This window comes from Dryobates pubescens, chromosome 11, assembly GCF_014839835.1.
Source record: "Dryobates pubescens isolate bDryPub1 chromosome 11, bDryPub1.pri, whole genome shotgun sequence".
In the NCBI taxonomy this organism is placed as follows: domain Eukaryota; kingdom Metazoa; phylum Chordata; class Aves; order Piciformes; family Picidae; genus Dryobates; species Dryobates pubescens.
Window position 1 is genome coordinate 19,022,093 of NC_071622.1, and position 130,010 is coordinate 19,152,102.

Consider the following 130,010-nt stretch of genomic DNA (forward strand, 5'->3'; position numbering starts at 1 on the left):
ACATTCTTTTCCTGCTAACAGAATGTTTACTTTTCATCACTGGGTTATTAGGATTAACAAAAGTCATTGCTTCAACTTCATTTAATTTGAATTCAGTGAAAGCAAACTACCTCCTGCAGACTGTAGGAAACATTCTTCTGCCACAGAAATGTATTAATTTGCAAGAAGCAGCCACCAAAAAATGTGAGACCTGACAACCACTTCCACTGCAATGTTCAACATCACCGTGCATGTGCTGCATTCTAATGAAGTACCTTATGTTGCAAGTTCTAGGACAGTCTGAATAACCTGACATTCTAATTAACATTTCAGTCTATCAAACATTTGCCTTCAGTGCCAGGGAATTTTTTGTGTATATGCTTTCTAAAGCATGCTGTTGCAGACTACATCCACCACTTCAAAAAATGGCATTTACCCAAGGAATTAAGACACAGGTTCTCTAGTTCATTGCTGCATCTGTGAAGACCTTATTTTAACTTTGAGAGGACCTAAGCTTTTCAGAGAAAGCTTTTGGCATGTGCTGTATTTAAGGCTGTTGTCTGTCAGAATGCTCTACTACAAGTAGTTAGGTAAATATTTCTTTTATTAAATGATTAATTCCATAAATAAATTCTTTTAACTCATTGAATATAAAATTAAAATCATTTACAACTTATTCCAGTATTACAGGGGCTGGAAGGGGTAAAAAAAAACAAAACAAAAACAAAACACCCCCAAAAGCTACAGTTTGATAAATAAAATATTCAGCTTTAAAACAACTGATTTCTGTTTGCCATTTAACTACAGTTGGTACATAATAGCTGCCACTGTGGGCACCCCACAAGTGCCCACCTCAGGAAGGAATGTAACTTCCAACTTGGTTGGGAAAGGGTGGGAGAAAGAGGGAAGGGGAGAAGCATAGTGTTAACAGGATAGAAAAGTTTTCATAACCAGAACAAAACATTTATCTGATCACTTACAAACAGAAAACAGTATATAATTAGCGAAGGTGCTCCAAAAAGAAGCAATAAGGTTGCTCCAGTACTATGAAGCTTTAAATATGCTTAAATCTCTGTTGCATTAGTGTCCAGTTGCACAGTGCACTCTTGTAACATCTCAATGTTGCCCTCAGATGGGCAAGGCATCATTTCCATCAAAGGTCCTTTCTCCATGGCTGGTTACTTCAAAATTCCATTTAGCATCCCACCCCCAACATGACTCAGTCCCTAAATTTGTGAATGTCATTGACTAGTCTGTAGTAGGGATAAGCTTCATTTGCATGTGGACAGTTGTAGTTGCATCGGCAAGACTGGATCATCATGACATTCTTGGTGAATGTTTCCCCATCATCGCAGCGGAATCTGATCTTGACAGTCCTGGTCTGCTGGGGTGTACAGCACCTGCCATCCACACAGGAGCCACAGTACTTGGGGCGGTACTTCTTCACACTGGAACATCCAGCATAAGTAAACTTCACTGGAGAGGAGGACTTCTTAGTCTTGGTACATTTTTTTCCTTTCTGCGAAGGACAGGCAATAATATTATTAGCAAGACATTTTTCTCCAACATTTACCCTCTACCCAAAGCAGTCTGGAAAGAGAAGCATCAGAGGAGTCTGCATTTACCTTTAGGGAAGCATAGCTAGGCTGGCCACATGGCCTCACTTCACATATCCTGGTCTCTTTGATGAGCTTGCAGTCAGGATTGTCATTGGTAACCCTTGTGGAGATGCCAGTTCCGCATGTCTTTGAGCACTGGGACCAGGAGGTTGTTTGCACAATGCATTTGGGATTCTCAAAAGCTCGACTTTGTGGCTCAGACCCAAAAACTGGAAAAATAAGAAGGAGAATTTAGAAGGAAGTTTTATACATCCTCTCACTATGTTTCTTTCTTTCCATAGAGGTCTAAGGAGTCATATAGCCATCCTCCCACCTTCTCCCCTTAGCTGTCACCTGTCACACCAATCAGCCCATACTCACCAGGTAGCATCTTCAGGCCTCCCTTCACAATGGCAATTAGCTCATTGTTCCTGGTTAGTTCTCCTTCAGAATCATCCAGACCAAACTCTTTGCTGAAGAATCCTTCCAGCTCATCCAGCACACCCTTGCTTTCATCGCAGACCCACTCTTCACAGCACTGCCCAGGGACTTTGACCAGTTTGGGGCTGGGACAGCCCAGGTTGGGCAGGGAGAGCTCCTGCGGGCAGAGTGGGATGCAGCCCACAGCTCCATCTATGCACGTACACTGGTGTTTACAGTTGGGCTGGAAGCTTTCACCGTTCTGGTAGATTTTGGAGTTATATTCACATGGTCTCCCCTCAGACTGTGCTGCAGAGATCAACAGAGAGGAAAAGGGGGAGTCAGCGGAGGGATTCGCTAGTTTAATCACAGGTATTTGCTGGTCTGTTAAATTCAATTTACGGCGGAGCTCCCTGCAACCCCCCGGAGACGCGGGGCCAGAACAATAAGTTAGTCAGGAATCACTTTTCCTTATGTGCGTTTAGCGGAGCCCAGACATACTGAATCGCATTCCAGACTGCTGAAGTCATGTGCCTTTCTGCCAAGCTACCAACAACAAAGCATAACCATACATGGACTCGAAATTACTAAACTCGGGCACTACGGGGACCAGGGGTTTTTCTCCCGGGAGATGCGAAGGTTGAGACGCTTACCTCTGCAGATGCCCTTCAGCGCGGAGGGGCTGGCGCCGAAGTTGCACTCCAGTCCCTTAGTATGGTCGCAGGGCTGCGTCCGGCTGCAGTCCTCGTTCAACTGCTTGGCGCAGACCTTGCAGCAGCCACAGCCGTCCGCTACCAGCCCCACGCCCGGGGCGCACTGCGGCACCGTCGCTGGGCACTGGCATACGGCGGGGCATGGCGAGCCTAGAGCCTGCGGAACGGAGCAGAGCGGCGAGCGGTGAGTGCCGGGAGCGACGCGAACCTCCGCCTTCCCGTACCACCCCCAACCTCCTAATAGAGCCGCGGTACTCACCAGGCGGGCCAAGCAGAGGAGGGCGGCTGCCAGAGCGGGGCGAGTGCCCGCGAAGCCCATGTCTAGCGCCGGCGGTGAGAAAGCGAGGGACAGCAGAAGACTGAGAGCGAGAGCAGGGCCGGCGCGGTCTGAGGCAGCGGCGGGTGCGACCGCCTTATATGGGGAGCGGGGCCGCCGCGTGCGCCGCGGCGCTGACGTCGCGCGTTCCGGGCCGCGGCCGCGTCCAGCGCTCGCGGCATCCCAGGAATGCGGCTGGCGCGCGGCGCGGCCGCCCCGCCCCGCCCCGTCTCCCGGCACCGCGGCCGCTGGCGGCGGCCCCGCCGCGGGGGGTCTCCCGCCCGCCCCCGCCGGGCCCGCTGCCTCCCACCGCTCGCCGGGCCCCGCTTCTGGGGGCAGCGGGGTGCGGGTTGGGGGGTCTCGCCGTGGGACGGGCTCCTCCCGTAGGGCTCACGCCCGGAGCGGCCCCGCGGCTCCGCCGTTACACGGCAGAGGCTCTACCCTGCTATGCGGAATTTTTCTCCCCGTTCTCCTTTCAGATGCGCCTAAACGTGAGGATGCTTATGGACCTTTTTGTACTAGGGGCCGTGCCGGTGGGTGTCCCGCAGGAGCTGGCGCCTGGCGACTTCGTGGTGCCCTGCACCTGGCCACCTGCACGGCCAGCAGCAAGGGGATAGGCATCTGCCCAGTGCCGCGGCCTTACGCGGCTGCTGCACATCACTGCGTGGTTCGCAGACTAACCCGGTGGTGCTCGGGATTTTGTCTTTACTACTGTGGCTGAGGGGAGAAACAAAACGTTTCAGGGGTCGTGTCAGAGCACGGGAGCTTAGCGGTGCCCAGCATGCAGCAAGCTGCCCCGGTGCCAGGCCAGAAGTGAAGTTGAAGGAAATCCTGGGTTGGCAGCGAGCAGCCCTCCTTTGGCCTGTGCATCATCGGGTTTAGTGTCCCTCACTCAACCTGGGCGTCCTTGAATAGTATTTCCTTGTTGAAGTTTAAGATTTGGGGTTGGGGAGGAGAGTTTAAGCTTCTGTTGTGGCGTCTTTTCATGGCTGTAAGTATTTCCAGATGGGGATTTAGACACCAGACGTAACAATATTTCCATATTTGGTATAGCAGTAGCCTGCATTTTTCACATTTTTCTGCTCTGTTATCCAACCACAAAGCATTCTTGACAGCTTCAGATGTTGTTAAATATAGCCTTAACTTCTGTTCCCAGGGCAGGAAATTCTTTGGAATTCCTGTTTTTCACGCAATCTGTCTATCATGATTTAGGAGAATTGCACTGGAGGAGCCAACTGGCATTATAGTGCAGTCAGCTTCTTTATTGAAAAAAGCCCAGCAGTTGAGCCTGCTGCCCAACGGCGTTACCGTAAGTCCCATTCCAGGGATTTTTCATTGCAAATGAGATTATTGTTCCTAACACAAGTTCGGAATGTTTTTCGGTGGCCTTCGAGGCTGGACGGTGGAGAGGCAGATTCGGACGGTAGGCAAAACTTTGCAAAAATCCTTCCAAAACCCATGAAAAGCCGAGGGGGGAGGGGGCGAGCGAGACAGTGGCGAGGGAGGGGATGCGAAGAGGAGGGGGCTGTGATTAACCCGTCCGCGTCGCCTTCCCATACAGTAAGTGTCTGTGTGCGCCGCTCCCAAAGGATGGGCAGTCAGGGAGGGGGAGCAGCTGCACCCTCTCTGGTCCGAGAAGCGAACCCCAGACGTCTCGTCGCGTGTCTAGTGCCACAGCCGAAAGGGTTACAGGCACAGTCGTTTCACGGGGACCGAGTGGGGACTGTGCACATGGCTCTGGGTAAGTGCTGCTTCCAGTGCAGCTACATCTGCTCAGGGGCCGGGGACGCGTGTGTGCGTGCTGTGGTGTTTTGTGTTTCAGTACCCTCAGGAATAAGGCTGCCTTGTCGGACCTGGAGACGCAGAAAAGGGGGTTTGTTGTTGTCATGGGAGCGCTGCTCCTGGACTTGACTTTGGTCGGAGGAGGTCGACGCGGGGGACGCCGGTGGCACCCGGAGGGGTGCAGACCATGGGGCCCTGTCTCCGGCCAGCCGGGAGGCAGCAGTAGCCCGAAGCCTCACGGCGGGCTTTTCGAAAACATCCCCCGTTCTATTTCGCTTCTCCAACGTGCACTCTTCTCTGCGCGGCTGCAGCCCCGGGGGACGGCGCGGGGCTGATGGAGGCGGCTCGTCGAGGCTGATGGAAGCTGCCCCATCACCTTTGTCGACCCTCTCGCAGAAACCGCAGCGAATTCGCGCAGCAGGACGGGGGGAGCAGCAACGGCAGGCTGGGAGAAGAGGTGGCAGCGCGGTTGGTGTCATCATCAGAGGGCACACCGGTGCCGCTCCCGGCCCAGGCTGCGGGAACCCGGCCCGATCCTTCTCCAGCGTCTCAAAGGATGTCCCCTTCTGGCAAGTTCCTAGCACTGGCGTCCCTCCTGCCGGTGGTGGCTAGGCCCGTGCCCAGGCCAGACCTGATAGAGGGTTGTGGGTATTTCCTTCCCACGATTTATTCTCTTTGTGTTTTTCTTTTAATGCATGTAACTTAGGTTGACTTTTTACTTTGTAGCGGTTTTGTGGTTTGGGAAAGGTGACAGGATGAAAGCTTCAGGTTCTCCTTGCCTAGAACTCACTGCTCAGAAATTAGCAGTGGTTTTCTTCATCCCTGTTATGCCTCAGAATTTGACCAGGAAGGATAGTAGCTGAAAGGGAAATTCAATCTTTAGTTCCATGCAGCTGAGACTACCACTATATTCCATTTAGTGTGATTTCTGATGACTGGAGTTATTTCATATGTCCATTAAGAAATAGACAGAGCCCACCAGCAAACTTATATGGTTGCAAGTAATGGTAGTAATGACTTCCTATCCCTACTGATTTGGCTGAGCCCCAGCTGGTGATGAGGAGGAGCCGGGTGCAGTCCCATTTCCAGACTACCAAGCTATCCAAGCTGTTTTCCATCACTTTTATAGATCATGTTTTTTACTGTGATACTTTAGCTTTAAAATGGGTAATTTTTTTCCCAGGATGGCTTTACACAGCAGCATCGTGATCTGGATGAAAAGTCTGTGATTCAGCATGCTTTGATTAGTGACATTTTTCAAAATTTTGAAAGAGCAGAAGAATCTAGCACACCAATGCCTGGAAAAATTGTCCAGGTTTGCTTTCCAGGGATTTATGCAAACACTTGTTTATCTAATTATATATCATTTAAGGATATGCACCAAGCATTTTGCTTTGATCTGTGACTTTCACAACATGCAGCAAATGTCACAGGACAAGTCAATGAATAGTGCCCTTTCTCACCTGGTTTCATGTTCTACCACACATTCACACAACTTTGATGGGAAACTGTAACTGAACCTACATTTGCTCAAAAAAATATTACTTCGAAAGCTTTGAAGCACCTTTTAACAAACCTGTCCTGAATTTCAAGTAGTTGACAACACTTGACTTTCCTTGGAGTTCAGGTTAGATTGTGACCCTTTCATACTTTCTCTACGTGTTTCCCTGACACAAATAATGACCCAACGTTTACCTTCCAGGCTGTGCCTACATCTCCAGGATGTGTCAGGAAACAGGAAAACGTTTGGGGTATCTTCCTTTTTAAGATTTTGTTCAGTGTAACATACTGTTCCACATCTTTGTTGTCCTAAGTCAACTGCTTTACATCATGAGGAGTATTGTATTGGCTCCTCGCGTTTTGTGACATAGGCAATCAGTGTTTGTCAGGTAAAGTCTGCTGGGAGCTTGGTTAATGCAAAGCAGAAATTTGAAGTGGTTGGCTCATGTAGCAGTTATAAAAGATTTACTGAACGTATCCTATTGTTTTCACAGGCCTGATTCTCTCCAGGGAAAGGACTTCCCAGAGACACAAATTGAGAAAAAATAACTGGTTTATCTTTTCTCTACCTTGTGTCAGTTTTCAGTGGCCATGCATAGGGACTACAGAGCAGTGTGAAGTGCTGTGTAGGACAGAGTCTTCTCTGGGTGCTGGTGCTCCCACTGACAGTAAGTAAGCAGCATTAAAACAGAGCACGCCAGACGTTTACAGTTCTGTGGGTTGTGGAGAAAGAACAGATTAAATCCACTGTCCAGCCCTGTTTTGTACCACGTTTAACTCTTTTTTTCCTCTCCCCATCCTTTGCTGTGAGTTTCTTCCATCTCTCCTCATTCTTCTCCTTTTCCAGTCATTTTTCCCTGTGGCCTTCCCTCTTCTAGTGTTTACCTAGCTTGGGCTGGGCCTCTCCTGCAGCCCCTGCCAGGCCGCTGGTTCCTGTCGCACTAAATCAGTCCTCCCAGAGTCAATGGCTCCTCTCAGTCTCTCAGTCACTCACAGGAGGTGCAAATCCAGTGTGGCAAATTAAGCATAGCAGCACACAGGCAGAGCAGCTGAGTAGCCAGAAGGCTTCAGCAGCTAAAATTCAAGTAGGTTCAGATATTTTTTTCTTGCTTTGATTTGCTTAGAGTTTATGATGAATTTTGAGTATGGTCTTTCCTATTTGTTTTCTTCCTCATCCCTACTGCCCTCCTTTCAGCTATGCTCATGCCTGTCAGGTTTTGTATGGTCTGTGCCTTGCCTATGGCTTCTAATGTTTTGAAGGGTTTGCTTCACAGTATTTGTGCACTGAGAGGCACATTGTAGGTGCACTGTTTTCTTTTGGCTGTTGTCAAGGTGTTGCAGAGGTTCCCGTTGTGTGAAAGTGGAACAGGGATTTGTGAGACTCCTAACCCAACAATGGAACAGAGAAGGAAAATTTGATGCAGTATTTATTTGTGCTCATTGCTTTTCAGTGTGTGAGCTGCACTGCTATACAGCTATACCATTCACAGACATAAGGAACAGAGCAGTAGAACAGCGGCTTTCTCACCCAGGCTGGATGCAGAAATGCAAAGCTGTTACAGCCAGCTCCTGCTTTGTTCCTCCTGCCCAGAGACTCAGAATACCTTTGTCACTGTCATTCAAGAATCTGGCATTAACTTTGTTTTAGTACCAGCCACTACTGTTTCCTCAGTAAGGCAAGTCTCATGTGTATATAGACATTAGGCTATGTTCAAAAGAGGCAGTTTGCATCAGGCACATCCTTATAGCTGAAGTTTGCAATGAAAAGGTTGTTATGGGCTTTAGCTCTCCATGCCACAGACACACAAAAAAAATTAAGTGGCCCTAGCTAGCACCTCGCTGCATATAGGCTTCTTATTAATGTCTTTCATTTTCAACTCATGCAGTACTGTAGCTTGCAAATGATAGTAATATAGCCAGAAGTCTTTTTATATAGTCTAGAAAAAAATTTTTACAGCTGGGTCTTCTGTGTTTTGTAAAGGCACCCAAGGCATCAGGAGCATCCAGTTTCTTTGCAGCACCAGCTGAGATGAAGGTCCTGAACAGACATCCTAACCCAGGGAGTTAATCATCCCAAATGACCTCAGTAGAAACTTCTTGACTTCAAACTTTGCTCCTCACCGTGCAGGATTTCCCAGCGGAGCAATGCATGCAAACTGACATCCGCTAAAACGAAATGAGCAAGCTCAAAAGAAAAGTGCTTATGATCATAAGGGTTTATTCAAACTAGCTGAACCTGATTGCAGTCAGTCAGGTTGTGCCTGAGAAGTCCTTGATCAAAGCATGCTTCCAGGCTGTGGGCCTTAATGATTGTCAGATGCTGTCTGCCTCGTCTAGAGCTTAACTGCACCTTAGAGAGAACTGCCTCCTACTTTTATCTGTGTTGTGGTAGCCCAGGATATGCCCTGTTCAGGTATGTTCAGGTTTGCTTGTTTGTTTTCTTTTTCTACATTTGAACTACATGGCAAATTCTTCTTTTCTCCGAAGGTGTTTTGCTGCATTCTAGCTAATAATCACAGCTACATTTCCGTAAGGTTAGGATGTGTCACAGATAGAGAAACCCTTTGCCTTCTTTCTTACTTTTTCCCTCCCTTTCTGCTGTTCATGTCCTGATGGAACAGTTTCTTGTGACTGATACATAGACATCCAAAGGACTTGCCTAGCCTTTGATTTTTAAGAACACAGTTTTGTAGCAATTTTCTTAGGGGGGGAGAAGTATTGATTAATAATTTTTTTTCTTTGCTTGCAAATAGGGAGTCCTGATCCAGCAGGATCTGTCCTGATCTGATATTTCTGCAGGAAATGTCACTGGATTAATTTCAGAATCCCCTGAGGTGCCTGTTGGCTTTGTCCAGAATCATTACTCACTCTCTGCTACATACACAAGCTTGTTAAAACATGGTGAGACTTTAGTTGTGTTTGTTGTGCTACTGTTCATTTCCATTCTGTTCAAAGCGGGCTCCCTTGCTATGTGAGCACCTTGCAGTGGTGTCTAGCTGTGTTCTGTTGTGCATGCTTATTTTATGGCACACACTGGCCAACCCATGCAAGAAAGCCAACAACCACCTCCTCCAGGGCCACTGTGCTGTTAGAGATTATTTACTTGGACTTGAAGCAAGGGACGCAAGCCGGAGAACAGTGCATGGTAGTGTAGTGAACTACTCAATAGCAGACAAATAAGTAGACACGATGTCATCCTTGCAGATAGGGAGGACTTGCAAGCAGCTAACAGACCGTGTATGTGCTTCAAGAATGTGGAGACAGAGTTATGATCCAAGAATGTGCAAATACCTGCCCATCCCAGTGTTCTGTGCCTGTGATTAGGGAGAAGTGCTAAGCCATTGCTAGACTTGATTAGCATCCAATTCTGAAAGATGTGTCTTGCTCCATGAAGTTGTTTGAGATGATATTTCGGGGAGTGAAGAATTAACTGTGTGAATGGAATCTTTTCCTTGCCTTGTTTCTGCTGGGGGGCTAAAATAAAACTTGAGGGAGCCAGCTGGTGAGATAGGTTGGACAGCTCTGCAAAAGGGTCATCGTGTGGTCTCCATCCAGGAGCGAGAAGCTGGTGGCTTGTGCAGCCCCAGGGGAAGAAGAACATATCTTTGAGTCAGCCAGGAAGCCTGTCTGCTGCCCGCTGTTTTCCCAGGAACCAATGTCCTCAGGAAGCAAAAGGTTAGCAGGGGCTATCAGCAGACTACTTTGGTGCAGAGACTATTTTATGATTGCATTAATGTCTCTTTTCCTGTTGTTGTACAGAAATTATGACTCTTAGTGTTGAGATGAAAGCAGGAGCTCTTTTGTATGGAGCAAGCATTAAAAGCTGACTGTTACATTAATCATAAAAGAAAATTAGTGGTGGCTGGAAACTATTTACTTTTACAGAAGATGGGGTTTGTGCTGTTACTCTTTTAACGCTGTGGTATTCGTTGTTGTTTTGTATGCAGTCACCTACCGATTTGCCACTGTCTTCTCTCACTGCCTAGCCTGGATGCTGCTTCTGAAACTCCCCATGAGGTCAATTTTTTAGCCTTAGGGGATGATTCAGGATCAGAACAGAGAAATGGGAGATAGGATGGGTTTTTCATGTGAGCAGTGTGTGATAACACAATAATGTTTGTAACTGGTTGTGAGAAGAGAGCCTCTGGTTTCCAGGAATGGGCTTTTTTTTGGGGGGATGTACCCACAGAGTGTCTGTGACAATGACAGGTCAAAATAAAACCCATTCATTAAAAGTGCGCCATACTTGTGCTGCTAAAAACACTTCTAGATTATACATGCTGAAAACAGTAAATATTTAATGTAGAGGTTGACTTTTCCTGGTTTATAGATTGCTCAGTGAGCCTGACAGAGCAGCAAGACAGATGTGTTTATAGCAAGCTCCCGGGTGGGTATAATGCTGCAGTGTTTGGTCTGTGAGCACCGCAGGGGCATGCTTGAAAAAATAAAAGTGTTCCATTTACATTGGGGGGAAAAAAATCCTGAGAATGTTTCTATTAATATTAGCTGATGTGAAACTCAAAATTGTACATCTCAGGCCTTGCACATTTCAAAAACAGGACTAGATGATGGTGGGTAAGAATGGGGGGTAAGAAGTGTTTCCTCACTTCTGTAGCCAGTGAAAGGGACAGGCAAGGTCGCAGTTCTTGCAGGAGAAGAGGGTTGTTGCTGAAACGCCCCTGATGACAGTTGGGTGTGAAATGAAGAGTTCAGAGGTGAGAAGAGCAGGACAGCAAAGCCTGTGTGTGGGGGCACAGGCTGATTCATGATGCCTGTGGTTTTCCACAGAGTAGGAGCTGAGGCTGGGGACCACAGCTGAGAGTCTGAACATTGTCCATGAACATGTTTGTAAAAGGTGAAAGAGAACATGCTGTGGGGAAAGCACATTGTGCAGAGCCCTCCCCACACAGTAGGATGCACACACCTCCCACACCTGAGAGATGCTGACAGGGACAGTGGGAAATCCACTTCTACATTCAAGGAGATTTTTTTTACATGTTAGTTTTGATCTTGGCTGAGGTCTTGCCTGAGCACCAGCTTCTGATCTCAATTACAGTGACATTAAAGCTGATTAATTAGCACACATTAATTAACTGAAATAACTGACATTTGAGTTCCTGGAGAGCACCCAAGGAATAGGTGACTGTGTACGCCTCTCTGATTTCCTCAGAAGTTATCCTCAGCTGAGAAGTGAGTTTGTTTCAATAATCTGATTAAACAACTGACAGCTTTTTAAGTCTTGAAGAAACAAGATTAACTTTTAAAAAGGGATTCTTGGGCAGACTCACTACTCAGGAAAGTTTTCTGTTGAGGAAAAGTAGAATTAGGAAGTAGAGTGCTTAGCCTAATACAGACTTCTATGATTAAATGCAGCTATATATATGTATATATATATGTAAAATGGAGTAGTCATCTTAGTATGTAAATAAAGCTAGGAGTCCTGGTGAGGTTGTCTTGCTTTTGAAACACCAGCTTTGCCTGCAGCTGACATCTTTCCCTCACTGCAGGTGACCTGCCATCCTGGTCACACAAGGGGATGAGGCCATCCCATGGGTACCTGCTTATCATAGGACAGCATCAACTTGGAAAAAGCAGCTCAACTCCTCCCTTTATTAGTGCCTTCCAGTACAGGGGTGCTGGGCTGTCATAGTCTTTAAGCCTGGCTGCAGCTTCCTTGTCTGCAAGTTCTTTTTATGACAAGTACTGTGCATAGACCACCCCACTGCACCTGGGAAAATGATGGCAGGAAGGTGCTGAGAGCAGAGGGCTCCTATACCCAGTACTGGTGTTACCAGAACAGCACTAGGGCCATTGGGCAACCAGGAGAAATGGCAAAATGATGCATCTGTCTCTGCAAGTTGAACTGCAGGGCGTGTTTCAGTAAGCCACCCATGCCTCTCTACTGTGCATTAGTGCTGATTTGAGCAAACCCAGCCACCTTAGCCCCAAACTGGGATTCATTGATTGCAGCAGCAGTACTGGCTTGAGTCACCCTGCTCTGCCATGGCTGCTCCCTGATGTTCCATTCCCCTGCATTTATGGTCTCCTTCTTGCTGTTGGAGTGGCACGCAGGGCTGCAGTAAAACAAAGACTCCAGCTCGGGTCTCCCAGGGGCAGCAAACCAACACATTAACCTACTGTGCAACCTGGCAAGGACTTGTGACGCTCTCTGGATTTTATGGCAGGATGCCCTTGCCTGAGTCTCATGCATTTAAGAGGCTACACCGTGAGCTCCTGGAGGGCAGCTGGCATGGTGACAGCAGGCTTAAAAAATGAATGAATTGTCAGCTTCAGTCTGGATCTCACCATCATTTTAATGCTAATGGATTTTTCCCTCAACCAGCCTCCTGTCTGAATGGGGACCACAGAAACATCCCAATATTTATGGGATTTAAACTAGATTAGTTACAAACCTATAAAGCAAAGAAAGAGACAGTTCATCCAGTATTGGGGAGGAGAGTGTTAAAAATGTCACCTCAGATAAAATATTATGGGAGTTGAGTAACTGTAAATAAGAACTTTGCTTATGAAATAGCTTCTTATGTGAGCTTGGGATGAAGGCCAAGAGAATGTCTAGGGCTTGGGGAAATTTATTAGCCCAGATCAACAGGATTTCTGGGACTCAGGAGATGGCGTAGCAAAGAATTTGCCTGTTGGAATATGCACTTCCTCCATTCACGTCTGCAGCAGGAGTTTAACTTAAAAAACTTTCAAGATGGTTCATTTACATTTTTTGACTTTTCTGGGTTCTCATTAGCAACTGTAGTTCTGTCCTGGGACTTGGGAGAACTGCCCTCAAACTCTGGGTTTCCACAGCCTGCTAGTGTGGTCTTGGACAAATCATTCATCTCCTTGTGCTTCAATGCCCCCTCTGTAGAATGAAGATAAACACTGTTTCCTGACTCACAGGGATGCCAGAGGAGCGTGCTATGGACTTGGAGGCATTTGGATACCTGAAGCATGAGCAAGAATGCTATGGATGCTTACAAGTGACAAGAGCATGTGCAGGGCAGCTATGATATCCAATTTGACCCCTCACAGTGGGAGGAATAGCATTTTGGTGGGATGCAATGGATCTTCCTTTTGAGTCTAGTCATTTTAGTCACTGCCATGATTCTTCCTACTCAGACATCATTATTTTATACCTTCATGTCCTGGTGATACTAGGTTCATCTTGATTATGTATTCACTTTAAAAAAGGGCACATCATTAGTGCACAGCCTGGGAATCTTCCACCTTTTGTCCCCCATTTTTGATCTGTCTCATTCCCATTCACATGCTTCTGCTGTTCCTTCTGCTACTCCTTACCTGTACTCAGGTTTGTCTGCATTCTTCTAGGATATGTCTCCCCTTCTGCCTTCAGTAAGGTATTTCTACTTCCACCTTCATCCTCAATCCCATTATTTTGTCTATATTTTTCTTATCTTGTTTTTGGAACCCATCCTGAGCCTCTCCTATATGTTTCTGGTTTTCTCCTTCTAGTTCCAAGATTTTTTTCAGTAAACAGCATCCCTTTCCTATCCTGACTCATTGCCCACTGTCAGTGGAAAGATTTAATCATGATAGCAGTGTGAAGATCTCCCAGTTTAGAGGGCAGAACAGGTTAGGATGACCTTGCTCTGCCTGTCAAGTGAAGAGCCACAGGGTTTCATTCCTCAGCCAACGTTTATTTGCCACTTTGTCTGGCGTTCAGTTGTTCTTTGTTCCCATGCCAGTGCAAGTACCTGTGTGCACTGCAGGGATGCTGCATCATGCCCTGTATCGTCTTGCTCCTGTGTGCTGGCAAGGCAGCACCTTGGTTGCTGTTGGTAATGTACTTAGCCCAAGTGTGGGAAAACTCTCAGACTTGAACTTAGCTTTGTATTTCCATGCCATATGAAACTCATTGGATGTTCTCTTCACGTGGCTCATGCCTGCTTTTGTATTGCATTGACATATGTGAAATCTATTTGGTTTCCTTTTAATATGCTGCTTGCAGTATAAATACAAAAGCAGACAGTGCTTCTAAAGAGAAATAAACACAGTTGTGGTGGTGGTTGTTGTTATAAATAGTGCAAAGGATTTAGAAGCTATTCAGTCTTTCAGACAGAAATCACAAGTGTTCTGTGTAATATAATCTTAAGGCTCTCATATTTAGCTATTGAGGTCTTCCCAGCTGTGATTGGCCCAGTTCACCCATTACTGTTTGGCTTTGCTGCAGGATCAGGATGCTCTGCTCTTCACAGGACTGAGGCTTAGCCTCCAAAATGTGGTGTGCTAGATCATAGGCCTGACCTGTGCCCACATATAACTCCGTTACTCATGCAAATCAGGCACTGACATGTGCAACTGGCCTGTTTGCATAAAGAACCCTGGTATTTCCACACATGAATTTTTGAGGTTGGTTCCTAAAATCGGTGCTGCATTTTTCCTCTGCTGGAGTGAAATGCAAATATTTTTATATTGACAGAGCTGGAGCTGATCGTTTTCCCTGTCCAGGTCTGAGCTGTCTGTTCCATCAGATGAAAACAAGTAGTATTCTGATTTCTTTTTTAATTGCATTTGTTCATAACTGCTTTAAAAACAATTAGTGCCTGCTTTCTGCCAGTCCCAATAGAGTGCTATAGATATTTTGGTGTGTGTATGTATATGTATATCAGAAGGGGCTGAATGCCCAGAAATTCTCTTGGCAGTCCTGCTGTCTGGTTAGAAAAGGAAGTGAGCTACAAAATTTGAACATTCAGTTCTGAGACTTGAAAGCTCTCTGGATTTTATTACTGACTCAACAGGGTTTTTATTATGTATGTGGCCAAGAGGAGAGGTTTACGCAAGAGGAACATATTGTAGTTGAATGTGTTTGTAATTTTACACATTGTTAAATAATTGAGATAACTGGACGTCTCCTAAATGGACTAAATAAATTGTTAGTGGCAGTATCCCTGTGGCACAGACAAGTCAATACAAAACAGTGGCTGGCCCCCATCTGAAAGCTGATTTCCAGTGCAGAGGGGTTCTGGTCTGAATGCTGAGTGATGTTTTGCTGTTGTTGTGAACGGGAACCATCTTACCTGCAGTGTATCTGGAAGCCTCTTGCTTCTTGTCAGTCTCATCTTTTACCACCCCAGACGACCTTCAGCATGCCCTTTTTTTTTCCCCCCTTCCTTTGCTTTTTAGTAACTCAGTGCTATTTAAACAACAGTTTGAGGCTAAGCTGCTTCTGCTCTCGTTTTCATGTTAGTTTTAGAAAGAAAAATATTTTGAGAAGCAGATTATCATGGAAAGAGAGAAGGTGTGGGATGCATGGACGAAGCTGTAAATACAGACTGAGGTTGTGTCCTGCTGTCCCTGTTGCCTCCTGCAGCAGGGCATGTGCTGTCAGCTCACACCCTGCGGCCTGTCAGCTCCACTGCAAGCCAGCTTGACAGCAAAGTGAATTCCTGTCTCACAGACAACAGCCCAGCTAATTTTGCACTTGCTCATGTGATGAGTATTTATTCTTCATTGTCTTAAACAGGTATTTATTTTTAAACCTCTGTGGTCTCTGGTGCCATACAGTCTTATTGCATGTGTTGGAAATGTCATCTATATGTGCCTTTGCATTTTACACATGGAAAGCCAGGGCACAGGGAAAATAGAAGATGACTGAATAATTCAGTCTGGAATTCAGAACCCAGTCTGAACCTCTCTTTTCATGCCCAGCCTCTCTCCTGTGCCCACCACTGTGAGCAGCCTGCCTTCTGGATAACCATCCCGGATGTGCTGGGGACTGCTCTTGGGTGCCCCTGAGCCTTCCTTTCTCCAGGGTGACCAAGGCCCCCTTCCCTCAGCAGAGCAGACCAATGGCCATCTTCACTGCTGTTTTGTGCCTGGTACACATGCAGGAAGCCTGTGTCTTCATCAGTCTTCATGCCTGTGGCAGCCACTGAGTACAGGAAAGAGAGTCACTGGTTTCCTTTAACAGGACCCCATGATGGTGTGCTCAAAGCTGTTGCTGCCTGCAACTGCAAACTCTATGGTCGCTGGAATGTGTTTGCCTTCATTTTCAGTCTTTAAAAGTTAGATAGCTTTAGGGCATCTGACACCTCCAACATTGTAGATCAAGCTGGGTATGCTCTCATTTTTCTCTTTGGTTTGTTCTGTTGTGTATTTTCATGGAGAAACATCTACTCTTACTGCTCCTGCAAAAGATGCACGTGAAGTGGTGTTTATCACAGCAACAGCTGGTCTGTGGCACTGACCCATGTGCAGGTCAGCAAAGTTCAGAGGTGTTTCCTTGCTCCTGCTAAGTAATTAGTGTCACTGAGAGAAAACACGTATTCACAACAGATCCACTTAATGTGGGAAATGCAACGTGTGCCTGCCTAGCTTGTGTACCAAACAAAGGAGTTCAACAGCTTTTTTTCCACCTACTCCTCTGTTGCTGTGCTGGGTGATATGTGGCAGAGGTTGAGCTTCATGCCTGCAGCAGGAGGTAGGAAAGGAGGGATTGTGCTGCTGGGATTGCCGGGGACACACTGGGGGGCCGAGGAAGGTAACTGTGACACATGAGAAGGTAACTCAGAACCCTCCCTCCTTGCCTGTCCTCAGCACTCCAAGGTGTGTGGTAGCTGCCTAGTGCCTGCTGGCCTTGAGAAAGTTTTCATTTGTGGCTGACTCAAGATCCTGGGCTGCTACTGCTTTATAGTATAATGTTTTTGCAGTGTTGTTAATCTGGCTTTCTTATTAAATGCCCCTTTTTTTAAAGTTATTTTTGCCTGCTAGTTCACCCTCTATTTTTGAGTCCATTGGATCAATTTCAGCCAACCATGAAAAAAGGGTGTTTGCTTCCAAGAGATTCAGCCAAAGGCCAGGAAGATGAGCAGCCAGAGGGAGGAGGGATACCCCGCTGATGTTCGGGGGGCGGGGGGCAGAAGCCTCAGCACAGCTGTAGCTAGAAGCTAGAGGAAGAATCTATGGTGGGGAGGCAGAGGGAGAGGTCGTGAACGCCCTGACCACAAAAAGTGCCTCCTTGGCACTCACATGGTCTTCAGACACCGGAAAGTCCAACCACAAGACACAAATCCATAGGAAATTAGGTCTCATTAGTTCCACTGCCCACAACTTGCTCATGGCTCCACCAATACTTCCAAGCATTTGGTTTGGTCAAAGGGCTACTGGAAACTGGGCAGATGTCTTCCCTCAGTCATTCTGCCTTTCTACCTCCCCAAGTTCAAGGTGCTTCACAAGCCAGGGCGCTGTTAAAGGAGATGATGTTCAGCTGTCATTGTACAGGCATCCAGCCTGCATCTGCTGTGCTGACACATTGAAATCTGTCAGGATCTTCTTTGCGTTTTTGCCAGAAATTTTAACAACCAGAAAAATGTGGCATTATAAGAAGGCTGTACCACCTTGTTATTCATATCCTCTCCCTGGAAAGAAAGAGCCAGAAAGCATGCTGTAAACATAACCTATGGTCAGATGGTGTGGTGAGGGCTGGAAGCCTGGGATGGTCTGGCAGAAAAAAAAATTCCCCTTTTAAAACCACTGAAGAGTCCTTGTTCCTTCACACTCCAGCTGGTTAGGTTGGCCATGCAGCCTGGGCATGGATACGTGGCTGGATCCACTCCCAATGCCTGTTGGCACCCGTGGGTGAGCTCTTGCTGCAAGCTTTGTGGCTGCAGGCAAGGAATAGGCTCTGCCCTGCTTTTGACTGCTAGAGAAGAGGTGGGGGTCCTAAGGAACATCCTTCTTCCTTGTTGGCAGCTTTGCAACTGCTTCATTATGCAGAGAAGTTGTGGGTGGGGGTTAGAATTTCAGAGGGAGGGTGTGCTTTCACACCAGGAACAGAGGCAGCAGGGCTGGGCAGGGGAGGGGGCCAGGGATACTGCTTGGTTTTGGTGTTGCCTCTTGGGGTTGGGATCCCATCAGGGTGTTTGCTGTGACTCTGTCATGCTGTCCCAAAGGGAGCAATGGGAGGGGGTAATGCAGAGCCTGGGAGAGACTGGGCAGCACAGTATACAGTTTAAAAGAAAAAATGAGCACTTCATCATTAGGGAGAAATGACCTGTGTGCTTGAGCAGCCGCTGCTCAGTACATGTGAAGAGCAGCTCAGATTTTGTGGAGCTGAAAGCACTGCAAGCCTTTTCCTCCTGCCTGTGTGATGCAGTACCTCCATCTCCCATCTCCCCCCACCATGAAAGACAACAGCCATGTGACACCAAACTTTTCAAATGTGACACATTGCTTTCAAGTGTTCTTAGCAAGAAACTGTGCTACTCATTTTGCCCGTGGCCCTGCATGGCCCGTAGCGTGGGTGAGTGTGGTGAGGCTGTGGGTACAGCTGTGGCTTGGCCAGCAGGGAGCTGCTGGCCACCGTAAATACAGCATCCCCCAAAAGGCAGGTTATTGCTGGGGAAGTGCCATCGATGCCCTTCCCAGTACCGCCCGAGCCATCCTTTCCAGCCGGTCACCTCACTGCTGCTTTGAGCGCCGTGCCCAGCTGGAACGGGCAGCCAGCAGCTCACCGCCAGCTGCAACCTGGAAACCTCACGTCTGGAAAGGGTGTTGGAGCTGCTCTTTGAGATCAACCCCTGCGCATCCCAGGGCTGAACCAACTCACCCCTGCTTGCAGGAGGGGTCCCCACACACCTGGAGGATGGAGTGGGGGCGGGGGGGTGGGGGTGAAGGCTTGGGAGGCAGGCAAGCAAAATGACCAGAGTGATTCTTCAGAGCTTAGAGGAATTGGAGTGAAATGTCAACACCAACCTTCGATGCTCCCACCCTGTGTTCTTTCCTCCTTAAACAGGAGGGGAAGGCAGCCCTTTGATATCAAATCTAGTCCATTAAAAACAAAATAATTGAGAGTTTTACCTCCTCTGAGCCCACCTATCAGTGTTTGCAATTTTACTATCATATTTTCCAACATCTTCCCAGTGTTTTTCTCTCCTCTGTTGCTGTACACAGAGGCAGAGGAAACTTGCCTGTACAGAGGAAAAAGTGAACCAGGCTTTCTCAGATGTTCTAAACAGCCTGAAAAAGCTTTACACCGTTTTAGTCATCAGAGGTCTTATTTACAGCTGGATCTTGCTTTAAAAAAATACAAGCCAAAACAAAACCCATAAAATGGCAGAGCTTCTATAGGTACAGATCACCTAGCTAACTGAAGAAAAAAGCCTTCAAAGAAAATTGTAAGTAAATTCAAAAGAATATTATTTTAAAGAGGAAAAAAAATCAAAACACCCCCTCATGAATATTGTCTTTAGGAGATGGTACCATTTAAAAGTGCTAAGTGACTGTAACAGGTCTAGCACTCTGCATGTTTCCTGGCCTCCTTCCATGATGCCCATAAATCTTTTAACCCTTTGGTGCATTAATCCTTTACAGTAAATGTGTTAGCTAGAAGGGCTGCAGCCATCTGAAGCCTCACAGCATAGTCTGATAGTCCACAGGGATTTTCAAAGAAAGAAAGCTCAAAGGGATTTTAGGGTATTTTTGTGTTTCTCAAATGAGGATGAGTGGAGGCAGGTCAAGAGTGATGTGCAGAAGGCAGCGGTGCGGTGGTGCCAGCAGGGCATTACGTAGCTGCCTGTCCTTGGCAGGCCCTTGCAGGATTCTCTTGCCACCCTTGCAAACTGCACGTGGAATTTCTTGTTTACTTTCCCTGATAGAAGGCGAAAATTAAAGCAGCTTAACTGGAGTGGGCTGAGGGCCACAACAACAGCACAGCAGGGAAGGTTAAGCAGCCCCTGGAGTGACTTGGAGCAGCACTAAGGCTGCTCTAAATTATTCAGGCTATTAACAAATTGTAGGAGTTGCCATCCTGGAGTGTGCTGGGGTCCAGCCAAATCCTGCTTGTGTCCAGTGAGTTGCTGGCAGGTTCCCTGCTCGGTGATGGCACAGAAGCATGTGGTAGAGCATCTTACCAGTGTGGGCCAGGGACGCTGGTCATCTGCCACAGCTTCATCAGCCTGCCTCAAGAATCCTTGATGGGGGTGGAGAGTGGCACTGGTATTTTTGGAACAGTTTGGTTCCAGTTGGAGGAAACAAAAATAGTTAGAAGCCAAATAAAAATGGCAATATAGTATCTTAAAAATAATAATTAAAAAAAAAAAAAGGTGCAAAAGTGAGGTGGTTACAAGATGTTTGTAATCAGCTGTCACACTGAAAAGATCCACTGTGAGGCTCTGAGTTCATCTGGAGTACAGAGCGGCAGAATTATATGCAAGTGTTTTATTTCATTAGGAAAATCAGCATCTAATTTGTGTGGGAAATGGTGAACTCTGTTTCCTCAGAAGTCCTGCTTGCTTAAGTTTTTTTGTTTGTTTGCCATCATACACATTGTGTTAAAGAAAAGTATTTAAGTCAAAGAAAACATGACGCAGAAGATTCAGAGTGCCATTTGATAAACAATGGGCTGCAAGTTGTCAGGGGGGGGAAAAAAAGGCAAATCTGGCACATGCTGAATCTATTCCTTTCTGTACAGGAAGAAAAATAACAATTTATTTCCCATACAGCCAAACTCTTTCACAATCCACATTGCTGAAAGCTTGAGTAATGGCCAGCAGCAGCAGGGACGTTCATCTGTCAGGATACCCTTTGCAAGCAAAGGTAAGTCAAGCGGTACGTTGCCAAGTTCACAGGGCCCCTGTGACTGATACAGTGGGTGCAGCAACAATATTGTCTGCATCTCGATGTAGGGGTAATTAGTTTTCCTTGACAAATAGCAGTGGGCAGCATGTGAAACATGCTGAATAGTTTTCTGTTTGCACCAGTTTTGCTAATGATGCTGGTCCAGGTGAAGGCTGTTTATGTGTCTCCTGCCTAAAATGAGTTGTCTTACAGCATTACCAATTACTGACTCAAGATGGTGATACAAACAGTGCAAAGTTTTTATCTCATCTTTCCGGCTGACAAGCTAATCTTAAAATAACAATTATCTAATGGGGAAAATCCCATGGATCTAGACAAGTGGATTACCAAAATAGTTGCTGTCACTGGTAAGAGTCTCAAAGTAATTTTTGAACCATGCTGTGGTTAAGGGCTCTGTTTGATAACATGTACCTGTTACCAAAAAAAACCCATAAAGGATTTCCCCTCTAGTCTGCTTGGTATCAGTAAATATCTGCAGGTCATCAGAAGATGTATTTATAGTTGTAACCACATGAAACAAGAAAGCCTACACTTGCCCTGTATTTTTCCATGAAAGAGGTGAAGTAATTCAAGGTTCTTGAATGGATCACTGTTCCTGGACCTTCTTTTTTAACTCTGATTCCCTTTATATAACAATCTTCTGCTCCTCCTGTGGATATGTGGGATTTTTTTCTGGGAAAGTTATTTTTGGAATGATGGTTTATAATTGATGTTCAAGCATGCAATAATGCTTTGATATGTGTATATTCTGTGTGCTCACACTTGTTTTCTGTAATTGCCACCAAATTCAGCCACTTTTTTCCAATATTTTCTCCATGTTTAATTCTGCCTTTTTTTCTTTCTCATGATTAAGTTTTCCAAATGCATTATTGGACATAAGATTCAATTCAAAGTCCAGAGCTGCTTCTAGGCCTGTAAAAGTATTGATGTCTTACTAAGTTAATTATCACATTTTTGTCACCTACTTAGGCTTTTTTTTTTTCTGCAGGAGAAAAGTAGAGAATTATTTTAACATATTTATATTCACTCAGAAAGACCAAGTAGTGGATGAATGTGTATTTAGGATCTGCTCTGCTTCCCCTTAAACCCAGGAGGGGAGGAGTAGAGCAGGGAAAGGGAATTCTTTCTGCTCAGTTTGTGGAAGTCTTAAATGTAACCTTTCTACAAAGAAAGACCAGCAGTCCCAGTCTTAAAATACATATGTACTGAAACAGCTGAAATTTGACCAGCTAGTGACTTGTAGCATGAGGCCACACCATTATTACATAAGAGTGCTCTAGCTATCTGCATTGTGAGATATTTTCAAAACAGAGAAAGACAGAGATGAACCTTTTGCTGAGAGGGTGCAGTTGAATAGTGGCTTGGTTTCTTTCCATCATTTCTCTGCTTCTTGAAATCTAATAAACAAGACTAATTTTGCTGAATGAACAGATAGGAGCTATTCTTGCAAACTTTCTTTTTTACTGTAACCCATACTCAGATTGGGATGCTTGCCAATAGTCTTATGCTCTTAAAATCTTCCTTAGGCATACAAATCAGGCTGACCTTGCCTTCTGGAAGTATTGAGTGTTTAGGTTTTTCCAAATTCAATGTGGCCATCAGAAGTCTTAAAAGTCTTTAAAGTTCTTAACTTCTACTTAAATATCTCAAAGCCTGAGCCTGGAAATGAACTGCATGGAAGGCTCCATTGTGCTACTAGTCAGAGGAATGTGTCTTTTGAAAAAAATCAGATTGGGTAACCCACATTTGAAAAAGCCCTGGAAGCTTATGGTGTTGGTGACTTGTCCTGGAGATGAATAGTGCTTGGGCTAGTGTTGGTTTTCTTTAGGGGATATTTTTACCCTTGTTTTGTTTCCCAATTCAAGAGCTTTTTTGTGAATGAGATAATCTGTTATTTTCAAAACTACAACTAGCTACTTTTTAGACTCTGCCATTTTTGGTACCCATTATGTCTTTCCTGAAACTCATTCCCAGATCTGAACAGATACTCTCAACATGTGGTAAAGTAATTTTGTCTCTGAAGTGTATAAAGATCATTACGGACTGCATCCCAGAGCAGGTGTCCGTGGATGGAGTTGACCATTTTCCATCTGTTTGTTTTATTCCCTGGTTTATTTATCACTATTATATGATTACCACAGTGACAGAACTCTCCAAGTATGCATTACTGAATTTCTATTTAAGCCAGGAAGCAAGATGATAGCTCTTTGGCATGCACACAGGGAAAGGAAGACAAATATGAACAAAGTGAGGCTTTCAGTTCCCATATCTTCATGAGATCTCTTTTTAAAATAACCTTGTAAGGCTTGATAATGAGCTTCTGCCAATGCAGTTGCAGCTGCAAAGCCATCAAGGTCAGAGGCAAAACTAAACAGAGAAGGAGGCAGAAGAGGGGTGGTCAGGAGTACACTGCAGGTGACGGGGGGGACAAGGGCACAATATGCATGGGCTTAAGAGCTGCCTCCTGTACTGCCAAGGTCCTCCTCTGCCAGTATGCCATGCTGTGAGGAGCAGCTAGCCCCAGAGACTGTCAACTGCATTCTAAGTTCAGCTCAACATGCTTATTAAGCTAGGCAAAATTATATTACCAAGCACTGCTTTCTTGGTTACCAGTACTGAGTTGGTTAATAGCATAGATGTATAAAGTATATTTTTATTCCATTAGTCAGTTCCATTTAACTATAAATATTTCACAGTTTTAAATAAATTCCACCAGAAACTGAAGTGCTACTGTAAAAACATGGCATTATTAGGGACACATTCTGATCTCTTGTCCCTAAAAGCATCTGGTGGTCCCAAAGCATAGGTAAGAAAAAGCAGATTACCAAAGCGTGTTGGATTTAAAGAGTAAGCTTTCAATTGACACATCACTGAAATGATTGGGCTACCGGTTAAAACAAGTCTAGGCAGGCCACCAGCCTGGGTGTCAAAGTACTCCAGAAGCTGTGGGTCAGTGCAGCATTCGGGCCAGGAGATAGAAGAGCATGGGGGCTAGAACTAGGCTGCTCTTATTTTTAGGGTCCTGACTCAGCACAGCCTGGACAGAAAAGGGCTGGGAGGTTCCCCACTGACAGCTGCTGGCTGCTGGTAGAAGATCTGCTCCCCTCAGGCAGGGTTGTTCTGAGTCGGGAGCAAAGCAGCTAAAAGGAGCATCAACTCCCCTGCGTTCTTCTGCACCTCTGGTGCTGCAGACCAGTGAGGACTGTTGGCCTCTGACACCCATCTACAACTCCCTGGTGTATTTCTGCTTTCAGCAGTGTATTTGTTAGGAATCTTAGATTTTAAGACATTTCAGCCTGAAGGTTGATCTCTGTGCCGCCACTTTCTTTGTGACCCTCTCCCATCTTCGGATGAGTGTGAAAGATGATGGCAGATTCCCCAGGGTGGGTGCATAGGGTGACAGGAGGGCTCTGGACTTGGGAGCTGGCATTGGGAGCAGCCATCTCACACTAGTGGCCAATGTACATCTCTGCCAGGAGGGGAAATGAAGGAGCTGTGTGCCCTGGCACACCATGTATTAGAAACAAATGGCACCAGGGAAAATTCACTGGGAAATGTGTTTGCACAAAACACCTAGAAGCCTTTCAGGCATTTTTTGAGGTGGGGACAGGAAGGTATTGGGGATAGAGCTGTGGCTTGGAAATTTATTTCCAACTATTTTTAAAGTAAACAAATGCCTTTTGAAGTTTAGGCTTGTTGCATAAATTGTACGTTTGACAGAGTAAGTGGTGGGATGTTATGGTAATTACTAATGTCCCTTGAATATTTGGTTAACCACTATATATAATCCCACGTGCAGTTGCTTTTCCAGGGAGAATTTAGATTGACCCTATGGGCAGGATTAACTGTTACTCTCTTGTTTCAGCAGCTTTTCAATTATTTGTTTCCAGCATAAGGTGTTTTCCATTTTTGGAGGGAAAAAAAAAGTGTCCTTTTGACATCTCATTTTTAAAAACAAGTTCCATCCTGTACCTCTGTGTGTGCTGAGCTGTGAGGTGACTGCTTGGGCACTATGTGGGAGCAGTGGGAAGGCTGTCCCAGCTAAAGACCCTATGTCTGTTGCAGAAATGTATTGAACTTTTTTCCTCCCCAGGTCCAGACACACAGCAAATACATTAGTGCAGTGCTGAACTCTGTGTTTCAGGTCACATTCCTGCAGATACTAATTCTTGAGAAAATACCCATCCCTAACTCCTCCTGCTGGCATCCAAAACTTCACCCAAACTGTCCCTGCAACTCTTACATCTGTTACTTTACCTTGCTTCTCAGTTCTTCCTAGGAAAGTCTCCCTTGGTTCACACTCTGGAGCCTGTACTCCCAGGGCTGCATAGGCACAAGGCAGAAAGGTGATCCACCCTTCCTAAAATCAACTTTTTATCTGTGAAGAACGACATGTCCTTGGGCTACCACCTAGCTTTGCAACTGCTTGAAAATACAAGCATATTTATAAGCCTAAGCACTTAGGTGATGCCCTGAACTGGAGCTTTTCTTTGGTGTGTTGAAGTACAGACCATACCTACCTATACTTTCAGAAAAACTTCTAGTCTGATTGTGTAGACTGGGTCTGTAAATGGTATCAGTACCTCTCTGCTTGGCTTAACAGTGTGCTTTTATACATGTTTTTTTTTTATCCAGTTGTTACCCATTCTCTGGTTGGGATGCCTGTCTTGCTCCTCATTACTGAGGCAATATCAATCTTACAGTACTCTAACCAGAGCTAGCTGAGGCTGTGGCTTGCGTGGAAGCTGAGCACTCTTCCTGCACTGCCTCACTCACCTTCTTGCCACTGGTACTTCTTCCTCATTTCCCATTTTCATGACAGTTTATCTTGTAAATGCACTCAGGAATCACCAGCACAGCTCTCACTGCTGCTCCAATACCAGAGGAGAAAACAGGCTCTCTAATTGCAATCTTTAATATCTTCTGTTCTTCGAGGCATTAACGGCAAGCAAAAGAACACATTACAGACACTTACAAGCAGAAATCTTTATAAGCAAGTTAAAATAAGATCTTGGCTCACTGGAGTACAATTTGAAGCTCAGACAAATGCCAGCTGTAAGCCCTTTGTACTCTTCTGTATAAAACAAGTCTTGACTCTACTTTCCAAAAATTATTTAAAATATAAATTTAATGCACTTTTCACTAGGGACAGACCTTTTTATGAGCTGCAAAGGTTACAAGAGCAAGCTTGAACAAGCTCTCAAATGTAGAAAATGGGACAAGCACTCTGTCACCTTTTTGGGTGTAGAAATAGGGTAGCAGTGTGGCGTGAGCCATTTTGGTACTTGTTGTACCTACAACAGAAATCCATCAGCTCAAGTATTTTAAAATGTGTGCAATTTCTTACTTAATTTTCCACCTTCACATGCTCACTTGAAGGCTTCCAGCTTTGGCTTTTTCATTTGGTCAAAGAGTCAGTCAGCTGAAATGCTGCATACCGCTAATCATGCTCTGCAGAATTAACTGGGCCTGGGAATAGTGCCATTCTTAATCAGCATGAGCAAAATGTATCAAATACCAGAAACAAATATTGCTAGGTGCTTTAAGGGAAACCCTCTTACTGGAAATGGCACAAGTGTCTTGTCCAGAGAGCTTAATAATCCAAATTTAAGCAAGACCAAAAGCTGCATGTAAAAAAAGCTGAGTGTTTCCAACAGAAGAAGGGATGGAGAACAGGGGCCAGAGCAACAGCAGTTTTGAGGTCAGGGCACCAGCTCTGGAAGGGGGATTATGGTGGCTGTCACAATGTTTTATTCCTCTTCAGCCTCCCTATATGTGCAGGAACCTATCCTGACCCGCAGTGAGCTCCTTTGGCAGCCCTGCCTGCAAACGCCTGGGAAAAGACTGAAGTTATATCATAATGTGGCATAAATTCTTGAGAAGCTAATGCAAATAACCAGACATTACCTTGTTTTCATAGTGAGCAGGCTGGCAAGAATTTGTTTGAGGAGGCGTTTAAAAGATAATATGTTGTAAACTGAGAAGAATTAGCAAACCATTTCCTTATGGAGAGTGGTGCAGAAGAAAGAGGAGAAAACATCGGTCTTGATGAACCTGGGATGTGTATATCAGAGATGGTATTAGGGGCTGTATTTCCAAAGGAGGAGCAAGGCACAGATCTACAGATGGTAAAAAGATTTATACTGAGGTCAGAGGGACCTAAGGCAGCTGCCATCAGCTTTAGGCTTCATTTCAGAAGCTCAAACTTGCTGAGAAGCTATAGTTTTGAAGAATCCCAGAGTTGAGCAACTTCAAAAGCAGCATTATTAGCCAGCAGGGTGGGGTGGCTGAGTGCCAGGGTGACAGAAGGGACACCATGCTGCAGCCATGACCACATTAGCCTGGACTTCTCAGTAGAGTTGTAGAGGACTAAATATCAGAGCCTAGACACATTTTGGGAAGACAGAAGAGATAAGGAACTAGATGAGTCAAAAGTTGTCCAACTCTGAGTGTTTGAGTGGAAGGAGAGGTGGTGGGACTGCTGACTCAAATGTGGCAGGAGGGAAAGGGTTAGGAGGAGCATGAGGATTCAGTCTGGCATACATGAGTGCACAGCTCAGCATTGCCTATCTGCTCTCACTCCTGCCATCTCAACTGTCCAGGACCAGCAGTTGGTACTGAGCTGCATCCTTGCTGATGCTGGCTGGGGCTGAATGAGGCCATTAGGGGTGTGGGCAGCTGTCTGCCCCAGGGGTGATGGTGGCAGCTGCTGTGGCCAGAGTATGGTGCAAGGAGTTGGGGACAGCTGCTTCCAGCTACTGCTCCTGTGAGCTTAGTGGACTTTGGTTTCTGTCTAACTGCAGCCTTTCATCAGCTCCAAATCCAGTCATAAATTTTAAAATACAACGTGGTTGTCATATGGTTGCAACCTCATGCCATTCCTTCTACATATTTGTAACTTACTTTCATAAAAATCACAAGTTTACGATGAGCTCAGACACACTTAAGGCAGTTGGCGTCAACAAAATGGATGCACACAGCACCTAGCTGTGAAGGTGCCGCATCTGTTTAGAGCCAACAGCCACTACTTAATAGGAGACAAGCCCATGCACACCTAAACACCGTGCTCACAGCTCTTTGTCAGAGAGTACACTGGATGCTCCATAGTTGTAACTCCTCAACAGAAAATCATGCAACAATGTCTAAGCATCTCTTGATTCTAGGTTGGGTGAAGGAAGCTCATTTACATTTAAATACCCTTAAACCTCTGAAAGACTTTGTGGTTTTCATTGTGGACCGCCCAGGGAGGTGGTGGAGTTACCATCACTGGAGGCCTTTAAGAAAAGATTGGATGCGGCACTTGGTGACATGGTTTAGCTGATGTCATAGTGTTAGGTCATAGGCTGGACTTGATGATTTCAGAGGTCTTTTCCAGCCTCAATAGTTCTGTGATTCTGTGGTCCTGTAATTATGTTTGGAAAATAGATTGTGCTTCTTTTCTATGTCTCAGAAGTTATTCTCTTATTTACAGCTGGCCTCTTGTTTCAGTAGTCCACATATTCCCATATCCATCTGTGCCAGGCACTTCTGTAAACTCCTCCACTGAGCTATGGTATGTGAAAAACATCACAGATTTTCCTACACCTTTCTAAGACCACCTGATCTCCATCATATCTTATTTGGTATTGCTTGTTGTAGGCTGCAGAATATCAGTTTATGAGTGAAGTGTTTATCACGGTGGGTAATTTGTGAGTTACTTAGAACTGATGTTTGGGTTTGCTGGGATGATTTTATGTTAACAGATTTTTATTATGAAAAGCACAGCTGACCTTTAAATCCAAAGGCCATATTTATGAATGACTCAGCCTCCTCTCGGTGCAGCTGAAGATTACAGTACGCAAACAAAAGCCAAAGCGTACTTCTTCCATGTAACTATTTGAGAAAGCAGTATTTGCCTCTGGCATTCACTGAGGGAGCTTTCCTTTTGTGTGCAAGAGGAAAATGGGACAGGCTACAATAAAAGGCATTGTTGGTCTCAGCATGCAAAGAATGATGATCCAAGAACTGAAATAATAGAAAAGTGTCGAGAGGGGAATTTAGTTCACAAACATGTCAGGATAGCTTCAGGCTTACTCAAGTTTTGATTCAAGCTTCTTATTCTTAAATTCTTTCCAGGCCAAAATAGATGAAATAGTTGCAAATCTTCAATCAGCCAGCATTTTGCTGGTATGAGCATTTGAGGACGGCCTTGCTGTGCCACCACTCAGCCTCCGGTTCCTTAATGGCAGCAGATCCCAGGGAATCAGAGAGTATGTACTTGTGTGCTGTGATTAGTATCTGGCTCCTCAAATTTCATGGCTAAGGTCTCTGCAGGATGGGCCTTCTTGTTTTGTGCCCTGAAGAAGCTCTCTGTCATGATAGTCATTGGGTATGACCAAGTATTGCATGCAACATGTACAAAACTACCAAACATGTACAAAAACTACCATAGCCTGTTTCCGGAGCAGAATATTGCCCGAAAGCTGTGCTTCCAAATCATTGCAAGTCAAGGAAGAAAACCAGTCCTGCTGTGACATACCTAGAAAGATACCACCAGCCCTGCACTTTGATAAAAGGAAAAAATAATTTAAAGCTTTTTTCTTGTTTTCTTCTCTTGCTAGCCTTACTGGGATGTTGTCCAACTGAGCTGACCACAGAGCAACAATTATAGTAATAATAAAACATTTCCATATAGATTTTTTTCCCCCTTAAAACTCTTTTTTTTTTTTTAAAAAGGAGTCTCTCAAAAAGTTCAGAACATGTCTTCCCCGCCCCTCTTCTTTGTCCTTATCCCTCCTGAAAATCCCTAGGAGCTAATGCCAGGCAAGAATTAGTGGCTAAATGTAAAAGCTATCAAATATAATTACAAACCATGTTCACAGCACTGCAAGTTACCCAGCACTTCACCATTGTGGGAGATGGCATATTGCCTGTTGTGATAGATGATCCCACATCTAGAATGGCAGCTTCTGTAAAATAGCATTGGGATCCCTTTTGTGCCTGGCTGATGAAAGACAGATGATCTTTTGCTCCTGCAAGGAGAATTCCCATCAGGCTTTATTTGCAATAGTTTATGAATTATTTGTATTAAAAGAATGACTATGGGATTTATTGTCAAGATATAATTCATCAAGGTGAAGTAACATTTTTAACTCTTGCTTGCACCAACAGTAGTACTGACCAATATTTTTAGTTTCTTTGATAATTGAGATAATTTTCATTAGCTCTAAGGCCCAGCCATGCTTCTCTGGCACTGTAAATTCATTTATACCTGCCTCTAAGGCCTCTCTTCCTTTCCAGAGCAGTGCAGTAGAGACTGAGGATAAATGAAAATTAAAGTGCTGTTAAAGGGACCAATAAGAGGCATGACACAAGTTAATACTCTTTAATGCTCACAATACTCTATTTAACCTTCTCCTCCTTTGAAGTTCACATGTAAATTGGACCACTCTGGATGGCTCAAGGGGAATGATGGATTTCCTCTTACCTTTTCCTTTCTCCCTTGATGTATGCCATAGTTTATTTGTTCTTTAGTGAATATAGTTGAACCCTGTTCAGAGAATCTTGTGGTTAAGGCAATCTAACCATTTTGTGCAAACACAATGTGACAAACAGCACAATGCTTTTAGGTATTGTGATCTTGAGCTGCTGAGCTAAGTGGGAAACTATTTTAGCTTTGTCCCTTTAGAGCTTTTTGGAGACCTGGCTCTTGGATCCATGGGTACTTAATGGATTTTCCCAACTTAATTCGTAACAAAGTGATAATAATGATGATAAAACAAGAGGCCTGAGCTTTCAGTGTGGTTTTTTCTTCACTATTCTTTGCACAGCTTCACTAATTGTACTACATTTTTAGACCTTCATTATTGAAAGTTTCAGAAAGAAAAAACAAACAAACAGTATTTTGGTCAAAGACAATTAGGAAGAGTTTGCACTGCTTGAGGTCAGATTTCCATTACTTGCTTTTATTTATACAGCACCAAAATGTGCCCAGAAAGTTACAAGATATTATCAAGTTCTATGAGAAATTTTTGCTATATTCTTTCTTACAAGGGAAGTAAAAGCTGCTCTTTCTTCTTAGAATCCAGACCTGCCTCATTTCACAAGTGATGGATGAATGCTGTAATGACAAAATACATAAAAGATAGGACTTTGTTTCCAAGAGAATCAGACAAATTCATGGATGTCAAAATGAAATCTCCTCCTGCTCTGTTTTGAATGCTCTCAGTGGCATACACAGCTAATGACCTGCCTGCCTATAAATCTGATAACCTGCTCAAAGGTGGCACTGCTGAGTGGCCTGTGTGTGCAGTCCCACATGCATTGAGCTAGCATTGCATCTTGCCCATGGCCTGGGCTGCTTCTTACTGTCTAGAGAGGCTGCTCCCAGTATGGCAAATAATGCAGAGCCTGAGAGAGCAGGGTAATGAGGGGAGATACAGTGTGAGTGAGAAAAACAAGTGGCCAATGAACAAGTAAGCAGAAGGGAAATAACTAACAGAAAATGTCCTGGCAGGGAAGGGTGGGTGTCAAAATTCAGTAGGAGGTGAATAACACTAAACTTTGGGTGGAAGAGGAAGACACTGCCTGGAAGGGTCTTGTGCAGTACAGGGACTGGTGACCATCATGGAGCACCCCCAGGGTTTTGGGAAGATCACTTCACTGGTGGAGCTGGGTGCAAGCAAAGACTGTGGATATGTCAGTGCTAGCAACAGCAAGAGGCCTGACTGTAATAAGCTTAATAAATGTGGCACAAGGGAAATTCCAGGTAGAAGTGAAAACATGGGATTTCTTGTCCGTGTAATTAAGACACAGCAGCTGCATAAGCTTTAATTGCCATCCAAAGCCCAAACAATGAAGAGAGTGAAAAGATCTATTGATTTCCATCTGGGCAAACAATTTACTTCTTAGTGCTCATCACTCTGATGTGTATCTTCATTCCCTGTCACTGCTGTGTGCAAGCTAAAGCTGCTTTCATTGGCAGATTTCAGGTGGGGGTTCAGCTGAATGTATGACTAGAATTGCAAGGCATTTGTGGTAAAAGCTGCTTCACTTACCACACTGTGCTGCTAGTTTTGGAAAATCTCCACATCTCTAGGTCCTTATATAAGGCCTCTCTTTGCTGTAGTGTCCAGTTGCCTCCCAAAAATAAAATGAGCACAGAAGGGAGCCTTCTTCTCTCTCAGCTCGAGGAGCTGGGCAATGTTTATTTTATATGATGCATGTTTGTTTATAAATGTGGTGTTACTGAGTAGAGGACTAGATCAAAGAAGTGGATTTTGCATTTCACTTTGAAGGCACAGATGTCCACAGTTAACATGATCTCTTTTGGGCGAAGCTTCCAAATTTCATGGGCTAAATGCCATGTTTTTGCCCTGTGGTTGACAGTTTCATTGTTCCAGGGGCACATAGCTGGTGCAGGTCATGATCCTGAAACAGAGACAACATGAGAAAACTCACGTAGGTATAAAGTGTAGCAATTTAAGTGGGGGGAAAAATGGCATTTGGGGAGAAAAAGATTGAGAAGACAGGAGGAGCAGGTAGAATTGTCTTTGCAAGCCTGTCAAAAACACAGACTTGCAATTTATGGTATGCAAATAGCATAATTAGGCAAAAGTAGATTTTTATACAACTACTCAATCTAACACTGTGCATGTAATGGACATTAGTGTGCCTGTCAAATGTGTATGACTTGTTTTCTGAAATTAAAATAAAATTGCAGTCAGAATAATCAGTTCCCTTCTATTGAGGAACAGGTAGTTACTCAAATGCTAATATTCAGGAGATGCAACTTACTAATGCAGGAAATTCCATCATGTATTTCACCAGGGGCACTGCACACTATACAGTAAAAATAATAATAGTCAATGGTTCGGTAGTAAAAACTGTCAGATGTACCAATCCTAGCAAAATTATTTGTATAACAAATGGGAAGACACATAGAAGTATACAGGACTGGTTTTCCTTTTGCTCAGGTTTGGATCTGGAGTAGGTTTACTAGAATAATTCCACAATGACAGTGGTGATAGGGTGGACTCGACCTCCATATATATATATAGAGAGAGAGAAAGAGATGGCTTAATAAATTAAAATGAAAGCAGTACTTGACTAATCTCTAAAAAGTAATAATCTAAGAGTAATATTGTCTAATCAGTTTTATGTTCTAAAATTGTTTTTTTTTTTGACTTACTGAGAAAGAAATGCCTAACATGGATTAATATGGTAATTGAGTAGACATACCAAGGTTTTTTGTTTGTCTTTTTTTAAAGAAAGATTTAACTTGATGCAGTAGGAAAAATAAATTCCAAATTTGAACAGGCCCTCTTGGAAACAGTGATTTATTTCCTGTTGACTTAAGTAAGCAAGCCCATTAAAATAGCCTGTAGTGGAAAGCAAACCTTATATGTGGACAAGAGAGTAGAGATAAAAAAATAAATCAATCTCGTTTTAGATTCATACTTGCCAAATTTAAAATAGGAAAATGATGCATTTTCTGTTGGTTGGTTAGATCTTGAATTCTATCTTGTGCCATTAGAGTATTTTTAAATCATGATGTCACTGCTGTGTTGCATTTGCTTCTCTGTATATATATCTCCCCTTCTAATCAGAAGTTGACAGTGTGCACAGCAAAAGTCATCTTGTACCTCAAACAGCTGTTAAAATACAACAGTTAATGATATATCCCCTTATGTTCAGTATCGGATTATAGTCTCCTTTTATACACAGAGCAGTTCTAGTTTGTAACCAAATAGTTCCCACATGACATTGTCTTGTCTTCTTGACTGTTTATGGAGACATTTTGAGAAATGACTCATGATGTGGTGTGCCCTACTTCTGATGTTGCTTTTTCCAAGGTGCTTCCCCAAGCCTTTGACTTTCAGCTCCTGAAAGAAGAGTGCCCATAAATTGAGGGGCCCAAAACCATTACTTACCTTTTAAAATACGTCTTTCTGTTGTGAAAAAGAAATAAAAGAACACTTTTCCCTCAGCTATTAAAAAGTTGCTTTAGATTACTTCACAGAATCACAGAATGTTAGGGGCTGGAAGGGACCTCGAAAGATCATCTAGTCCAACCCCCCCTGCCAGAGCAGGATCACCTATACCAGGTCACACAGGAATGCATCCAGGCAGGTTTTGAATATCTCCAGAGAGGGAGACTCCACAACCCCCTGGGCAGCCTGTTCCAATGTTCTGTCACCCTCAACTTTTAACTGAAAAGAATGAATGAATTAATAAGTAAATACTTCCATTCCTGCCATTAATGCATCTGTAGAATGGAATGGAATGGAATGGAATGGAATGGAATGGAATGGAATAGAATAGAATAGAATAGAATAGAATAGAATAGAATAGAATAGAATAGAATAGAATAGAATAGAATAGAATAGAATGTAAAGGTGAGCAGGTAAAACTTCAGCCATAATTATTATATTTTACCTAGATGCACAACAAAATTTCCTCCATCCCCACTTACTGAGCACATTACCATATGGTATTTCTTCTCTGATCCTGAGTGGAATGAGAATATGAGCATTTTGAAGCCCTAGTCTCTATGTATTTATAGCAGTAAGGAGTAGAACTGCTAAAATGCATGAAATATACTTTTACTGCTTTCAGAGAAATCAGTATGAGAGCTATCTGCTTTCAGTGCTGATTTTGTCTTTGCGGTTATCTTGTGAAAAGCATAACTGGTTCTCTTCACTTGATTTCACAAACACATTTCAAATAGAACTCGATTTATGTGGTCAGCAAAGCTATTGGCGAGCATATTCACTATGTGAACTGACTTCTGCTGGCAGTTTAAGACAACATTCATTCCTTTCCAATAATGTTACTGGCAGTTGTTTGTATGTCTACTGAAGAATAAAGCAGCTGGATTTCCACAAAATATGAAGTTGCTGTTAAATGTACAAGGACAGAGATTTTGAAATAGCAACAGATCAGAAAGAAGTGTGAGTACTGGTGCAGAGTATCTGCAGCACATAGTAATTTACAAGTCATCACAAGTCCTCAGGATTTCAGGGGGAAAAAATAATTGGCACAAGAAAAGGTTAATGAGATTTCATTGGTATAACTAGGCCTAGTTCCCTGGAGCTGAATGCAAGCACCTGCATTCATTGTCACAGGATTGTATGGAATTAGCTGATCTTTGGGTACAATTTCTGCTAATCAGGTGAAAGGATAGGAGGGTTTGTATTATGTATAGAGGGTGCTGTTGTTCTCAACAGGAGTAGTTCAGTTTCATCTACCTTTTCCCTCTTTTTGTTTGGAATATGCTGAGATAGAAGTCTTCATTCTGAGTTGTGCTGATTTGTGGGAGAAATCAGATGGACACTGTGAAACCTGAGCACTGGGCTAACAGCAGCTTCATGAAGGTCAACAAGGAGAACTGCAGACATTTGCAAATGGGTGGGTCTGCACAAAATAGGAACCAGCCGATCAGGAGCCCTGCTGAAAAGGATCCGAGTGTTACTGTGGGCTAGAGGTTTACATGGCCAAATATTCAACAGTATATTGGGCTGCATTAGGAGGATCTTGGCCAGTGAACTAAGAGAAATTATTATCCCTCTCTCCTTGATACTGGTGAGGCCATAGCTGGAATACTCTGTCTGGTGTGGGACTTCCCAGTCTAGAGAGAGATTGAGAAACAGGAGATTGCCCTGCAGAGGACTGCCAAGGTAATTAGGGGTCTGAAGCACCGTGGCATGGAAGAGAGATTTAGGAGCTATGCTGGTTTGGTCTGGGAAAGAGAAGGCTAAGATGGAGATAATGGCAACCTATGGGCACCTGAAAGGTGGTTACAAAAACAATGCTGACAAATTCTTCTCAGTAGATACAGAGGATAAATTGGGCAGAAGTTGTGCCATGACAAGTTCAAATAGGACATCATCAAAAGCTTTTGCACTACATGGGTATGTGATCCTAACATTGAATACACAGAGACAAGCTCTGGTCTTCTTACTGACTTTCAGAAATCAGACCTTGGAAGTCCCATAGATGCTTCAGCTCAGCACTCCCTTGGTATCAAATGTTAAATAGGATCAGGGGTGCTGCATGTCCTGCAGATTGTGTGCTGAAGGCAGTGCCCTCTGTGCTGCCTCTGGTCCCTGTCGTGTGATTGCAGGGAAATCGTGGGGAGTAGAGTTCTGATCTATACCTTAATTGCTCCATTTCTCTATTCTTTTTCAGCTGGTGAGTTAGAGTCATCTAGAAACCTCTTGGTTAAGTGATAAGGAACAGCACAAGTTCAAATGGAACAAACTGATCACCCACTGCCTCTTCAAGCTTTCCAGTTGGTGTCACTCCCTGTGTACTATCTGCTTCCTGTGGAAGCAACTACCTGTTGTTCCCCTGTGGCAGGGTGAACAGATACTGGACATTTTCTCTGAAGAAGAAAAGGTCTTTTCACATCCATTTTTGTGATGAATTATAGCAAGAGTACCAGCCTTGGATACATTAGTACTGAAGCTCTTCTGTGTACCTTTTTATGTTTTATAGCTTCTCGACTCTGTCACCCCGGACAGCATATTAATAAACTTAGTAAAAAAGCTTATTGGAGATCTTTCACTTTCTTAGCTTGATTTGTGATGTATTAATCTGTCAGTTTATATCTAGCACTAATCTTAGTGCCAAGGAAGCTGGCAAAAGACCTGCTTGCCCTTTGTAGGCACACAAGAGAAATTACCCATGTACATACCTATACATACACAGATGTATGTATCTTTTATGTCCATATTCTCTTTCATGTAGATACAAAAGCTAATTCGACTTTAACAAGTTTTGTGTAAATATACACGTTCATAGTTGTATTTTCAAGTTGTTGACCAAGTCTACACCAAAACTCTACGAAGTGTGTGTACAAATCAAGGCAAGTAACATGTCGGTGATAAGAAAGGCTGGGAATTCATTCTTGGGCAGATGGCTCCTGGAAGGAATGGGAAATTAAAACTAAGAAAAGCAAGGAATGCCACAGCCAAATGTCATTGCATCTTACTGCTGAGATTGTGAGGGCTTTTCAGGCAATGAAAGGAAAGGACAGCCTGCCACACCTGCAGGGTGCTGCTGACTGGTCATCTGGCTCCATAGAAAAGGGAAATGGAGATTTAGGATAAACATTAACATGCAACTCAAGTTACCTTGCAGTGGACTTGGGTCCTTTAGAAAATATTAACCTGCATCGATCAGCATTTTTAGGCTTTTTGTTTTCTAGGGAATAAAGGTATCGTTTTGGTGGAAGACTGGAAGGGGAGCAAAAAGCCCAGCATGTGCATTTTTCCTCCTGTATCAATGCATTCCAGTTTAGCAGCCATGCTTTACCAAAGACTTTATCCTACCCTTCCTTCAGACAGGTGGCACCTGCAGCTCATCCCAGCATCTGATTTGGGGTTCACAAGATCAACTGAATGGTGCAAACGGCACGAGACATTCTCCCTTCTATTGCTGGAGCTGATGCTTTTTTGCCAAGCTGATAAAATATCATACTTGAAATGCTCTCTGATAGCAGGAAAAGTCTTACTGTCTAATTTTCCCATGGCAGCCACAAGAAGAGCAATTTACAAAGCGCTTATCTTAGCCTTGTCTCCTCTTTCTGGCCTGGCTGGCATAGTATTTCTGGTATATTTCTGGGAAGTACATCCATCAGGGAAACAAATGATGTCTTTTTATTATTTTCTGTAAGGGAGATGTCAACTATTGTAATTCAGCATAAATTTCTACAGAATACTAATCTTATTTTGCAGTCATGGTCATCTGACCCTGTGGTGTCTAACCTTTCTTTTTCTTTTTTTTTTTTTTTTTTTTTTACTTCAACAAGTGACTTATCCTCTGCAAAGAGAGGAAGAAGCAACTGTAAGGCATGGCATAGGTGAGGAGATAGAAGCACAGGAGGTAAATAGCGAGTCCTGCAGCTCTCTGCCTAGTGATCTGTTTGCTTAGCCAAGTGAATCAAAAAGTTGATCCTGGCTGCACTACTGCAGCCTATTGTGACAAAACATGTGGGAGGACTATAAATGTGAGGAATGCCCTGCTGCTTGGTGTGTTGTCCAGGCTCCTTGGTGCCATGTGTCATGGAAACAATGCTGCCAAAGCTGACTTTTAAAGAATCAGCCTTTGACAGCTTTGTCTCCCAACAACTGTGTAGCTGTCAGCTCATGGGAATTCCTTCTCCGGAGGATGCAAAATGTCAGCTGAGAAAACACCCAGTTCATTATCCCATAGCAGACAAAACAAATATTGTGTTTCCTCTGAACCAGCTATATATAGAATTAATCTGACACTGGTAAGACTCTGTGGGATAACTTGGGTTCAACTCAGGCAAGGGAAAATGCTGCTCCCCAAAAGGCTGACAGATATACTGTTGATTTACACCATCCAGAAGAGGTTGGTCTCCTCTTCCAGGAGTGATCTGTGACATAAAGAATAAATGGCAAGCTAAATCTGTTCAGCATTTGGAAAATGCAAAACCATTTCAGAGTTTGTGCATGCAGTGAGGTGAAGTTAAGGGACTTGTGTAGTATCTTTACCTCTTCCAAATGAGGAGCCCAGACAATTATTTAGTAAAAATACAGTTTGACAGAATCTTTGTGGAGTTTTGTATTAACAGTACTGGAGCAGAAATTGAAAACTTCTGTGAACTGTCTGGGTGAAGTAATTTTGAGTCACTGTTTGTGTATCCAAAACATGTTGTGCGTAAGACCTGATCCTGTACCTTCACTAAGAGAACGACCAATCATTGACTGTAATGGGAGCTTTTTCTGCAGAGAAGCGTTCCCCTCTGTTAATAATGGCATTTGGCTGTGCAGTAGTTGCACTGTTTTCTATTATGCTGAAGACTTCATCACTTTAACCTGCATTCCTTTTTAAAAGTGTAACTCAGTGTCTCTCTGTCTTTCTGGGACAGATTTGCATTGCCATAGCAGGCCATGCTGGTGACTGAATGGCTTAGTTGAAGTCTTGTCCTGGCTTTTGACTGTCTCAAGTCTCATTTCATTAATTGTGTGAGAGACATTAATGCTTTAGAGACAGTGGTGGTGTCCCAGCATCTGCAAGTGATAGGAAGTGCATTCAAACAGTGCAGTAGCATCTAGCATGCCCGAGCAGTCAGCCTGTGTGGTATGTATTTGTATCTGGCTGTGATCCAAATTCCCTTTTGTCACGGTCCCACAAAGTGTTCAACAGCAGTGACTAGCTGTGACCTTCGGTCACCTAGCGGTGCACATAAAGGTTGCACATTTGGTACTGGGGATGCCAAACTCATCACTACATAGGTGTTTTCACTAAAATAATTTTCAGTGTCAAAATTATAATGGAATCATACAGCTGAAAGGGACTTCTCATCATCCTTCTTCCCCAGATCTGGCTTTCCGCTGCTAGCAGGTATTTCTTCAACAGCTTCTTAAAAACACCTGCTATAGACAATGTATATTCTTCCCAGGCAATCTTTTTTCTGCACTTCTTATTGTTAAAGTTTTCCATACATTTCCTCACAATAACTGAAATTCATTGCTTGCCTTCTACCTTGTGGAAATTATTCCCTTCAACTTTGGTGGTAGCTTTTTCCATAGCTGCAGACCATTCTCAAGTCATGGCCGTTAACAAAAACATGTAAAAAATCTCTTATCAATATACTGCTGGTGATTTTGTTAAATACATACACTCTGTGTAGCAAAAACTTGCCTGTCATAACTTTTAAACGTCATCTCCTCTTTCTCTTGAAAGCTAATGTGCTATTCACATATGCCTCTTCAAATACATTTTGCAAAGCAATTTTCTTCTTACTGTCATTGCCAGCAGATGACTCTCTGTAGTGTCAGTCATAAAACACCTGGATTTGCAACCTTTTCTATCTGAAGCATTTTCTCCTTCCTATAGCTTTCTGTGATACTGCTTAAGTGGTCTACAGTCCATCTTCTCTTACAAGCATAAGTTTTCATCATTCTGCATGAAATCTGTAGTGTGACACAGCTCTTTTCTTTGATGAAGGACAGCTTTGCTCTTTTACACTAGACTCTCCAGGGAAAAAAAAATACAGGATATAGAGCAAAGTAGACAATAAATACTTGTGTTAATGGATATGATGAATTTTAACGTCACTTCCACAAAACTGTGTGAACATATTCTACTATTTAATGTTAATTTGTGAGTAAATTGGTATTTTTAAAATCTTGTTATAAATATGCACAATTTTGCTCTGGGTGCATCTGTTCCTAGATTGTTAACAATGCCTTTCTCTTCAACATAAATAATAGAACAATCGCCATCAGCAAACAAATCTTCATTTGTATTTAAACTGCACTGTTTTAGACACTTATGGAAATACAGATGACTTTTTCTACTGTAGTCATTACTTCTGTAACCTTGTCTAAATAGCTAACGTTTCCTGTTTCACAAACACATCGTATTTGTAGCATACCACTGCATCTCATAAAGAGATCCTACTTCCTCCAGCCTTGTCTCTGGTAATGCAGAAATATATAGAGTAGCTGTCAGAAGGGATACCTGGTCAAGTCCCAGGGAGCAGCTGTGGCCATCTAAGGTCAGCCTGGGCTGGTGACAATGCCTCAGGCAAACATCACTGTCCTAGTGTATCATGTGCATACAAGATGGCTGTGTGGCATCACCTCATATCTCATTTTTCTGTAATCTCAGTGAGATTTCAACACTACTATCATTTATAAATTCACAAGGTACTTATAGGTGTCAAAAAAATTTATATCTGTATTAACCACAACTTTCTGATCCATCTGCTGTAAGAACAACTATTTCCAAGACCTTTTCAGATAGGAACCCTGGAATTTTTTTTAAATTACAGAAGGACAATAGCACTTTCGCTTAGAAATCACCTTAACAAAAAGTAAACTAAAGTGTGCCAATGGCCGTGTCCTAAATCTGTAATAAGGAAAATCAGGTTTTAATGACTGTGGAAGGATCACACAGTATCCTTGTAGTGGTTTCTGTTAATTTTAAATGGCATACATGATAGCAACTCAATTATCTGTCCATTTATTTAAGGAGAATAATATTTGCACATTACTTGGTGAATGACAGCTATTCAAATAACCATGCCTATGTATGTTGAGTACAGGCAGACATTACAGGATATTTGGAGAACATGTGGAAAATGTAGATGAAAATCTAGTCAGCTGCCATTTTGGAAGTACCCTTTGCTATTTCCTTTGAGCTAGGCTTTAAACATATTTCCAGATGTGGAACATGTGCAGCATAGTCCATGGCATAGTCTATGCTGTCCATGGCAGCATAGTGAAGGCAGCTGCCCAGATTCTCTTTGAGAACCAAAGGGGAAACAAGAAGCTGTGTGTTGGTGGGGTCCCCTCCCTAACCAGAGGGACACCTTGAAGAGCCTTGCCAGTACAAGAAGAATTGGAGGGAAAAAGATAGTATTTCTCTCTCTTCCTATCTGTGCCAGCAAGGAGACACCTCAGATGGATTTGGGAGAGCAGAAGCAGGAGCAGTGCAACCTGGGGCTGGTGCTGTGGATGTTGCCCATGGCACTCATGCTCAAAGCTTCATTCACCTGCCTTGAAGTCAGAGGTGTGCGCTGGAAAGGCCTAGCTCTTGCCTGGGATAACCTCACATCAGGAAATGGGAAAAGTAAGTAGGGGGGAGTAAAGATGGAAAATGCTCAGTGTTGCAGTCCCTGCAGAAGAGGTAGAGCAAAATGCGGTGTCCCTTCTACCCTGCAAAGTTGAGAACTGTGACAGTATAAACGAGTGGAAAAAGGGACACATTCTGCTGGTGAATGGTCCTGTGGAAAGCCATGATGAGGGATTAGGAAGGGCTGTGTTTACTTCATTTGTATTTGGAACTGCCTTTGTCACAGGATATAATTCTTTTGGCCACAGAAATAAACCACCTGCCCTCTTAATCCACAATAGGGATGCAGCAGGCAAACCAATGCCACCTCGACCAGCAAGAGCAAGCAACTCATCTTGAGTAAGTGTAGAGATACAGGGAGATGCAGGTGTCTGAATTCTGTCAGCACAATTATGTATTTATACATAACTATGCAAAATTACTATGTGAAAACATACTGCCCCTCAACCCACATTGTGGTATTGGAGCCGCGCATCCAACATAGACAGCCCCGCCACTGCCCAGGAAAAACGCTGGGGACACGGGGTGAAGCCCCACCGCCTCTCCCCGGCTGAGCCGCGCTGTACCGCCCCGCGCGCATCAGCCCAGCCCGGGGGCTCGGCCTAGCCCCTCAGGGCTGAGCGAGTGGCGCCGCAGCTCCCGCCCGCCGCACAGGTAAGCGGCACCCTGCGGAGGGGCGGCCAATGGCGCGATCGGGCCGCGGCCGCCAGCCAATGGGAGCGCGCTAAGCTGCGGCCCCATAGAAATGTGCCTGGTGGGGAGCCAATGGGGCGCGGCCGGGCCGCGGGCGGTGCTTTATCAGCTGCCGGGGCCGGCCGCCGCGGTCGCGGTGCTTGTCCGTCTGTACCTCCCTTTTTCGTGGTCCGTCGTCCCTATCGCACAGAATGGCTGGACTGGGTGGTGGTCCTGGCGCCTTCGGGCGCTGCACGCACGCTGTGGTGCGAGCGCTGCCCGAGTCGCTGTGCCGGCAGGCGCTGCGCAGCGCGGCGGGCCCCGAGGTGGATTTCGCCCGCGCGGAGCGAGAGTACCAGCTGTACGTGGGTGTGCTGCGGGGCAAGCTGGGGCTGCAGGTGTTGGAGCTGCCGGCCGACGAGAGCCTCCCCGACTGTGTCTTCGTGGAGGATGTGGCCGTAGTGTGCGAGGAAACGGCGCTTCTCACCCGCCCGGGCGCGCCCAGTCGCAGGAAGGAGGTACAGTACCGCAGGGGCCGGGGGTAACGGCGTTGCCGCCGTGCAGATGCGCTTGGGGCAGTTGCTCCCATGGGGCGTGTCTCCGGACCCGCCTTGGAGCCTCAGCTGCTGTAGGGCGTGGGGTGGCGGGGCGGTGGCAGCAGGGATCGATCAGGACACATCAGCCCCCCCCGGGAGAACCGGCGCGGTGGGGGCCGGGCAGCGGCTTTTCCTGGCCTCCAGCTGCCATCCTGGCGGGTCCACTGATAGCTCCTCGTGCTACCTAGCTGGCTACGCTGGGGTTTTATCGAAGAGTGGTGTCCACCTGCTCCAGAAACAAGTGTACGGTGTAAACTATGACTTGACCTTTCTGGAGCTTCTACATCGCGCCAACTTGTCCAGCCCGGTTCTGCGGGATGGGTGGTTGGTCGGTTGTGCAGGTTTGTGTCCATGCTGCAGTACTGCTCAGTCCAAACCCGCTTTTCGGTACATGTTTAACTTGAGCTCTGTTCCAGGCAACGCATTAGCGATATCTATGACAATCGCGCCCGCTGGTCCGTGTGCAGGAGCTGTTGTGTGCTTTGTGTAAGCCTGAATGCCCTTGAACCTGATGCTGCCTGCCCTGTGCAGCCACTGCAGGCCCTGCGGGCCGGTGGTGGATGGACATAAGGGGGTGTAAGTAGCCTCGCTGGAGAGAGGTGTGAAGGAAGCAGTTACAGGAGCATTACTTTAGATCTCTTAGGACTTTTTAAACACATTCAACCCATTCATAAACTCAGGCAGTGCATGCTTTGAAGTGCCACACAGTTATCTGCTCAATGAGTGTTGGGTAGCAGTTGAACAAACCTCAGCTCGTTTGACACTGCAAAGCTACTATACTAGCAACCTGCCTTTTGGGTAAGCATGTTTTTAATGCAACCCAGTTAACCATCATCTCTGTGATACCATAGCTCATCTTGTGATCCATAAGCATGTACTGTTGTGCCTGTGAGACAGGGTAGGGCCACTAGCTGTAGCGTAGCAGTAGCTGCACTTGGCTATGAAATGCGGTGGATGGGTGTCTGTACTTGGTATGTTTGATATAGTAGCCTTCTTTTACCCATTACAAAGTTTACTTGAATTTTGCCCAGAATAGCAGCCTGAGATACTGCACGCATCCTGTACGTTTGCAATTCCTTGTGCGTACTTGCATGTATTTCCTCTTTGAAGAACATCTGAATGCTCGTAAAGGTGACAGTATGAGTGAAGTGTTTGCCACGTACTGCACTCAGAAGCAGATGTGTCTCAACCAGAGTCCAAATGGGTTTTCACTGGTCCTTCCCACAGCTCACTGGTGTATAGCACTGTGATTCTTGCCACCATTTGCACAATTTCACCTTTAGGAGAACAAACTTACTTTTTATGAGTGACTTGACTAGACAGAGTCGTGAGAAGAGAAGAAGCTTTGAAGCATAATTTGAACGTTATTAGTTTTCTTCAATGATAGAGCAATCTCTGCCCTGAGTTTTCTGTGAAGTAAAAAAATGAAAAAGGAATTGAACATATATCCTCTTAAACCTATAACAGTACATGACTCTGCAATGTAGTGCTTGTCTGAACATATAACTCCTAATTATTTACACCAATTCTTCCTCCCAAGAACAGCATTACAGCAATGCTTTTCAGAGATGGGGAGAAGATGCTTCTCTGGGCACTTATCTTGGATATCTTGGCAAACATGTATGATAACCCTGCTTTCATTAAGAGCCTTGCAAGAAGCAGCAGTGTTTCTAGTAGTTTTATGGGATGATGTTTCCTATTGCAGTTAGAGGTTCGCTGTTCTTGCTCCCTCTGGCCCTGGTTTTGGAGGTACCAGCTACAGGTGCTCAGGCACTGAGGTCTGCAGCCACCCTCAGCTGAGGGAGCCCAGTGCATATTCCTGAGTCTCCTGTTCATCCTAATGGGTGGCTGTTGTCAGCCTCCCAAAATATTTTTTGAGGTACGCGTTCAATTTCAGGTCCAGACTGCTGTTAAGAAGGACCTCATCAGGCTTAAGGAAAGGGCTGACTTACAGAGGCCGTATGGAGTTAAGAGTGACAACTGCAAAGTGTCCTGTCCCAGGAAGGTCCCTGACTGAACTGAGTGGGTGAGGGACAGCTCTGCAGAAAACCCAGCAATGTGCCCCTCTGGTAAAGATGGCCAACAGGATCCTGGCCTATATTAACATGAACAGAACCAGTAGACTGAGGGAAGTGATTACCCTCTACTTGGCACTTGCAGACTGTGTCTTACCAACAACATGAAGCCAGTTGTGTGGCAGGAGGGTAAGAGACAACAGACATAGATGTAAGCATGAAGTTCTAATGGGTTATAAGGAGAAGGCTTTTCAATGGGGACAGCCAAGCAACAGAACAAGGGCCTGGAGAAACTGTGCAGTTGTTCTTAAATGGTTTTTAAGATCCAGCTGGATAAAGCCCTGAGTAATGTGGTCTATTCTTTACAGCTGGCCTTGCCTTGAATAGGAGGTTGGCCTAGAAACCTCCTGAGGTCTCTTTCAATTTGAATTATTCTGTGAGCATGAAACTGGTTGTATACATGGAGTCAGGCATTTCTCAGTTGAACTTCCATGAAATTTCCCCATTGAGATGGTGGGCAGTCAAAAAATCTGGATTGTTCCTGGTCTGGATTCACTGCTAGAAAATCAGAAGGAAAAGGCCCTGTGAAACCACCTTCTTCATGCTGCCTCTGAAAGACTCTACTCCTCTCTCACCTTTCTTGGTCAGCCTGCTATGAAAGTGAACCAAGACTGTTATGAGTTGTCACCTGTATGGTCAGCTGAGCAAGGGAGGGAAGGAGAGTGGATGCAGGCTGCATATAGCACTGGTTTCTAATAGTGCAGTCCTGCTCCTTTTGTAGTGTAAGTGCCAATCCATGAATATTTTAGTGGTACAGTTGGCATATGTTTGGTTTGACCCAGTTATAACATAAAGGCCAACTCCTGAGCATGTACTCCTGACCTGAGCCTCCCTATAAGGCAGGTCTCAGCCAGGCTTGCCTTGCTGATCTCTTAACTGTTTAACAGACTTCTGCACTGAGAGGGGAAATGGGGCTGTAAGGTACAATTTCTGCAAAGAATTAGTAGAGAGAGGGCTTGTGCCCAGAAAATCTAGCAGGATTTGAAGCCTGATCAGACCAGTGAAAGTTGAAGGGTGCGTGGGGCTGCCAGAGGCATCCGAAAGAAAACCTGGTTGAATAAGCAGTTGAGGCAATGCTGTTTCAGGTTCCTGGTGAACTGCCTGCCAGATGCATGAACTGAGCAGCACTGCCTCCATCTCCCTTGTTTCACGCTACTGAAAATCCATAATGCAATATTTAAGAACTGATACTGCATGTTCTTTCACTGACTAGACTCCTTATAAAGAATGATTGTGGTCAATTACTATAACACTGTGTGCAGCAGGCAAATTTCTTTAGTAGCTTGCAACAGCATTGATTGAGCTTTCAGGCTTTTTAGATACTATTGCTTACTCCAGCACCATGGGATTCTTTACTGGTTGTCTGCCTGGAAAAAACCCCAAAACCTAAACTGAAAAAAAAGCCCCCAAATAAATTCTGGGGCATATCTATTCTTGCTCCAAGTTATTGTAAGGAGAAATAAAAGAGTTGAATTAAATTTGGTTGTGTTCAGTCAGTACTGGGAAAGAGCCAAGTATTTTTTTTTAAGTAAAATAGAAAAATTAGTCATGCATTTAATGATTTGTTTGCAAGAGTCAAACTTATTTCAAGGCATTATGTTTCTGTATTATCAACTTCTGAACTTATTTTAAAATTCATGGTTTCAGGGGATTTTTTTGATTTAGCAGAAATGTAAGGGACTTTAAGATAAATCAGGGGTAGGTTGCTGGTGTGAATAAGCTGGTGTTTTGTTTAGCTGTGTGCAGTCACCAGTGTGCTTGATGTTCAAGCTGAGTAACTCCAATGGGGATGTTGTGATCACTGCTCAGATTGCCAGTTCCAGCACCTTTTGTTCCAGCACTGTGTTCTCAAATGCTTATTCCTCTAGTATAAACTTATGTCACCTTGTGAACACAACGGAGTTAGTTGCTGAGAAAAGCTCCCATCAGCAGATTGCTCTTACTGTCTAAGTTGTGCTTGGGATAGCACAAAACAGCATTTTCACCATTTCTGTGCTTATGCAGACAGATGGAAACCCAAAAGCTCAGCAAAATGCACCCTCAGTGACCTGTGCTCTTTTCAATTGCTGTACTGGGAAGGGAGAATAGCTTGGTGCTGGGAAAGCTTTAGAAGCTGCTACAGAAGAATTCACTCTGGTTCCTTCCTTAGTTGTCAAGAGAAAACTTCCACCCAAAAGTATTACTTCTCACTCTTTCAAGACCCACAGTAGTCAATTTGGGGGACTGCATTCCTGTGGTATAGGAAGGTAGTCCTTCAGCAGTGAGGACAGGGAATGAGCAGCAAAGGAGTAAATTTGTCGAGTCCCATCCTCTCAAGCACTTGACAAGCATCCCCGTTGCCTTTTGAGCATCTGTGGGTGTGTCTTCCTATGTCTGCTTTCTGTGTAGCAGAGCTTTATCTACAGCTGTGCTGGGCCAGGTAACCTATTCAGCCACCTTCACCTGCTCAGCTGTCACCCCTTTTTCCCCACGCTGTACAGCTTCTGCAGGGCTGCACAGTTCTGTGCCAACTAGAGCTTGAAACCTGTGCTGGGTTGCAGCCCCAGCTGCAGCTTACTGCTTGTAGGAATTATTCTCAGGCTGCTTGGTGAAAGCCTCTGAAAGAAAACAGAAGGCCAAATGAGTCTATTAAGTTATGTATGTATTGTGCAGGCTCAGGTAATGTTACATAGTTCCTGCTAAAAGCTAAACACTTCTGGGCTCCCCTCTGTAGAGCTAGGCAGTTCTGTAGGATAATGATGTCTGTATTGCACAGCAATAGAAAATCTAGGCTCACGAGAAGCAGATGCAAGGTTTTCCTGGCTCCTGATCTTATTTAGATGATGGGTTTTTATTGTGCATGCTAATACAAAAGAACCTGTATTTGCTGAATAATCACTTAAACCACCATTTCTGCCCAACTGGCAGAGATCTGTCTCATTTCCATGGAGGATTAGCTCTTGCTGATCACTAGAAAGGCAAGAGATTAAACATTTTATTACCACTTCAAATAATTCATAGTTCTTTAAACTGTCATAACAAACCATGCACGAGTTGTACATTTGCACTGACCCCTTTCCATGTGCCTTACACTTTGTGTTACAGACTGACTTTGGTGTTTTTCCTGTAAAGCTTATGACAGAAAGCATAAAGGTTGCCACTGTCATTGCTTAGTGCATAAAACTGGAGGTGAGTAAATTGGCAAAAGCTGTACCTGAAGGCTGACAGAAATTAGGAATGGTAGCAGGTACATTTTCAGCTTCAGATGGTTTTTTCTTGAACACCTTTCCCATTTTGCACTAACCCATATATGTGCTCCTTTAGACTATCCTTTTCAACTAGCTTCTCAGTCTAACCTCAACATTAGAGTGGAAGTGTGCAAGATAGTATCAGTATGTGACAGCTTTCACGTTCAGTGTCTTTGTATTAGCATATAAAATAACTAAAGAGCACCCAGCGGAGGAGAAAATCTTCAAGCGTTGAGCAGTTTAGAAACCAATTCTTTGAATGAAATTAGGTAGACCTGTATCAGAGGCCTGTGTGGTGGTACTCAGGTGATGTGAGAAGGGGTATTTTAGCCTCCTGAAGTAGTTTGATTTGTTTCTGTGGCTCTGCCCCTTCCACCTGCTTTGCAGGTTGAGTGTTGTCTTGTGTTCTGGGTAGGTGATTCTTTGGTTTTAAAGTTCATTGTTGATACAGGTCTGACCCTACATCAATAGGGCTGGCACTTTGGGCAAATGGGCTATGCCAAGAACTGCTTTATTTTTCAATTTTGTTTCTATGATCACAGATTTAGTGAAAATCCTAGGATGTGGTTTTTAGTGAGACAAATATAAGTGGACTGTATTCATTGTAATGGGTTTCTATCTATAGAACTGTAAAACAATCTTTAAGGACAGTCTAGGAACAACTTGGGTTTCATGCTTTTCTAGCAGAGGCAGACTGATTGAAACTGACTTTTTTTTTTCTAAAATAAACCTACAGACTTCAATTTCTGCCAATATTACTAGTTATTCTTCCCTTGCTGGTTTCTCTGGAGTGACTCTGGAACAGGTATACTTGGCCTTTGCTGCAGACTCAGCAGAACTCCAAGGCTGCTGTGACAGTGACTGTCTGGCAAGCTTTAATTTGCAATACTCCACGTACACTGAGCATATTATGGGTTTAGCATTTTTATATTAGCCCATGCAATCAGTGTCTATGCTTCTGTGTTGAACCATTTGCAATGTCTTGTCTTTGTCAAGTCTTCTGCATCAAAAATGTGGACTTGATTATGAAATGTCTGAGTTGAAACAAGTTACCTGTACAAAGGCCTTTGTTGGCCATAAGTTATCTTGGTACATACAGTCATCTGTGTAGAAGCTATTGCTTATGGCAGGCATGGGGAGGTTGGTGACTGCAGAGAATGCCTTCCTACCAGGAAGGAAATCACTGTCAGCAATTACTGATCATTAATTGCTTTAAATAAAACCCTGTTTGTTTTACAGGAGAATTTATCTAATCAATCAAGTTTATGGAGTAAGAGAGCTTTGCTGTTGTTATTGGACCTGGGCAGTCACAGGGCTGGGGTGAAGATAAATGATGTGCCGACAGTATCTTTTCTTGCTGCCTCTTTTGTAGCAGTAGTAAGAAATTTTCTTTCAGGAAAAAGTAAATTAAATGTTTTTACAGCTGAGATAAACCTGAGTCAGGTCTGCATTCATCCAAGGTCACTAATCAGATAGAAGTCAGCTGTCCACACTGTGATACGCCATTTTCCTGTCATCTTGAGTCAACAGGAAAACCAAACAAGTGTTTCAAAAATAGCTTGTTCAAGACTTGCAGAACTCATCTTTATTTCAGTTGAGATTCAATATTTGGCATTGTCTTTTAAAAATATCTGTGAAAATTTGTTTCTGGAAGGTTCATGGTATGTTTAAAGGAACTGACTATCCACATCTGTCTCTGGATGCCAGGTTCTGCAAGATGAAATCATCTGTCTCAGTTCAGTCCCAGCTGGCCACTGAAGCAAACTGAAACAAGACGGTCAAGTAATTGGATGCTACTGGTGGTGTTGTGATGGATTTTTGGATTTCTCTTTTTCTAAGGCTTAATGTGAGAGCTGTCTGGGAAGCTGAATCCCATACCTCATAGAAAAGGTGATCTTACAGGACAAGAATCTTGCTTGTGCGTAATGCACTTCAGTATGGTTGACATCCTTAGAGTGTCAGACCAGCAACCCAAGATGGTCATATGAAGATGGTCATATCCATACAAACCCAAGCCAAAAAAGCAAATTTTTTAGAGATGAAGCTATTTTTTTTTTGCCTGCTGTCCAGAAATAGGAAACTATGTATTTTAAAAATCTTTTAAATGTGTATCCGTTAACTCCAGACAATGCCTGTCTAAAGGCAAGAGACATTTACCAGTACTACAGGAGTTAATCTTGCAAACAGCACAAGTACTTTGGGGAGTTTCATATACCCACATAGCTCTGTGTGCCTCTCATCACTGTGCTTACAATGGCAGAAGTGATGAATCTCAAGTAACTCATGTTCTTCCATGACTGCACGGAGGAGAGGTGGTGTGGCTGTTGCTAGTCACTAGGTACTCACTGAAGTTCAATGCAGTGGCTCATGGCTCTATCTGTTAGAATGTTTTGACTGGGATACTAGTCACTGTGCTAGTGAAGTGTGGTAGCAAGAGCTGCTCTGTTGAGAGGCAAATAGAAACTGACAGTAAAAGTAGATACCAACGGAGGATTATATGAATGGGATATCTCTATTTTTCCAGCAAACACTCAAGCCCCCTGCAAGTTTGCCTGCTTTTTCAAGGTGACATGGGATGGTTTCTGTAGCCCTATGTACTCAAATTTTCATATGTGGTGCCTTCCTGGAGTACAGGGTGTTAGAGAAGGAGGTGGTGGCACAGGGTTGTGATACTCTTTGCACACATTTTTGGCTGCTGTAGCCAGGAATGGAGACGTTTCTAGAGGAAATTGGGTAGATACTACTCTCCTGTTTGCTTTATTGATCTTTGTCCAATAATTCTTGATGCTTTTGATCTGAACTGATTCTGAGGAATGAAATGTGGGATAAGTAGTCAGGGCAGAAGTTGAGGTGAAGGAAGCATACTGTGAAAGCCCCTATGAAGAAGACAAAGGTGACCTGACAGTCTATGCAGGGGAGAGCCTTTGCCAGTACTTAAGTATTGTGCTGGATACTACATCTTCACTGATGCTGGTGAGAAACTGTCACACTTCACTTGTGCCATACAGCAATCTCCTTTTTATGACCCTTAAAGCAACTGTTCCATTAATCCTCTCTTGTTCTGGGGTGTGAACTTTTTGTCATAGTAAAATAACTGGTTTGCCTTGTCCAAAGGGCTCTGGGCTAGGATAGTCCTTCTTTAGATAAGCATTTCAAAAACTTTAAAATAGTGTATGCCTCCAGTGTTACTGGAAGGCCATTGTATTGACTGGACTTAAATTGACTATTTGTATGAGCCTGAAACACTGCATGAGTTTTTGGTTTCCCATCCTGGAAATTCTGTGTAAGCAGAAAAGGGATGGATGAGGAGACCTTGCTGCAGTGTAGGACTGCTTTTGCATGAAGTGAGGCTAACTAGATAAATGCCTTCAACTCAAACTTACTTTGGACAGAGGAGAGGAGAAATAGGATCTTCAATACCTCAAATGGTCCAGAGAAAATGAACTAGGAATGATAGTATGAAACTTGATGACATCCAGAGAAATAACCAGGCAGCAAATTGAAGCGAAAGGAAGCTCTCTCATATAACGCACAAGTGAACTGTCAGATTTGTTGCCAGAATATTGCAGAGGCCAAAAGTACAGCTGTGCATAAACTAATGAAGGAGAACCATCAATAGCAGTTTCACTCTTTGATCTGCATGAAATATCTAGCTTTGGAAATGCGTACACTGCCTCTTACAATAAGCTGGGGAAAATATGCCGGAGACAGCAGCACTCCATACTTCTTTGTTATCCTTTCCTTAAGCCGCCAATGCTGATGGCTGTCCGAGTCAGACTACTTGGATATACAGGTCTCTGTGACCCACTTAGGTTGTTCATGTATTATGAATGAGCTGTAATACTGATAGCTGTTTAGCAGACTCATAATGAGTCACTTGCCGAGATCATGAAGGTCGTAAGCTGTCCAAGGACTGCCATATGGGAGGCAGCTGCCCTGCCTTAACCCTGCAGAGATCTTGCAGCTGTCTCTGTCCTACCAGGCAAATGGGAACCTGCATTTGGGCTTAATCAGGGTGTCCAACAGCATAAGATGAACCATCACTAGCAGCAGAAATGGTGCTCTGAGGTCAGATGTTGAATTATATTTTCTTCTCTGCTTCAGGGTACCCAGATAACAACAGAAAATTGAATGCTTCCACCATTAAGACAGAACTATTTTGTCTGCATATGAAAGGATTCTCCTTTCTCCCCCTGAGCAAGTCAGGTTCGCCTTATGAAACTGTGTGCTTTGTAAAGCAGGAGATTTTTCTAACTTTTCCACCTGGGTGGCAATTCGATTCTTAGAAAGGCAATGAGTACTTGGCATAGAGAACTTTTATATCTTGAGAGCCAGGCTTAACATCAAGGAAGATGATGTTCTACAAGATCCTTCGCAGAAGAGTGCTTTTGGGAGGATGCTTTCCCATGGGCCTTGGCATCTGTTGTGGGACAGTTGAGAGCAACTGCTAACCGGCCAGTTGGTGCTGTGGATGTGCTGGATAAGCTTTTCCTGAATAGCTGCCGGTCTCTTAATGCCTGCGGATGGCAGATGTAGGAGATACTTCTAGGTGGGTTTGACAAGCTGCAAGGTGTGGCATACATCTTTTCTGAGACAATGCCATGAGCAGCCTGAAGGGCATTTCTGACAGAAGATTATCAGACTAGCTGTGCCTTGTACTATGTTGACGGGAGAGCCTTTTCAGGAGCATGACTAGAACTGATGCATCTGAGGCTGAATGGTAGACACTTCTGTGGCCGTGTTTCGAAAAGCCCTCGTAGTCATCAGGCATGGAAGCTTGGCATGATCTGATCAAACAGGCTGTGAGAGCCTGGGACCTGTAGGTGTTACAGCCTGCTGGGCAGGGAAGAAGGGCTCTTGAGCTGCATCTGTTTGCTTTGGTACCAGCTGCTTGGCCGCAGTAATGCTTCCAGTGGGTTTTTCTGACCCAGTATCTGGAGCCATGGCTGCCCTGCATCCCAGATTGCTGTGACACTTTCTTGGCCATGCATGATTGAAGCGTAGCAAAAGTAAATACCAGGGAAGGTGAAACTAATACAGAGAAGGACGGCTGCTGTACAGGCTCTGACAAAAGCAGATGGGTTTGTGGCACCAGTGGGAAAATACTCCCATGGCTGTCCGCTCTGCTAGCTGTGAGCATGTCCTGTCCCTCCCGGGGTTTGCTGCTTCACGTCCTGGCCTTGATATTTCCTGTGCATAGCTGTGTCTTTTTCATTTCTCCATCCTTAAGGGAACTTTGGCACAGATGTCAGCAGCCACCAGAAACTGCCAAAAGCTTTTATGCAATTGAAATGTGCTCTGACTGCACTTCATCTTAAGGACTAAAGGCACTGCTTGTGATTCTGCACCAGGCTCTCTGATTTTAACCTAGTTTCCACTTTGCTTAGTTTCCTTACCCTCTTTATAAGACTGCAGCACACAACCAGAAGCCAAATAGGAACTCCTGAAGGTCTGCCAGCCCTACAGTGCACAACAGGATTCTCAGTATTCTTTAAGAAATGGGTTTGTATTGTTGCTAATAAAGCAGTGTGTTAGGTCTTACTCAGATTTATATAAATCTTGGGACTGTCTAAAAGTAGTGCCCTGTTAGGCATTCCTGGAAGCAGGTTCACTGCATACCTACATCCACTGTGAAATGCTATGCTGATAAGAAACTGGACCTCTTGGGAGTGGCATGAAAAGTACTAAAAACCCATTTTAACTGTCTTAGTCTTACAACATACATATCAACAGTCATGTTAAATATTTGAACACATGGAATGGATTGCAGCCTTTGCACTAGCAGGAAGCTTCCAGTATGGGAAGTGGCTGAGAGGTGTCCATTGAAATGTAAGCATTGGCTGCCTGCTCTGGAGCTGGCAGGACATGTAGGGAATCTGAATGTAGATCTAGCTGATGGTTTCAGTCCAGGAAGGAGTGAAAGGATAAAGACAGGGAATTGCTCTACACTCTGTGATGTTAGGATTCAAGGGGAGGGATGCTTTCTTTTAAGACTCATACCTGTGACAGAAGTATGTAAGTAGCTGTAAGGTGCCAGTGGAGCCTGAAATCTGTCTTGTTCATTTAAAGTGCTTAAACTCTTTCCTGCCCTGTGTCTGCTTGCTCACCATCTCTCTGAACTGATCTCATGATGGTGGTTTTTTTTTTCAGTAGTGGAAAGTCTGATGTAATATAACATTAGTCAAGATAAGGCTTCAGCATTAAAGTGTTTCTTAGCCTTAAACATTGACTAGGAGATTTTTAGACTGTAGTGTCATGCCTGCAAAATTGTGATTAAAAGCACAATAGAATTTGCGTGTGTACTAATATTAAATACAGCGTGTAGCAATATTAAATATATCCTGCAATGAGTTAAGAACAAGCTGAAGCTGTGTGGAGCATAGATCCCTAAAGAATGCTTAATCTTTGTGTGTTGCTTTTGACATGCTTTTCCACAGCTGGGCAAGCCGTCTTCTTCATTGTTGATGCATAAAGCATCTGACATGTCTCTTATGTGTTGACTGATCTAGTAATGAGATTTTTCTGTTGGAGTGCTCATTTAAACCTAGTAACAACATACATGCTTTCATTTAGGGTTTTCTTGGGAAGGTACTCCAGAGGAGCTGAGGGTGAGGAAGTGGTTGTCATCAACACCTGCTTTCTTCGGCAATCTGTATGCTGTCTGATGCAAGACCTTAACCCCAGCCCTGCACAGACACCAACACAGGTGATAACTCCTATAGATCAGATCAGTGGCAGAATCTGTATTTAAAATATTTTAACATGACTAGCTGCTCACACTGTGGTATGTGTCCTCTGACCCCTGGCTAAAGACCTGATTGGGAAGTACAGGTTCAGCATCTCTGCAAGGGGAGAGTCTTGTTCCTAAGCCTGCTTGTGATTTAGGAGCTCGGTCCAGCTACATCCACTTGTACTGACAAGTTTGGGCTTCGTTTTCTGAATTCATCTTTAAAACTTGAGCTGCCTATATGCTGGGAGTGGAGTTTTTTTGTCACAAAGTGTGCTTGCCCACACCTCGTCTGCTTTTACTGCTGTAAAAGTCTATGGTGAGACAGAGGAGCATGCCATTGCACACAAGAGGTAGGAAAGGTGTGTTTGAAAGTATCTTAAGCTATGACTGCTGCTTGTATCACCACAGGCTGTAGGCAGCTGCATTCCCAGTGAGCAACTAGAACATCTGAGGGCCACTCTTCTTGAAAGGAACCTCTGCAGCATCCCAGGGAGGTTGTGGAGTCTGTGGAGATATTCAAAACTCACCTGGATGCATTCCTGTGTAATCTGGTGTAGGTGTTGCCAGCCCCTGAAATTCTGTGTGACTCTGTATCCAATGTGGTCCTTACTTCATGGCACCAGCATGGGCATGTGTTCAGGCTCTCCTATGAGGCAAGACTGGGCATGAGGAGAGGGAATTTGTCTAAGCATGTCTCTGTACGTGGCCCAAATTCTGGATTTCCAGCAAGTCTTTCTGCCAAGCTGATCTGCCAGTGGGAATTGTATTGATTCAGCAGCAGTGCATAGAAATTTATTGCTTAAGTACAGGTGTGAGCTGTAGCAACCTACAGATATCTGAAGTATTTACTATGAGGCATCAATTACACTGAGAAATGGCCTTGTCCAGCTGTATTGTAGGCTTGCATGGTAATAGAAGAGACCATAAGATCTGAAAATTCTGGCTTTCTCAGTTCATGAGTTGCACTTTTAGGAACACATGTGAAAGATCTGTAGGCCTTGTGTAAGGCTTCTATGCAGGGATTTCACCAGCTAGGTGGCCTCAATAGAAACGTTTGCTGGAAGTATCCTGGGGCTTGTGGAAAACCTAATGGTTTTAGGAAAACCAAAAACTTGCAGGATCGTTTGTTTGTGTTTTGCACAATGCTTGCTTCTGTGGCATAAACTGCTCAGATGCCCTACTGTGGTAGTCTCTTACCAAGCTATTTTCTGGGAAGCAAATTTTTGGTGATGCCTTCAGCACTGTGGTTCCCCAATTCAGTTAATCTCAGTGGAAACAGTCTTTTAGTATGGAAGCCAACCAGAGACCCATGGCAGCAGAGGGAAGAAATGCTGAAATTCTGAAAATTAAAGTTGTGGGTTGTGTTTTTTTTCACTTGCGTTCCTGGGTCTTGGCCTGAAGGAGGAGTGGAGGTGCCAGAATACTGCAATAGTGTCTGTTGTCACAGTGTGTCTGGCTGAACCAGAAGCAGGAAATTCTTGTGAGAGCCTGTCTCATGAGATTGCCAGCCAGCTCTGAACCATGCTGTTGTGAGTGTGAGGTGGTGAGGGGGAATGTGATGGAGAGAAATACCCAAAGGTGGGTAAAATGGTTCATCAAAGGTGTAGGATAATATATGTGCACAAGGGTGATGGTTTTGTGTTGGACATAAGCAAGAAGTGAATACACAAAGCAAACTTGCATCACACTTCTTCATCTAGGGGAGGGGGAAGCAGTGAAAATCACTGCATTGGTTGAATGCTGCTCTGTCAAAGCCAGTCTGCTTCAGTGCCCTGACTTTGGGCCTCCCTTTGATTTGGAGGGGACCAAATCCAGTCCCCTGGTTATAACATCCTTTTAAACTTGTAGATCAGGATTTTTTTCTCACCTTAAGCTAGACTCTGCTCTAAAACTTTCCATGTTGTCATGTGCAGAGCTCTCTTGGCAGGAGCCAGGGATGCAGGCACTGCAGGCCTTGGTGTGCAACTCCCCCTGTCCAGTAGACTCATTCCACCTTGGCTTCCTTTCAAGACTATTTTAAAAGGCTGCAGCCAGTCTATGCTGCTGTTTCCAGCATTATTGCTCCTGGTGGAGCAGTAACAGTGGATAACTTTAAAGGAAAAGACATAATGGAAACTGATTAGAAAAGTGGAGTAAGTCTCAGGGTACAACAAAGCATTGCCTGAAAGTGGGGGGTGGGGAGGGTAAGATGAGGCCTGAAAAGGTGTGTATTCGATCGCATCAGGGTAGGAAATACCTTAAGGAGAAGTTTTTTCTTTGGTCCATTCATAACCTGGCATGTACCTCATTAACTTCCTGTTAGTGCTTTTCCCTTCAGAAATCCAGGGGAGCTTATTCCCACTGAAGTCAATGTGAAAAGTCATTTGATACATGAATCCTCTCATACAGATCAAACAAGAAGCTCCCAGTGTTGTTCTCATCCTAAAGGGATGAGAAGCACGTTGAAGATGTGCTGAAGGTGTGTGCTTTATTTACTGTGCATCTGTAGAGCCACAGTATGCTTCCCAGAGGTACCTTTTTCACTATATTTCTGTGATACATTGGATGTGCAAATGGCAACCACTGTGAAGCCAATTGTGCTCTTTCCACTGGTTGCATTAAGCATGCTAAATTGATAGTAGCTCCTGGCTTATGAAGGAATTGCTGTAAAAGCTGTATGGCTCAATGTCCCTGATTTGTTTAAAATATTTGAGATTTTTCTTTCAGTCATTCACTGCTTACCTAACAAATGTTGGCTTTGCAAACTGTTGTTCTGTGGCCTTAACATTGTGTTCCAGGTATTTTAAACTGTTTCATTATGTCCTTTAGGAAAGACAGCTAGGGTTTTGTCTTTCTGATGAAGCCTAATTTGAATGATTTCCCTCATCAAGCCCATTTAATTAAAGATTCATTACATTCTGAGTAGTGTAACAGTGAAAATGCAGAAGCATCCCCAGGGCAGCCAGCTGCCAAAAGGGAGGGATTAGCTGTGGCAGAGTAAGAAGCTGTGAGATTGAACCACAGTGAGCAAGGCAAGGGTTCAGTACTAGGGGGAAATGGAAGAGATAGTCAAATGTTATAATAGATTGTGTGGGTGTCCAGGGCGTTCCAGTCCTGGAAAGCAGGGTAGATGTGCATCTGTTGGATGTACTTATCCTGCTTGTGGGTAGGAAGGGAGACCTTTCACTGCCCTCTGCTGCCCTCTAAGAAGTTTAAACAGAGTGAAGGAGGATGGACTCTTGGCAACCTTTTGCACAGCCTCTGTGGTTTGCAGTTGGGTCTCATTAGGGAATTAGCGAACAGCAATCCAGAAGATAGAGGATGGAAATTCATAAAATGATGCACCAGATTTGACAGGAACACTGGTCACACTCAGCTGCTTGGTTTAGTTTTCATCTGTGTGTTTGTGGGGAGAGACATGTTTTCTGAAGTAGCTGTTCAGTGACAAACACTTGCAAAGTCCCAGTGAAAGCCTTTTGTGGCAGGGCCTGTGATGGCAGTCAGCTCTGTACTGAAGAAAGTCTTCTGATTTCCCCCAGTAGTACTGTGGTGCCACTGGAGTGTCCACACCAACAATGGGAAAGCACCAGTAGGAAAACAGGAATTCTGCCTCTCTCAAGTGGTCTCCCAGGAGCCCAGTTGTCTGGGCAGAGATGTGCCATTTTCTGTCTATCCACAGCAGATAATGAATCCCCTGAGCTGCAGAGGTATGGGAAGGAGTCATTAATTTCTGTAAGAACACTTGAAAGCTGTTGGTTTGTGCCAAGTGTTTGTTGATGGGACTCTAGATTTCAGCTGCAAGTGGGAATGAAGAGATGCAATTACATCTTGGTTCTGTAATCTGAGCCTTCCACAGGTGGCTCTGTCATAGCTCTTCTCAGTCTTTTGACATTTTTGGGTGGTGTACCTGTACATGAGATTTACTGGGTTGATTTGTCTGTTTATGCAGTTAACTCAGAGGAGTCCCAAGGCACTGTAGTCTGCATGGCTTCCTGAACAACAGGCCTTTGTGTGGCCCTTGTCCTTCTCTGCTGAGCCAGACTCTGTCCACAGACATTCACAGACCTCAATACTACAGGGTTCATTTCTGATGTCTTCAGTGAAATTCCTTGGAAATCATGTGGAAGGATGATAGAAACGCTTCACTCTACTAGGTCCAAGTCCTCTTTGCAGGAGAGCTTTCTCCAGGATTAAAGTGTACAAATCCTATGTGCAATACTTGGAAATAAAAATATTGTAGGCTTGGGTCTGCATTCTATGGGATCCAAAGTCTATATCCACTTATGATCTTTGGCTGAGCTGAAGATACGTGCAAGTCCTTCAGGGGCCTTAGGATCTTTTGGCTGCTTGTGGGTGACTGTGCTGGGAGCTCCATACTTTTTAATCATAGAATTAATAAGGTTGGAAAAGACCTCAAAGATCATCAAGTCCAACCTGTCACCCAACACCTCCTGACTACTAAGCCATGGCACCAAGTGCCACATAACAATCCCTTTTTGAACACCTCCAGGGACAGTGACTCCACCACCTCCCTGGGCAGCACATTCCAATGGCCAATCACACTTTCTGTGAAGAACTTTCTCCTCACCTCGAGCTTAAACTTCCCCTGGTGCAGTTTGAGACTGTGTCCTCTTGTTCTGGTGCTGGCTGCCTTGGAGAAGAGACCAACCCCCACCTGTCTACAACCTCCCTTCAGGTAGTTGTGGAGAGCAATAAGGTCTCCCCTGAGTCTCCTCCAGGCTAAACAATCCCAGCTCCCTCAGCCTCTCCTCACAGGGTTTGTGCTGGAGGCCTCTCACCAGCCTCACTGCCCTTCTCTGGACACGTTCAAGAGTTTCAATGTCCTTCTTAAATTGAGGGGCCCAGAACTGGACGCAGTAGTTGTTGGTACATGGGGCCTTATTTGCTGTAGCATGGACCCAAATAATTCTGATAGAGAATGAAACATGAGCTTGTCCAAGTACAGTAACTTACCCCACACACACTACCCCCCTACACCTCCCCCAAGGGAAACCCATGTAGCATTTTATAGCCAACACTGACAATGCTGTGTTGAAGGTTAACTCTCCATACGTTTTAACTGAGACACCACCAGTGTCCCAGGAACAAGTGCTGCTCTATATGCTGTTCCCTGGCAGGGCAGGCCAGGTGGAAAATGAGGTACCTAAGACTTTGCAGGACACAAGCTGAACTTGGATATCTCAGTAGGAGACAAAGAAATGATGTTTTTCTGTTGCAAATTGAGGTATAATGAGCCTGGTGGTGTCCTGCAGAGCATCTCTGGCACAGGCATCCATCAGTTCTCTGTGCTGGACAGTTTCTTCCAGACCTGTCTGTGTGATGGGAAATTGCTATGCCTGGAGATACCAAAAATGGAGATCTTCCTTCCTGCAGAAGTTCATTAAGCATTCTCATCCCCAGTTGAAAGACACTCACACATGTGTGTGCATATGTATACATAGTGTATGTGATTATATATATATATGTTGCATAGTACTGCAGGTTTTTTTATTACTGCAGGGAAATGCTTTTACAGGGTAACATCTGTTAAATCCACTGTTGAGAACTATTTTTGGTCTTGATCTTAGGCAAATCTTAAACCTGGAACCCAGAGGTAGGAAGTACCCTAATTAATGTCCCTAGCTGACTCTGAAATCAGATGGTGTTCTTGCTGCCGCTTTTCTCTTTCATCTTTCTTCCTGACTCTATTCCAGGACATCTTGTGGAAAAGGGAAAAGTCATTTCCTTTAGAACTGGCTGTGTTTCTTCCTGTAGATGGTTTTCCACCCCCCAAATTAAATGGGAAAACAAAGTATGCAGTATTTCTGCTGCAGAGTTAAATATTGATGAAGATTTAGATGCCTTAAAAGACTGAGGAAATTCATGGAACAGGAATAAAAATAAACAAACCCCAGAAAATTAAAAAAATAATCAAGTGTATGAATAGCCCTTTATCTTTCTACCTTCCTACATGACTTCCAATAAAATATTTCAGCATCTTGATGCAAACATTCCAGTTTCACTGAGCTGGGCACAAGTAAGTGCTGTACAGTAACAGTCAGAGGGGGAAGGGGAAATGTTCTGTACTGTGTTGGTCTTGGACTTCCTCAGAGTATTTTTGTTCCAGATGTTAAACTGTTGTGTGTTTTGGTGGTTTGTTTTTTTTTAGAAGCCTTGTTAAGTTGCCAGGACATAAGATGATTTTTTTTTTTTGAAGGATTTTCTGAACCCCAGCTGATTATCACAACACACAAGAATCCAAACTTGGGCTTGGCTTTGCTGTGCTGCAGCAGCTGCAGAAAATCTGTGCGAAGGCACAAGGTCACAGCACCATCATCAAATGCCCTTATAGGGTAAAAGAGGGAGTGAGGGAATTCTGCTCTGCTGCCTCCTACAACGTGGGGATTCACGTCAGCCATTGAGTAACACTGAGTTCCCCAAAGCAGAAACACCACCACACGTGCTCTGCAGCCGAGGCCATAGCAGAGCTCCCAAAAGAGCTGCAGCAGAGTAACTTGGGGATGGAAAAAGTGACATCCCATCTGCCTCCATCCAGGCAGAGGTTAGCCTACTCTGAGCAGAGACAAAATCAGTCCCTAGGGTATTTTTTTCTAGATATAATGATGCTTTCTTTAGCTGGTGGTATGTGATGATGCTGGTGTTACGTGGCACAGATCACACATGGCTGCTTAGGTCAAACACTGGATCCCCCTCCCGCCCATGGCTCCCTCCCCAACCCAGACACCTGTGCCCCAGCTCCTTGCAGCCCTGCTGCTCACATTGTTTTCATCCCTTTGACCTTATCCTTATGGAAATGGGAAAAATCTCCTAGGCTCTGGTTTGTTTGAGAACATTGTCAGTAGGAAGCTTTTCTTAACAAGTGTGTTAAATGTGTAAGCAGCTTCTACTTTGTACCTCTCTTCTCTACCTCTCCAGTTTTTATCTTTGTGCATTCACAGGAAATCTCAGCAATGGTATCTTTCTACATAATCTATCTTCAAGACACTTTCTGTACCTTCCCTGCTAGCTTCATTTTGGTTTTGAGGATCACCAACCCATATGAGTGGAACCCTGTTGACTGTCATAGTATTAAAGACAACATGGAGCTCAGTGTGTTAAAATACCTTTCCCTGACCACAGTCCTCTCAGAAGTGAAGTCTGCCAACAACTTGGGCACCCTGCTCTTCTGTGCCAAAGAAAGCTACCTGTTTAGCCACCTCTATCTGCTTTACCTGGAAGAGGGCTGCTCGAGGCTGCCGCAGTGTGACTTCTGCCTACAACAGGAAAGATCCCCAGGCTGCTGGTGGCTGGGGTGGTGCAGGACTGCCAGAGTGTGTTACCAAAACGGTAAACAGATTAAGCACACTCCAAACATTTTGTTGTCTTGAGTCCATGGCTGGCTGGATCTGGATGGAGCTAAGAGTGGGTACCCCACTCTGGGCAGAGCTAGAGGACAAGACCTACTGGAAGGGTGGCTAAGATATCTGCATCTTTAGATGAGATTTTGTTCAGTTGGGTACTAAGCGAGTGGCAGCTTGAGGCAGTTAAAGGAGGAAGGACAACAGTGTCACAGTGCCAGCTCTCTTCTGGTGTAAATATGGGTGTGTCAGGGAAGGGACAATGAAAACCAGAGCCCAGAAAGTGAGATGAGCAAATGCAGCAGATAAGTTGCCATAAAATAGTTTTTTGTTGTTTGTTTGTTTGTTTAAAAAAAAACCAAGCGAGAGAGCGAGACCTCCAGAGCAGGTTTGTGCTGAAGATCCAAAGATCTCTGTGTGGCAGCCTGGTCCTCAGTTGGGCTTCAGAGAGTGACAGAGTATAGCAATGTGTCAGGATAGATATTTGCACACTCTCATGCTGCTTCCTGCTGTTCCCCTCTGACTCATAGATTGCACAGACATCTCCAAATATTTTAAATGCCAGTGGGCCCTGTATCAGTAGGCATGAGAGTAAGTCCATCTTTTAATTGATGTGACTTTGGATAGAATACCTTCATTAGCATCCTTCAGACTTTTCCTTATCCCACTTCAGAGCAATGAAAAGGGAAGAATTAGTTCCATATTTACACAAACTGATAGATTTTTACCAGTTTCCCTTGAAAGGTGCCATTATTGTAATTCAGTGAAAATAACCACTGAATAGTCTTGGCTATCATAAAATCAAGATGTTGCAGTTCAATTGTATTTCCAGACTCAGGCAGGCTGCTGGAATGCATGCAGTGTAACTTTCCTCTATGATATAATAGTTTAAAAGAGATCAGGGTACATTTTACCATAGTGTCTAGCAATGTGAGTTTATTCAGACTTTTGGCAGGCAGTTCTGCACACTCTTGCTAAACCTGTGATTCATCCGTTGTTGGCTGATTGCACTCTAGTTGCTAAGAGATCTGTCAAGTGCATACTGAGGCTTAATTCTACATTTGCTGTAAGGACGGCTAAATGTATTAAATTGGAAGGTGTCACATCCTTCCTAAACAAGTCATTAAGGCACTGCTATGAGCCTGTCTGATGGAGAGAAGCAAAGGAGCTGGGAACAGCTGGAAGATTTAACTTGGGGTGAGGTTGGTCTTCTGTCTGGGAACGCTAGACTTTCTGCATGTTGGATTTTCAGAACCTGGTGCATAGTGGAAATAGAGGAGGGAGGCATTAAAAAAAAATAAAATTTGCAAAAGGACTTGTTTTTCAGTGTCCTTATATAAACCTCTTAAAATGATCTAATGCTATTTCATAAAGTGTAATTTTTAGTAATGGACAGACAATACGTCAGTGTTTCCCAAGCTGCCTTGCCCCCCACCCTCTCCCAAGTGAGCTCTACCATTCTCACTGCTCCTCCCCGCTTGTCCCATCGCTCAGAAGTGCTGCACTACGTACTGGAGATGCTGTGTGCCTTCCTTTGAGATCCTACCCTTTAATGTTCCTGCTTTGTAAAGTATACCATGGCAAGTAAGTGGTTCTGTTAAAATATCTTTAACCACCTTGTCTGTGCTAAGTAGCCACAAGCTTTTACAGAGAGGCCTTTTAATACCTGCAAAGAGAAAATTAAGCTGTAAATAAAGTCTGTAGTCTGTTTCTGTGAGTGTACTGCCTATGCAGGGGTGTGTGGCAGCAATTTAGAAGTAAAATAAAAATTCTTTGAGATTTTCAGACTCATCTGTTCCTGAAATTACATCATTTGCACTGGCATTAGTCACTGTCTGAAAGGCGCCTTAATTTTTCACCAAACTCTGCATCTTCTTTCCCTTTACTGAACAAGGAGGAAAAGTTGTGACATTGCAATTTGTCCATCAGTGTTTCCTGGTGCTTAGACTAGCAGTAGGCTCCAACATTCAGTGTTTCACCATCATCTCCCAGATGAAACAATACTGTTTGCGTTGGACATGGGCTGTTTGCTGCTTGAGCCATGGATGCCTTCTGCTCAGGTTGCAACAAAGGGAGTTTAATGCAATCCTTGTGAAGTTATCTGAATTATCATCTTTTTCAAAAATAAAACCACTGTCTTCGTGTCAGCCATTGCTCCTGGTTTGGAATCAGCTTTTAGGCACTGTATTTTGTCAGTGTTTTTTATTAAATTTCTCTTCCTTGTGTAGGTCTTTGCAGGTGTGATTGAAAGCCTTGATCAGCAAAACGTCTTGATCTCTGTGAATGCTGCTTTGAGGGTTTGGAAATGCCTTCCTTTTGGTGGTTCCTCTCCAAGCCCTTTGTTGGATGTTCTCCATGCTATGGATGCGATGGATCTAAACCTGGTACACCAGTGCTATTGACTAGAGTTAACCCTTTCATTGAAAGCTGTATCAAACTAGACAAGATTGACGTTCTGTAAACATATGCTGCTTGGCATTAACTATTTCATCCTTCAGTTGCTTATTACTCCCCTGTCAGTCCTTTTGTAAGGACTGATAGACTGAGAATGATTACAAACATTACAGAGCTTCTTACGTGGAAATCATCCTGCTGGTTTAAAAGTGCTTTAAGAATTGTTCAGTTTTCATCCCAGTTGTAACACAGAGGAAGATTACTCTTTAATATAGTCTGAATATTTAACAGGCTTTTTAATTCATGCAGAACAGAAATATTTATTCAGTACTTTTACCTTTTTGGTGTGAATGTTAAAAACTTCACCCTTTCCAGGTAGTAATGAATCAGCACCACTGTTATTCCCATTGTCCCTAAAGCAGGTAAGCAAAGCAGAAAAAAGGCCTTGTGAATCTTGAGTCTGCTATCCAAAGATTTTTTTCACTAGGTCCTTTTGCTTTTATAATTTCTCTTAACATTTTGATATATTGCACTAAAACTTTATATAGTTGTTTTGGTTTTTATAGCTGATTTAATTTCCCCTCTGCACCAATTAACTTAGCTCTTATCTTTGATCCTTAACCTAATACAGCATTCTTAGATGTGGGTGCAAGCCTTCTGTACATTTAATGACATTTGCTTAAAACTGCTCCTGGGCATCACTTTTTTTAGCATGCAAATTAGTTTCTTAATGATTTGGTTCAACTATTTTAGTTTTTGAAAATTACTAATTCTGTGTTCATTGTGTCACTGCTTTTACTTGTTAGGGACATCCACTTTCTTAAAATCTCAGTTGTTTGGTGCTTTTTAGCTTTACCACATGATCTGTAACTATAAGAGCATGGACTGTTATCTGTATTCTGAACAAATTGTCTGTATAAATTAATGTCTAGCTGTGCATGAGGTTTTTTCAGGAGCATCCTCTTTCTGGTCATTGTAACAAGTGGTCGCTGAAGGAGAAGCTGTTTCTTCCTTTGGAGCCAAGTCACCATTGGAGCAACTTGGTGTATTCCAGTGTTGCAGACTTGACCTTGCTTCTGCCCTCTTCTCAACCTGTTATTCTATTGAAGTGCAGTGTAAATGTGGAACAGACCAAATGTCATACAGTCTGCAAGGTTATAACAGAAGTGATTTGTTTCTGCAGCATCTCTTCACTGCTGTGTAACTACAGTCTTCGAGCACTTACCACTTGTGGGACATCAAAAGCATTCAGCAGTAGATAGCTTTAGAAATTATGCTGATATCTGCAAAGAATATAGCAGTTATTTTTCCACATTTCCACTTCATTTGACCCACAAATCCACAAGCATGTGCAGTTTAAGATTTCACCAGGCAGCAGAAGACCCTACTCTGAAGAAGCTAAAAAAATACAGTACATGCTTGTCTCTGGTCATCCTGTGTGTAACCAACTGATTGTGAGAAGTGAATGAGGATCTCTTCAGTGTCTTCCTGATATGGGGGTAGGTAACTACCAAGTTTTAGGGCATCTTTTTCTCCAGGATACTTGCAGAAGATGCACTAAGGGTTGGAGGCTACAGTCAAAGGTGGTTGTCCATAGATCAGTTACTCGTGACAATTTCCCCCCGGCTTACCACAGTATGGGCATTGTTTCTTTCCTCCTAGTCTGGATGACATGGCATATCCATAGCTGATCTCTCCTCATAGGGATGAGGCTGGCCTGACTGGAACTGTGATCCCTGGGGAGGCTCAGCCACCCTATGCAGCAGTGACATCCTCCCTTGCAGGGCAGGAGACCCACAGCTGAACCAAAAAACAGCTGCCAAGGAAATACTGAGTTCAAGTCCTTGGTGCCAAGAGTTCATAGAGTGATTTTTTTTCCTTTTAACTTTTTTTCATGACTGACTGTTGCTCTGGCCCCAAGTTCACCTTTTGTTTGGAGCAGGTCCTGCAGGTACCTGTAGGCTCTAGCGTAGTCTTTGTCTGGGAGCGATGAAGTTAAAAGCTGTCAGGTTACTAACATGCGTCTGATGGTATTGATAGCATCTGGTGAGGTAGTGATTTCCATTTAGTTAGAATTTTATAAATTTCAGTATTTCTCTTTATTTCTGTAAGGCAGCAAAGTTATGTAGCACTGGAGAGAAAGGAAAAGCTATTAGGCTGACTGTAAAGTAACACTGGAGTCTGTTGTATCAACTCTTGGCTGATATTCCAGCAGATGTACTCCATATTCCCACACAAGTCTACAAATGGGCTGCTGTAGCCTTGCATCTGTCAATCATGCAACTGCTATTTGCTTTGTGCAGCAGTGCATTTGGGATAGGCTTCTGTGAGGCAGGTATCCCTCCAAATAGGGGACCTGTTGGGAGGATTGTGGCATCACTGCATCCCTCAAAGCAGTGCCTCACGTATGTGAAGCTAGCGCAATGGACAGGAGGGCAGAGCTCAGATGCTCTGGTATGTAATCCCTTGGGAGCATCACTGCTGCTCTGTGAGGGGCACTTGGCTTGGATGCAGTGAAACACAGGCATGTACCACCTCAGATACAGGAGGCATAGTTGGGAAGTGTAGGTCATCAATTAGGCCAGTGCAGTGTAGCTGGGAAGAGTTCTTAGTGGATATACTAGCTCTTCAGAGTAGTTCTTACTAAGTAATACCTGAAGGGCATCCCTAATTCTCTGCAGGCTTTCAAACGCACCTTAGGAGAGTTACTTCCAAAGGAACTCTGCTAAACAAAGCAGTAAGATACCAATGAAGTTCTGTCTCCAGTGCAGTGCCTGATGAGTGGAATTGGTGAGTGAGAGGTAGATAGTACAGTTTTGAAAGGAAGCACAGTTGAGGTAGTCTCACACTTGAAGCATCTTTCTACCAGAAGAGCTTTAATTAAGTGGAATCTTTGAACAGTTACTTTTACCTAGCTGTTATTTTGCTTTTTTTCATTTCCCCCTTCTCCCTCTGGTCTCCCTTTGTTTAAACCCACCCATATTTTATTGCACATACAAGTAGTAGATGTTTGTGCAGTAGCAAAGTGCAGAATAATTGAATAAAATGTCAAGGAACTTTTGTTGAAAAATGTGACAGCACCACTTCACACCCACTTTCCCTGCAACTGCACTGAACTGAACACTGTATTTAGTTCTATTGAAAGACTATAACCTCAGGATGTGTGAAGTGTGTAGCAGCTTGTTTCATAGGGGAGAAAACAAAACAACCACATTGTACCTGTTAGCGCTCTTATGGTACTTTCCTCACAGGCATGCTGACATTTGCATTTCTGCCTTTACTGTATGAAATGTAAATGCAGCAAGTCCTTGAAGCTTCTTTGGTTTGTACTTCATTAATATTTATTGCATAGATCAGAGATTCGCATATCAGATTTTGTGTATGTGTGCTTTTGTCCGGATGAAACATCACTACAGCTGTTTCCTTTTCCCAGGCATTTAGATGTCTGTCATAAACAAGAAATCCACAATTTGTCAGGACTTCTGGTGATGTGTCACCTGTATCTGAAGCTGGTGCTTGATCACAGGATGGATGAGTGTCGTTTACAGCAGTTCTGGTGACAAGGTTTTAGAAGGGCTTTGAGAAGGCTCCAGTGCTCCCTCGTCAGGTCCAAGGGTGTGTGGTTCTGTCTGGTGGGTTATTGTCCCCTCTTGGGCAGTAGGACTCAATCTTGTCACGTAAGAGGTTTAGTTGCTATGAACTTAACTGTTCTATAACTCTCTGGTCTTGTAGTTTTTACTCACCAGCGGTGTCCTGAGTCCACTGAGGACTTGCCTGTTGGAGAAGCAGAGGAGGTAAGGTGTGAGGAGGCTGGTGTAAAGGTAGGATCTGTGTTCTGTTAGTATCATGTGGATGGAACACATGTTAGTGAGGGTAGTCTGCTCACAGTTATTGATGTCTTTAAATGAGGTGTTGCCTGGGAGTTTTATGGGAGAGGAGAGCTTGTCCTGCAATCCTTCTGTCACTAGAGGCGCAGGAGGGCGAGGGATGCTGTGGCCAAGTAGCCTGTGTGGCAGCATTGTCTCTCTCTGCACTTGCAGGGTGTGCAGAAAGTGTTTGTGAGGCACAGTCTCTCAGCCCAGCACTGCAGGCAGCTGCCTGAACGCTTGGTGGGCTTGTAAGGACAGGCAAGGCATTGCATATACAGAAGTTTGTTGTACCTCTTAAAACTGCTTGATTTAGAGAGACTGCACCAGGTGCTTTAATCTTGCTTGTGCTGTTGATGTTTTAGTGCTGGCTGGTTTATTAGGGTTTCTTGCTTATGACTGTAAGCCTCAATGGGAAGTCTGTGCCTAAGCAGGACTTGCAAAGCTGGCTTGCTCTTAGCCTCTGTCAGTCTGTATTCAAAAAACAGCAGTTGCCTTATGTTTCAAACTTCTTTAAAGCTTAAGAAGTTATTGTAACTTGTCACTATAATACTAAATTGCTGAAGGTTATTTTCAGGTCCTGAATATGTCCTGAACCTAGTGCTATGATGGCAAATGTGTTCAGTAGATGACTCCTAGAATGCTTATTTGTATTGATGTGTGGTGGTTTGGAATTTCCCCCAGCATTAACTTTAGGCAGATTAACTCAGAAGCAGACGTAGCAAAACTACACTCTGCAATGGAATGCAATGAATATGTACAAAATATACAACATTTACAATATTATACAGATATTTACAATTAGCAAACAACATGAAAACCCCTCTAGTCAAAAAGAGACCAGGAAAGCTGCTCCACTGCTCCCCAAATCTCTTAGACACCCCTGTACCGAGAGAGAGAGAAACTGAGAGAGTGCGGTGGGTTAGCTTATCTCAAGGCCAGCCAGAAGCACTGTTGTCTCCCACACAAAGCAATAACAGCCAAGATTGGAGGAGAAGAGAAAAGGAATGGGAGTGGAAGTGAAATGTGAAGAATTGTCATGATACAGCTTCTCTTATCCCAGACATTTATCCAATGAATTTGTTTAGAACAATCTTTTCTTTTCCTTTTTACACCCAATAGTGATTTATTTATATTTTTTCTACTTTTCTGCTCAAAAGCTGAAGCTAAATTTTAAAGGCATAGCCTACAACTACCACAATTGACTACTTAAAACTGTTGGGGTGCCTTTAAGGATTTAATCTTATTGCATGTGTACCAGCAAGCTTCTGTAATCCTATGGGAATGTGGAAACCTTCCTGGAACTAGCTGGGAGATGAAAAATGGTTAGAATTTACGTTTCCTACAATTATTGTTGTTAGATATGTCTAGACACTATTGTACAACGTGTTAGCACAGCTAAAATAAGACATGTCAACTTCTCTGAAGGTATGAATGAAACCTATTATTAGATTGGGGAAAAATGCCGAGTTAGTGTAACCTCTGCCCATGGGGCCCTTGTTGTAAAATAACACAGGAGCAGCCAGATGCTCCTCATAAAGACTAGCTATTGAGTGAATTAAATGTGAAGAAAAATACTCTATTCCTTGTGACAGTGACCATTGCTTTTTGAGTTGGTTCTAGGAGGCTCTGGGCAGGTACTCACTGGTCCAATTACTTCCTGTCCTCAAAATGCAGCAATGGGAACCTGGTGGCAACTACTAGGTCTTGTCTGTGGCTGCTCACCAGATGGACTAGATGGGACCAAATATTTCTGCTGATAGTCCTTGGCCATTTATGCAACAGAAATCTCCACAAGCCTTGGAGAGGAAGTGTCAGAGCTGGGTGGTGATGATGGTTCTTTTCTGGTATGGAGCTGGGTGGGAGCTGCTTTTCAGCAGTGTTGGTTTAGCTAACATAAAATTAAAGCTTCTAAATTGCTTTCTGAGAAAAAGGCTGACAAGCCTTTCACTTTAGAAATTAGGAAATTTGAAGTTCTCTTGAGGCAACAACATATGCACACAGCAAGATCAGAAGGCAAAAGCAGGCATGCCAGGAGCTTGACAGTTAAGTGCAAGGAATCTAACAAAATCCATTTAAATACAAAACAAAGTCACTTGGAAGCTTTTAGGTTTGGGGTTTTGGTGTTTTTTTCTGAGAAGTTTTTTATATTGGTTGATAAAACTAAGATTTGGTAGAGAGAAAAGGAGTTGCTGAACTGCAAACTGATGTGAAAATTCAGATCAGGGCAAGCTTGACTGGGCACCAGGGAAGGCGGAAGATGCTTGTACCATTTACCACTGCGTTCAAACTGAGCACCACGTTCAAGAAGTTACAAAACCCCCAAATATCCTGACTGAGGTATAATTATTTTTCACTTCTTTAGCATAGATTTTTCTTTTGAAAAGAGTTCCCTACCTTAAAATAAGCAGAGTATTATCCTTGCCAGAGATCTTTCAGCCCCTTTAGAATAGGGCATTTAGATTACTGGGGACAAAGTGAGTATCTTGAATGCTCTGTGTCAAGGCACGAACAAACAGCACAGAAACAGTAGTACAGTACAGAGTGAAACCTGACAACTTGGTATTAAAGGAAAGGAATGCTACTGTATGGTTTGATTGTGATCAACTTATCTTCAAGTGGGTTTATTAGCAGTTTAATGGAATATTGGTTATTCAAGAGCCATAATAGCCCTGGTTGAAATGTCCCTTCTGCACAGTTTTCCCATACCCTGTGGAATGAGCAGAATGTGACAGTTGAGCTTTCAACAGACTTCATGAATTTTAAATACTTTTCAGCTGTGAAATGGGGCACATGGCGTGTGGTCAAGGGTGGACAAGGAGCTGGCAGCCGCTGAGGGTATTATGGGATATTGAGTGTCTGGGAGATAATGAATGCTTGGCTTATCCAGGTGCATTCTTGGCCCACTGTGCATGTCCAGGCAGAATAGAATATATTTCTCTGTCCAACACTTAACAATTGATCATTTTGTAATTGTAAGCTGAAAGTATTTAGAACGTTACTTTCTCAGCATGCCTGTGTATGACTTGAATTTCATGTCATCATCTTTATCCTGCAAAATCTTCACTGTTTTTCTGTAACAATGCATTCATGCCACTTGATGTTTCCCACTAACCTGATTTCACGCTTAGGGAATCTTAGTGATGAGCCTTTTCTTCCAGCAACTTTAAACCTCCATTTTTTTTAAAAAGCCCTGTTTTTTGCAATGAGCTTTTTTTACCCAGTTGAAATTATTTCTGCTTTCTGGGGGCTGAAATTTCAGCCCAGCTGAAGTGAGCAGGTTGCCGGTGGCCCTGTGTTTTAAAGGATAAGTGATGGAAGAGAGGCAAGAGAAACCCAGACAAGGCTTACTGCTGGTGAGCTTTCTACAGTTGTTCTCATGTGCTTCAGTTCTGCTTAGCTATTAAAACACAACATACTCCAAGGACATCAAGATTAATTCAGTTTTTAACTACATGTACCTGGAAGAGGAGGTTGCTGCTTGACCTGCTGAAACCTACCAGGCTGGAGCTCCCCTCCTGTGTGCTGAGAAGCTTTTCTGGGACAAGAACAACAGAGGCTATCTGGCACTTTCTGCTCTTCCTCCATGTCAGTCGCTCACTGTTACCCCAGCTCTTTCCATGTTTGCCCCTTCCCTGATAAATCCTTGGTGATGCTGTACTTGCCTTCATCTCAGGTTGTTCAGTAGGGGTGATGGACTTTTGGCACTACATACATCAGCTCTAGGTGCACAGTTTGACTATTTCAGCAGTAGGGCAGCAAGTGGGTTTGTGTCCATAATGAGAATTGTGTGGGCAATAATGAATGGGTTAATTATCCATGCAGGCCAAGCTGCTGCTGGTCTTCATCCTCCCTTCTCCTCTCGAAAGAGGCAGTGGGATGAACACAACGGCCCAGTGTGGTCAGAAAAGGGATTGATTGCCAAAGCAAACTGTGGTCTGTCAGCTGCTGGGGGCGGGTATGGCAGGTACAGGATGTCCTTACCAGGCTCTGCTGGCAGTTGTTTGTGGGCCAGAGATGGTTTGACATGTCTTGCACTTAACGCACTCTTACACCATGATCTGTATTGAATAGCAGTGCTGGAGCATCTTGTTCTTTCACCTCTTTCACACTGACCTCTCAAGAGCCAGGGCCTTTTCTGGTATCAATGTGGGACGCAGGAGTCAAACTCTGCCACAACCCATATCCCACAGATCTGAGATCAGTGTACATGAAGGTGTGTGTCTGATCTTTGTAAAGCAAGTAAACAACTAGTAGTGGCAGTTTATTCTCAGAAACCTCAAACATATTACAATGCTGCTTTATATTCTTGGAAGTCTCTGCAAGCCCAGAAGGGCAGTGCTTATCAAGAGGAGACAGACTTTCCTGATCTCCAAATAGAGTGGATTCAGAAGGGCAAGAACCTGGATTGTGACCAACAGTGGTATCTGGTTTTGCAAAAATGAAGTCTACCCTTTCCTGGCCTCGGATCTGTCCATCCCTATTTATAGCCTTCCCTCAGAGCCTTGCTGAAAAATGCATTGTATATTGACAGTAGCACTTTGTGACCTCGGAGCTAGTGGCTCCAGAAATAGTCACCTCAGAGATACCATAGTCTTAACTTCTGCATATATTGTCTGACACTTGCTTTGCACGGCTATGAATGACGCTTTAAGACATAACAACATGAAGACTAAAGGCCAATACCCAGTTTACCACACCAGAGAAATTTCTGGTGGATGTATAAGCTCAGGAGACAGTGTGGTAGTGTCTTGATCTGAGAGTCCATTTTGTTAGAGGTTCTGTTGATCCCTGGGGAACTGATCTGTTAGCACTTTGAGCTGAGCTCTTCTGGTTTAGAAATGTTATTTAATCTCTCTCTCTCATGGAATGGTTTTCTTCTTTCTGAATCTGTCTCCTTCCATTCAAAACAGTTCTGTAAACATTTTCCCCCTTTCACCAAGAGCTCAAGGCAAAGGTGGATGGGTAATTGCAGTCATTAAGGGATGCCTCATTTGGTACCATCCACAACTTCAGCTGAGCCCCATCTGTCCCCCCTGCCCATGGGGGATTTGGGAGTCTTGATGGTGGCTTGCCCCCACCCCTGCTGCTGAGCCCTGCACTTCACGGGAGAGGCTGCCTTGCGCTTGGCAGGGGTTAGCCTGCGGCTCAAAAACATTTCCCCATTTCCACTGTCTGTTGTCTTACTGTCAAGAACATAAGTCCCCTAACATGGTTAGTGCACAGGAGCCCAGTAAATAATTTAGGAAGCAGCCTCTGTGGAGAGTGCATCAAATACTAATATAGAGAAGGAAAAATCCCTGCACATCAGTTACAGTAATTGGTGGAAGGCACAAGTCCAGAGGATAATGAGCTCCATTTTTAAAGCACGAGGAAATTAGATTCTTATAAATGTCAAACGCAGTTATTGTCCTCTTTCCTTGAAACAGAGCTGAGCTGGCTGGAACCCATTGTCTCTCAATCAGCTTTGCTATGGATTAGACACATCCCATCTCACACCAGGAATGTGCTTATTAGAAAAAAAAAAAAAAATCACTACACAAAGCACACAAGCTTTAATGCTCAACCCGAGGTACTAATGGCTATGTGTACAATAAAACCCAATATTGTGTTACAAACCTTAAGCTGACCTGAGATAATACGAGACAGGAATCTTAAAGGATACAGATGAGTGTTTTCTTTGTGTGCTATGATTCTGACTACCTGGGATTTTAGTTTTCTGGGGGAAAAAAAAAAAAAGAGATGAAGCGAGGAAAGGTGACTTTTCCTCTCGCTTACTTATTGGAAACGGCAAGCACATCTTCATAGTGAACACGCTTGTAATCAAATCATGTCCAAATACTTTGTTTTACTGGAGTCTCCTGGGTAACTGTGGCTTCACAGAGGACTTTCTCCATCCACCTTTTTTCAGTTCTCTCCTGGGAAAAACAACAGGTGGCTAGTTGTTAATGCATGAAAGCTAGCTCTGTGAATTAATCTTTCCTTTGTTATAAAAATCTCACAGTATTTAAGACTCCACACTTCAGAAAAATGGGTACCAGTTACGTGCAGAGAATAAAATGTGAGGAGGATAGAGGGCTTTGTAAAAATCAAACTCCTTTGCTACGCCCTTATTTTTAACTGGTGAGTAACAACCCCTTTGTACATCCTTAGTTAGAGACTATCTTGTTTTCTCTCCAGTGTAGGAGTTTTGTTGGAAAGTGGCACAATCCTTCCTGATGTAGGAAAGGTTGAGGATGGAGCCAAGCTCTCAGTTCCCTTACACAGTGATGTGAGATTCAAGCTCCTTGAGTAGACTTCACCACATACTAACTCAAACGTTTTCAAGATGCATACCATGGATATGCTGTATTGGAGACCCTACTCAGAACTACTCCAGGACAGCTTTAAAGATCACCTGGTGGGGGTAGTGTGAGTTCTTTGCTATCTCCCATGCAGGAAACTTAGCTATTTGCAAAAGCAGAAGGGATATTAATTTTTGGTTTTCCAGAATCCTGTGTTTGGAAGTTATTTTTTCCTTTTTCCCCTTTTTTCCAGTTGCCTTTTTAATAATGTCAAGTCTTTCCTCTGATCATCTCCAACTTAGCTTGTGCTCCTGTTTTTATTTCTGTATCTACTGAATGAAGTTCCTCTTGTTGCCTATAGAAAAATGGCAACTTGAATCTTCTGTTTTCTACAGTAACAGCTATTGAAAGATACTCCTAGCATATGTCACCAGATATGTGAACAGCACTTTCCAATTAAAACTCTAGGAATTTTTACTGGCTGCATAAAATCCATTAACACCCATCATGGAAAAAAGATCCAGCTCTTTATATGGCAGTCATTTTCTCTATTTAAACTTGGTTTCATAAGCTGAAGTGAGTTCAGTCGTCAGGGAACAAGTATCTTGAGGATCTTATCTTCAAAGCCTGGAACAACTGTGAAACAAATCAAACTAGTTTTCTATTATTTTGGACAACTTTTAGATGTGATAACTCATGTCTGTGCCACAGCTGCATTGACCCCTGTAAGTTAAAGAAACAATTCAAAGCCTGATGTAGCCTGGTGGTTAAATGGTGATCAGCAGCTGGTGATTAAAAGATACATATGACTGAAATTACAAATCCGAAGGCAATATTTGCCTTCCGTTTTTCTCATTAGCTAAGCTCTTTACTTCACTGGTACTCTAGTACAAGTGCTATTAATTGGCCATTCTAGCCCAGGGATGTGAAGTGCTGCTATCTCCCCGGGAATTTCTGCAGCACCTTTGCCTTGGAGTCACATCTCAGCAATGTGCAAGCATTTTTCAGGGCTCCAAAACAAAAGTTAAAGGTAGTCTTCCCCCTTTCTAGAGGGAGCCCACACCTGTTGCTGACTCATGTCTCTTTTCTCTAGTCACAGGCACATCTTGCAGGCAGATCCAGCCTCCTGCACATAGCCAAGGTGCATGCTGCTTGTCTTCTCTATAGGCTGCTAAGATTTTAACCTCTTCAGTCTCTTAGATGTTCTTCTGTGGTCTGGAGGATCTCCCACACAGAAAGTGGGTAGTGTGGTCCTCTGGCACAGCAGTATCCACAGTTCTGCTGATGCTTCAGGCTGCTGGGTAAATAGTATCAGAAAGGAGAATGGGAGCAGCATGAGGAGCAGGTGCATGGAGAAGGCAGCCACTGGCTTGGCTTTTCTCTGCAAGCTTAGACAGCTTCCGCTAGGAGCACTTGATGAGAATCGTGTCTCCTGGAGAGGTGTTACTCCTCTTGGTGTTTTGGTTTTGGAAGCTGCTCAGGTGGTGGATTAACTTGGAGATAGGTGACCACGCAACAGGCTGGGCAATCCTGTTTTCTCCTGCGGTTTGGCTTGTTGCCTAAAAACTCCATCTGATAGGTTTATTTCTTTATTCCAACTGCCTGTGGCTGGGGTATTTGTGTGTCACTGTGTCTCAGTCGTGAGGCTGCTTGTCTGCTTCATGTCAACACAAAACAGGGAGTCTGTGTTCTTGGATTGGGAACCTTCTTATGTAATGCTGCAGCTTTATTACTCCATATCAAGCAATTGTTCTCTTCAAGTACATAGCACCTGCACAGTAAAAAAACACTAGGCTTCACAGGCCACAGAAATCATTCTGCTATCATCACACAGATATTACAGAACGTTGCTGTTTGTACAACAGTCAATTCTCCCCTATTAACTCAGCTGTTTCCCATTTATTTTTAAAATACCACATGGGTCCAACCCTTCTTATAAACCTAGTTTTAAAGATCATTGGAGACAGGGCAAGAAAAGAAAGATCAAGCCTTAGTACTAAGCCTGGAGACTCTTGAGTGCCAAGTTTCAGCTGGAAGTCATTTCAGCATCAAGTGAAAGAGAAGCAAAAAGAAGTCTTCATAATGGTAAGGGCCATGTTAAAGGCTCATTCCAGCCTGTGCCAAAGTCCTGGGTTGGATTTTTTGTGGGGGGGAGGATGAGTACTTTGGTCTTGGGGAGCTCTGAGGTTCTGCAATGCAGCATAACCTATCAGCATTCTCCAGGTGCTCCAAAGACCTGCCTTTGTCCTATTCAGCTTTAGACTGAGGCACCTACTTTAATGTGCTTGTCCAAGATTTTGTCTGTAAAGTGACTGCAGAGTGAGGATGTACTGGGGAGAAAGAAAAACCTCCAGAGAGCAGATCAGTCTTGGGTAAGATGATGTCCCCACTGTATCCCTTTCAGACTTGTATCACCTGTCCTGTTAGCCCACATAGACCTGCTCTTGCCTTGTGGGCCTGAGTTTAGGGTTAGTATGGTCACTCACAGATGTCACATGGCTGAGTCTTGGAAAATGAGCAGGCTAAAGGGGGTTAAGTGGATCATGTCTGCCTCCTCCCTTATTCCTGAAGCCAGCACCACTCTTAGGAAGATAAGACAGCCAAAGCATGTGCTGCTGTGGCTCTGAGGCTGCTGCAGCAAGGCTGGTGGACTAGTGAGCATTATGTCTCCTTTCTCTTTTTGTGACGGGCATAGTTTGGCAGAGCCCAGTGCTAGGGCTGCTAGAGTTTCTTCTGTTGGTATATGATGCTGGAATATAAGCTAAAGCAGGTGACAATAATTCCTATGTATCTTCTAGAAATGCTTAATTTTCCACACAAAACAGGTAAATTACCTGTGGGGTATGCAAAAATGTGAGCTAACAGGTCTTCACTGCATCTCCCACATTAGTTAATGCTTGCTGGACACCTCTGGTTAACCTCAGTGAGGAGGTTTCACCAAACATGAAGATCCTGCTGTTCACGGGTTTCTGTGGGCGAGCTTGTATTTGTATGGACATTCTGCAGGCTGTGGTTGGAAGGTTTTGGGGAGCCACTGGTTGTGTGTAGGTGCTTGTTTTGGTTTACAAGGCACCGAGAAGATGTCGTTTGAATGATCATTAGCCCCTTTTATGGATGGCTGATGTCTCTCTGGAAACAGGTTCTTCTCTTGGCATCCTTATCAGCCCTCACCAGGAAAGAGGAAGCTTGCTGAAGCTGTGTTCCCCACTCCTGTTGTGATCTCCTTTCAGCAGGACATGGGGTCAGCAGCCCCAGGCTCCCTGCCATGTGTGTCTTTCTGCAGTGAGCAGCTAGCCACACGATGTGCAGACATGAAAGGTCTTAAAATTCTGTATGAGCGTAGCTGAAAACTGCAAGGTGGGCTTGTGCTTGGGGCAGTTGTACAGCTCCAATGGAAATGAGCATTTACCCATCTGGGGATTTTATTTTTTATCATGTACATTCCTCACCTCTCAAGAGGAGCTTGGGATAGAGCTGCCACCACCATGGTTTGCAGAGTCACATCTTCTGTCTGGGCACTGCATAAGAAGAGAAGGTCATTTCTTTCATGCTTTTCCCTGCTCAAATCCGAGGGACAGAAGAGAGGCTATTATTGTGTGGAGGGACTGGACTTAACATGTGTTTTGGACTCCTAATCTGTCTCCCCTGGATACTGCTTGGTTCCTGTGCAGAGAAGAGCTTGATGACTTCCTTGACACCCTGTCCCCTTCAGACCACAAAAGCCTGTGGAGAGAGCTAGGGAACTGCAATGGGCAGGGATACAAAGGACTCTGCCATTTGTCTTGCTAAAGGACTTGAATTCTTAACTGCATATTTTGGACAGATGTTGTTTAAGCTTTTCAATGACACAATATAAACAACTTTTAAACAGGTTGAAGCCATGAAGAGAGTATTAGGAAGCCTCAACCTCAATATAGTAGAGATGGTAGATGAAAATGCAACCTTGGACGGTGGCGACGTCTTATTTACAGGTAAAGAGCAAATTCACCATCACTATACTTATTCTGCCTTGAAGACTGTGTGACCTGCCTACATAACAAAACACCATTCACACAGCTTGTTAAATCTGTTTGCTACATGGCACAAAGGTAGCTGAGAGGTGAATTTTCAATGCAACCCTTGATGTCCTGTCTAATGCCTGAAGAAATGAACTAGCAGTACACACTGTACAAAGAGCAGCACTGTGCATACAGATTTTATTTTAGCTTGCAAAATGCCAGTGAGAAAATTACTCCAGTAGTCAGCTGCCTGCAGTTGTTTCCTTTTTCTTGTTGCAAGCAGCTACTTCCACCAGACTTATTTTCAGGACTTGTAAATATTGATGCAATCAGTTGTCACTAGTTTGAATCAAATGCAAAAACCTGCATTTTAGTTCATGGGCAGGGTGGGGGAGTAGCCTGCCAGATGTCATGCACTAGGCAACTTATGTGCGTGGTTGACTCAAAGACAAAGATATTGACTGTATTTTTTTTGTCATTAAACCCATTAGGCATTTTCTCACTTCAGCTGTGCACGTGCTTGCTCCCTGCCTCTGCTGAATGAGCCTGTTTGTTTTGATCAGCATCACAGACTGGCTGCTTGGCTTAGTTTACCAAGGGGAAGGAAGGGTCTCAAAAGAGGCAAACCAGGAAGGGAGGCCTTACTATAGCAGTAGAGATCCAGCACTGATTTTCTTTGGAGCTGAAGGATGCCAGAGGTTGTAGGGCTGATTTTGAGACCAGAAGAAATCTCAGAGGGAGAGGGAAATGGTCAATCAGAGATGTACTTAATCCAGCCCAGCTGTTCTCTTTCCTGACTTGATGACCATTGCAGAGCTTAAGAGGAGGAAGCTATTTATGCTTCTGGCAACATGTCTTCTGGAAAAAGATAATTACTTTAATCAGCTCTCAATTTCAGGTAGCATTTTTCCGTGCTGCATGTTTAGTCTTACTATTGAACTTGAGAAAAGCAAGATAGAAAATCTGTGAAAGATTGCTGTGGAATGCCTCTAAAGCTGGCCTGTTTTAAAGTTGTGTATGTTCTGAAGGAGCCAATGTGGTGATTTTTTTTGGGGGGGATAACTGAAAAAATAAATGCTGTAATTGTTTTACCCTTCATTTTCTCATTCCAGGCAGAGAATTTTTTGTGGGTCTTTCCAGGCGGACAAATCAACGTGGTGCAGAAATTCTGGCTGACACATTTAAGGTTTGTAGATTCATTCATGCCACAGGAAATACAAGCTATGATCCACTGAACACCTCCAAGGAGGAGGGGGCATCCACAGCTTCCCTGGGGAACCTATTCCAGTGTCTCATTGCCCTCACTGTAACTCCCTGACTTTCTCATAGGCCCCTTTCAGGTATTGGAAGGCTGCTGTAAGGTCCCCCCCAGAGTTGTCTTTTCTTCAGGCTGTGAACAGCCCCAGCTCTTGAAGCCTGGAGTTGCTCCAGCCCACTGATCATCTTTGTGTCCCTCCTCTGGACTCACTCAAACAGTTTTACTCCTATGCTGGGGGCACCAGAACTGGATGCAGTACTCCAGGTGGGGTCTTGCTAGAGCAGAGGAACGTGGCAGAATCACCTCTCTCCTGCTTCTGGTCACACATCTTTTGATGCCGCCTGGGACACAGTTGGCTTTGTGGGCTGCAAACACAGCACTGGCTCATGTTGAGTTTGTCATCAACTGACACCCCCAAGTCCTTCTCCTTGAGACTGCTCTCAAGCCACTCCTCACCCAGCCTATATTTGTGCTTGGGATTTACCCCAACCCAGGTGCAGGACCTTGCACTTCAAGTGCTTTTAGGACTGACTTTTTAACTTGCACTTTTTTTTTAATTGAGAAGATTTCATTATCCTGTGGAGTGACAGGTTCTGCAGTTTGATCTGAAATGTGAGATTGCTGCCTGAAAGCAACTGCTATAGAGGGAGGCTGTTGTTAGTGGAGAGCCTATCAATACTCGCATTCTTAATGTTCTAATGTATCTGCAATGTGTTGTTACTGCTGGTCCTTGGAGAGGTTTTATGTACATACCATTTCATTATGCACTTCAATGTATTTCTTTACAGTTGCAACAATAGTAGTATTTGACACACGTTCTGGGTTTTACTCCAGTGTGCCAGACAAGACAAGCTGGTCCAGAGGGGTATGTCATACTTAAACAGTTGACACTGTGCCCTGGGATATGTTGCTGTTGTTCATTTGCAGAGAGTAAAATTAATTACAGAACATCTCAGTATAATTAAGTTGTTCTAGTTCCATATAGCAACCAGTCTTTCCTCCCATACAGGATTATGCTGTCTCCACAGTCCCTGTTCACGATTCTTTGCATCTGAAGAGCTTTTGCAGCATGGCTGGACCAAACTTGATTGCTATTGGATCAAGTGAAGCTGCACAGAAAGCCCTCAAGGTAAAACATGTAAGAAAATTATCTAAAGGACAAATATTTTTGTTGTTGTTTTTAATCTCTACTGAAGGATGCTGGAGCTTTACAATAGAGATAGATCAATAAAAGAGGAAATCAGTGCATCTCAGAGTCTTCTACGTGTGCAAACCCTAAAGATATATCAGGCAAGAGAACAGTGATGTTAATTTAATTTTATCTTCAGGAAATAAATGAATTATACAAGTTATTGCTTACAGCTTTGACTAAAAAGGTGATAATTTGGGGATAGAGAGGAAAGAGATGCCATTAATGCAGATGTTGCTGTGAGGAAACATGGCTTTTAAAATGGCCAGAGGGGAAGTAAAAGTTCTGGCAAGAAAGAGGAAGAGAGAATACATAGAATACATAGAATAAACCAGGTTGGAAGAGACCTTCAAGATCATCGCGTCCAACCCATCAACCAATCCAACACCGCCCAAGCAACTAACCCACAGCACCAAGTACCCCGTCAAGTCTTCTCCTAAAAACCTCCAGTGATGGCGACTCCACCACCTCCCCAGGCAGCCCATTCCAATGTGCAATCACTCTTTCTGTATAGAACTTTTTTCTAACATCCAGCCTGAATCTCCCCTGGCGCAGCCTGAGACTGTGTCCTCTTGTTCTGGTACTGCTTGCCTGGGAGAAGAGACCAACATCCGTCTGTCTACAACCTCCCTTCAGGTAGTTGTAGAGAGTAATAAGGTCACCCCTGAGTCTCCTCTTCTCCAGGCTAAGCAACCCCAGCTCCCTCAGCCTCTCCTCGTAGGGCTTATGCTCCAAGCCCCTCACCAACCTTGTTGCCCTTTTCTGGACACGCTCCAGCAAGAGGCTGGATCCTTGTTGTGGGAGGTGAATTGTGTACACATTTTGCGGTCTAGACTTTCTGGATAAAATCAGTAACTCACTCCAGCCTCGGAGCAGAGTCCAGGGTTCCATATCCCTCCCTCATCCATCACCTGGCTGCAAAGTCAAGGTCCTTCTTGGTTGTCCTTTCTCTTCTATGGTCCCATAAGGGTCTCATATCAGAAAGAACTCAAACCTCTCCAACAGTTTTAGTCTCTGAACATTTTACTGTAAAGTGGGAGGTGTGGGTTTGAACCCTTGAGCTCACAGGTCTCATGCAGCTGGATCTCTCTTTGCAAGCCAGTAATCTGCTGTGTAGTAAGTCAATGCTGTACTAGCACCATCATCCTCAATGCAAACTGTTCATTGTTGTGGCTTTCCAGTTTGCTGGGTGTGTTCAGAGCAAATCTACCAAATGAAGCTTTTTCAGAGATGTGGGCACAGCCACCTGAGGCCATGCATCTCATTACACATATAGTCCATGAAACAGCTCACCCCAGAGATCAGCATCTTTGTTTCTGCATGGTAGCACAGCTGCAGGCACTTCGCAGGCTTTGCAGGAGAAGCTTTGGCTAGGGTACCAGACCAGCAAAGTGCAACTGAGACTTTACCAGGACTGCAGTTGGAGGGATTTTGATCTTGTTTAAACCAGTACTTACTGTCCTGCATACTTTGGTTTGAGATGCAGGAAAGCCAGAGCATGTCTGAAAGCTTTACAGCTAAGTCTTACATATTTTTATCAGAACTTGCCTTCATTGGTTAAACAAAATTTTACTTTTCAGTGATGACAGCAAGTCCTACATTTTTATCTTATGATTATACTGATTTTTTTTGTTGTTGTTTGCCAATAAATGGTGCAGACTTTGCTCTTTAGCTTTGCAGAAGCCTCCTTGATGCAACATGATCGCTAATGTGTGAAAGAAGCTGGCTGTGTGTCCCTTAAAATAAATAAGGAGGGGTGGGGATAGCTCTATTGTACTGGTGAGAAAGCTCTCTGAAATCTGCTCAGTTTAAATGGAGCTTATGCAACCTGACTTAGATCTCCTGCCCTGATTTTAAAGCATGAATTATTTTTCAGACCAGCACCACTATCAGTGCCCAAGGCTGCTGATCTGAATCATTGCCAGGCAGAACATTTGCAACAAAGAGTATGTAACACTGAAATCAACATCCCTGGTCCTCAGAGAGCTTAGGAACCCATTCTGCATGTCTTGTCTACCTACCTTCTCTGCTTCAGTAAGCTAGTGGCATTTATTAACTTAAAACATTCTTAAATACTTGCAAGGTAAAGGCCTGAGTGACTTGTCCTTACTGCCATGCTGTGGTATTTTGTCACACATTTCTTTTCAGGTCTTACATGTTTTTCTCATGGGTGTAATTCTAAGACTTGTCCCAGCAGCATTATTTTTACTATCAGAGCTTAGCAGAGATTTGGTGGTTTGTGGTTTGGTTTATTTTATTCTTTTTTATTTTGTGACAGTTGAAGATGTAAAATGTTTCAGTCCCCAGATGAGATAAACTCAGCATTTTGAATTTTGGAATCTCCCCTGCTGGGTATGGGTTGAATTACAGAAACCAAGAAAATGCAGTTCTGGCTGTTGTAGACTTGCATCTTGGCAGCAGCAGTTAAGGGAATAGGATAGCAGCCTGTGTGTGTTTAGGGGAGCCCTTAAACAAGAGGATGGTCATTGGCATCCCACATAGTTTGGAGTGACATTAAGTTTGCTCATTCGTTTGAACAAGCTGTCATACTTACTGTTGTTAGAAATCACTCCATGAAGCTCTGGGAGTACATTTCCAGATGATTACCCATGACTTCTCCCCTGCAAAACTTATGACAACTCATTTTGGTTGTAAAGGTCTTATGTTCCTGATGCTTTGAGGTTGATTTTTAGTTTGGGATGGAAAGTGCCCTGCATCTTTCCCTGTGAAATGTGCACTATCCCAAATATTCAGGTTGAAACTCAAAATGCATTGTGAGCAGCAGCCTGATGCAGATTTCCAGACAACCCTATTAACTGTTTATAAACATGAGCAAAATTCAAGTACAATACTGGTTGCTCAGAGCTTCAATTTGAACTTGAGCCAGGACTGATCTGAGAACTCATCATCTGGATTAAAGACTTTTGCACAACTCAGCTAATTGTGTTGCAGTGCATCAATTTAGCTGTTGTAGCCAAAAATATTTTTTGGATAAGCTGATTAAATGCTGCTGGTAAGTAGTTGTCAAGTAAATACCAGTTCTTAATCAAGGTACCTCAAAAGCAGATTTGTTTGTTTGTTTTTTAAGAAGGTGGCAATTAACAAGATAGTCTAGCAGTCTTCAGTTGTTGTTGGAAATTATTTTTAATCAACTGTGTCATTTTCAGTGGGTTTCTCTGCACTGGACATTTAGCAAGCTATTTATGTGTGTGTTGCAGTTGTTTGCTCACACCCTGCCAGCTGAGGTTAGGGACTCTGCCCCAGAGCAGTGCTTGGATACCATAGTATGTGCCTTTCATGTGCTCCTAGCAAGCTGACAGCTTGCATCATGCAAGCACATCACAGAGCAACACAAAGTTACCTCGAGTGTGTTCCTTGCTCAGTGTATTGGATCCAACTCCATTCTCATCCTGGGGAACCTCTAGCTGTTCCTCCAGGAGTCAAAATCTCTTCAGAGAAATTACTGGAAAACAAACAGGTAAAGTGTCTGCCTTGAAAATGACAGAGTTGGCAGTGCTGCTTACAACGAGGTTCCCCTAATATTTGAATTATTACTTTTTTTACCTTCATGATTTCTTTATTTGTTCATTAGCTTCCAAAGGAAAAAAAAAAACAACCCCAAAAACAGTTGGTAATCAGCTTCTTGCAGTCTTAAGGAAATGCAATTGCAAGAGAATCTCTGAGGCACTGATACTCAGAATTAAAAGCTGCTCCCTGGATTTCACGAGATCAGCTGAACTATAGTAGTGCTGTCAGCTGCTGCTCTCATCACCCGTTGCAGTGTGTGGCAGTATGGTCCCCTGGGCTTCTACTGAGTCATTTGCCTGGCACAGCCCAGCATGCCTTTATTGTGATAGCTTGTTATTTTAAACCTCTTTGTTGCCATTTTTCATGTCTGGAAATGCAATCATACAAGCAAGATGATTAAGCTATTTTTGACCATCTCTGGCAGTGAAGTTTTCATTCTGAGTGTCTTGTTAGGCAACAAGTGAACTGCTATGTCATGCTATGCCAACATTGCTTATTTAAACTGGCATTTATCTTCCTACTAACAATCTTATTTAAAAGAATTTTTCTTTGCTGTTTTTACTGGTGCAGCTTAATGTATTCTTACAATACTTTCAAAACTGAAAGAGATTTGCATCTGGTAAACACATGGCAGAGTGTAATTGATCATTTTAGTGCAGTGTGTGTAATAAAGTGCTGCAGGTGAGCTAGGAAATGAGTGCAGAGTTTAGGATTATGGGACACATGGTAGAAGTAGATAATAAATCAGAAAATGACATTTTAACCATGAAATCCTCTTTAGGCTCTGGCATGTACAGAACATTTATTTGGGCTGCAGTTGAAAAGTTGCACTCCAGGAAATTGGGTGAAAGAGACAAATTAATTACAGTAAGTATCAGGGCCTGTAGTGGCTATCACATCTGAAACTTTAGCTTCCCTCTGCTGTTTTCAGCAAGCATTTAATTCCTTCTAGTTTAAACCTGTTCATGATTCTGTACGCCGAATTCCATAGTGGAATATTGACAATGGTGGTTGAGCCAGTAAAGCCTGGGATTGTTTCTGTTGCCTCCGTGAGACTAGAATTTCCTCCAAACGTGTCACCTTTGGGCTCTGATCCTGCATGGTTGGAGTTGCTGACCTCTACTGTGAATATGCATGAGGATGACTTTGGGCTCTGACAGTGTTGGCCCCAGCACAGGGAGGTGACAGCAGTGCTGTGGGTGAATGCTCTGCTCTTTTTCCACTGCAGAGGATGCAGCCCTGTGGTCTTGTCGGACAGCAGAACAGGAACTAGCCTGGGACATAATCCAGTTCAAATTCCAGCAGCAAAGGCAAAGACTAGACGAGATGATGATGGGAACCATGACACAGCAACTGTTAGACACTCCCTGGTTCTATCCTGAAAAGCTGTGTTTCTGTCCTTTGGCTTGGTTCAGAGCACAAATCCTTTCTGAACACAAACGCTTTCTGTAGTGAATGAAGGCTTCAACAGCAGCAGATGGTGGTGGACACAGTCCTTAGTTCAAGCTCTGTCTATAGCCAAACCATTCCCTGTCACCCTTTGGATATGTCTGACAATCCCAAAGGGTCTGAGGTTTACATGTGTTCCCATTGTTGGCAAGCTCAGCTATTCCCTTGCAAGCAGTACATATTGTATTGGTAGCAAGTGCCTGCTAATGTTGTTCTCTCATTTGGGCATGAGGTTGTCCTTTGGGTAGGTTCTGATATTTGGCAATCCCCAAAGGACTAGCCCCAGCGTTTCCACATTGGACTGGTAGGGAAAACTTTGGTGTATACCTGCAGCTCCAGGATGATGTCAGCTGCCTGGTAATTGCTGATGGATCAGCAGGAAACCCGGCATGATTCCTAGGGATGAGGGCTACAACATGGAGAGCACTCATCCTGACATATGGCCTGAGCTTAATCCCTGTGGCCAGCCACATCCAGAGTATTCCCTCTGAGATCTGGGATAATGTAGTTGCATGGGAAATGTCTGAGGTTTTAATTGGTCATTTCAGACTAATGCATGCTCATCACAGAGGCAGCATGGCCTTGGTGGATGTCAGGGATGAGTGGCATTGCCAGGCAGGATGTGAGGCAGGGTAGGTAACACAGCTGAGCTTGTAACCCCTTGTGACCTGGAATGGTGGTGGCATCTGCACTTCTGAGCTCGTCCTTTGTATCCCAGACTCTGAGCTCATTAGTCACTGGATTTTTCTTACAGTCAGGAGTGTCTGGGTATATGCACTGTGTGACAGGACCACAGCTTCAGCAAAAGCCCTTCTTTTTTTTGCTTTTGATAAAGGGTTGGACGCGATTACTTTGGTTTGTTCTTGACTCTCCCATTCAATACCTTCTTTTAGGAGAGGAGCTGCTCATTCATCCCCTAGATTATTCCTTGAAGGATGCTATTGCAAATGCAGCTGTTTCGACAGAGGTCAAGGGAAGCTTCTCAAAAACCTATCTTGAGGGTAAAGCAGGAAGGAGTCTTTTTGGGGTAACTAGGTTTGTGGCCTGTATTCAAAGCTATGATCAGAGCAGTAAGTATTGCTTGAGAGCAAGGAGTTACTGCATCAGTAGCTGCCCCCATTTCTGTGATTAAATACTTTTTGTTTGTATTCCATTTTGTGTAACTGAAATCTCTACAGCATGCCAGCTTTAAAAAGTCAAGTAGAGTTTCCCTGCATGAGATCAGGGTATAGTGCCTGGATAAAGCCGAGGTGTTCCCAGCTCTATCACAAACAGTGCCTCCAGAAGGAGCACTTAAGGGAAAAATTTATCTATCTTGTGTCCTTAGAAAGCAGAATGAAAAAGCTCAGCTAAATCTGCTCTTCCTATTGTCTACACATGTGTTTTTTTTTTTTTCTAGTAATGCACAAGTTTGCATGAAAACATTATCTCTTCTTCCTTAAGAATTCATCATTTGTGCCTCTGCTTATTCCCCACATGAAGTCATAGTCCTCTATTTATGGTATCACAATGGGTTGCTGTGGAAATGATTACTAATATTAATAGCCCAAAGAGGATGACATCAGGTAGGGAATTAGTAGAAAGTGCAGATGAATGATGACTTTTTTCTGTAATGCAGCAACAAAGAATTTAGTGAAGGCCAGATAACAATTGACAACTTGCCCTTAAAAAATAAGACTTTGCTCTTCTCAGCTTTATGTATAGGAAAATTGACTAATTTAATTATTTGCACTTTCCTTTTGCTCTTTCTCATTTTTTCCATTACTTCATGTATTGGGGGTATACAGCATCTCAGAGGACACAGAGTAGCAGATGGCCTGCTCCTTTAAAAAGGCACCTAGTTTGGGTTGGGTTTTTTATCAAAAGGTAAATGCTGTGGTAAACATATGGCACTTATCTGAGTGTCAGTGCTGTTCAGTTTCCTTATGCAGAAGAATCTAGTTTTTGGAAGGTATTGACACACCAGTATATATTTATAGAATAGAGACTGTTGTATTAGTTTGGGCTTGAAAATTTAAGGGTGAGGAAAGCATCCCCTTCAATGTGTATTTTTTTTCACCAGTAAGGCTGTCAGCCATGGGAGCTGGGTCAGGGACTGTCTTGAGAAGACGTCATTTGATTTGTGTAAATGAGGACTCAACATTTCTACTCCTTTGCTGCCTTTTCTCTTTTTTTTTTTTCCATTTGATTCTTCTCTCCCTGGGTTCCTGTTTCATAAGACAGAATGTTTGTCCTTTTGCCTTCTTGACTGAAAGCAACAATGCACGAAAGCCTCATCCCTCTTCAGGTCATGGTTTCCCTTTGCGATGGTCCTTGGGCAGAGCTGGCAGGAAAGTGGATCAGAGGGGCAGAGCATCACAGGCTTGAATGTGAATGACACAGGGCACCTGTGACATCTGTGCTGATGCAAAAGGTGTCCCATGCCAGGAAAAGCTAAGGAGCAGGGTGGGAGTGGTTGCTTAACTCTGCCTTCTGGAAAACATGACTGAGAGTGTGCGGCAGGGAGGAAGAACCCAAAGCCCAGCTGCTGAGTGTGTGTGGTAGGTGGAAATTAAAGTGACACTCTGCTTGTGTATGGGCTAAGAACTCTGGCATATAGAAGAGGGCAAGCTGGGACATTGCTGATTTCAGGTAGATCTCAAATGCAGCTTGCTTCTATAAGGCCTATGTTACTCAACAGAATACAGAATTAACCAGGTTGGAAAAGGTCTTCGAGATCAAGTCCAACCTATCACCCAACACCATCTAATCAACTAAATCATGGCTCTAAGCACCTCATCCAGTCTTATTTTAAACACTTCTGGTGCTGATGACTCCACTACCTCCCTGGGCAGCCCATTTTATGTTATCCTAGCCTTTCTCTCTAGCAGATTTTTTGGTACCTGGTAAGTCTTAGATCAGTCTACTGTAATTTATGCTGCTTAAAGTGGCTGTCTTGTCCCCTTCCTACTCTACCTCACTGATGTCTCTCCCACCTCTCTGCATTTTGGGGGTGACACTCTTGATAATCTAGCCTGACTGTAAAGATGTGTTGTTTTTCCAGCTCTGTTCTTCTGGTAAGCTTGGTCAGCTGTTAATAGAATAGAATAGACCAGGTTGGCAGGGACCTTCAAGATCATCGTGTCCAACCCATCCAACCCCACCTAATCAACTAAACGATGGCACCAAGCACCCCATCAAGTCTTCTCCTAAACACTTCTTGTGATGGTGACTCCACCACCTCCCCAGGCAGCCCATTCCAATGGGCAATCACTCTCTCTGTGAAAAATTTCTTCCTAACATCCAATCTGAACCTGCCCTGGCACAGCTTGAGACTGTGTCTTCTTGTTCTGGTGCTGGTTGCCTGGGAGAAGAGACCAGCCCCCACCTGTCTACAACCTCTCTTCAGGTAGTTGTAGACAGTAATAAGGTCTCCCCTGAGCCTCTTCCTCTCCAGGCTAATCAGCCCCAGCTCCCTCAGCCTCACTTCACAGGGCTTGTGTTCCAAACCCCTCACCAACTTTGTTGCCCTTCTCTGGACATGTTCCAGCAAGTCAACATCTTTCCTAAACTGAGTGGCCCAGAACTGGACACACGACGCGAGGTGTGGCCTAACCAGTGCAGTGTACATAGTCACTGTTGGCACTAGTGCATTTCAAGGAAAATGTGGTTTGTATGGCAGGCTGAGTCCTTGTGCCTAACTGTGTAAGCACTGTGACATAGCTCACTAAACTTACTCAGTTCTGCTCTTTCTTTATTTAACCCTGAGGCTGCTTCTTTCTTGCTCCAGTGCTAATTGTGAAGTGCTGGAGGCAACTTAGAGACAGGGCAGTTAAACAGTGATTGAAGTTCAAGGTAGGTAAGTGTAAAGTGATGTGCAGCAGAGAGAGAGAATGAACCATGTGATCATGATTTTGTGTGTGATGTACAGTTAGTCATTACCACAGAAGCAAGATCCTGGGTTGTTGAAATTGCCAGCTCAGCTGAAAGCCGAATGGCGACAATCATTATGCCACTGACTAAAGCTGCGGTGCATCTGCACGTTGGCCATTGCATGCCCTTCACTCCAAGAAAGGCTGAATGGAACTGGGAAGATTCTGAAGAGTGCAGTAAGGATGGACAGGTACCTGGAACAGCTTGCCTTGGGAGACAAACTAAGCAAGCTATGAATATAACTGAAAAGAGAGAACATGAGATCCCAGGTGTCTGTAAAATAAGAAATTGTGAAAAAAGTGACCACGGTTCAACTGTTGGCTGTCTCTTCCAGTGCAAGGACCAGGGGAGGTCTACGGGCAAGAAGTATGTTGGAGGGGCCAGGGGGGAAGTGTTTCCTTGCACTCAAACTACCTTTCTACAGGTTCAAAAATTAACTACACAGACTCCTGGGGCAGTGCTGTAGATGGTATTGTTCTGTACAACAGCTGATGAGGTTCCTAGGAACCACATGGCAAATCTTGCTCACTTCCAGTCACAGTCATAGAATTCAGAAATAGGGTATCGTCACCTTTCACATGGGACTTGAGACTTGCATTGTGTACAGCACTGAAAAAGCTCTTCCAGGTTCTGCAAGCATTAAAAAAATAACATGTTTTGTAATCAGTATTTTCCAGGTAGCAAGCAGTGATTTAAATTTCTCAGTTCTCCATCTAATGTCAATGTGCTATCCAGGCACCTGCCCTTGTCTTTTGCCTTAAGTGTGTAAGGGCATAAGTCTGATGATGTTCCCAGACAAGTGATCCTTCCTCCAAGTAGAAGAGAGGCATGTTGTCCTTCCAAATTCTCAGGCAACCTCAGGACTATGCAGCTGCATACTGCTGAATTATTATTTTCATCCACATTACTTTTTCTGTGTGACAAAAATATTTTAGTAGCTTAATCTTCTCTCAACTTCCAGTCTCTGGAATTAAAATATTCCAATTTGCTGTGTGCCCCAGGTCAAATGTTACTTAAGCGTCGGTGTAAAACAGGCCAAATTTTACTGTTCTTGGAAAGAAGGAAAAGAGAAGGGATGGGAAAACATACCTTAAATAGTTTTAAGTGAATTGTTTTCTTTTAAGAACACTCATTTGAAGGATTTAGGAAAGGGTAGCTGATAGCTGGTGAAGGGAGGATGCTGTGGGTAGAGGGTTCTGTGCATTAGACTTGGGCTTAACTTTGATTCTTTTTTTTCTTTTAAATACCGGGAGCCAGTGGAGCAGAAGCTAATCAAAAATAAGACCTTGAAAATCTTGATTCTGTCAACATGATAAGGGCTTTAAGTGCGGTGTTCGTTGCCATGGTTAGCAAGAACAACGTGCAGTGAATGTTTGGTTTTCCTTGTGGAGTGTTGAAGGTACAAAGGCACATTGCAGCTGTGAAGGGTTTGGTCACTGTCTTGCAGCAATCTGGATGTGAGTAGGTCCCGGATGGCAGCAAGGAGCTCAGACTGAGGCCTTCCTCACAGACAGGGAAAATGTGTAACTAGGCTTGGCCTGTTTTAAAAGTGTATGTGGTCATCTTAACTGTCAGTGATAATAGGCCCTAAATGCATACACATTTTTCCTTCATACATAATGCTGCTTCATATTTAGGGTTATTTAGCTTATCCATTACCTCAGTTGTCTGAGAACACACTGTAGAGAAGAAGAAAAAAAAAGAAAAAAAGGGGAAAAACTACAATAGAGAAGGCATTTTAAGCTATGTGAATGACTTCAGCATAAGGAAAGCATGACTAAGGGCTGAGAGAACACACAATGAAAATTACCCTCTTCAGGCTGAAGAGAATTCCCAGAAAAACTAGGCATGTGGGAAATGCCTGGCCTGTAGTGTAGCTGGTTGTATGTTTGTGGGCAAAAAGCCAGCCCTCTGCAAATGCATTGTGTGAGCGCTGTAGTCTCTGTAAAACTTGTCATTTCCAAACAAGCATGTATTTCAGAATATGTCAGACAGAAAATACCATCAAAGGACCTTGCTTGTATCTTTTTCTCTGCCCTGGAGTTCTGTCTGGCCAGGCACATTTGCTCAATGACTTCACATAACAGAAATACAGAAAACTTTGCAGGTCTTTAACCTGATTGCATCATGTCGGTGCATTTCTGCTGCATCCAGAGCCTCCCTGCAGGGCAGGTTTGGGATGTTACTCCTTGGGTATGCTCTCAAGTGGTTTCTGACGTTTACTTCAACTTGCAGGCATAGCTGTAACAGCAGCAAAAGCAAATACAATTTCCTTTTTATTTTAAGAGCCAAGGAAGAGAATCTTACACTGCTGAAAAGGCTTTAATGCAGTGTCGTTCATGCTAGCTGAGATCCCTATTGTTGCAGCTGTGTGCTTGAACTCCTGTGCTGCTTCATCTCGCTTTTCCACTCTTTTTTCTCATTCATTTCTGAATTAATTCAGCCACTGCTTTGGTGCTTCTAATCTTGAAAGCAGCCCTTCCTAATGTGCCTTTGCCATCATCTCCAGGCTCCCTGAAGCTGGTTCCTGAGTCACAGCTAGAGCCCTACCACTTGTTCTTCATTTCTGCTTGCCGCTGCTTTTCTCATTTCAGCATTTTGCAGAAGCTAAATCCAATGGGAGATCTGTCTATATTCTTCTGCTTAAGGATTCATTCCTAATTTCATATGGAAATGTTTCACAGTGATTCACAGCATTTCTCATGAATGAGTTGTTCCTACAGAAAACCTACAATATCAAGATTTTGTTTCCAACCAGGACTACAGAAAGCCTAATTGTTTGGGAGCTGAGTAAAATCCAGGCACGGTGGCTCTTCCTCTAACTGTGACACATTTATTAAATCTGCACTGAAATATGTGTTTCTGTAACTGATACTTAAAAAGATTATGTAGGGAAGAAAAGCTGCAGATAAAAAGGATGAGTCTGCCAGCTGTGGTTACCAGGGAGAAGACTTGTGCTGGGTGAGGGAATGTCACCTGCTGCTAGATATTTGCACCATCAAGGAAAGGATAATAAAATACATCTTGACATAACAAAAGAACCCCAACTATAAATGGGAAGGTCAACCATGGTAAGCACAATAACGAACTCATCCGGTGAAGTAAAGGTGCAAGGACTTTTTCCTAGAAAAACACATTACCCTTTTATGGAGATAGATGTGACCTTGGGAACTCAAGTCTCTCAACTTCATAAGCAACGAGAAATTACAATCTGATAACACTTCCTCAAGAATGCATTCTTCATTGTGAGCTTCATGTTCTTCACGGGATGTGGATGACTCAAGCTACAATGTGAAAAATGTATCCAAACCTATAAAGGAATTTCTGTGGGTGTGTGCAAGTGTGAGCTTGCTTTGTTGCTTCCCAATATGTTGCAGACTCATTATTCAGTTCCATATAGTGTTTTTTAATGCGCGAGTAGTGCAAACGAATCACCTTGCAAATAATTTAACAAGAAGCTTAAGTGTGTCTAAAATTATTCTGCTCTTTGCTGTGTTATGTAAATCCATGAGGTTTTCCTAAGAAGATAATTTAATTGGAAATTTTTAACAGACTACTAGTTCATTTTTAAGATAATGTTAGTATTTTCAAGCTGGGGAAAAAAAGGCTTGTCTTTGTTTTACTACAATGTGTATGGGAACATAGAGGGACTAGGAAGGAAACTGAAAGACTTGCGTTGGCTTAGACTTTCAGTCAGACCAGCGTTTTCAACTTAGACCTTTGTTCACTTGTGTTATTCTCCACAAAGCTGAAATGGTACAATGGGAAGTCAGGCATCTCGTCTCCAGGCTTCCCCATCTTTATTAAAGAGTTGAGCCTTATCCAAAACATAGATCTCAGGCTTCTTGTGTGATAAATCTGTCTCTGAAATTCCAGCCAGGATCCAAATTAGTCTATGAGCCCTATATTTATAAACCAAACCTCTGAAACCCACCAGCTCTGCTTTTCTGAGGACATTATTGTGTTGTCCCCTTGGGAACGAGGATTAGCGCAGACGTGCCTTCTTGCTTCCCAGCCCAGGTGCTTAGTGAAAGAGTGACTGCTTGGAAAGCAGAGAGAAGGTCCTTGAAAAGAATTAAGATTGGGCTGATATCCAAGCTGGGAACTGTTCCTGTCTTGTTTGTGTTAATTCATGCTTATTTCATAAATATTTGAATGATGGTTCCTTTTTCTTTTGAAGGTACTGAGCACCTACAGTTTCCATCATTTTTTGCCTACTCAGTGAGCATTCCTTGAGGAAAGGAGTTTACATAGAATGCTTACTGAGCACCCTGCTTAATCCTGCTACTCACAGGAGCCATTTCACAAAGGCTTTCTACTGCTCATTTCAGTTAGGGTTAGTAGATTGTTCCCTGAAGAGCAGAGATTAAAAGAGATCTCCTTACTCCTGCTGCACAGCAAAATGGCCCTTGGCTGACTTGGCAATCGCAATTAGCTAGTTTTTGAAGGCTTTGTTCTTCCATTTGTTTGGTCTAAATAGCTGCACTTTGTCTCCTGACAGACCATGCAACAGATGAGTGACCACCGCTATGACAAGCTGACAGTGCCCGATGATGCTGCAGCAAACTGCATCTACTTAAACATTCCCAACAAAGGCCATGTCCTGCTGCACCGAGCTCCTGAGGAGTACCCAGAGAGTGCAAAGGTGAGAAGTGCACCAAGGGTGCCTGGGATAGACCCCCAGTATCCTGACCTTGCCAGGAAGTTGGCGGAAATTGTGTGCTTTCCAGAATGGGCTTTTGTATCCTGTCTTGGAAATACCAGATAGTGAAAGTTGGGAAGATTGAGAACAGAGCCCATCACCACTACTGATTTAACTGCTTTGTTTCTTGTTCCCTTGGTGCTGCTTTTGCGTAACTGGGCACAGCAACAGTTCCCCTTATTCTACTGGTGTATGTGAATCCCATAGCCAGAAGGGAGAAGGGGAAGAACTGTTTAGAAGGGCTTGTAGCAACAGGACGAGCAGGGTAGATTTAGGTTAGACATAAGGAGGAAGCTCTTTACAGTGAGAGTATTCCTTTTCAACCTAATGTAATCTGTGGAAGGCTCCATGCACTGTAAATGTTTGTGTTGGTTACAAAACACTAAATGGCTCAATGACAGCTTGATAAACCCATGTCATAGAATCTAGAATCAACCAGGTTGGAAGAGACCTCAGGGATCATCAAGTCCAACCTGTTACCTAATACCTAACATCTCATGACTAACTAAACCATGGCTTCAAGTGCCACATCCAGTCCTTTTTAGAACACCTCCAGGGATGGTGACTCCACCACCTCCCTGGGCAGCCCATTCCAATGGCCAATAACTCTTTTTTCTGTCAAGAACTTTCTCCTCACCTTGAGCCTCAACTTCCTCTGGTGCAGCTTGAGACTGTGTCTTCTTGTTCAGTCACAGACTGCCTGGGAGAAGAGACCAACCCCCACTTGGCTACAGTCTCCCTTCAGGTAGTTGTAGAGAGCAGTAAAGTCTCCCCAAGCCTTCTCTTCTCCAGGCTAAACAACCCCAGCTCCCTCAGCCTCTCCTCGTATGGCTTGTGCTTGAGACCTCTCCCCAGCCTTGTTGCCCTTCTGTGGACACGTTCAACTGTCTCAATGTCCTTCTTAAACTGAGGGGCCCAGAACAGGACACAGGACTCAAGGTGTGGCCTAAGCAATGCTGAGTACAGGGGCAGAATGACTTCCCTGCTCCTGCTGGCCCCAATATTTCTGATGCAGGCCAGGATGCCTTGGCCTTCTTTAGCCACCTGGGCACACTGCTGGCTCATGTTCAGTCAGCTGTCAACCACCACCCCGAGGTCCCTTTTTGCCTGGCTGCTCTCCAACCTGTAGCACTGCATGGGGTGGTTGTGGCCAAAGTGCAGAACCTGACACTTGGACTTGTTGAATTCCATCATGTTGGACTCTGCCCATCTGTCCAGCCTGTCAAGGTCCATTTGTTCTGGGAACACTTAAAGGGAAAACAGGCCTATGGGGTTATGAGTTTTGTTTTTTCTTTCCTAAACAGGTATTTGAAAAACTGAAGGACCACATGCTGATCCCAATAGCCAACACAGAACTGGAGAAAGTAGATGGGTCACTCACCTGTTGCTCTGTGCTTATTAACAAAACTTCAGAATTATGAGTTTACAGAGTCCCTCCCTTGTAACTGGCAATAATGTTACACACAAAGGTAGACGAATCTGTATCCACACTTACTATTGTTTTTATTGACAATCTACTGTACCACTGTGCTACTAACCTTTGTTTACAAAATTTTTGCTTTATGTATTTTTATTATGTCCTTGCAGATGGTATTTAAGGTGGATGTATGGTTTGTTGAGGGGCCCATAATTAAGTATGGTAGTCCTGAGGGCTAACAGAAAATAATTATAATCCCTAGCTATAGTGATTTAACATATCTGTGTGGAATTTTTTTATGAAAAATCAACTCATTCTCAAGGTTTTAAGCACCTCTGCTGTCTTTATTTTCTTCTTTTTTTCTCTTTATCTTTCCCTCTGTCTTCCTTGCTGTGCATCTTTTTTGCCTGCCTTGGTCCTCTTTCAGGGATGCGAGATAGCGGGGGTGACTGAAGAAGGCTCATGAACTTAGCATCTTGTGTGATAGAGAAGCTTTCCATACACTAGCTGGAACAGTGGGCAATGGACTGTGCTCACTGTCTAGCCCTATGACATTACTGCTTCTGGGCAGAGTTGTGGCTGCAATGATTTTCAGGTGCTAGCTGAAAAATCTTTCTCTGACAGGAGTGCTCAGGGACAATGTCTGCCTGGGAAAGTTGAATGACAGAGTGAGTAGTGCAGCCACACAAGATAATGTCCTGCAAATCTGAGACCCAGTTTGCTGCTCGTGTCATGGTTTCAATTTGGTGAGAATGGAAGAGGAGTTTTTAAAAAGGCCAGATCCCAGGGAGCACCCAGACCACAAAAATGAAAGTCTGAGATGCTTTTGGAAAAATGAAACCTACAAAAGCGATCTGAAACATTGGGGGTTTGATTAGTAGTTTGTTTACTTTTTGAAATTTATTAGTCTCTCCTTTCTGTTTTATCCTCATTGGGAGGCTACACAACTGACAAAATTTAATATAAAAGACTGATGGAAGGAGGTGAAGGACAGCTATTCATGGATTAGGCTGGTGAATAAAGGAAGCTATTTTTTCCCCTGAAAGATTGGTATTTGTATGTTATCTGTCCTTGGGGCAGTTTTCCTTGGAACAATAACCACCTTTTTTTTTCCCAAATTGTATGAATATTTACTGTGGTATTCAATTAAAACAAACAGAATTTTTGTAGCACATCCCACAACATGTTTACCCACTGAATCACCTTTCTTCATCACGGTAAAGTGAAGCATACCCCATTGTATTCACTTGTTTCTTGTTAAATCATTTGTAAGCCAAGGAAGGGGAAATTCCCAAACAGGCAGTAGTGGGAACTCTCTGAAGACTGACAAATAGTCTGAACATGTTACCAACTTCCTAGACATCTCCTCCACCTTTCCTGAACTGCTTGTGGCACGTTGCTAAGGTACAGTCGGAAATGAGCAGGGGAGGCCTAGGCAATGTGGCCTGCAGGAAAACAAACAATATTAACTGGGTGCACACTTGGATATTATTTGGAAACCTGCATGCTTTTCTGTGCAGTCACAAGGGAGGAGAAACAACGATTTGCATCCATAGGTACTCCTCAGCATATCTCTTATTTCATCTCAGTAGCTAATGAAGAGGAAACCTCCTGGCAGTTACAGAACACATCTGATGCTTTGTGTTGTGATAGCACAAGGTATCGTGAGAGAGAGCAACGATGACCAAATATAGTTATGTGAAAAGAGTATGTTCCAAAGGAAGTTTTTAGCCACCCAAAGTGCCCTTTTTATGGCTGTGTGCTCTCCCAAAGGGTTCTCCTAATGTTGCCTCTGTCTCCTCCATTCCCATGCACCATCAGTTAGGCCTCACCCAGGTGGTCAGGCTCTAAGGATGTAAACATTTGCTCTGGGGAATGTCTCTTCTACCTTCCCTTAGTGCTTGTAAAATCTGATAAAACATTTTGCATTTTGAAATGACTTGACATTAAACAAAGATTTTTGTGCCAAAAAGTGCCCCTCCAGTATTTAACTGAGACCTTCTAGAGGCAAGCTATACTCTTGTTAAAAGCCTATGCAGCTGCAGGAGCTGTCACAGAAAACTGAAACAGAATTTCTCTGACCTGTCCACGCACCTTCTGGGGCTGGGCCTTCATGTCCTTTAGTCCCTCTTCCTCTCACTAGGGAGCCAGAGCATCCAGCCACACTGGGATAGTGTGAGGCTATGGGATTTTCGTTCAGTTTCTCTCTCAAACTTCCTGTTGTGTCTTTTTTGGGGTGATGGGATGTTTTTTTTTTCCTTCCACACTATCTCACTTTTTACCTCTTTCTCTTCCTCAGGTGCTTATTTCTAGTTTATGGTATGGTGAGCACTTTTCCCTCTGAATCCCAAGTGATTTTTGCCTTCTGTGGCCTCAGCTCTCCTGCTTGAGCTTTCTTTTTCTGTTCTCCTTCCTCTCTGCTGTTCACTCCAGGTATCCCAACCCATGGTGAAATGTCCTAAACTCACTCCCTCCTGAGGCAGGTGCCAGTAGGAAGGAGAAACTGAGTAGTCCACTTTGAGGGAATTTTTATGAACTGGAAGGATGACTGTCAACAGGAGCTATTGCTCAAAGTGACAAGGGTGACTCCCCTTTAGGATTACTCCAGAAAAGAGAAACAATTGCGGTGAACTTTGTTGATATCTTGTGTCCCTGAAAGCAATAGAATACGTGACGATGAATTCCTATGTCTTCCCAAGGGAACGGGGAGCTGGGATCTGAGCTGAGAAATGTCTGTGGTGACAGAGTTCAGTCTCTCACCTGTTGCTATTTGGATTTCCTTGGCTTCAAGGCTGCCTTTTGGTATACAGAAAGAGCAACAGAGTGGCTGTGACCTGCTTTTTCCCCTCAGGTGATGATTTTAGGCTTCAAACTGTCTAACTTCAGGCACAGAATTTAGGTGCTATAAATCACTCCTGCTTTCTCTGTCATTCTCAGTAAGTATCATAGCCTACTAACATAGATGCTCTAAACTACATCTTAGTCTTATGCCAAAATTCACTTAAGTGGGTTAGTGGAGTTGACCCTGACCGCTGCTTTTAGTGTTATTTATTCTGGCATTATAAAGCAGAAACACCTCTGTTTGTGGGATTTGTAGTATGGTACTAAAAACTAAAATTATGCCAAATTCCTCTTGATTTTGCTGGGATTTTTTTGTTGTTTGGTTTTTTTTTTCCCTGTTGCCCAAATAAAGAATTCAGTTGTGAGGACATTACTGCTGTGATACTCATCTAATGAGCATCCTGTACATTTTGTCACCAGAACATTTCTTAGATCCCTGATATAAATCATCACCCTTGATTAAATAATGAAATCCCAAACCAAAAAGAGATGAGACACTGCACACTAATGGGTGCCCACATAAAATGCTTGATAAAAACTGTCAAGATATGTGACATAGCAGGCCAGTAGAGAAGTTGATGTGGTTAATAGCTCAGTAGTGGGGCTTGAATTTACCTATTGAAGGCTGTTGGTTTTTGTTTGTTTGTTTGTTTTCCTTTGAGCAATCAGTTCAAATGAAAGAGCTACAACATGCATTGTAGATCTTTCACTGTTACCTTTGCTAAGAGTTTTGGGAGAGCTCTGATGTGTGGGTTTCCTCACCAGAATGTGAATCCGGTGTCTCTCTCTGCAATGAAAATGTGAATGCATACTGTACCTTATAAGATAAACTTGAATTCTTCCATTTTTGCTTTTTTGTCTACATGCTAATAGACTCCTTTTTTTGCTTTTAAATAGATGCCACTAATGAAACTGTGCTCTGATAATACTTTTTTGGTGATTTCCATGTGGTACATGTGGAACTCATAGGCAACAGTATGTCTGTTTTTCAAATCAGTGCACAGAATGCTGTTCACAGCAAATTGGAGGAAATTTTGATTTAATTCAGCTGCTTATACATTATATGAATTAAGTCAGATCCAAATTTTTTGTGACAGAAAACATCAGCATTGACCTGGAAACGTTTGGGGAAAACAATTTACTATTGAAGATTCTTTTGTCTCGCTTTTATCAGTAAGGCAACTGAAAAGATAAGACAACTTAAAGAATGGTACCTGTGAAGTGGTTGTGAACAAAGTATCATTGGACCTCATGTATTTTCAGAGAAGTTTTAACTGGACATATGATGTAACTTCTATAGAGTTGCATGTGAATTGTGTTAGTCACTGGTTTACATTGTATTGTTCTGCAGTGCACAAATATGACTACTGAACACAGAAGTGTTAATTTCATCAAACTTAAAATCCTATTGCAGTATATAGTTCCCCACTTTTTGTGCCAAAACCATCAATACATTCCATAATCTGTTCTAAGAGAGGTTTGCACTTTGGGTTTTTTTGGTTTGTTTTTTTGTTGTGTGACTCTTGCAGTTTCAATTCTATATATTCCCATCACAAAGGAATAAAGTGTCAGTTGTACTGTGCACTGTGTAGTTTTTGCCTTTTGTTTTGAAGTTGGAAGTGTATGCATTTCAATTAATACTGTTTCATGCCAGCTTTGGAGGCTTTTTACATGCCCAGAAATAAAGCAAATTATAGACACGAGTGCTAAAACCTTTAAGCCTGCTTAGAAGAAATGTTGATCCTGAAAACAAATAATGGGTTTGTGCTCTACATTTAAGAATAATGTGTATAGAGAGGGTATTGCCTATATGCTCTAGATACAGTGGTTCTGACTAAATTTTATTGTTGTCTGAGATAATTAAAGATGTTACTATAGTATGGTGTTTTCTTTGTAGTTTCTGTATTTACTGGAAGCTACAAAAGGTAAAACTACAAGGCTGTAGTGGAAGGACAGTTGTATTGTTCTTGTAGCTCTTGTATCTTCCCCCCCCGCCCCCAGATGTCAATGGATGTGACATTTCAGACATTGCTTTCTGGTAACATGACAGATGGTTGCATGCTTTATATCTAAATATTACTTGTGTGCTACAAACAGTGCTTGTGGGGCTAACCTCTGCTTAAACCCTTGTGCTCGAGTATCATTAGATTATGATACTAGGATTAACGATCTCAAGAGACAGCGCAGTGACTCCAGGCTTTGTGGACGCGTGCTAGTGCTCATGGGCTTTCAGTGCCACCTTGTGGCAATCCAAGATTCAATTACAGAAGTATTTCAGTTGGAAAAAGACCTCTGTCGGCACTTGCTCAAGGCCTCGGTATTGTCATTTCAACTCCTTAAGAAACCAAACATAATTTAACAGTACTGTAGCAAAGTAATTACATCACTTCCAAAACGTACAGTTTGCTAGATCTTAAACAAACCATAATATTATACACTTCCTGCTGGAGAGGCAAGGACAAGGAAAGATTTCATTAGGGCTGATCTAAATACACCCTCTGTACTAATTTAACTACACTAGTTAAAAGTATGGGGGTTTTATACTAATATATTTAAATTCATGCTATATCTAATGTAGATACATTTAGCTTGGCACTATTCATATAGGGAACTACTGCATTTACATGCCTTTGTTTTTTTAAACACATATACAGGAGCCAGTTGGTAGCAATTTACTTTAGTTTACTTCTAAATGGTAATAATAAAGAACAAAAGCAAGCTGTGCAAGCCACTCCCACTTGCCACATTAAGAATATCATCACCTTCCTCACAGGCCATCAAGCCCTTCAAAAGCAAAACAAAACACCAAAAAAACAACTAAACAAACAAAAACCCCCACAAAACCCACAAAGAAAACCAACCATAAGCCATTAAAAAGGGAGTGCCCTTTGCAAAAAACAGCTGTAGAATAGTACACCAGAAAGTTGAAGACTTCTGCACTTGGATACAAATTCACTCTCCACTATAAGTTCATCCTGCTGAAAAAGCATCAGTCTTCTGCATCAAAGTCCACACATTCTGATATCTCAGCAATCTCACTCCAAAAATTCATGAGCACTAGGCTGATTGCTGCAAATTTGTAGTTGGAAACTTGCCATTGGTAGCTGCAGCTATCCATTTGATCTGGTCCCTCTATCTGGATCTATAACTGAACCAGATTCTTTCCTCTGTAGCTTTTTCTCTTCTTCCCTAGGGAATCATGGGTGTAGAGCCCTCTTGCTCTCACAGGGGCTGCTGGGTCCTTCAAAAAATAAGGTTGTCCTGAGGCAGGACTCAGACCCTTGAGTAAGGACTAGGAGGCAGAATGAGATGGAAGCTGATCAGTGAGGGCAGAGGGGGAAGGAAACATGGAGGCAGTCAGCTCCGAAAAGCCAGATGATCTCTTCTCACAGACTGTGACAGTGCTATGTTTTCTAAGACCAACACTGGGAAACATTTTTAACAGTTTTGGGTTGTAAGCAGTTTCAAAAACTTACTTAAACTTACTGTAGAAATCTATTCTAGATGGACATACTCAAAACAATGTAATGTCCAAAAATCTTTCAGCTCCTTTGGAAGAAATTACCTCTTTACTTGCTCTTCATTGAGATTCACTTCTTAATACCGAACTGCTGTGTTAACTTCTTGAAAGGAGTTTCATGCTGAGAATTGTTATCTTTTTTCTTTTAGCTGCCTGGACCATCATTCCTGTTAGGATTTATCAGCATTGTCTGCTGCTTCTTGTATTCTCTAGCCACATTTTGGGTTTTTTGTTTGTTTTTGTTGGTTTGCTTGGTAGTGGGGTTTGTTTGTTTGCTTGTTTTTCCTTAACACTGGAGTTAATTCATTTCAGTTTGTCTGAAGGGTCAGGAATTCAAAAATCTGACATTGTATGGCTTTGAACGGTGCCTCTCACTGATCAAGGTTATCAACAAATACTCTAAATCCAGAATACACAATAGCTACGTTTATCAGCAATATTATGTGGAGACAATGAAGTCTACAGTGTAATTCACTTTGAAGAGGAGGAGCTGGAAGGGATTTGGTTTAACGAACAATGACTGGAGCTAGAAGCTGGGAAGATGCCTGGTTCTGTCCCAGTAGTGCCACAATCAGCTCACTGGAAAAACTGAATTCAAATCTGTTACTATGTGTTTCAAGTAATTAATCTGAAGGTATACAGACAGTTCTAAGAAATTCAACTGCACTACAATAAAGGCTTCTTGGGCATAAAACTACTCAAGGCTTTGGGCTGTGAGTAGAGGTGTGCTGCGAAATTACCATCAATGAACTCTGTAGGGCTGCCTGGTGCCTCTGAAGTTTTCACTGGCCAGAAGTGCTCCTCAGAGGAGCAGCAGGGAACAGAGATGGTAGGTTGGTTTCTGGCAACCAGTTTGGCGACCAAGTGTGATTTGAATACCCAGCTCTACAGAAATCAATTCTGTCACCAGGTAAGAGCAGCATTTAGTCTTCTATGTTTTAAGCATTCTGGCCAGCACCTTTGCTATCCAGCGTGTTTATGGAGAAGCTGGGACTCCTAGCACTGTAAAATAGGTATCATTGCAGTTGCTATTTGAACTGCTATTGAATTAATAAAGCCTATCAAGAAAAAGGCCTTTGCAAAATGCTGTAAAAGGGGTAGGTTTGTCCTGGTATTGATTTCATGTTGTACTGCTGGAAATTTAAGTTCTTAAGGCTGCAGCACTTGCCTGACTTTCACAGATGAAAAAATACCAATCACTTCAGTTTTGTCTCTGTTCTTTCTTTAAGCATCTTCTCCTGCATTGGGCTAGGCCAGAGCATGGGGGCAGTGGTGGGACCCTCTGTGCCTGGGCTGAGGTGGGAGCTGTTTGGCCTTCAGAGGAACTAAAGGGGAGCTGCTGCCAGCTCCACCTCCTAGGCCTTAACTAAGAGCAACCACTTTGGTCCTTGCATGTGGCTTAGGCTTTTTTCATACTGCCTTGGAATGTAACCTTTTATGGCACTGGTGTTTGGAAAAGCACCAGGCCCTGGAGTCAGTTGTGAACTCCCATGTCCTCCTACTGTCATTTAACTCAGCAGGCTTAGTACAGCATTTTTAACACCCAGATATCCCTCACTTCTCCCCTACTGAGTCCAGTAACAGGCTCCTGAAGAAAGGGGTGAGGTAGTGAAGAGACGTGTAGAAGTGGCGCTGAGGGCCATAGTTCAGCAGTAACCTGGCAGAGCTGGGTCAGAGGTTGGACTCACTACTCTTAACTGTCTTTTCCAACCTCATCAATTCTACGATTTCATAACCCGCACCCACTCAGCGTTTTAATGAAAGGGTGTTAAAGCGTCCCCGTAAGGCAGTTGCAAGCTGTGGGCGCTGCAGGCACTCGCAGCTTTGTGCCAGTCCCAGCGCAGAGTAGGGTCAACCCCTGCCGTGGGAGCCGCTCCCGGCGCGTCTGCGTGGAAGCGGAGTGAGTGGGAGGTTCGTCGTTCGGGCGAATGCGGGCAGGCCTGTGCGGGACAGCCCGCCTCCGGCCGTCCCACCGCGGCGTGGGCGGCGCCGTGCGCGCACGCGCCACGGGGCGGTGCTTTCCCTCAGGCGTCGGTGGGCTGGCGGGGCCCGGGCCGGAAACGCTGCTCGGAGCGGTTGCCGCAGCGGCGACGGCGCTGGCGGAGCTGTTTCCGCGATGGAGAGCCCGGGCTCGTGGGCTGTAGGGCGGTTGCTAACGGAGGACGAGATGGCCGAAGTGAAGAAGGATGTAAGTGCTGTGCTGCGTTGAGAGGCCAGGGTGCCCGGTATGCGGGGCGGTGGGGTGGGGCTAGGGCCCGGGCCCAGGCCGAGGAAGCGGAAGCCTGGTCAGAGCTGTCGTCTGGGGTGGGACGGGGCGTGCAGTGGCAGGAGGTCCGCCGGGCCGACCCTCCGCCGCGCCCCCGGAATTCCCCCGCCTTCCCCAGGGTGGGCCCGCGGGGGTGGGCAGGTCACGTGCAGTGCAGCGGGGCCGGGGGCGTAGGTGGCGGGGCCGGCCCTGGGCCCTTCGCCAGGCAGTAAAAGCCTGCGCTGGTGGTGACTTGCGAAAACGTAACCTTAGGGATAGATGTCCACCTGAAAGTTCCCTTGTCTTTTGTCCTCCTCTGAGAGCCTGTTCCCCTGTCGCAGGGTTGCCAGGGTTTGGGTTTCATGGTGTCCGTATGTACCGTGATGAAACACAGGGAACACAGTAGAAGCATTGAACAATGAATATGTAATCTTAAAGGTTAGCTGCAAATGTGTATGTTTCTTCTGGTGTTAATAAGATTGTATCGTATAGATTATTAATATTTGGATTAAATACTAGTATTTGTTTCCTGATTTTCCCCATCCTCCATATTTGTTCACTGATGGGTGGAATCTGAGGGAAGACTTCATCCTGATTCAGCCTGCGTTTACTTGCCTCTGCCAGTCTGGAATCAAGCAATGTGCTAACTAACCTTAATAAGTGTTTAGTTAAATAAGTAAATAAAATTTTGTCAGTTATTTTCTGACTGTTTTCTGCTTCTGTTTGGAACTTACAGTGTCTTAATGTTTGACTTATCTTCCCTTAAAGTACAATAAAGAATGTTTGGAGATAATTTTTTAGGTGGTGGTGTTTGGTTGTTTTGGGCTTTTTTTGTTTGTTTGTATGGTGGGGATTTTTTTCCCCCTAGCTTTATGCATGCATAATTTTCTTTGAATGCTTTGTCATAGTTTTGTGAGGCATGTTTTTTCAAGTTACTACTTGCTTCTGTGTAACCAGAGGGTATTACTGCAATAGTTAACATCCGGTAGATACACCAAAAAAATGTAAGCACTACTGAAATCAAACTATGTATGTAACACAGTATGTATGTTATGTGTCAGTGACTGAATTTGTGGCTGCATCTCACAAAATTCTGTCTATGGTATTTCAGCCCTTAGTCTTACAGGATTCTCCCATAGTAATTCGGTGACTTGATGGAAACTTCATATGTAGAAAGAAATAACGCTAGTTTTATCATCAAAATATAATCCAATTAATCTGATCTCCTCTATCAGGCTTTGAATGTTGCAACTTCATGATGCAAAGTGCTGGTAAATTCACTTAGCTGTTTAGGTAACTTTGGTAAAATCACTTCAAACAGAAGTGCTGCATTACCAGAAGTTCTGTGTGTATTGTGTGTTTTGTGACCACATACCTCAGAAAAATAAATTGCAGGGATGACTTGGTCTGGGTAAATATCTTTTAAGGAGAAATTATAAAGGTTAGAGTCCTATGTTTGAGAGCTGAGAGGGGAGGCAGTGGCTCTTGTAAACAGTTAACCTATGAAGACAAAGAGGAATTAAGAACTGGTACACTTCATACAGTGAAAGCCTCATTATAGGAGCACGTTAGTTAAAACACAGTAGTCTTTATATTCCATAATGACTCATCCTATTCTTTTGGTCATAGAATGGTAGAGGTTGGAAGTGACCTCTGGAGATCATGAAGTCCAACATCCCTGCTAAAGCAGGATCACCTTGGGCAGACCACAGAGGAATGCAGCCAGGCAGGTTTTGAAAGTCTCTGGAGAAGGAGACTCCATGACCTCTCTGGTCAGCCTGTTCCAGTGCTCCATCACCCAAACAGTAAGTTTTTCCTCATGTTGAGGTGAAACTTCCTGTGTTCCAATTTGTGTCCATTGCCCCTCATCCTATCACAGGGCACCACTGAAAAGAGACTGGTACTGTCTTCTTGATACCCACCCCTCAGATATTTGTAAGCATTAATAAAGCCCCCTCTTGGTCTTCTCCAGGCTAAACAGCCCCAGTTCACTCAAGCTTTCCTGTAAGACACATTCCAGTCCCTTCATCATCCTTGTAGCCCCCCATTGGACTCTGTCCATCTTTCCCTGTCCCTCTTGAACTGAGGAGCCCAGAACTGGACAGAATACTCATATGTGGTCTCACAAGGGCAGAGCAGAGGGGCAGGATAACCTTCCTCAGCCTGCTAGGCACACTCATCTTGATGCACACCAGGATACCATTGGCCCTCTTGGCCACAAGGGCACATTGCTGTCCCATGGATAACTTGCTATCCACCAGGACTCCAAACAAGGTCCTTCTCCATGGAGCTACTTTCCAGCAGGTCAACCCATAAACCTGTACTGGTACATGGTGTTATTCCTCCTCAGGTGCAGATCTCTACACTTATCCTTGTTGAATTTAATTAGTTTCCCAATGTTTAAATGTTGACTGACTTATGTTCCAGAGTTTGGTTGATCCCTCTGGTGGTAGGATGAGATTTCTGTGAGTCCTGAAGATACCTGTATTGCTTGTATTCAGGCTTGTTGCAGCTGGACACTTGAGATGCATTCTATTGATACAAGCTGTACTATTGAACTTTCTTGCTGTTACTGTAATTGTGCCAATGTGATTGCACATTAAACTGAACTGGGTAATTTGTCTCTAAGAGGCAGCGGGGGGGGAAGCACTAAATCAGTTTCTTGATTAGGTCTCCAGTGCAAGGGAAAGGCTAAGAACACACAGCTGCCCTGGGGCAGGCAAAAAACATTGAGTAAAGTTGAAAATAAATACATCTGTGGATAAAAGTGCATGTATTTTGGATGCTAGTAATCTGTAAGACTTGTAAACAGTGGTCTTTATTTAACAAACTTTTTGAACAGTGAGTATACTGATGGTGTTGTTCTGGAACTGCTTTTACTCACTGTACAGAAAACCATCTGTAATCATGGTGGAGCCGTGCATTGTGGATACAAATAGTATGTGAATGTGGCAGTCAAGTAGTCAGTGAGAATGAGTGTTGTCTGTAGACTAAGCAAGTAAGAGCTGTTGTGTTTTGTTAGTATGTTTTCATTTTTACTTGGTAACTTCTGAAACGTGATAACCATAGAATTGATGTAATTAACATTTTCAGTAAGTATTCACCTTATTACTTATGCATGCATTAAAAGTCTGGAGTTGACTCAAAACTGATAAAAGAGGTAAGTAAATTAGATTATGTGGGTTCTTTTAAAAAGTATTTTTAACATGGTGGTAGCTTTAAAAATCATTTCATTAGCCTGTATCATAATCATATGAGTGTGAAATACAGGCTTTGCAATGAATGGAAAGGTTGACTAATACCGGTTTGTTTTGGATTTTTTCAGGCTTTAGAAAGGATGCGTCCTTACCTGTGTGATAAAATCATAGCTGAGAGACACTTTGATTACCTACGTTCAAAGAAAATACTCACTAGAGAGGACACAGAAGAAATTTCATCTCGATCTTCCAGTAGGAAAAAAACTGGGAAGTTACTGGACTACTTAGCAGAAAACCCAAAGGGACTAGATGCTTTGATTGAATCTATCAGACGAGAAAGAACACAAAACTTCCTCTTAGAAAAGATAACCGATGTAGTGTTGAAAGTCAAAAATGAAAAACTGGAAGCTATCAAAGGTAAGGCATTTACAATAATGTATTGTAAGACAAATTCTATTTTGAGTCTGCAAAGCCAAACTTCAGCTGTTCTTTAAATCATGTTTTAGTGTAGATTTTTTTCCCCCCTTTTCTAGCATTTCAGACAGCATTGTTGGAGATGTCACCAATTTGGGTTTGAGATCCTAGTGCTTGTATCCTGGCTTTGTCTTTTTATTATCTGAACACCTCAGAAATAACAAAACTGCAAAAGATCCAGTTGTGTGTTGTTACGATGGATAAGTCTATCTCTTCATGTTTCTGTTTGCTTTCTGTGAGGTTCTAATTGAGAATTCAAAATCCATCTTACATGTCTTTTGAAGCTACGTACTGTACTTGCAGAGTGCTCTGAAGTTGTTAAACCTTTGTACCTGAGCAGAAGACAAGCCAGCAAATGTAATCTGAGGGGACTTTCCCTTTGTGCCTTCAATGCTAGAACTTAAAAATGGACACTATAAATGTGTGCATGTGTCATTTCAGGCAGAGAGGTTTTGTTGATACAGAAATCTTGCAGTGACTATATGTAGTCGTGTTTTAAGGCAAATAAAGGAAGAATAAGCTTTCCAAACCAAAAGCCTTACTTCCCCTTCCACACCCATAAGAAGAGAAATAAAGAAGGAAGTAGATTTTAATATTAGAGTTGAAAGGCCTGAAGTTTCTCTGGCTTTAGTTAATACAGCCCACTGTAGAGTAGAACCATGTTGCCAAAGCTTCTAAAAGTTTAAAAAAAACACAGAAAAAAAAATCATTAAAAGATGGGTCAGATGTGTAAAGTGACCTCCTAAAATAGAGCTTAAATCATGGTGCTACTTTGTCAAATAGTAGCTGCTCCAAAGATACTGATATATCATCCACATCAGCCCAGGTAACCTGCATGTATTTTTTCATTCTTTATGGTTATTGGGATGTCACAGGTGAGATGAAGAGGTTAGTCTGTTAAAAATACTGACAACTGATCTTTGATAATCTTGCTGATACTACATCAGAGCACAGTTTTAACAGTGCACCATATTGTAATTAAATCTGGTCTCTGTGTTTTGTCTTAGGTCTAAGCTGCAGCACCTGTATGACCTCACTCTATGGAGGAACAAATAATCTTTCTAGGTCATATTCTGATGAATCTAATTTTTTTGATAAAAAAAAGGACAAAGAATCTACCCAGATACATCATCCAGAAGAAGATTATAGCACCGCTGCCTTTGTGTCTGCTGTCTCTCTTCGTTCGATGAATTTGCCAGTTGCAGAGATGGGAAACGCAGAGAGTGCTGTTTTCTCAGTCACCCTTCCAGGGCCTGGAGAGCCCGGTGCTCCCCCTCTCCCCCCAGAGCTCCAGTCAGAGCAGCAAGAACCATGTACAAGCTCGAGTGACAATTGCTTTTTGCCTTTAAGATCACGTTCTCTTCAACCACAGTGAACATGGTGACTTTTGTCTCTTCATCAAAATGGTACTGAAACTTTGTGTGATGTAACAAAGGTTACAAAAGTTTTCAAACTGCTAACCAGCAAAATCAGAGGAAACTATCTATGCTACTTACTGTTTTTAAGGAGTAACTTTTTTGGTAACTGGGTGACTCTGGAGCTACAGAAAACGTGTTATTTTGTGGTTCTGTTTCTTCCTACAAAAAGTAACCAGTCTGATTTTCTTAATGTTTCTGTGATGAGTGAATTGGGAAAAATGGTTAGAAAAAGTACTAAAAAAAAACAACTTTCTGAACTAAAAGCTTAAGCATACTTACCAAAAGTCTTAAAGTAATTTATAAAATGAAATGTTTCTCTTCAGGACAAATTACACCCTCTATGTATGCAGGTGCAGCTCTGTTTGCAACAACAACAACAACAAATCCAAATCTGGCCAAATCTGTAGCTATGCATATTTGTAAGAAATCTCTTAATTGTCTGAACGTTGTCCTACTAGCAAATCAAAAGGGCTTCGGTGTTGCAGTGATTTGAGTTAGCAAATACACTTCCATAGTATACTGTTCTTGTATATTAGTTAGAGATTTCTGATTTGAGATGCACTTTAAATTCTCATTAATACTGGAAAAGGAATGTAAACTGCTGTAACAGCATCCTGTGGGCTGTAAGAAAGTGGCATTGTATAATGCTGTTAAGGAGCAAAGCTTGTTGTGTTTTCTCTGGGTCAGCAGGTAGAGGAGAAGTCCTGTAGCAAGAAAGTATCCATACCTGAAAGACTTGTAGAAATGTTGCACTTCACATGCCTACTCTTCCAAGCAGATAGACAGGTTTACATTTCAAATTGTTTAGACTCAAATGCATTTTAAACTATTTCACCATGGGGAAAGTTCTCATTTCTTGACACAGCATAAAACACAGTAGTCCTCTTCATACTCTGCTCTTGAGTTGTAATCTACTTTTTATGAAGTTGGCCTGTGATCACTATAAAATTACTAGACAAAGATGAAGTCTTACTTGGAAATGTGTACAGTTGTGTTCTGCAGTACTATAAAGTGATGGGGTGTTTTCAGTATATCAAAAACTAGGTTTATATTTAAGGCTTTAAATTATTTTGGTTCTCTTACAGTGCTGTAGCCATGTAATTGCATTTAAATTCAAACCCAGGTACTATTCATAAACTCTCTTCCCCTGTTGTGGACACAGGTCATCTTCAGGACCTCAAAATATATCTTTCATGTTTACTGTGGTTTTCAAACTAGGTTAACATAAACTGCAATGTCCAACTACACTCCATATTTAGTGTATGAACAGCTTACATTTGATAAAGATGTGGACTTCTGTGTAGTGTTTATACAAAGCCTTGTTTTCCTTGTATCCTTCTGAAGTCATACACTGTCAGGATGGTGAAAATGCTTTTCAGTAAAACTGCTTGGTTCAGAATGCAGTCTGGAAGATAAGTGCCTAAATATGCAAGCAAAATTTTGCTCTGTAACATGAAATTAAGGGTGGCCTTAAATCCTTCTCTTCCATTAACTTGAACTGCACATATTCAGGATGAACAAAAATTGATTTCTCTAACTATCCACTGTAACCACTTAAAAGAGCTGTGCTTCAGTTTGGGTCCCTTCTTGGATTCTTGTAGATGGAGGAGACCGGGCAAGCTTGGCCTTAACTGACTAGGAGCAGCAGCTCAGGGTGAAGACTGCCTTGCAGACTGAACATGAGAGGTGGGAAGCCTGCCTGTGCTGGGATCACTCCTGCAGGGGAGCGTAGGCACCTGAGATTTTACTTGAATGTATTAGCTCACCAAATGTTTATAACATGCCTTTTTTTTTTAATCTGAAATATTTTTGTCACAAGTTTTGGAATAAATTCTTTCATATAATTGTCTGCTTTCCTGTCTGCCTCTCTCATTATTAATGTGTATAGGTTGTGGGAGGAGTTTACGCCAGTATCTGGATGTGTGGTTTTAGTTTAGGGGGGTGGGAGGTAAGTTTTTGTTCTCATTGCCTCATTGGAGAGTTTTTCTTTGGTGGAAAGACTGAGTTGGTGTGAAACACCAGTGCTGTAGGACTGCATTCAAAAGCATGTGAAATTGAGACCTCAGCTGCTTGACTACACGTTTTGTGGTTCATGACTAGTATTGTTAACCTGATTCTTTTTACAAACTACTCGACCACTAAAAGATGTGAGAAGTGTTACATCCAGCCATGCATATATTGACTTCAATCTTAATTTTTTAAATTTCTTTTAATAGTGGGGGAGAAACAAAACCTTGCGGGTGCTGAGTAAAAAAAAAAGTTGCAGGGACCATGGCTGCTCACTTCGGTCATTGTTTTCATCATACTTGGTGTGTAAGGTTTCTTTCAAATTAATGATTACGGTATTGATTATGACAGATCAGCCAGACCATGTGCAGCATCTTTACAATAGAGCAATTATAACCAAAGCTCCATCGTTAGACATTATCCTGCTTCCTTGGTAGTAGTATAAGTAACCTGGAAAGCACGAGTAGTAAGAACAGGTATATGGGCTTTCTTGGCAGGAGAAATCTAGCGCGTATTTTCCAACAGATCTGAAAAATCTGTTTGGCAAGGACAGCCTGTGTGACTGCGTAAGCTTGTATTGGATAGGTGATGAAAGCTTTATCTGCCCGGGGATAGCGAATTCTCAGACATTAGGGAAAACGTCTTTTCTCTCAACCCAGCAGGTGTGGGAAAAAAAAAAGGAGAAATGGAGGTCGTCTCAATTTCGTGTCTGATTTTCTGTATCTTATCTATGGTCACTCAGGGGAAAAAGCCTCCGAGTTAGGGGGGTGGGTCCTGCACCCCCCGGGGACGCAGAAAGGTCGGCTCTGGCATCTCCTCCTCCTGCTGGAGCCCGTCGCCAGGTACAAACTGGGCTCCCAGCTACACGGAAACAGCCATGGGTTTCGCTGTCTGAGGCGCCTCGCGAAGCCCGGCCCCGGGCGGGCCGCGGTGCCCCTGGCTCCCGTCGGAGCGGCGGAAGGCCGGAACCCTCGGCACGGGGCCGGTTTCCGCGCGGGCGGTGTCGCGGCGGCAGGCCCCGCCATGGCGGCGGAGGGAGAAGATCCGCTGGGCTATTTCGCGGCCTATGGCAGCTCCAGCTCCGACTCGGAGGCTGATGAACCTCAGCCCGACGAATGCGAGGCGGGAGATGGCGCGGCGGCTGGGGGCAGCCCGGGACAGCGGCCTCGGCTCCCGTCGCCCGACGAGCTCTTCCGTAGGGTGTCGCAGCCGCCCGCCTTCCTCTACAACCCACTAAACAAGCAGATCGACTGGGAGAGCCGCGTTGTGCGGGCGCCCGAGGAGGTGCGGAGGCCCGGGGGAGTGCGGGAGGCGCCTCTAGGCGGACGCCGGGACTAGGCCGCGCAGCCTCGCAGCTGCCCCGGCTGTCCAGGGCCGGTGTGACGGGTGTCCTGCTCTTCCTCCTGCAGCCCCCCAAGGAGTTCAAGGTGTGGAAGAGCAACGCTGTGCCCCCACCGGAGACTTACAACCCGCCCGAGAAGAAGCCCCCGCCGCCGCCTGCCCTTGACATGGCCATAAAGTGGTCCAACATATATGAGGACAATGGTGAGGACGCGCCCCGGCAGGCCAGCAAAGCCCGGTTTCTGCCGGATGAGGAGCAGGAGCACCTAGAATCAGGTGAGGTCCAGGCGTAAGGCAGCAGTGCTTTGCACAAGGGGTGTGCTTCAAATTCGTGTACCAGGGAGGCGAACTGAGTGAGTGGGTGGGTTTGGTGAGTGGCCTGTGGCTGGAGCTCTCCCTGCCCAGATCTCTTCGTCTGCGCCTGGTGCTGCTCAAAGATTGAGCAGTCGTTGGCGGCGGGAATGGTTGGCCTGTGTACGTTCTGCTTTTCCTAGAGGTGACTAAGACTCTCTAGTAATCTCTCTGCTCCCTTTCCATTGTCATTAGCAGAAGCAGGGAATGATTAAAGAGTCTGTAGATCTGTAGTTGCATGAAACTTAACAGATTCAGTCATGGTACTGTTAGAAAGGGGTATGAGAGCTTTTTGAAGCTCCTGTCCTGATCCTGGGTGTAGATATACATCAGATTATTTTTACAATGCTTGCAAAACTTGGGGGCCAAGAAGGGAATTAAATGCCTGCATGATAGGTTACTGAAGAGAATGTTTATTAGCCTCATCACTTAATCGTGGTACAAGCTGTAGCAGTAATCTAGGAAAGTAAGGACATATTTGTTAGGAGGGAGGAATTTTATTTTTTTAATTGCTGGATGAAGAGAATAGCCAGTAACAACCAAGAGAGCAAAAGCTGATGGTAAACCTTCTGTAAAGGAAAGGGGATTTACTGTCTTAATACTTTGTATGTTTGGAGTTGGGGGAGGTGTTGGTTGGTTGGGGGTTTGGAGGTGGTTGGGTTTTGTTCTTAGTTTTCCTTCCCCGGTGTCAGGGTTTCTGTCTCTGTCTTGCTCCATTTGTTTTGTATGCATTCTCTACCACCACATTTATCATGGTGAACCTTCATCCAGACACTAAGAAGATAAACTGTTAGTTGACTTTGATGTTACTTTCTTTTTCTAACATGTCATTTTCTAGCTCTTTGTCTTAGCTATTGAAATAATTACTTATTTTGGTTTAGAATAGATACTGTGCAGTAGCATAACAAGGCCTCTTCTTAGTTATCCACAGTGATCTATGGTAATAGTAACAAGTGATCATTCTCATTCCATCCAAAAATGAGCATCATGTCAGTTAATACTACAGTCTTTTGTTCCAGGCATCTCACATGTGGCTAAGTCACTTGTTCTGAGGTTGGAATGGTATGTAATACAAAGATAATGGCTCCACTGACATGGATTAATTCTGTCTTTTATTTAAAGATGGTGAAAAAGATGACGAACCAGCTTCTGCTAAGAAATGTAAACTAGACTCTGGGGAGCAGACAAAGAAGAAGAAGGTATAAGTATGGCGTGCTGGATTTAGCCATAATGAGAATTTCAGTGAACTTGGATTCCTCTGCTAGAATGGGAGACAGATACATGTTTACTGAATTTCTCTTTCCTTTTGGTTAGGGAATTTTATTTCTGTAGGATGCTTGCCTTTTGGAAAGCACGAAGTTAAATGGACAGTATTGTGATAGAAACTTGTCTACTGAACAAAATTTAAACCTGTTTATTTAAAAGAGGGATTTTAGAAGAGGGATCCATTGGAATGGATACTTGTGCTCATGCAAGTTACAGGACTTCGTGGTATTTTGTTTATCAAGAAACCTGGTAACGTGAGCTTTCCTGGACTGACTTTTCCATTGTGTCAAAACCTTTTATAAAGGAGTATGTACTAAAGATTCTTTAAGTACTGTCCTGTGTTATGATTGCATAATGTTGTTTTGAAATGTATGTAAAGACTGCAGATGGGTCACTGGAATAAAACTACATTTGAAAACATCTTTGATACAAATACTGCATTGCATGCTTGGTGCATAGGAGGGATGAATTCGCTACTGTATGCATTTCAGTGATGTATTTCTTATGACACAACAGATTCCTCAGGGTTTTGTTTGTAATAAATATACAGCTGGAAACTGGAAAAAAAAAATTGAGCTAATGATGGAGTTTAATATTTGTTAGTTTTGATGTTATGTGATCTAAATCAGTGTCCTGAGTTAACAAAGCCTGCTCTGCCAAGCCCCCCTCTCACCCCATACAGACACAAGGCAAAGCGTCTCATGGGTTGAGTTCAAATCTGCTGCTATTCATACCATGCTGCCTCATGCCAGCTTCAAAAACATTCTGCTTTATCTGGAATGTTAATTCTTCTTCATAGTGCATGAAGCTTCCACAAAAAATTATCATCTAATGCTCACCAGTTCTCTTACAGGAGTTGCTATCTCCATGAATTTAATGCAGCCTTACAGCATCCACATCCTGAAGTGGATTGTCACAAGCTTTTGAAGTAGCTGGTATCTAAGTACTTGTCATCTGAGATGGAATGTTTCCTGTGAGCTTTACTTGCAAAGAGTTTAATGGTGCTTTCCTTGAAATGCTGAACATGAAGTCTGAATGAAAAGACTCACTCTAACTTGTTTGATTTCAGTTTTTTTCCCTGTATCTGCTGTCCTAAAGTAGCGAGGTGGAAGATGCTAATCTTCAAAGAATGTGGTAGGTAAAAAAGACTGCATGTGTTCCTTTTTTAACAGGATTGAGTTTATACTATAATTGTCATAGAGAGCTGAGGGTAGGGAATAACAGCAAGCAGCCATGCAGATATGAAAATCAGGTGTTCAGTTAGTTTCCCAAAGGTTCGATTTGTGTCCAGGCAGCAAGTGGCAGAGTACAGTATGTCTAGCAAGACACTCTGAGAAATCTGCCTCTGCTCTCCTCTATGTACAGAATGTATTCCAGAGTCATGTAGCATGAAGGGTACCATTTATTGAAATTCAAAGGATTTGATGTGAAGCACACAGTTTAGTTGACTGCCTAATTCTCAGTCTGCTGCTGAAGGGCTCCAGGAGTGTTAGAGCTGAAGGTTAATGTCACCAGCTCTGGAAATAGGATGCATTCCCACGACTGCTGTGACCAAGGAGGCTTTTGTCCTTGTATTGTTTGCTCTGCTATTCTGCAGGGCAGCTCAGGAAGTTACCATGCTAATCACTCCTTTTATTTCCAGATCATATGATATATGTGGTATCCAGTAGTCTTGAAGTTAACACCATCTGATACTCAGTTTCCAAGGAGAAAACCAGCGTGTCTAATCTGGGAGAAGAATGATTAATTGTAGTATTTACAGGTTGAAATCTTCATTGTAATTAGTGACCATGGCAGCTTCCCTATTCAGGAGAAATGGCAAAAGTAACTGTACTGCTTTTATTCCTAAGACAGACATCTGAAACAAAGATGTGAGAGCTTTTCTGAAGCTGAGCTATTTGGGTGAACTGATTCTACTTCTGGAAGGCTTTTTTGGTAGAGATGCTTCAGTGCCTCATCTTCAGGAGAAGATAAGAGAAGTGTTAATGCTGCTGGTTCTCAAGCAACTCAGAAGGTTTTTTGACATACAAGGCATACAAATAAGCCAAGAATGTGGAGGGGACTGACTTTCCTGAGTTCAGAGACAACAGCATTTGCATTTTATTTTAAGTAAAGAAGATCACATAAATGTTACACTTGTAATGCAAACAACTACGGAACTCCTCATAATGGGAAAAAAAATGCTTGAGTCCTAACTGTGGTGAGAAAATGGCTAGAAAAGCACAAAACGTTTCCAGTGATCAGCTTTGATAGTATGGTACTTACTAAGCAGTACTTGCTTCTGATGGGAAAAAGCCCCACAGGTACAGCTGGTACACAGAGGCTGTTTGGAAGTGGCTGGACTGAGCTAGACAGAATGTAGCTGCTAGTCAGGAGAGGAAGAAAAGGAGGGAAAGCCTACTGATTTTCCCAAGGACCTGTAAGGTCTTATTCAGATACCATAAAAAGCTTCCAAGAAAAATGGGCAATAGCCTAAATGATAAATCATCTGGAGCTGGGCATCTAGAGCAAGATTGCTGACAATGCATCCATGGCATTCATAGCTATGAAGCTGGAAAATTGCCATTGTTCCATTTCTTCAGCAAGTTGCTACACAGAGCATTATGAGGAAAGATGCAGTCACAGCAGGCCTTGCAATTATAGGAGTGCATCAAAGAGTCTCCAAAAGTGGGTTCAAGTCGTCTCTCTTTGCATGATTAGAAGTGACACAGATGTACAAACCAAGAAAGACTTATGGAGTTCTTCAAGGTAAGTGTGAAGAAACAAGCCATGTGAAGACTTTCTAATTTGTTTTGAAAGTACAAGAGGGAAAAACTCAGAAGAAGCTGAAGAACCAGAAACGGACTTGTAGGTTCTCTTTAGATTTGGGTAGCTACTGATGGGAAGTGGGCTAGTTGTGCATCAGGATCTGTGAAATGATGAGCAAGCATGAAACTTAAACTGACAGCTCAGATGTTCAAAAAAATCTCTAACTAGAGAACAGTTTATCCTGAACTGTGTTTCAAGAAGAGAGAGTGACAGTGAACAGCCCCACTGACAGGGAAGCTTTGCTGTGAAAAATCAGCCCTCTGTTTTATGATGAATCAAATGTGATGATGCTTGTTATGTGTAAGGGGTAAAAAAGGCAGTAACAATGTGTGCAAGTTTGATTTGAGGAAGTTCTCTTGAAATATTTGTCAAGATGACTGGAAGGCAATTTGCAATGAACACATTGTGCTGCTTCCAGATGCTGGCACAAGAGCAGCTAATTACATGGATTTTGAAGAAAGGATGATCTGGAAAAGAGGAATGCATATCAGTAGAGAAACACAGCTGCTGAGGATAATGGCTTGCATGGCAGGCAGCAGCTCCTCCTGGAAATGCTAACAGAGAGGTTGTTTCAAAGTAACAGTATGTTGACAGCTTGATGCATACTAATGCAATTGAAGAATGATTCATTTATAAATGGTTTGTGGTAAGGTTAGGGCTGCCAATCTGAAAGTGAATGCAGGGAAATGCAGTGTGTTCCACAAAGAGTAATTTATTGTGAACCTGGAGTTAGCACAGGAGAAGCATGTTTTATCAATGTAAGGAAACAGAAGCTGTGCAGTGCTGGCTAACTTTCCCAGTGACAAAGCTCCTTGGCCAGTTTGCCAATCTTGCAAAAGAACAGCAGAATTTAGATGAACAGATGTAATGCTTCCAGTCACCAGTGGGATACCATTTGGAATTCCTTTCCAGGCTTAAAAGGCTCAAGCCTGTTTGTCTTAGCTTGCTGAGTTTTGGTTTGTTTTGGTTTTTTCCCCCAAACTCTTCTACCTACTGCTTACAGACATTTGTGCTTTTGCTTTGGATGTTGGTTTGATGTGAGAACAACACACGAGTGCCTTAGAAGTATGGAAGCTGTTTACAGCTGAAGCATGTATCCTTCAAGGACAAATAGCTGTACCAGTCACAAGCTTAATCATGCCCATGGAGGTGAGCTTGTTGCCAAGCTAGTTGCTCTAGTAGCAACAGAGTGGAAATGGCTGCCCAGGTGTGCTCAGGAGGAGATGCTGACTCTTGTCTCTACAATTCATAGGAGGGCAAAGGTTATAGAGGAAAAAAATTTATCAAAAAGAAGACCAGCATGGGATGTGCTGAGAAAACCCTTCAGAAAATGGAGGCAACTTGTGAAGAAATCTGATTCTGTTCTTACCAAAGGCTTTTTCTGGATGCATCAACCATTGAAGAACAATGTGACAAGAGGTGGCATTAGCTAGGCAGCCTGCAGCTGTCTCAAAATGTCAAGACTGAAAGAGGATTTCAGTAAAGTGCTGGCAAAATACCAGAAAATTGCTGAAAGAAACATCATGTTTGCATTGCACAGGAAGCTTCCCATGGGACATGGGAATCTCAGGGAATGGTTCTGTTCCTAAGACAAAAATTGGTGACAGTGGGTTGCTTTCTAAAAGCTTGTAAGTCATACAATTAGGAACCAAGAAATAGTGGGGTTAACAGAGGGACAGAGATTCCAGTGAGGTAGTTGTTCATGTGCAGAGTATCACAGACAGAGGAAACCAGTGCTGTCATCAGAGTCCACAGAACTTGTGTTGCTGATAGAAATGTGCAATGATCAGTTAGACCTGGGAGATGGAGTTGTGCCAGAGACTGGAACAGGTTTGTGCTGCTCGTCCCTTTGAACAATTTTCTTCAGGGCACTTCTGAAAAAAAAGCAGGGAAGCCAGAGCTGGATTGACAGAAGAATGCAATGAATTCAGTGAATGGAGATAAGCATTTTTTTTGGTCCTTACCAAATAATTTTATCAGTGCTCTTCATTTAGAAGATGAAATGTTCTTCATCTTTAGAATACTTTTGTCTTGGTAGCTTCAAAAGATAAATCACATCTTTGCTGCAGCTTTGAGCAGCAACATGAGGACTCTGTTTCTCTGCCTTTTAACAAGGTGACCTTTGGAGCCAACATTGATTTCCCATCACTTTCCTTAGCTTCTCCCACCGTCTCTTTCTTCCTGTAGATGGATTGCTACATAAACAAATACAGGATGAATTTAGGGTAACTCCAGGAAAGTGTAGTGGGGAGTTAAACCTAAAGCACAGGCCTTACTGGGAAAGGAGAAGCATTCTTTCCTCAAACAAACCTAACAGCATTGACCCTATCCCAGCAGCAGGCTCCCACCAAAAGTCATTTGGGTGAAACAGTTAACTTCTCTGACACAGGGTGGTAAGGGATGCCTTGAGGAACCAGACCAGGTAATGTGAGAGACAAGTTTAACTTCTTTCATAGTAAAGACCACAACTATTCAATGAAGACCTGAGACAGGGGCTTACCAAAAAAAAACCAACAACCTGTTTTTTTTCTGATGTAGAAGAAAATGCTACTTTCTACTGTAACTGATACTTTCTACTAGAACTGATAAAAAGGTATTTTGTGAGGCTGAGAGCTTATATATTGTCTGAAATGTTTTAAAGAGTTGTGCTACTTAATGTAGTTCTAAGTTTGGCAAGGGCAAGGACTTGTTTGAGGACGTACTGCTTTAATAGGAACACTATTTTTTACACAAGATCTAAGGTTTTGCTTACCTTCAGTGCTGCCTTGTCACAGGAGCCCTTGTGCATGCCTCTTGGATAGTTGTATCTCTCTGATAATTTAAATAAGCCATGTCACCTTGATCTTTGCATAATAATGAATTATTGCTTTCATCTTACAAACTTAATTTTTTTCAAGGTGTGTAAATAAAACAACACACAGACTTACCTAAAACAACACAGAGAGTTCTATGCTATAAAATTAGTACATCATTGAAGCATGAATAGAGTAATTGCCTTAGTTCCCCACAGAAGCATAATGGATACCTTATGTAAGCACTATGAAAATAAGTAGACTCTATGTCATTAAGTGATTCCAATGCTGATGAAACAGGGAGGCTTACCTGATGCAGACTATATATATATAGAAATTCAGGGCTTAGGAACCAGGAGCAAATAAATTCTTGTCTGACCTTGAGAGGATCCCAGGCAGCTTTCCCACCCTTATGCTGAGTATCTTCTATATCCCTGCCTTTTTTCAGCCTTCTTGGCACAGGTATTGAGTCAGTAAAGCAGCTGGCAGAAAGATGCGCTGCTCCATTGGCAAAATTGCCCACCAGACCATTGGACAGATGGAGTCCTGCAGTAATTTAGCTCTTGTATTCTACATTTGCTGGCTTTTCAGCTGTGCCACTCCAGTAGAGGGTGCTTTTGTTAACTGCTGGCATAATGCTTGTTTCTGTTTGCAGTTCTACTTTGAAGTGTAGTAGATCCTGGTTTTCTTCTGGTTTTCTTTATAATGCTTGAATAAGTGTCTCTTTAAACAGTACACCTCTATTTTGATTGATTTCTTAATACCTTGCTCTGTATTTTCTTAGGCTTTTAAAGCAGATTTTGTGCTGTAAATGTCACATTATTTTTGAATGCTTGCTGGTGAGGTTACCTTAATATTTTTTATAAACAATTCTTACACAGGTGGATTGCAATGAAAACATTACCTGGCAAACACAAATTTAGTCAAGTGTGTTTGTCTGCAACAAAGCAGTGAAAATCAGTATGAAAATAAGGAATGGGTAAGTGTCCTGCTAAACTTCTAGTTTGTCCAAATTATCATCGAGTTCCAAAGTTTTGTCATCTTGTGGCTGAAAGAGTAACAGTTAGTTTCAGAACACTCAAGAAACCTGAAAAAAACAAGAAAGTGAGGAAGAATTTAGTTTGAAAAGTTGAATTTACCTAATTTCTCATGGATTCGTAAGCTTCTCTCATAGAAAGTTACTGAGATAAGGTTAAAGTGGATCTTCTCCAAGGTGACTCAGGCCACTGACTGCCCAAGGTCAGCCAGCTGGACCCACACCATTCCTGGCAGGCCTCTCAGCTTGCCACAAGGGTGATCAGAGTGCTGGAGCACCTCTCCTATGGAGACAGACTGAGGGAGTTGGGGTTATTCAGTCTGGAGAAGAGAAGACTCCAAGGAGACCTTAGTGTGGCCTTTCAGTATCTTAAGGGGGCTTACAAGAAAGCTGGTGAGGGACTTTTTAGGGTGTTGGGTAGTGATAGGACTGGGGAGAATGGAGCAAAACTGGAAGTGGGTAGATTTAGATTGGATGTTAGGAAAAAGTTCTTCACTAGCACCTTACAGAAGCACTTTTCAATTTCAATACAGTTGTCTTAAAATATTAATTTCTTCCTGAGGACATTTGGGCAAGGTGGAGAGGGAGACTGCTCCTTTCCAGATGCTCTTTGCTGAGAGGCAAAGACAAATTCTCCTTTGGGTTAACATTTGTAGATGTATTCAAAACAAAACCAAAAGCATTTAAATATGTAGCATGTGGATCTGACAGAGTGCAAGCCAGTAGAGCAGGCATCTCAAAAGCACCTGAGATGCATAGATTTGCATTAGTAAGATGGTGCTTGCCTCTGCTGATGGAACTAACAGCTTTTGGAGCTTCCCTCTTTCTGGCTTCTATGGACAAGCAGAGATGGATGTACTTTCCAGACAGAAACACAGAGCTCATGTTCTCTGTGCTTTGCAGTGGACAACTGACTCAGCAGTGCTTGCTGAATGAGATGTGAAAAGGCACCATTCCCCTTTCTGTGATGTTTTGGGTGCATTTGCTAATGTGATTCCTAAATACTGCACACTAAGTGCTGACAAGACTTGGTCCAGTGAACAAGTAGTTTGACTTTGGGCTTTTGGGGAGTACCCTGAATTAGAGAAGCAGGGAGAGCTGATGTGTTACATGTTACCTGAGAGGACAGCCAGCGTGAGAGCAATTGTGCATTTGTATCCTGCATGCTGTGCACTTGGCTCCCCTGCTGAGCACCTGCAGCACTCCTTGGGGTCACTACTGCTTTTGCTTCTGTGCAAGAAATTGATGCTTACTTTGGTGTTGGCTCTCTTGCCTAGCTGTAGTGTCTTAATAACTACATGAGGGCTTCTAAATAAAGCCAAGCATCATCCACTTCTGTAGGAGACCCTGATACCTGGGAAGAGCAGCTGCTTCTTCAGATGATGCTGATTTCTAAGGCAGCAGCAGCCAGCACTGAGCACAGGCAGTAATGGGGTTTATGCCTGTCAGCAGCAAAGGAAATGTGTCCTTGGGAAGGGGTCCTTCCTAACGTCCATCCATAAGAGTTGTTCTGTTTCTCAAACGATGTGTAGAACCAGAAACTCCACTGGAGACCCTGATGCTTTAGTGAGTCACAAGCTGACTTTTGCTGGCTGGGCAGAGGAGGTGGGGACAGTCAGTGGGACCAGCTGCATGCTGCCTGCTTGTGCACATTGACTCATGGAGGCAGAGGTTTCTGTCTAAATGATCAGTAAACTTGTCTCCATTCAGAGGGTGCTGACACTTAAAACTGGTTTAACTGTCCAAAGGACTGATAAACTCATTTTGGCAATCCAGAGAGGGCTCCGCTCATGAGCGTGACAAAGCTCAGGGCCCTGGGAGCATTACAGGCAAAGCCCTTCCAAGGACAAAGAGATGTGTGAGGACTGCAGTGGATGTGAGGTTTAGAGATAGTAAAGTCCCTCTTCAGTAAATGAATCTTCTATGGGCCTATGTCATGGCACATGTCAAACTCCTGCAGTAAGCTGAGCTGTGACAGAGTAACAATGGTGAAACAACAAGGGGAAGACAGGAGATTAAGGGCATCATTCTCTGGTGTTACTCAGGTAAATACCTAAGGGTCTTCATTAAACCCATTGGCTGTTTTGAAAGGAAAAGAAATGCTGGCTTGGAGTATTCATTAATTTCTTATGTTTCAGGGGCAGGTAAAGTAAAGGGGGAAGATGACTCTGAGTCAAATTTTCTGAGTGTTTTCTTTGAGTGCAGGATATTAGTAAGGAGGAAAAGGCAGGACTGGGTAAAAAAACCCCCATCATTATAGTTTTTGTCCATAAAGAAGGAAAACATGCCATACAAAAGAGGGTACTGACAAAGTGTTAATGATATCTAGGTGTTAAAGCTCTGAGACCTAATACTGCAGCTAACAAAGCATCGGCTTTTTTTTGCACCAGTGGTGTTGCTGAAATGAACTATCAGTTTTGAGGCTGTTTATAGAGCAATGCAGCAGGCAACCTTTGGTGTTTGCTTAGGGTTCTTTTTTCCCCCCTATATACTTAGTAGTGAGAATATATGAAGATCTGAAAAAACACATTTTGCATGTGTGTCCCCAAGTTTTTTGTTTCACAACCTGCCAATAGTTGCCTAGACAGGGTCCTGTCTATCACATAAGTGCACAGTGTACCACCTCAGGAAGGCTGCAAACTTGTAGCAGGGTCTTAGCACTGAATTTAACCTGTGATACTGGATTAACTGTATGTGTGATGAAAGTGTGCTGTTTGGGGGGGTGTATTCCAAAGGGATGCTAGAATTGTCAGCTTGATAATTAGACCTGGTTTTAGTTTGTTGCTAATTGTAAAGACAGAGCCAATATGAGGTTAAATTCTGTTTTGTTGTGTTTGGTTGACTGAGTTTTATTTTGAGAAGGAGGGAGATGATTTTAGTTCTGCAAAACTAAAAATTACATCAAAATTCTGGCAACTGTTCAAGGTAAATGAGCAACCTTGCAATAAAGGGGTTTCTGTCACCTTGGAAACACAGTTTGAAAAAGGCAGCTGGAGTAATTTTAGTTTCAGACTTCCTTCTGCCCTTGTCCCTCCCATGCAAATTCTGGTTTTACACCCACTATATCCTGTTTAGCTGTGTTTCTTTTCTATATAGACAAGGGAATTTGCCAGACAAAAGTGGAAAAACACTGATGTTTCAAAGCAGAAACTGGTGCTTGGAAACACACAAAGTTAAATCCATCCAAAAGTAGATTAAAAAAAAAAAAGCATCGATCATTTTAGCTCTTACAGCTCAATGTACAACCCTCAGAAGTTTCACTTTAAATACTTGGGGTTTACACACCCTTGTGTCTTGTTGGTCTGGAGAATAATATGGCATGCAGGAAACAAATTGTAGCCACAAATAGTAACGTTGGAGAGGGAATGTTAAAGAAGGAAGGATCTAATTTGAAAAAAAAAAGGAGATAATCAAGTAAATGCATCTGGCCTTTCGGGATCCCCACCACTGTGATACCTGACTGAAATTTGTTGTATTAAAGTGCTGTGTGTCTTTGTTGTTAATATTACAGAGATCATGCTGTGGCAGGGCTGGAAACTCAAGTAGAGAAGAGATTAGGATGAAGTGGTGCTTCTGTCCAGTAAGAATGCAAATATTTTTAATATTTTCAATAGCTCACACTTCTCAATAACAAATCTCACCTGAAGAGTGCCCTTACTTTTAAGGGCCCACTAGAGAAAGGACAAAAGCCTTTGTAGCCTTTCCTGTCAACTTGAAACCAGGTGAGTTATATGGACTTCCCACTCCCACTCAGAAAAGAGAAGTTAAAAGTAAATTGATTTTCAATTATGTGAAAGATTAAATTGCATATATATAATTAGAATACAAAATACACAGTAATGTATTCCTAGAAGTTCAGAGGAATCCGTGTAGGACTGGCTGACATTCACTGTGCCAGCACGTGGTGTCACCTCTGCCTGGTGGGCAGCTGTGCAGTCTGTTAGGCTGCACAGGAAGAGGTATCACTTAGGACCGTGTACCGTAGTCTGAGCAGCCACAGAAGAGTGGTGGGACGTTACCCGAATACATCTCATGAGACATAACTAGGTAGAATAGCCCACTAACATGTGGGTCAATAGCTGGAAATGCTTCCTAACCACATGGCTGGTTAAACTGTTGAGGCAGTAGTAGGATCACATTACCTGAGATTGGTCTGAGTATGAGTGAGTGAGGAGGTGTGTGATTAAGGGAGAACATTTTCTTGGATTCTGTTGTGTCTTCCACGAGTGACTGAACATTATGATGGACATTAATAATTAAAAGAAGCTTGACCTTGCCACTGTCACATGAGCTGCTCTGCTTTTGTCATTCCTTGGTTATCACAGAAGTGAGTGAGTGTTGGGAACAAGTTGTCAGCAGAGGGCAAGTTTAGTGGAGCCAACAGGATCAAATACAAATATTCTTCTTGCTGCATTGTTCTTCCCAAGTCAAGAAAAATCATGTGCTCCATAGTGGCTGGCCTAAGCAGAACAACTTTTTTCTCCTGTGAAACACAGGTTTATTCTGTTATACTTCGCTTTCCGGGAGATGCAAAAAACCTCCAGGGTTCACCTGCACAGCCATACAAGAATGCCTTTCTAGTATTCAGCCACTGTAAGGAAGCAGTGTTGTTCAGATTCTGCAAACGAGCCAAGCATGAGCATGCAGGCTTCAGTGTCACAGCTTCTCACTCTTAGCTTTTCTGATCTCTCCCACAGATGCACACACAATGGAGAGAATATTTCTGGTACGAAATGCCTCAGCTCTCTCAATGGCCTGAGAGTGGTGAGACACTGAAAGAGGTTGCCCAGGGAGGTGGTGGAAGCCTCATCCCTGGAGGTTTTTAAGGCCAGACTGGACGTGGCACTGAGCAACCTGAGCTACTGTGAGATGTCCCTGGCCATGGCAGGGGGGATTTGAACTAAATGATCCTTGATCATGTGTGCACACATATAAAGTTGTTGGAGTAATAGACTTATTCAGCTGACATAAAAGAAAAATAGATACTTTCAATGTGTGGAACCAATGGACAGATTTTGAGTACAGAAACAACATTTGTTGCTTAAAATTTAAAATTATAAAGAACACATCTTTAAGGCATCCTTGTGATTATCTCAAGTGAAGAACTTTGAGCACAGCACACTATATACAGTTCTTTAAAAAGATCAGTCTTTCAGTTTAAGGACTTTCCACTTTTAAAATACTGCTTTTCCTTTCATAGGATTTGTAAGTCCTCTGTGCTTTGCTCTGATTTGGGAGTCGGAGTTTTGAGGCAATTTCTAATGATAGAAGTGGAAGAAAGGAATTTTAAGAAATTGGATTCCCCTAAGAACATATTCATTACATATGTTCCCCCATCTGACATTGTGGTAACTGTTAATAGGCAAACAGAAGCCATTCAATACATTCTTCTTACAGTGTTTAAGCTTTGCAGAATTTAAAATAAATAAATCTTGCATATGCACCAGGTTTTAGAACCCTGTGCATAATGTGATTTAGCATGGATATACCTTGCAACATCTCCTGAACACCGTGGTGGGGTCTGGCAGACCCTTGGCTCTGCTGAGGGTGTGTCAGTTGGTACAGCTCTTCTGTATGATATTAGAAGTGACTGTTGCAGGACACAGCTCAAAAAGCTGACGGCTCCAGCTAGTTAGGGTATGAGATTCACTTATGTTACATTTGGATTAATAACAAAATGCCATGAGAGACTGAATGATGGCAGAGACTTTGTGAAGGCATGAAGCCAAAGAGAAAGATGCACCACAGGCAGATGTGGGTGAGAACTCTGTATTTCTTCCCTGCCCTCCTGGGACAGAAACAGCAGGACCACAAATGTGGTTCCAGGCTAAAGATACAGGGCAAAATAGACAAATGCTTATTTACTGAATTAAGTTTTTTTACAGAGAATTTCCTAAGGTTTTGAGCATGAACTTGAACCTGTTTCCCTCTTTGTTGGTGTTTACTTTCTCTTCAACAAAGGTGGAATGTTGACAGTCTACGGGTTTTATCTCTATCTTACCAGAAGTTAGTGGTGATGATAGTCACAATACCAACTATTTTTATACTGTATGGGTAATACTTTGGATTCTTCATATCCAAAATACTTTGGTATTTTTAGCATATCTTCAGTAAGGCTAGCATCCTACCCTGGCAGTGGCATGCCATAAGATTGCAGTCAGAGGTAGTAATGACAGCCCTGAAGGTCAATGACGTGTTCAGAAAAGCTTATAGTGATGTTAGCTTGCACTCTCTAAAAAGAAAAAAACACCAGTGTAAAGAAAGAATGCAAGATACTAAAAAGTATTAATTACTGTCTTCCTTCTGTGCTTTGTTTAAACAGATGCCAGAGCTATGAATACTCCAGCTGTTAAACTTACCTGATAGCTATGAACAGAAGTATTTCCATCACACCGCTCCTTTGAATCTATATTAACTGTACATGGTTCTTAAAATCCTCGCCTGTTCAATTTTAATTACAGCTTAACAGGACAAGTTGAAAATGACACTGGGAGCAACACACTCAGCACTTCGCAGATAGCCAGGGCAGCAACCATTCTGATGCTATGAGTCATATTGCCAGAGCCCGGGAGGAACTGGTGGTGGCAGTGGCTTCTCAGAGGTCTGTTACCAATTTGTGACAAGGCACCAGGCTTGGCTGGCTATAGCCAAGCAACAGGAATGCAGGTGTGGTGCATCAGGTATAAGATCTTGACAGCAGTGCCTATTTGGATTAAGAAGGTTTCTGGCAAGGATACATTCTAGAGGGGATTCAGTTTTCTGAGCCAAACACTTGACTGTTCTTGGAGTCTCTAAAATTTGCTTTTAAAATATGCAACCCCAACTGCAAATGGAGCAGATGGTGAAGCCATTTGGTAATGAACACCTTCAGCTTTGTCCAGCTTGTTGTCTAGCAACCTCCTCAAATTCAAAATACAAATTATTTATTCTCCCATTGGTTTGTCTTCCTCAGAAGATAAGCAGCTGGATTCTGGATCCTCTGGGATCCCTCAGCTGGCCAGTTCAAAATAGGGTCTGGGGTAACAAAGGTATGGATGACTGTAGTAGTGTCTGCATCTGAGAGAGAGATTTCTTTTGGCAGGCTGGGTATAATGCATCCAACTAATAGCTGCCTGATAGAATTTTGTGGGACTCTTACTTCAGGCCATTCCAGGGTCAGGAAGGCAGACGCTTTCAATAAAAAGAGTGCTCATAGATTTTATTGGGGCATTCAAATGCTTCCAGTTCCCAGCTGTCATCAGCTCTGCTTTAGTCTTATAGCTGTCTGCTATATCTCCCTGCCTGTGACAGGTCTTGAGAGAAGAAAGACACTGATTTGCTAAGCTTATTTAATGAAAAGGAGACTCACTCACATTTCCAGACTTTTATTTTTACTCAAATGAATGAATCTCACTGAAGTAAAATATATCTTTACACAGTTACATCCTAAATTAATATGTAACTTTTGTTTCAGGTGCAGGAGCAGCTCTTAGATGCTATGAGGGATGGAATTCTCCAGTATCAGGCCAGAACAGTTCAAAACCAGTCTCTGAGTTTGTACAGAAATGAATGCCTGTGTACTTAGGAAAGCACAGCTTCTTCATGGTATCTGCTGAGGCAAAGTTGACCTCTGAAACTGTCAGCAAGGCTGTAAAGTTTATCTGTCTTTTATTATAAATAATTTATCTGTGTAATTTCATCATTTAGCCTTATCAGTGCCCAAACATTGCCACACTAAGCATCAGCTTCATCACCAGGGATATCCTTATGAGTGCATTTTATTTACAACTTAAATTTGACCTTTTTCTTGTGCATTTACAATTCTCATGTCATCGACTCAGAAAAGATGAAGCAATTGGCAAATTCTCAGTCTGTTAATGAAAAAAAGAATCTAAAAATGTTTCTCCTTGTACCTTCAGAAGAATACTGCTTTCTGTTTGCTTGAAGTCATGCTGCTTAACTGATCCTAAATATTTGCCAGTCTCCTAAAAAGCCTTTTCAAGTTGATGCAAGCTCTAGTCTTATCCTCTTGAAGCAGCTTTTACTTTTTCTGGAAGTATGAGTAAAAGGACTCATATTCAGCACCATGTGCTTTGCAGCTCCAGAAGAAAAGAGGCTCAGCTGAAAACAAAAGATCGGCTTTGACTTTTACTCCACTGGCTCACGTTCGTTCCAGCCAGATCCCTAATGTTATTTTATCTGCAGGGTTTTTTTCTGCGTGTGGTTAATGCCAACTCTGTTGGGCAAATACAGGATGCATAGGGATTTAAAAAAAAAAAAAAAAAAAAAGAAAAGAAAAATCCAGCTGCCAACAAGAAAAGTGCTTTGTAACCACAGCTTGGAATGGAAACAATTTTCTAAGATACAGATCAAACTATGTTTATAGACTCGACTATTGGCAGCTTTTCACCAAGCTATTTCCTGTGTGCCCATTGCATACAGGAATAATCTAAATGCTTAAGCTAACATTTGAAACCATAGAGAACATGAAGAAAATACTGTGTGAAACAGCACCGAAAACAATGATGTTGAATTTTCTTTTGTTTCCAAAGCTAATACTCATGGAGAAGGCCACGCTGCACACCAGATGTCAG

The 130,010-nt window shown here is 43.3% G+C and overlaps 4 protein-coding genes across 5 annotated transcripts; 3 read left to right on the plus strand and 1 right to left on the minus strand.

Moving 5' to 3' along the window:
- Positions 1-696: 696 nt before the first annotated feature.
- CCN1 (cellular communication network factor 1) lies at positions 697-3,117 on the minus strand. Its single transcript, XM_009900366.2, has 4 exons — positions 2,651-3,117; positions 1,959-2,306; positions 1,605-1,807; positions 697-1,498 (listed from the first exon to the last, which is right to left on the minus strand). The coding sequence occupies exons 1-4, from the start codon at positions 3,027-3,029 to the stop codon at positions 1,199-1,201; spliced, it is 1,230 nt and encodes a 409-aa protein (XP_009898668.2). The 5' UTR covers positions 3,030-3,117; the 3' UTR covers positions 697-1,198.
- A 547-nt stretch (positions 3,118-3,664) lies between these two features.
- DDAH1 (dimethylarginine dimethylaminohydrolase 1) lies at positions 3,665-99,210 on the plus strand. Of its 2 annotated transcripts, XM_054165442.1 has the most exons (7): positions 3,665-4,449; positions 4,588-4,767; positions 78,560-78,659; positions 79,799-79,872; positions 80,954-81,073; positions 94,524-94,667; positions 96,029-99,210. In XM_054165442.1, exons 3-7 carry the CDS (start codon positions 78,569-78,571, stop codon positions 96,143-96,145), a joined length of 546 nt encoding a protein of 181 aa, XP_054021417.1. In that variant the 5' UTR covers positions 3,665-4,449; positions 4,588-4,767; positions 78,560-78,568; the 3' UTR covers positions 96,146-99,210. The 2 variants fall into 2 exon arrangements, with proteins under 2 accessions (XP_054021417.1, XP_009898667.2); XM_009900365.2 differs by lacking the exons at positions 3,665-4,449; positions 4,588-4,767 and adding an exon at positions 42,334-42,697.
- A 5,408-nt stretch (positions 99,211-104,618) lies between these two features.
- On the plus strand, positions 104,619-110,197 carry BCL10 (BCL10 immune signaling adaptor). The gene is made up of 3 exons (XM_009900336.2): positions 104,619-104,690; positions 108,073-108,361; positions 109,426-110,197. The coding sequence occupies exons 1-3, from the start codon at positions 104,619-104,621 to the stop codon at positions 109,791-109,793; spliced, it is 729 nt and encodes a 242-aa protein (XP_009898638.2). The 3' UTR covers positions 109,794-110,197.
- A 2,565-nt stretch (positions 110,198-112,762) lies between these two features.
- C11H1orf52 (chromosome 11 C1orf52 homolog) lies at positions 112,763-115,544 on the plus strand. Its single transcript, XM_054165268.1, has 3 exons — positions 112,763-113,127; positions 113,253-113,460; positions 114,658-115,544. Exons 1-3 carry the CDS (start codon positions 112,867-112,869, stop codon positions 114,738-114,740), a joined length of 552 nt encoding a protein of 183 aa, XP_054021243.1. The 5' UTR covers positions 112,763-112,866; the 3' UTR covers positions 114,741-115,544.
- Positions 115,545-130,010: the final 14,466 nt, after the last annotated feature.

Excerpts from the sequence above, each read along its gene's own strand:
- CCN1 (XM_009900366.2), bottom strand. The coding sequence starts at position 3,029 with ATGGGCTTCGCGGGCACTCGCCCCGCTCTGGCAGCCGCCCTCCTCTGC. Across the intron at positions 2,307-2,650 it reads GCTGAAGGGCATCTGCAGAG|CACAGTCTGAGGGGAGACCA; the intron begins GTAAGCGTCTCA and ends TGATCTCTGCAG. Across the intron at positions 1,808-1,958 it reads AGGCCTGAAGATGCTACCTG|TTTTTGGGTCTGAGCCACAA; the intron begins GTGAGTATGGGC and ends TTATTTTTCCAG.
- DDAH1 (XM_009900365.2), top strand. The coding sequence starts at position 42,392 with ATGGCTGGACTGGGTGGTGGTCCTGGCGCCTTCGGGCGCTGCACGCAC. Across the intron at positions 42,698-78,559 it reads CGCCCAGTCGCAGGAAGGAG|GTTGAAGCCATGAAGAGAGT; the intron begins GTACAGTACCGC and ends ACTTTTAAACAG. Across the intron at positions 81,074-94,523 it reads CTGCACAGAAAGCCCTCAAG|ACCATGCAACAGATGAGTGA; the intron begins GTAAAACATGTA and ends GTCTCCTGACAG.
- BCL10 (XM_009900336.2), top strand. The coding sequence starts at position 104,619 with ATGGAGAGCCCGGGCTCGTGGGCTGTAGGGCGGTTGCTAACGGAGGAC. Across the intron at positions 104,691-108,072 it reads TGGCCGAAGTGAAGAAGGAT|GCTTTAGAAAGGATGCGTCC; the intron begins GTAAGTGCTGTG and ends GGATTTTTTCAG. Across the intron at positions 108,362-109,425 it reads AAAACTGGAAGCTATCAAAG|GTCTAAGCTGCAGCACCTGT; the intron begins GTAAGGCATTTA and ends GTTTTGTCTTAG.
- C11H1orf52 (XM_054165268.1), top strand. The coding sequence starts at position 112,867 with ATGGCGGCGGAGGGAGAAGATCCGCTGGGCTATTTCGCGGCCTATGGC. Across the intron at positions 113,128-113,252 it reads TTGTGCGGGCGCCCGAGGAG|CCCCCCAAGGAGTTCAAGGT; the intron begins GTGCGGAGGCCC and ends TTCCTCCTGCAG. Across the intron at positions 113,461-114,657 it reads GCAGGAGCACCTAGAATCAG|ATGGTGAAAAAGATGACGAA; the intron begins GTGAGGTCCAGG and ends TTTTATTTAAAG.